At 31.6% G+C, this 105,693-nt stretch overlaps 1 protein-coding gene and 1 long non-coding RNA gene across 2 annotated transcripts; one reads left to right on the top strand and one right to left on the bottom strand.

Moving 5' to 3' along the window:
• Positions 1-334: 334 nt before the first annotated feature.
• LOC123701197 (synaptotagmin-10-like) lies at positions 335-90,067 on the bottom strand. Its single transcript, XM_045648595.1, has 11 exons — positions 89,952-90,067; positions 44,764-44,917; positions 41,395-41,536; positions 35,758-35,901; positions 27,268-27,390; positions 23,576-23,730; positions 20,974-21,142; positions 16,237-16,357; positions 4,724-4,895; positions 3,008-3,193; positions 335-1,641 (listed from the first exon to the last, which is right to left on the bottom strand). Exons 1-11 carry the CDS (start codon positions 90,061-90,063, stop codon positions 1,638-1,640), a joined length of 1,482 nt encoding a protein of 493 aa, XP_045504551.1. The 5' UTR covers positions 90,064-90,067; the 3' UTR covers positions 335-1,637.
• LOC123701204 lies at positions 46,507-47,511 on the top strand. The gene is made up of 2 exons (XR_006752695.1): positions 46,507-46,727; positions 47,146-47,511. It is a non-coding gene; the product is annotated as an uncharacterized LOC123701204 (long non-coding RNA).
• Positions 90,068-105,693: the final 15,626 nt, after the last annotated feature.

The raw sequence follows: 105,693 nt of genomic DNA on the forward strand, positions 1-105,693 counted from the left end.
AACTACCTTCTTATTCTAATAATAATATAATTTATCAATAGATATATTAATTTATATTTAATATTTATACACTTCAAGTAAAAGATGTTTTTTTTATATTTTTAACCACTCTTCGTGAGATCAATAGTCAACACTCGTAATCATATTATTAAACATGGATATCACTACATAGGGTTAATAAAATTGAAACACATCTAAAATGCACGTAGGTATTGTTTTTTTTTTCTCATTTTTGTTTGCATCTACAACATACATTGAAATTCGGAAAATAGTAGATTAAACTCTTTTTTAAGCTGTATAATTACGATTTTTTCGTATTCTTTTTATTGGAACTAGTAAATGAAAGCTACGAAATATATTAAACGAAAACCAACTCTTAACTTGAAGTTGTTATTATGATTGAAAAATGTCATAAAAGACAATATTATTGAATTTTGTTTGTATGCTTATCATTATAAGGTTAGAACAACGAATGACATAGTTGTTACCTACTCTGCAACAGATTGGCTGGTAGAGAATGCGGAATGCCATTAAGGTGGCCTCTGCACTCTAAGTGTAATGACGTAGTGTGAAGTATATATTATAAATTTAAAGACAATATTATTACAGTATAGAATACAGATAGATTTACACATTAACTTACAATATCAATTGAGTATCATATAGTAAATAGTAAATACATATAAGTACAATAATATTATATTAAAGCTTTATTTGCATTTAATGTCGTTTACAACGGCGCAGCTAACGTAACAAAAATTACTTTTTTTATTTAAGTATTTAATTTGCAAAAATCCATCTACTTATTGTCAGACGTAAAGAATGTCAAACATTCACCGTTTCAACAGCGTATTCTATAGATATGAAGGTCTTCGCCGATCAGCGGTTTCTACCAGACAAAATTGTGCGGAAATAATGGAAAAGATAATTTTTGCTACACAATATTATCATGAGATTTATAAACGCTTGATATGATTAATATATTTTAACTCTATTTCTATATTAAGTAATAGACAACAACTTTACCATCTATTTAAAGATATATGTACATGACAAGTCTTGAATTGAAGTGTGCGTTTGTAAAGAGTTACAAAGATATAGAGAGGATGAAAGATATGTCACGTCAAGGAACAGGTTCGAAAATTGGAATAACTCAGAAGTTGTTATACTTGTGTTTTTATATAAAATACATTGTTAAACGAAAAAGTGTAGGTTATAGAATTTTCATATTTATTTTGTTATAGTTTCATCTTTATTTTTTTAATGGTATTGAATGCCACCATCAAAGAACAATACAAAGTACATTTTTTATATTGAAGTTAGTATTTTCAAAAAAGAGTTATTCCACATAAACCGATAGAATAGAAATGACGATGACAATGATTATCTAACACGGCTACATACACCAAAATATACGGGTACACAAACAAGAAATCTAAGGGATAAATTCATTTTCTACATCAACGCTCTAAAATATACACTTCTACTGAATATCACTTATCTTGTATCTCTACAGTAAATGGACATACAACCGTTTCTATCGTCTACTTATAAATCTTTGGCATCTCGAGATTACCTGATGTCCTCAATTCCTTGAAATTTCAGATTTCTCCCAATATTTTTCTTGCTTGATCTCTTCATCTGTAATTTTAAAGGATGTTAACTAATTGATTTATAAATAAATTTAAAATTGTAAACTTGAATTTGCTTTGAATTTTTTTATAGCATTCAAATGCAGTATAAAAAAAAAGATATGTTACTAAAATTGTATTCGTAAATACGCAAAGCAATTGCTGCGGGAAGCCGCTCTGTTAATGTGGATGTAGCTCGGCCGAAGTAGTTCTTCGGTATATATTATAATAAAGTTGTATTGTTGTTGTATTGTATCACAGTATCAGTGAAAGTGTTACTGTCACTATACTCAGTATGTGTAGTGTCAGTATGAGTGGGTGTGTATCAGTATGTTTAGTGGCTGTATCCGTGCGTTTGCAGTGTATCAGTGTGTATAGTGTCAGTAAAAATATGTTTGCAATGTCAGTATCAATGTATTTGCAGTGTCAGTACTCGTGTGTTTGTAGCAACAATATCAATGTGTATAGTGTCAACTGTCAGTGAAAATGTGTTTGCAGTGTCAGAATCTATATGTGTAGTGTCAGTATCCGTGTGTTTGTAGCAACAATATCAATGCGTATAGTGTCAACTGTCAGTGACAATGTGTTTGCAGTGTCAGAATCTATATGTGTAGTGTCAGTATCCGTGTGTTTGTAGCAACAATATCAATGTGTATAGTGTCAACTGTCAGTGACAATGTGTTTGCAGTGTCAGAATCTATATGTGTAGTGTCAGTATCCGTGTGTTTGTAGCAACAATATCAATGTGTATAGTGTCAACTGTCAGTGACAATGTGTTTGCAGTGTCAGAATCTATATGTGTAGTGTCAGTATCCGTGTGTTTGTAGCAACAATATCAATGTGTATAGTGTCAACTGTCAGTGACAATGTGTTTGCAGTGGGAGTCGAGCATGCTTCGGCACGAACTGGGCCACGCTCGCACCGGGGAAGGTACCACACCCTCACAGAATATCGGCGCCATAGTGACAGTTTACTGTCGCGTTCCGTACGGTGAGTGAAGGGTCCGGAGGCCCACATCCCTTCCCATCCCCTACCCATCCTCTCCTTCCCTATCCTCATTCCCTCCCATCCTCGCCCCTTCTCCCTAAATCCTTCCAAATCCCTTTGAGGATAGCAACACATCCACTTCCCAGTGGAGTGGATGCTTATGGGCGGCGTGTATCGCTTAACACCAGGCGACGCGTCTGCTCGGTTGCTATCCTATAGCATAAAAAAAAAAAAATCTATATGTGTAGTGTCAGTATCCGTGTGTTTGTAGCAACAATATCAATGTGTATAGTGTCAACTGTCAGTGACAATGTGTTTGCAGTGTCAGAATCTATATGTGTAGTGTCAGTATCCGTGTGTTTAATATAAGTGTCAGTGTGTGTATATACCTGCCGCTGAGGCAGCCGAAGGTTGGGTCGCGCGGCGCGGCGGGCGCGGGCGGGCTCTTGGTGAGCGGGTACCACTGCGCGACCGGCTTGCGCGCGTTGTCGAGCATCTCCAGCCAGTGCTCGCGGCCTATGCCGATCATGTTCGAGCCGATTGCGGTGCAACCGATAAGCTCGTTTTGACCGATTCTGGTAATCGAAAGCAATTATGTCTTCATTTGATTAACCCTTCATAAGCAGAGACATTGATGGGAGGATGATTAACAGGAAATTGTAGGAGACTTGTAGAAGAACAGCACTTCAAAGACAATCGTGGAAGAATTTGCAGGAGGTTTTTGTCGGAATACAGGCAAAATATTCAGTAAAAACTTATAGTTTAGCTTTTTTTGTAATTAGCGAATGAAAAACTATAAGTTCCAATGAGCATAGTACACCACAAGTGGGACACTATGTTTAAGCTGAAAAGAATGTAAGCCGATCAATATAACACAAATAACAAAATAACAACTGACCGTATTTCTATTTTCTAGATACAAAAATTGAAAACAAGTCACGAAGTAGATAACATAAAATTTAATACTTATAACATTTTACTCTATATCTAAATAGGAAAGTCTCTCGGAATCATAACTTTTTATGAAGTTAATATCTACGGTATGAAAGTTACTTAAGTAAGGATGTGTAGAAACTTGTTACTAAATTACTTTTCAAACGCCAATTTATCGTGAATGAATATTGGAAAATTGATTACTTTACGCTTTTATAAGCTTCACTTGTAATAAGTTTGTAAGTTAGTATATTTGTTTTTTGTACGCTTGTATGTAACCGACAACACGGATCGATGACGCTACAATAATTTCATGAATATATATTTTTATCCTGAATTGAAACCAAAAAAAATTTGCGTGTTTTTTTTAACTACAGAAGAACATTTTTAATATACAATTTATTGTATTTTACATAAATTTCATTGCAACATAACACAATGTAAAATTTCAATAAAACCAACACAACAATCCGAATAAAATAATTCCAATGAACCCTTTGTGAAACCGAAACACAGTTTGTAGTACCTTTAGTAAATGCATCAAAAACCAAACAATATAGTGAATATGAAAACAAACACGTGCAACGCTGAAGCATAATAATCCAATTAACAATATTTGCTGAGTAAACTGTTCGCGTAATAGCTGTTTAATTAATATATATGAATTGTTTTGAAACGCGTCTAATTGCTTCTTAGTGCTTTATCTGATTTCAGGAATTGAGAATTATTACGGATTAGAGCAATATTGAAAATGAATGTATTTTGTTGAAATTGTGGTTTTAATTCTGATGTCTAATATATTGAATTGAAATTTATATTAAAGAAATAAAATAGTGTTGTAATTGAACCAGAAGATACAAAAACAAACAGCATTTAATGAGAAAAAACTTACTTGCAAGTTTCCGGAAAATTGTACTGATTTAAACTCTAAACAAAATCGGAAAGTCAGCTAATGATTCACAAATAGATTAACTTTTCTTTAACTTATTTTTAATCCTTACGGACTTTAACGAACCAGGAAAAAAAGTTTTTAATGTAACAAGGGTACACAAAGATGACGCAAGTCTTTAAAAATGTAAAAAATATACGAAAAAAACATCCTTATACAGAAACCTACTACAAACATGTTAACAAATGAATTAGTAGTAGTTTAGTGTGAAATAAATACTTACAAATCATAATCGATGACCTTGACGAGTAATGTGACGTCATAAACATTTTCTGCGGGTAGATCGAAAACTAGCGCTTCATTGTAAACCGGATTCAAAGTGTTCTTTTTGACGGTAGTCTTCTTTTTCTTGATACGCTTCCCTTGACAAATCAGGCAGATCTTCACGTAGGGATCTGTAACAAAGTATTCATTTGAAAGATCGTCTTGGGACTTGTAATAACTGTATGGTTCTAGAGAAAATAAGTTTTACTCTGAAATAAATGGGATATTAATCTACGAGAAAACTAATAAGTGTGAGACATTTATTATATGAGAACTTTTTATACTTATGAACTTGTTATTTTTTAGTTAACCCATTGAGTCCCAAGCGGCCCGATCGGTCCCAGACACAATAAATAGATTTTCTATTGTGTCTGTGGTTCCGGGGCCTGAGTTAGAGTATGTTCATATTGCAACTGGCAATCGTTAAAAAGCGACTAGAGATTTAAAAGAAAACTTTTATTTTTTGTTGTTGAAAATTCAAATAAAAGAAAAATTAAGTAAGTAGATATTGTTTCAAAACATTAATGTCAGTATCAGTATTATATCAGTCGAGCTCTAAGCCAACAAAATTGTGAACTAAGAATGTATAAAATGTTTCACAATCCAAATTATCATAATCATAAAGATAACATTACCTAACATAAGGAAAATTTTCAGCGGCCATCAAGAAAAAAGCCGAAATAGCAAGTTTATGTTGTAATAAAGGATCTTTACGGTAACATTTTAATATTCCTGCCAACAAAACAGAACACGAATTAATCTCTTAGAGTAAGAGATTTACGAGTACATAGTACAATGTATAAAAAAACATTAAATACAAATACAATATGTTTTGTATTTGTATTTAATGTTTTTTTTATTAAGTATTTAGTATAATTCATATAATGTATGAAGTATACTAAATACTTAGATATACTGTGTCTTGTTAGCTCTTATCGCTTTATGCTTTTGTGCTATGGATTTGTAGTACCTTGTTAGCCACAACTGTATTTTATGAATTTAAATAGCATTTATTTTAAAATCTTCTTCACTATTTACAAACTACTGATATTTTTTCTATTTGTTCTTTTTATCGACGACGCGGTTGGCGCAGTGGTAAAGTAACTGCCTACTGAGACGACGGTCCCGGGTTCGATCCCCGGTCAGGGCAAATATTTGTGTGATGAACTCAATTATTTGTTCTTGGGTCTGGGTGTTATTATCTATATATGTATTTATTAAATATTATATTTATCGTCGCCTAGTACCCACAACACAAGCCTTAATTGAGCTTACTGTGGGACTAGGTCGATTTGTGTAATAATGTCCTATAATATTTATTTATTTATTTATCTGCCTAAACATATTAACTAAGTAGGAGACTGTAATTTAAATCCATATCAACAATAAAAGCAATGTTTGCTTATTACATTTTTCCTCTTCAATAGAATGAACATTTGGCATTAGAATATGTGCCTTACATAACAGTGGTCTAACAAATCTAATTCCAGTGTATCTTTCCAATCTGCATAAAGGTAACGCGTAGCCAAAGCTAATGTTATTTTTATTTAACTACGTGCATGGACTGGTTTTCATATTGCGTATTTAGATTATATTTTATACTATGTTATATATCATTGATATGGTATTGAATATAAGAGATAATTGACTTATGTTTTTGATGATTATAAATCGTTCAAACTATGAATTGTTTCATATAGATTATTTTTAATTCTGCCCAAACATTGAGTAGGTAGCTAGAGTTATAAGCCGGAAGCTAATCATGGTCATTACAAGTTTAAATTCTTCATTTAGATAATTTTACGACATAAAGGACCATCCATAAAAGAAAACGAGTTTTCCTTGTCTTCCGCGTTTAATATAACCTCTTTCATAGATCAAGGAGTTACAATTTCCATACATTAAAGATTAAAATTCGGTATGAACAAGAAGTTACATTGAATTCTCGGGCTTTCAATGTTTCAGCCTTGGCGAAGGTCTCAGTAAGCTATCCAAGTCTTTTGAGATTCAATGTTTACTCTTACAGAAGTAGGTCACGGTACAAGCTACGGTACAATTTGATATTGTTAGTTTTGTAAAGTTTTCCGTGTATCTAATTTGCGAGTTTTAAAGGTAAACAGAATGGGTAAGCATTCAAAATTCTCGATGTTGAACGTTTGATTTGATACGTAATGAAAATATTGTAACCATTCTCCATTTCTTTGGCCGTATGTTGGGTTATTAATTTCATAGTAGCGAATCCAAAAAATATCTATGAATAATGTATAATATACATGGTGAATTGTATTCAAATTCGTAGGACGATTTTAGAAAAGGTTTCTTCCTTATATAATATTATGATATCTTTTAAAATTAAAGATTTAGGTATAACACAGTTTTTATTCAAAATGTATCCTGTCTATTACAGTGCATTTACATCAAACGAACATAGACCTTGAGCTAAAGCAAGAGCATTCTTTCTGATCTTTTAGTGTAAACGAAAACTCGTATTCAGTGTTGTTCTGTATTAGAACATTCTATAGAATCTTTTCGAACGCACTAAGAACAACGAAAGAATGCTCTACGCCTGTTAACACTAATAATTCGACATAGTGAGGTTAGAATGAGCATTTGCTCGTTTGATCTAAATGCAATGTTACACAATTACATTTATTCGAAGCGAAATTTACACGAGAATTTCAATAAAGCGTGTGGTTCTGTCTGCTCGTTATTCTACATTCGCAATTAACAACTAATTGGTCCATTATCCATTATTAATTTAATTATTTCATTGAACGAACATGTAGCTGATAAAACTGATCCTCATTTGTTACTTGTATTAACATTTTTTCATTTAAATTAGCACAAAAAAGTAAAAATATGAAAAGATTTTGTTTTTCAAAATATGTATCTAAATATCGTTAACTTTTTCTAAAAGTTTGGCCTTTGTTTATGATTAAGTAGTAAACAGATGGTAAACAATATTTTCTTAGAACCTATTAAAATTATATTGGAATAAAAATTTATAAAATACCTACGACTAAATCTGTGACTACAGTTTATATAAATGTTTGAGAATAACATAATATATCTAATCAATATACAGGGTTACTTGTAAAACACCAGCAACCTCGCAGGACAAGATAGCTAACATCATAAGTAACAACATTTGTTCTACGACTTTTGATAATTTGTGAGATTTTATTTTCATACAAAAATAAATATTCATTTCATTTTCCATCTGAATATTATAAACTCTACGCGCATCACAAAAAATACGTAAACAAGAAGCGAACGAGAGGGGGAAGGGGGCGTCACGTCGTCCTTTCGATGAATAGAAAACATATAGACTTACAAATGTTAGGAGAGTACAATAAAAGCTTAAAAAATCATTTAAAAATAATTTATTGCGTTATGCCAAAAGTCGTAGAACAAATGTTGTTACTTATGATGTTAGCTATCTTGTCCTGCGAGGTTGCTGGTGTTTTACAAGTAACCCTGTACAATATTCACCTTTTTTTATAGTATTTGGACATACATTGTTAAAATTTCGAAACACAAATCAATTATGCGACAAAATATATCGTTTTATTTATTTCATTTATTTCGTTTAGAAATATTTTGAATACAATATATCAGTTTTATCATTGTATGACTGGCAGAAAAATGTTATTGCTATTTTTTCATCAAAAATTTTATCTATCTAGAAAAGGTTCGGAGTGAATTTATATAACAAAGATTCCACACACAGTCTGGTTTAAATTGAGTAACTAACTTAGCTCACAACGACGCATACTAATTTGAAACCGGCGTGTTAGTACAACACAAATACATAAAGCCATAGTTAGTAGGGTGCTTTTCCATCAGATGTGCTATGCAACGTTGCTGTGTATACGTTTGATCGATTATATTCGTTTATGCGAATAGCACTAGTGAAAACGGATCTAGCTAAAATACGTTTTTATATCGAAGGATGCGTTCTGTGTGCTATGGATGCGTGCTATGGATGCTGTCAGGAGTAGTGTATTTGTAGTAGTACTTACTATCGATACATCGCATATCTCGAGCTGCGCATCTTCATAGCACATCTTAATCGCACCGCTACATAGCTTGGTATCAGTGGAAACGGTCATATTATAGTTTCATAGCATAGTCATTAAAAATGTTCGTTGCAAAGCTGCATAGCACATCTCTGGTGGATAAGCATCCTAATGGTTGTAAATATTAAGGTATCTAAGAGAATAGGTCAAGTTATCTCCATTATAAACATTCTTTAGATGTTAGTAAAATATGATGTCTGAGCTAAGGTACAAGCAGTATTTGGGTCTCGTTTTCATGTGTAATTCAAGTTACGACTTGACAACAAAAGCTTTTCTTTCTGTGCAGAGAATTACGTGTTTTCCTCAATTAATGTTATATATTGAGGAAAAGGATAATTTTTTCAGCCATTAGAGTTTTTGTATAATTGTGTAATGTATTAAAAAGGACTAAGGGTACTATTTTCACGATATTATTTAAAAGGTCCCTTTAAGCTTTGACCAAGAACATCGTCGTCGTCATACGTGAACACAGAAACAGGAGAAAATCTCGCAGAAAGCCTTGCAATTTATATATTAATCTTATCTCAATCACAAATGCTTTGCAACAACACTCTACAATATTTAATCCCGCAAAAAAGCGAAAACCTCTCAAGACTACCAGACAACAATAGTGAAAATTCAAAGAAAACCGTCGTATCCTTTATCAATGTCGCCGGTATTGTAATATTACACGCTTTTCCAAATGCTGCGATGATTGATCGAAACTTCTCGAAATTTACCATATTCGCATTTCGCAAAATCTCTCTCATACTAGCATTCATTATTTATACTTAACTAGCCGCTCGTCCCGGCTCCGTTCTGGTTGACCCGGAATAAAGACATCATATAATATTGCCTATGTTCATCAAGAATAATATAGGATTCTGATGGTAAAATATTTTTTAAATCGGTCCAGCAGTTTCTGAGCCTATTCAGTTCAAACATACAATCAAATCTTTCCTCTTTATAATAAGTGTAGATTGCTCTATAACTTAACTATGCAACTTATAAATTTGAACAAATGGCGGTCTTATCACTAATTAGCGATTTCTTCCAGACAACCAGTACGGAGAAAATTAGTTAAGAGGAGAGATGTTTATCATAGTAGCATTATCCGCTGTTCTCAAACTCCAAATATTGCGACAGATTTTCTTGGAAGTTACATTTGTTTACAAATTGACAAAAAATAAGTAAGGTGAAAATCAAAAACACGAGAATGCTTTTTAGTTGAGGTGGATAACAACGCCTTCTAGCAAGTCGTTTCTTTGGCATCTCACTCGAGACCGGATGTAACAATTTACATATTCTTTTTGTTGGATATGTATAGTAAATGTGAGTATGGGATAAAGAAATATATTGATGAGCATTCTTAACGTATTGGTTAAAATATGTTTAAATAAAAATAAATAATAAAAGACGTGTGGCACTCGGGGACTGCCGTCGTAAAGCTATTGCATGCTATGCCTTCAAGCCACACCTCCGCCCGTCGGAGTGGGGAGCGTGAGGTTTTTTCGTTACGGAATTTCTCGATTCGGTCTCCGCGCTCAAGGCCCGCGATAGAAGCTATGCAATAGCTTAAAAATATCTTTATTTCACAACCATACAATTACAAAATAAACAAAATGAACTATGAACATTGAACGCTTTTTTTTTTTTTTGAGGGTAGGAGCAAAAAGTAGACACACGTTTTTTTGTGATCTCTAGTATTTAATATTCAATTTTTCATACAAATACTTAGTTTTAATTTACCTGTATGTGTTAATTTTGAGCCTTCACCCACCAGTTAATCTCCATTTATAAAAATCCAACAACTACACACGAGAACTTTTGTTTCACTTTTGGCACCACACAATGGAATCTGTTAAACAATCCATGACAGACATGGCCGCTCTGTTCAATGCTAAAATGGCTGAATTTCAGCGTGACTTGCAGAATGTTAATAACGCTAATAATTCTCAACCTGCTTCTACCAGCCCCACTTCAAAATTAGCAGCCGAATTCAACACCTTCCGCTCCTTTGTTGTAGCCTCTCTCCATACGTTGCAATCACAAATTGAGTTCCTCTCACAACAATATATTAAATGGGAGATGAGAAGTCGGAGAAAAATGTTACTTATACATGGAATACCCGAAGCACCAAAGGAAATTCCCGCCAACCTGGTAACCAAAGTGGTAATGGATCATATGAAAATTCCACAATTTCAACAGGAAGCAATCTCCCGGTGTCATCGTCTGGGTGCAGCGAAGTCGGATAAGCCCAGGCCCATCATCGTTAAGTTTATAGATGTTTCTTTAAGAGATACTATCTGGTTTTCCAAGACCTCTCTTAAGGGCAGTGGTTATACACTCTCTGAATTCCTTATAAAAGAAAGACATGATGTTTTTATTTCTGCTAGAGCTCGCTTTGGAGTAACCAATTGCTGGACTAAGGATGGGTATATAATTGTTCAAGCCTCGGATGGAACAAGACACAAAGTCACAATGATGTCTGAGCTTGACAACATTCCTTCTACTGCTGCGGGTGCTCCTGGTGTGGCCACTACTTCCACAAACGTACCACATAACTCTAAGCAGATTTCAAACGTAAGACCCAAGAGGTGCGGCAAAGTCAAGTAAGAACTCAGTGTTTCTTAACTACAATTGATTTTACTTCAGATTTTTCCTTTTTTTTCCAAATTAGTATTTATTTAATATATTAGTTACTTTGACTATAATAATTACTTTTTCTTTCTCGTACCGTCTTTTCTAGTTTCTTGGTTTTATTACTGCTATGCTAGCTTTATATTTTAATACCCTAATTCATTTTAAACGTTGCCCGCTATTTTTTAACTTTAATTTATTTTGTTTTTGATAAATACCCTTTACTGTCAAGCTCAGAGCAATATGAGCTGTCAAGTGTCAGCACAAATTTGACATTTGTCAACTTTCAATTTTTATATAATTTTGAGTGGCATGGATACTAGCATTTTTGAAATATCACAGACGGTTAACGATTAATGTTTAGTTTTGTTTTAGTTATAATCAATATTTTTAATAAGTTGTAACTGGTGGCAAAGGTTATGTTTGATAGATTTTTTTTTTTTATATCGTTTTTTATTTTGGTTATATTTTATTATTTGTAATTTATTTATTCTATAATATTATTATTGTATTATTTTTACATAGATAATGGCTCTTAATTTTAGTTCAGATAACGAAAGTTTTATTTCACTTACTTCAAAATATAATGAATGCTCTGAAGACGACAGTTTCCATAGTTTAGCTTGTTCTCCCTCCCCTTGTATTTCTAACCTCTTCTCTAATGTTCATAACTTAAATATCGTACATATAAATGCACAGAGTATTCCGGCTCATTATCCTGATCTCCTTGCTACTTTTGACTCCAACCCAGTTCATGCAATTTTAGTTTCCGAATCCTGGCTAAAACCCTGTCTTCCTTCTTCTTCCTATAGTCTTCCAGGATTTAATTTGATAAGAAATGATCGCGTCGACAGAGTCGGTGGAGGGGTAGCTATATATTTGCGTACACATATCCCTTACTCCATTATTAGTTCTTCCCCTCAGCCGCCACCTGGTGATGCGGCCGAACATCTTCTTATTGAAATTACTTCCTCGAATACTAAAATCCTTCTCGGTGTTTTTTACTCCCCCAACCTCACTGTCAATTATTTCCCATCCTTTGATCATATTCTTGAATCCTTCTCGCCACTTTATAAACATGTTATATTTATGGGAGATTTTAACACTTGCTTACTCAAGGGTGACCATCGTAGTAAAAAACTTTTATCTATTCTTGATTCCTATAATTTCAAAGTCCTTCCTTTACAGGCTACTCATTCCTCTCCCAACTGTACTCCATCTCTCCTTGATCTTGTCATTGTTTCCTCACCAGAGCATGTCACCGAGCATGGCCAGTGTCCGGCTGACATGTTTTCCTATCACGACCTCCTTTTCCTTTCTTACAGGTTAAAACCCCCTAAGTATAAACCAAAGATTGTCATGTCACGCAATTTTGCTAAAATAAATGTTGATCGACTTTCCGAAGACGCTAATAACATGGACTGGTCAGTTATTCGGTCTGCTGAAACCATCGATGACAAAGTGTCCCTTTTTAATTCTTTAATTCTGCAACTTTACGATTCACATGCACCATTGCGTCCCGTTAAGCTTAAGCACTTGCCAGCTCCTTGGATGTCCGATAACCTAAAAACACTTTTACGAAAGAAGGCTCGAGCAAAGGCTAAATTAAAGTCGTCTAACACGGATATAAATCGGGAAAAGTTTAATATAATTCGAAATCGCTGCAATACGTTGTGTAGGGATGCTCAGAGACAGCACATTGCTAAATCCGTTGACAATGGTGATCCGTCAAAAATGTGGAAATTCCTCAAATCCCTCGGAATTGGCAAATCCCCTCCCGATTCTTATCCTAGTTCAGTTAATGTCAACGACCTTAATTCTCACTTTTCTAATCCTTCTTCAAATTTCCTTCCAAACTTAAAACATAGAACACTAAATTATCTTAATACCTTACCTCTTCCCAGTTCTCCTCCCTTTGTATTCCGTCGGTTCACCGAAGACAGTGTTAAGAGCAGCGTCTTGTCAATCGCCTCGAAGGCAGTTGGTAGTGACTGTATTGGTCGAAGCATGATCATCCCTATCCTTTCCATTATTTTACCCATTATCACCCACATCCTGAATTTTTCTATATCGACAGGAAAGTTTCCGAGAGATTGGAAAAATGCTCACATTGTCCCTCTTCCCAAAAAACCGAATCCTTCTATATCATCCGATTTCCGACCGATTGCTATCCTGCCATTTTTATCCAAGGTCCTTGAACGGTTGGTACAGGAGCAACTTAGTATTTTCCTTAATCATCACAAACTCCTTAATCCTTTCCAGTCAGGTTTTCGACCAGGCCACAGCACTACTACTGCACTGATTAAAATTACAGACGATATTCGCCGAGGTTTCGACAACAGGAAGCTTACAATACTCACATTGCTGGATCTGAGCAACGCTTTCAATAGTGTCGATCACGATGTATTGTTGGCTGTACTACGCTCTCTTAATTTATCTGCCTCGGCCGTAGACTGGGTACATAGTTACTTGGAGGGACGTCGACAGCGTGTGCTGATTGAGGAGCTTTCTTCAACCTGGTGCAATGTTTCTGCTGGCGTTCCTCAGGGTGGCGTGTTATCTCCCCTCCTTTTTTCCATTTTTATTAACTCAATTTCCACTAATATTGTATCACCCTACCACATGTATGCGGACGATTTCCAGTTGTATAAGCATGCCTCACTCCTCGAACTACCTGAAGCGATTTTACAAGTGAATGGTGAACTTGCAGCTATTGTCAAGTGGTGCAAGAACTATGGTTTAACAGTTAATCCAACAAAAACTAAAGCTATTATATTCGGAAGCAGGCAATTAGTCTCAAAAATTGACTGGACCAATTTACCTAATGTTATCGTTGATGATGTACTTGTCCCTTACTGCACTCAGGTTAAAAATTTAGGTTTGACGCTCGATCAAACTTTTTCCTGGGACGAGCAAATCAAACAAGTGCAGAAAAGGGTATTTTATTCTGCATTTTCGTTACGGCGCTTACGGAACTTTCTTCCGATCTCTACCAAAATTACGTTGGCTCAATCTCTTCTCCTTCCTCTCCTCGATTTTTCTGACTCCTGCTATCCTGATATTCATGAATATCAACTGGACACCCTTGAGAAGCTTCAAAATTTCTGCATAAGATTCATTTACGGTTTACGCAAGTTTGACCATGTTTCAGAGTACAGGAAAAGGTTAAACTGGCTCCCTATTCGTTATCGCCGGGATACTCACGTGCTTCATCTCTTATACTGTATACTATTTAGCCCTAAGACTCCGCCGTACTTAAAAGATAAATTCAATTATTTAAGTTCTAATCATTCTATCTCTCTTCGATCTACTAATCTGTTATTATTAAGTAATCCTATTCGTAGTTCTAACTTTTTCAACAACTCCTACACAGTGCGCGCTATTCAGCTGTGGAATGCGTTACCTGAAAGTATTAGACGTGCACAATCACTCCCCTCCTTTAAAAAGCTACTCAAAGACTATTATCTATCCCAACAGTAGCTTCTTCAATTTTCTGTTACTATTCCTTTTTGTTTTTTTTTTTCTTCTCCTTGCTTTACTGCCTTCTGAAGCCATTCATTGTTTTATTGATTATATTTATTTTATTTTAGTATGTGTATGTATAATTTTATATGTATTATTTTATGTATTTGTAGTGTAGTAGATATTGTATTTATGATATTAATTTATTTGTTTATTTTTATGTAGGTATATATGTTTTTATAAATGTATATATATATATATATATATATATATTTTTTTTTTCTTTGCATTAATACTTTGTTTGTATTTTTGCACTATCCCATAATCTTCTTGCATTTCCTCTCCCGCCAGGTTGCCTGGTAGAGATTGCTGTTTAGCAATAAGGCCGCCTTTTGGGCAATTTATGTTTTTGTATTACTACTTCCTTTTGTATACTATTGTTTGACCATATTTTGCACAATAAAGAATTATAAATAAATAAATAAATAAAAACGCTGTAATTTCCTGTAATTAAAGGTACAGTAGATTATGTATTTTAATAAGATGTAATAAACGTGAACTGTGTCCTTTGTTGGAAATTCTATAATAATAAATAAATAAATAAAACGATTGTCCCGTATTAGACTACTCTGTATTACGGGTACAAACGGTACGTTTCATATTCTGTTTGTCACAAGATATTGTAATTTAACATACAATAACAAAGACACTTTTTGAACCTTTTGGTAAAGAAACAATTCTAGTTTGTTCCTTTAATAAAATTGAACCAAATAAATTTAAAATCAGCGCTGTATGTTTGTTTATAAACAAGCAACTGGCAACACAAAGTTGAGTCGCAGCCGAAATGCTCACTATTCCTCTTTTATTTTGTTTACATCAAACTTGTTTATTTTACAAGCATACGATTCTACGGCTTTTGGTTGCTATTGGTTTATACAGGAACGTCTCGCAGTCCGCAGAAATTAAATTTGTAATACTTCATATTAAAACTTTTTTATCTGGATGTTCACTTAATAATATTATGACACAATATCTTATTTAGTTGAATTTATCACATAAGATAAGACTTTGAGTTTCTATATACTACCACATGAGTGACTAAACAGAGACAAAGCTTCTTAGGAACGTGCTAATTTAAAACCTATTTTAGTAGGGCTGTCACAAATTAAACAAAAGTTCTGGTAAATGTTATCATAGTAGTGGAACCGATTTTCGCGGTTGTACGAAGCTTTGTCTTTGTACTATTTGTTTACTCATGTGAAACTAGGTACTATCAACTAAATAAATAGCTTAAAGCTACAAATAAACTCACCAGAAGATCCATTAATATCCATGGCCTTAAGGTTCCTTCCCTTAATGACGGTCACTGTGAGGCGGCCAGCGGTCGGCAGGTAACATAGTGAGAGCATCAACTCGCCTAGGTCTTTCTTCTCCTGTTAATATTAAATATTATTTATTTATATACTTTATAAAGCTGATCTATACAGGGTGTCCCACTATTGGTATACTAAGCGCGAAGGGACTTGTAGCTTTGCATACACTGATCACATAAAAAATACTTAAACAACAAAATTACGTCAAAAATTTTTTTGCAAAATTTTTCCTGAAAATCCATGTTTTTTTCTCTAGCTTCGCGCAGCCGGCATATACCACTTCGCTAATGTGAGCATTTTGTCTATGAAAATGTAATCTTAAACGACAGCTCACGTGCTGGTCTCAAAGTTGGGCGGGTTGCTTGTTATGGGTGTACACATAGAGTTTTTAGAATTCATCTATTTGAAAAAAAATAAGTATTATTTACGATCTCAGCGTATGCAAAACTATAATCTCCTTTTAGCTTAGTATACGAATACCAACAGTGGGACACCCTGTATTTATATTTTCTATGTTATATCTCCGTAAAACTGAACCTATCGTAAAAGTGAACTGAAAAATTTGTTGTCAGTTTGAATGTACTTGTCTCAGGATTTATTAGTTAGAGAACAATTAATTTTGTATTGGATAGTTTAAATTGAAAATTAAATCTTCATACCCATTGTCATCTATGATAAATGAGGATAACTGTGTTGTATTGAGAATATTGAGGTAATACGGTGATCAAATTAATAGGCATTTTTATATAAACGGACGGCTTAGCCATAAAGAGAGAAAAATAGAAAATATATTCCTTCCGAGAGCAGGAGATACATAAGTACCTACTAAATAGTTTATGTGTTCAATCTTTTATTGTCTAAAGCGATTTAAATGAATTTACTCGTGATATTACCTACTTTTCCAGAAAAAGGGAACATTTACTGCTGCTTTTAGCATACCAAAATACATACGTACTTTACTGATAATACATAAAGGTTATCAATTATATAAAATGTTAGTTTAGCCGAATATCCCAAGACTAACAAACTAAATATAAGTTAGGCAGTTTGTTATTATATCTGGCCCTCAACCAACACATTGCCTTATAATTAAATTGTGTATGCTTAGAAATAGTTTTGATAGAATCGACACTGATTTGATGTTCATTGATGTAGGCGTGATAATTTAATTTATTTATTTACAAAGGATAGCCAACAATAATTGTTTACACTATATATGGCATAAAAGGAAAAATACAATTTAACGTATCAAGTGTAACAATTACAACACTACATGCCTTTGAAAACGGTTATGAGTTATGACTTATGAACATTAAAAAAAACTGATAAATACACAAGATAACGTTTAACAAATTATCAATAAAATATCTATTTAAAAACTAATGTCAGTCATATTAAAATAAAATCGACATACAAAAATTACAATTTTAAAATATTAAATTAAAGTACATAAAAAGTTAAAAACCAACATAAAAATTCATTTTTTTATAATATAAATAATATAATATAATATCTACATAAAAATAAAGTTCGACAGACATAATATCTATTTAAACAATGTAAATATTCAAGTTAAGATAAAATCGGCATTAATTTTAATATGTTTAGTTGGCTTTAGAACTTTTATCACGAAATATTTGAGAGTTGATTATTCCTCACTAATGTTTGAATTGTTGTTAAAAAGCTTAACCTGATTATGGAAATGATAATGAAGTCAATTACTACATATTATAAAATAAATATCGAAAGTCCATTTAAATGAACTAACCTAAAATTCATCATATTGTTGTGTGTATATGTACTTGGAAACATTTTTTCACACTCTGTCGCATTATTATATTGTGAAACAAATACCTAGCTTGAATTGGAAATGCGTTTAAAAGAAATTCGTTACATTGTTCTATCCATACTAATATTATAAATGCGAAAGTAACTCTGTCTGTCTGTCTGTCTGTTACTCAATCACGCCTTAACTACTGAACCAATTTGCATGAAATTTGGTTTAGAGATATTTTGATACCCGGTACATCCTATATACATTGGTATATAGGTTCAGAGAAAGCGACTTTTATTATACTATGTAGTGAGAACATATTTCTACATCGATTTGTCAGTGAAAACTAAACTGATATAATTATCTACTAATGATGAACAATTCAATTTTACAAATTTGCATATAAAATTCACCCATAAATAAATTGAATAACACATTTTACAAATATTTACTTGACAATTTTATAAAAGTAAATCAGAGGCATAAATGTACCATTTGTTTACTTAGTGGCTCTTTGCAATCCTCTTAATATGAATAGGACAGAGACTCAGAGAGCTAGTTATGTCTCAAATAAACTTATTTTACATCGCAAAATGTCACAGTCTTGCATACTGGCATCCATAAACGTTATAAAAAATATTCAAAGAGAATCTCGATCTTGGAGGGAGATAAATCTGTCTGTATGAAGCCAAGCGACTGCTGTAGCGTTAAAAAATTAAATATTTAAGTAGAAAGTTAGATAATATTTATTAGACTGAATAAGTAGTTTCATTAGGAATACTTGAAGTACGTTGGTGTGCTCTTCAAAAACTCTAGACATAGTCAATTAAGCTGAATTTCGTAAAACATAAACGAAACACCTTAAAATATTATTTTTATCGTTTTCCTCATTTCTCATACATCTGCAAATTAATAATGTCATGCGCAAGTTACTTAGTTTTTCATGTGAATAAAAATATTTAATTGAATAGTTTTTCCAAACTAATTTCTTAATATTACTGCATTTAGAAGAGTAATTACTATTTTTTTTAGAACAAAAACGTAACATAATATACAAGACCTATGTATTTGCCTGCGTTCATGCCATTTCCCCTAAACTCATTGTCATGCGCAAGTACCTACTTTTCTATGTAAATATAAATACAATAATAATTAATTGAATAGTTTATGCAAATTAGATTCTTAATATTATTACTGCATTTAGAAGAACAATTTCTTATTTTTTTTTAGCACAAAGACTATAGAGACCTTTTTATATAGGTTTTTGCCTACCTCCATGACATCGCCCTTAACTCCAAGCTTAAGATAAACACGAATTTAATAACATAATAACTTTACCTTTATTTATAGACCCGGGAACCAAATTGAAAAATTATTAGATCCTAACAAACTCCTTTAAAAGAGACTTGCCCAAAAACGGCAAAGAAGATTTGAAACAAAGAAGTTAGCTGTATTAAGTTTGACGTGATGAAAAGTTTGATGACTTTCATAATATACATTTGTTTTATGTTGTTGGTAAATAACCGTCTATGGAGAATTTTATCGCATGTTCCTTGACAATAAACAGGCAAATTAGATTTTCGGGCCATTTAATTTACGACTTATTTATTGTTTTTAATGAAGTAAACTCAAACTCAAACATTTATTTATTGAATTAGACTACTTTAAGTAGCACTTTCGAATCGTCATTACATAAGTATTTTTAACATTTACCACTGATTCGGAAAGCAGTATCGATGAAGAAGAACCGGCAAGAAACTCCATAGTTGCTCTTATAAAATCATGTCAATATTGCATAATCTGTTACTTATATCTAACTCCATAATACATATATCATAATATGCCAATAATATGTAAATAGTAGAGAATTCCTTCAGTTAAATAAAAAGAGCGTTTGTGCCGAGCACACGTTTCAGAAATGAAACATCTTTGCAAGGTTCAAAAATCCCAAAATCGTCGTCTCATTGCCATGACACGATCTTAAAATTTTACTCTCAACGCGCCTAAAGAAGTTTCACTGGAAAAAAAAAGACGGGTTGCACTCCGGGAGTGCCGGCAGAAGTGAAAACTTGATTATTAACGTTCAGCATGTTTGATATTTTGGAATGGTATCCGTCTTACGCATGGAATATAAGGGCTAAAAAAAAGTCCGTGTTACGCTTTTTCGATCAGGCCACGTGTCCTGACGCGAGTTTAAGATTTTATACCCAACGCCGCTAAAGAAGTTTCACTTGAAAAAAATACCTTTATAGGTGTATATGGTAAAACGTTTATTCTTATTTTTAGTCCCACTTCCCTATATATAACTAAGATAACACTAGTATATCCGTTGTATCGAAAGTTATAAAATGTTTTCGCTGTCTGCTCGCTTCTGAGTGCAACACAGTTATGTATTTTAAACAAAAAGGACTTATAGAAATGTGACTGTGATTTACGAGTTTCTGAGTTATCGAGGGAGTGTGAAAAAATATTTAACAATATGTAGTTATGATGCTATTGTGTGAATTATTTGGAAATGTATGAAATGTTCTTTATTATTCATCTTTTACATTAATGGAATGTGATGTAAGAAGTGGTTATTGTTCTTTCGCGATTATCTATGAATACATTCAATTGCACAGTTTAAAATATTTTTAAGTAGCATGATCACAACTTATTAGTCGAATTTGTATTGTCATAAAGTAACCACTAGGTATTGTATTAAAAATAATAATCAACCGTCAACGTAAAATCCAGTTTCTATTGCAATTGCAATGATAGAGACACAATCTTAAGAAACAACTGATACTATAAGTAGAACAATAACTATTACACAATTAACAGTAGATACATTAATATAAGCTCAAACTCAATAAATACCTATAAATGAGGAAATATTGCCAAAAAAAAAACAACAACTCACCTGAGGCGGGGCCAAGATATTCATAGTATACTCAATCTCCTGCGTAAGATCAGCCGACTCAAGTAAGCCCTTGAGAACAACATGGCCGATGAGATCGTGCCGGCTGAAGCGGTCGAAATCGTATACTGAGAACTGGAGGTAACGTTGTCGGAGTTCCTCGTAACCCACACTAGAGGAAGAAATAATTAATATAGTTAAAAAAAGAACGTATGTGAAAACGTGCCGAAATACGTGTCAGAGGTGAAACCTCTTTGGCAAGATTTAAATATACCAAAATCGTCGCCTTACTTCAAGTGAGGTATTGCCATGACATTTTAATCTAACGCGCCTAATAAAGTATCACTTCAAAAACTTAAAAACACGCTTAAACTCTAGCCATTATTGTATTGTTATCTTGATAAGTGTACAAAGATTGAATTAAAGGTCAAAAGCGAGTAATTTTTTTTCTATGAATATAGTAATTGTAAGTGGATATTTCGTGAACTTTTGTGGGGCAGATGCATTTTACGGTTATCGTTAAAACTGTAACTATTTGTTCAAACTACTTGTGAATGCAAAGTCTTACATCTTAACCCTTACATAAATCGGTTAAATTATTACTTTCAGTTTCAGTATGTGGTCCACGTAAAGTTACCACCGTTTCACCGTGAACACGGAATTTGAAATCAGAATCCTTAATTTATGAAACGATTAAAATTTTAGATTTTTTAACTATTCGATCAACATCATCTCCCAATGGCAGGTTTGAGCTTATCCGAGTTTCAGAATTAAATTTCGATTAGATATCTAGACTACGCTAGCCACTAGAGAACGGCAAACGATTTCACATTTACGAATTCACAGCCAAAATTGTGAACTACGCAAATCATTCTAGAAGGTTCGAGTCACATAATTGTACAGGCTTTATCAACATAATCCTATTGCGGTGGTATTAGTTCACGCTAAAGCATGCTTATAATGTGACGTTACTATGAGCTAACAGACCAAATAATCAATTCTATTTGAAACACTATTTGGACCACGCAATTTAAAAATATCTCTTTGTATATTATGTGAGTTCTTAGAGACTTATTTTTATAAAGAGTAAATTAATGCGCAATGTTTAAAGTTAAGAAATATGTAATATCAAAAAAAATCGACAAACAAAAAAAAATATTAGACAAAAGCACACACTTTGAAAAATAATTACGACCGTAATTGATCGATACTTGAAAAAGGTGGTCCCATCGAGAGACTAGAAATAAATAAGTATTTCAAAAACACACGAGTAAAATTATCTTTTAGCCCGGATATAGCATATAATATACCATCTCTATTTCCAACTGTCTAAGTAAATAAGAGAGATTCAGTCTGTGGTCTGATTTAAAATTATTTAATCTAGTTCCACAAAGAAAGTAAAACTTAAGCTATAAAGAATTCTTTTTAAAATGATTTCACTAACATAGTGTTAAAAGTTTCCTCTATCAAAGACGTTTCTCGCCATTATACGAAGACTTCTGAAATCATGATAATGCGCTAGGAAACTTAATTGCCTCTCAGGTAAACTGTCTTTCTCGAGATTTCTTACTGCAGACTTTCTTATATATTTTATTTAAATAAAGTTTTATCTCTAACCTCGATTAAAAGATATCTATACCTGAAATGTAATAAAATAAGATGGTGTAAATTCATTGAATACGTTGAGTTAACCCAAAACACGGGTTTCGATGCTATTCCGTGCTCTCAAGTTAATACGTGACCCGCATTACAACTTCCTTTCAAATCAAAATATAATAAAATCAGATTTTCATTTGATACCTTCAATTTACGTATGAAATATATTGTACACGCTATAGCCTTCCATCTAATATTAATTCGTCTAATATGTCTTTAAATGTCTGTCTTTGAAAAGTTTGGTCTAAAAACACTAAATCAGAGAATTATCTATAACAAGTGGTTGTAAAAAGAAAAGGAAGAACGGATTTACTTTCAAAATTAAGACATTTATTAGTAACATTAAAAGTTAGATATTCATTCCAAGAATACATCAAAAGTGGTTTGTTTAGTAAAAAGAAAAGGAAGAACTGATTTACTTTCAAAATGTAGAGATTATTTAGTAGCATTAAAATTTAGATATTCATTCCAAGAACCGACATTAAGTCTTAATTCTTATTCCAGGAAACAATTTTCTCTCCCAATCTAAAGATTTATTAGAAACGTAAAACTTAGATATTCATTTCAAAAAATAGTAAAAAGTAAAATCCTTATTCCTAGAAATTCTTATCCACAGAAAAAGATGAAGAAATATATAAATCTTTAGTTCTCATTTTTTATAATCAGTGACGTAAAATGCATCTGTCCCATATTGAATAGTCATATAGAGAGAATATTTAGTTATATAGAGAGAATTCAAATGCTTTATAAATGAGAAAATTTTAAAGAATTGAAATAATTCAATCACGAGGTAAGATTCGACCCCGCGTCTTTTCTACATTTTGTAGATTCTAGGCGTCGCCCCGGCAAGGCAAAAGACGCAGGTTCGAATCTCGCCTGGTAATTATTTTTCTATACATTAAAAATGTTATGAATTTTACATTGTTTTAACACTTTCTCTATACATTACCTGAATAAGAAGGTTTCATTGAACACCGGGTTTAAGTTCTTCCGATGGACTTTGGTTTGGAATTTTTTCTTGCGATCGGGGAGTAAGAACACCTTGATGTAGGGGTCACTGCTGCCTGTCACATCTTTGATGGGCAGGTCTCGGGCTTCGAATATCTAGTAATGATATATAAATAATATACATTAAAAATGTATTAAGACGAAGGGATTTGTGCCCTTAATATTTTACTTTTTTAATTTTTAAATAATTGTTGTTAACTTTAGCGGCAACGGAAATACATCATTTGTGATAATTTCAGCTTTCTAGCTATCACGGTTTACGAGATACAGCCTGGATACAGACAGACAACGAAGAAATAAAGTCCCGTTTTACCCTTTGGGAACGGAACCCTAATGATATATAAAAAATATTATAGTTACTATTATGTACCTATATAAAATATTTTGTATATTTTGATGATATAGTAAGAACTAGTTCTATCTTCTGTAGTTAAATATTATAAGTTTTTCTGTTGACATTTTGATTTTCCCGAAGTTGGGTTAGTTTAGAAAGCTCGTGAAATATTGCATTTTAAAATAAAGTTTGTTTTTGTACGAAAGATATATTGTGTGACGGAATAGGAGAAAGTTTTCTGGATTTCATTCGAGTAAAGTTTTCGATTTCCAGACTGTCTCGTGTAGGTCCACTGTATGTTGGTTGATTACCTTGAATTTACCATTATTAAAACCTAAGGATATTTTGTGAAAGTACTTTGAGAACAAATGAATCATTATTCTATATGAAAAAAAGGAAAAACTCACTAAGAATTTGTGTTATAGTAATTCGAATACGGAATCATTAAATTTTATCAATAAAAACATGCAGTGAATTTATAAGCCGACTATGAGTAAGTAATTGGACTATAATCCTTCGTATTATCGAGTATTTTATTGGCAATTCAAGTAAAACTAGATTTTAATATTTAAATCTAGACTCCAGTATATGCGCCATGTTGAAATAATAATTAATCTTTTTAAATATCTCTTTATCTTTAATATTATTTTTAAAAGCTAACAATAGTCAGAATGAGGAAATACAGAAAAACAGGAGCAGGAGAAGTATTTTAGCATAAAAGGTTATCTTTTATACTAAAATACTTATTTAAAAAAACAGTGCAGTAAGATCAACATTCTTTAAAACTAACAGATAATCAAAACAAACATTTTCTTCATATATAAAATTATAAATGCGAAAGTAACTCTGTCTGTCTGTCTGTTACTCAATCACGCCTAAACTACTGAACCAATTTTCATGAAATTTGGTATGGTATGGAATACTTTTTACCCCGGGATATAGGATAGGTTTTATCCCGGAAATCCCACGGGAACGGGAACTTATGCGGGTTTTTCTTTGACTGCGCGGGCGAAGCCGCGGGTGGAAAGCTAGTTTTCTTCATAAAACGATAGAACCAACTAAGTGATTGAGCTGTAATCCACTTGTTTATCGGTAACTTTCATTATTGGCTACGGTTTAGCACAATATTGCCTATAAACCTACACACGCCTACACTTCAACTTAATAAAACTTGATGGCAGAATATATTGGTTTAGCAACAAGTCAAGAAAAAAGGTTAACATAAGACATGATGTATTTTTACTACGAGAATGTGGATGATTTAAGGTCTCAGCACACATATGGGATCGGAAAGGGATCGTAACCGTAACGCCTTTCGCCTCGCTGTCAACCAGGCGTCAACCTACCGTATGCACGTGACGAAAGCGTATCAGCAGCGCCTGTACGTCAACTCGGCTACGGCTAGGCGACACAGGCGTTACGCCTAAAAATGGCAAATACGGCAAGTCGTAGCAGGCAGAAACGTAAGCGCGGACGGGGAGACGTAAGCGCGGGGACGGAGAGACGTAAGCGCGGGGACGATGAGCCGTTAGCGCTGGAATTGCAAGTTCGGAGCCTGTTCCGAGGCGAGGCGATTACGTTACTATTCCGATTAGTGTGCGTTGCAGTAGGGAGTTTAATACAAACCATTCTGAACGGCTCGAGGCGATACGGTTACGATCCCTTTCCGATCCCATATGTGTGCTGAGACCCATAATCCGCTATAGATTATTATCTACACGTAGGTATGTTGTATTATTTACGAGTATCTTCTGTTATTTGATATGAGACATTCGCAAATAGACTTGACGACTATAAGAAGACATAAATGACTTTTCCGTATCTTCTATAGTTTTGAAATATTCGGCATAACCTTTTTTGTCAATTTAATAGAGTTCAATATTAAAAACCATATATTCATAGGTTAGCTAAGGGTTAGCTATTTAAATATAAACGTTTACGTTTCAAAAGTACGTTTAAATAATAATCCCAATTTATAATCTAATTATCATACCTTCAATATACGACGAATTTATTCTATAGCGTTTAAAATTCATTAAAACTTTGCAATATAAAGGATTCACTTCACTCACGGATAATATGTAGCTTATCTATACATATAATAAATCTGTAGAAGGGTCAATTCTGTACATTGAAAATATTGAAAAAATAAATAGCAGGGGGTGTTACTGGATCAATACCAAGCCCAAATATGTGAAAAAAAATTTTTGTCTGTCTGTCTGTCTGTCTGTCTGTATGTTCAGGCATCACGTGAAAACTAATGGTTCGATTTCGATGAAACTTGGTATAATTATACCTTATTATCCTGGGCATAAAATAGGATACTTTTATCCCGGAAAAATACGTCAAAAAAAAAATCTTAATTTTTCTTAATTTTTCCGCGCGGATGGAGTCGCGGGCGGAAGCTAGTATGCTCATAAAAACGTTAAAGCCCGATAAGTGATTGAGTTTAATCTAAAGACTATAAAAGACTATTAATCTATCTCTGTGCTAAACTTTAATCCAGCCTCGATGAGCTATCCATCTATGCTCAGAAACATAGTTTAAAATAGTATTACAAAGTAGGTTTTTTGCTTTCTAAATGCGATTTATTCATTGTATCCTGACGTATCGAAAGCTTTATAAAGAGCGTAGTTACGGGGAGACTAAAGTAAAATAGAACACAAGAAAATATATGTTTATTGCTATGTATTTAATTTTTATATAAGAAGTTTCATCTGAAATACTTCAACGTTTATCCACTATAAAAATCGCTACATCATTATTATAAGGGCTCATTATATCTATTACATAATAGGTACTAAAATAAACTGTATCAAAAACAATGAGAAAGCAAAAAATGCTCCTCAGGGATCGTCTAGAATCTAGATAACAATTACAAATACTTGTTTATATTACGTTTATTGTGATGTCTGTGTTATTAGAAGTTGATTTGATATTGACATTATACAAGTTACAAATGATGAAACGGTGTAATCATCAATTTCATATTGTTGTTGTGTTGTGTACTTTTGAATATATAAGTTACTTCACGATGATTTAAAATGGCTCTGACGTGACTGGAATACAATTCTAATTACTTTACTATTATAAGTAAAAATGCATTTTATCTAATCTTCTTTTTTTGAATCTTGTATGGTACTAAGAAGAGGTTCTTTCAACAATTCGTATCATTACGTTTGAAATATAAAATGTGTTGCAGCTAATTAACTATATCACTGTGCCTTGTTTTTGCTGTAAAATCACACACATAGTCAAAGTCAAACATAACACATATTATAACTAAAATATTTCCTTACCTTCACAACCAAGGCTTCAACCTCCGAATCATACTTGAGTGCAAAGTGAAGCTTGCCGCAAAATTCCAAATCTCCACTGTCTGTAGATGACTGACGGACTAACTCGTTCTTATAGAGCTCCGGCTGTGGACAAACATAATATTAACTATATTATAAGTAACAATTAGTGATAACTGCGTTAAAAACAACCGACTTCAAACTTGCACTTGCAACATTTACAAATACAGACAAAAATTCTCATAAAATAAAAACTACTGGGCATATCCGAATAAAAATTTTATGGGACCAATTCGACACCATCCCGCATCGAACAAAAAAAGAATCACGTAAATCGGTTCAGAAACCTCGGAGTAATCGGTGTACATACATATAAAAAAAACATACCGGCCGAATTGATAACCTCCTCCTTCTTTTGAAGTCGGTTAAAAATAACCTCCTCCTTTTTTTGAAGTCGGTTAACAATAATGAAGATTTGAAATTAATAATAATAGATAGTGTTTTCAGAGAAGAGAAACAGATGTATAATGCATGTGTCCCTTACCCCACTAGGGGACATGGAATTCATTCATGGATTCATTTTTTTCAGAGAATAAAAATGCAATATGCTTAAAAGGAACACGAATGTAATTTTAAAATGAGGGCTTTATCATCACAAAGTTTAGAGTTTTTCAATATTAACATGTGTCTTTGTCTTTTTTAAGCTGCGCCATGCTATTTGTATTTTTACGGTCTTAAAATCTTTAAATTTATATAAATTTATAAATTTATAAAGAATAGAAAAAATTCGATCACGAGGCGGGACTTGAACCCTTTCTCTTGATTGATTGACTTGATCTTTACATTTCTTAATATGAATCGTGGAGGGTACGTTCTCAGTATTTTCTTTTAATTTAAATTTAAATACGTATTCTTCACACATTACATTTTTAAAATAACACAGAAAAGAAAACAAAGTAAAACGTTGCAACATTTTATATTGAATATTATATATTAAATTCTAAACCTTACTATAATGCCACATAAAATATAACTTTACATAAATTAGCTAACAACAAAAGACTGCATTTCGTGACTCAACGAAGAAAATTCAAATAAAATCTTGTTTCACGAAATAAAAGCATCTCGACCCGAGTATTGTGATTTTTGATGTAAGAGGTGCATTCTTTATAAAAATGAATCTTCAGAATGCGATGGTACCATCTGGAACTATACTTTGTTTTCTATAAGTTTTGTTCACTACGGACTTGCAAAATAAAATGTTATTTCTCATAAAATCGAAAAATGTTAAATAATAAATTACTATGCCGTTTTTCATTATTCCTTCTCATAATGGATGTCTATGTCGTGGTCATATCGTAGATTTGATCATTTCATGATATGAGTGGCCATTTCACGAAATGGTCGCATATCGTGAAATGGCCAATTTAGTTTGGCCACATCATGATGTGGTTTGGGCAGATCAATGATAAGAAATCGTTTCACGATATGGCCAATTAACGCACGGTTTTTTCATGAAATGACCAAAATTATTTGATCATATCGTAAAATAGTTACATTAATCGTTGGTAGAGGCGCTGCAAGCTCTGTGTTTATGTGATAAGATGGCGGCCGCTGGCGAAAATTAAATTATTCGCAGTTAAAAACTTCATAATTCGTTTAATAACAATATTATGAAGAAAGTCATAGCAAAGAATTTACGACGAAGAGGTACGAGTACCTACTATGGAAAATGTGGATATCTTATATGTATTTAAGAAAAAATGCGACTTAAATAAAATAATTTAAGAAACTACTACTATATTATTATAATCGTTTGTTTTTTAAAAAGCGATCCGCTTCTGGCACTCGCCGGCCGCTGCCGCGGCACGCTCGCTTTGCTCGCTCGGCTCGTGCGTTGTTTATCAAAGTGTAACCTAACCTAACCTAATTGTTTTCTATTGCAAAAACGATTCGCTTCTGGCATTCGCCGGCCGCTGCCGCGGCACTAACTTAAATTACATTAAACAAGTTTTTAGAATATAGTTATTCTGAAATTTTTTAATATTTTATGGACTCTTTATATTTTATACGATCTGGCCAAATGTGGATGACCAAATCGTGAAACGTTGACGATTTAACGATCTGATCAAACTATGTTGGCCATTTCACGATATGCGACCATTTCGTGAAATGGCCACTCATATCATGAAATGATCAAATCTACGATATGACCACGACATCTATATAAAATGGGCATAATTTTACCTCTACATTCCACTTATTCTGTTCGAAATTTAATTTAACAATAAACATTTCATCTTTATCCTCCACTCTCTGATACCACAAAATAGACATTTAAAAACATTAAATTAAAAAACCGTAAACCATATAGGAACAATATTAGCCTTGCTCGTGAATATAAAAAGGAATTTACGATAATTCCCGCCATTTCGTAAACAATACGCACAAAGCGTTATTTATGGTTTCAATAATAATTTTACGGTGTCTGCTAGTAGGTTAATATGTAATGAAAGACAATAAATAGCCATATTGTTTTTTATACGCAATTTTGACGTGACAACGTCTTATAATTCGATAAAGCCGGCTGCACGCACGAAAAAACATGACTCATGCGGCGTTACCTCGCTCTGACTCATCTGAGGCGTTCCATGTAAGGCTTGAAGTGCGAGCGAGAGCGCGGAACGAGCGACAAAGAAGCACAATCGGACGTTGTCACGTTCAACTATCGTCAGTAAACCGACTTTACAGACAACCAATTTTTCATCTCTGATCATCTACCCATTACAAGTATAATAATTATTGTACATCATTATTGTTTTTTCATACATTGTAACTAGGTAAATATGGGTTTGAATTATAAGAGATGACTTCGTTTGCCTTATGAAATAATGTTATTGATTTGAATGTTCCTTACTTTACGTAACGAAAATAATTTATTGTACCATTGTACCTATGTTTTATTGTCGTTTACAGAACAACACTATCTGTATCCATGAGCCAAAAATAAAAATATTATATGGATCGTATACAATTCGTAACTATACTAAATGCTATAGTAGATAATATTATCTTTATACAAAAGCCTATTTTATTCAATCAAAATGTCAATTTAATTAAATCACATAACGTAACTATAATAAAAATGACATCATCCGTCATAAACATCTGACAGCCGTCATAAACATCTGACAGCCGTCATAAACATCTGACGGCCGTCATAAACATTTGACAGCCGTCATAAACGTCTGACGGCCGTCATAAATTATATACTGAATAACTATTAACTAGAGCTAAAACGATACGTTTCAATTATTTAGATGATTCGATTTCTGAAACTTGCAATTTTAAAGTTTCTGCAAGGAATTGCTCCAACTGGCCTGTTGAATTCAAACTAAATAATAAACCCTATACTATCTTTAACATCTGGTTTCGTTTCTATGATAATATTTAATTTTTAATAAACACATTTAAATATTTAATAATTGATGGGTGATTATTGTTATAATAATATAATACATTTCCGTTATCATAACAATGAACATGAGATTGGAAAAATTTGACTAATAAACATACCTATATCATGGTAATGTGATGTATTTCCCAATTTTGTGAAGGAACAGAGGAAATGTAGCAAACTCATTTCTAAACAATTCTTCAGTTTGATTTATTGTGGTATCTAAGCAGTATTTACTTTGCATTTGTTGAATGATTGTTATTGTTTTTGGCATATTTAACACGAGAACACTTTATTTCGTTAATATTCGTACTTCACTATCACTATCACTATACGTATAGTATATAACAAAGTCGCTTTCTCTGTCCCTATGTCCCTTTGTATGCTTAAATCTTTAAAACTACGCAACGGATTTTGATGCGGTTTTTTTATATTTATTTAGATAGAGTGATTCAAGAGGAAGGTTTTACTATATAATTTATTAGGTTTTAGAAAAAGCGGGCTAAGCCGCGGGCGGTAAGCTAGTAGATAATAATATAATACATGACGATATTTTTTTCTTACTATTACATTATTTTAGCTAATCTACACTAATAGCAATACAAATATTAATATTTCTAGACGTTCATAAATATCTCGGCTGGCTAGTGTAACACTGCCAAATTATTATCTAAATGTCCTATCTCCATTACCTATTAACCAAACCTCGCCATTAGCGAGATTAATTTCTCTTTTTATATTTCAATGCCAAAGTAACACGCATTTAAGGTTGGGTTTCATAGAAACTAGAGCTTTTGAAACATAATTATAAATCTTAATAAATTCATTTCATACGAAATTTATATTTCATCGAGAGAATTTAATTAATCAGAATATATTACATTAGATTAAAACAATATTTAAACACATTCCTTCAAAACGTTCATCCTATCGACATTCGGAGAATGACTAGGAACACATTGCCAGTTACAAGAAATTCAAATTGAAATTAACATTAAAACAATACAAATACGCTTTTCTATTATATTCCAGGATACGAACAAGTACAGTTCTACCTATTTTACATTATAAATTCCTTCAAAACTACTCGTGTACACTGAAACCGTGTTTAACAAAAGAAAGTATTCTCACACATATTATCTTAAAGAGCCGACACATAATAGTGTAAGCTTAATGCAGCAATCTCTAAGAAAGTAGTTGTACAAAGTAGTTGTAAACAGCATCACGGAAGCCAGTGAACTGTTACTGAAGAATTACTTAAAGTGCTAAATGGAGTGGATATTTCAAATCACTAGCTACGACTTTGTACTCTGCACGCAACGAACCAACGAGCCGATCGCTCACTGCGTTTCACCTTCAGTTTTAATAGTTATTTTTTTCTGTACAACTGTAACGGTATATTTTATAGTTTACTAGCTGATCCCACAAACGTTGTCCTGTTTTTGCAAATTAGTCCGCGCAAATTTATCCCACGAAGGTTACAGGTCCGTTATGCTTGAGGATATGCTTTCGCATTTTATTAATTTTTAGCGCATATTTCTTGAATCTTTCCTTCGTAAGATCCGGTCCAACCGTTCACGCGTGATGATCCCAATTTCCCTTGGTCATCAAGGGAAATTGGGATTCATTCTAACGCAATATACTATAGAGAAATTAGGTTCTGAGACCACTAGCTAGGATTAGCGGCGACTTGATATTTTCGCTTGAACATTCTGCGAATAATATTATCAATATGAAATATTTCGTCTGGACTATAGTAAAATATTACAACGTCTTTCTGATTACTTCTTTATAATAACAGCAATACAACAATGCAAAGTTATACGGGTAGAAAAGGTTGAATATTAATATTTGTATGAAAACATATTTTACTAATACAATATCTAAAGACTTGTGTAATATGTTATTATACCTGAGAAGTTTACACAGTTCGGTTTGCAAGTATTTATATTTATACATAACGACTAAAGTACCTATACAACGATAGCAAAGTCAAAAACAACATAATGCGATAGTAATAAAAGATTAATTTTGATTAATCATGTCTGGGCGCGTCTTTAATAATTATACCTTAGAGTAACAGGTGTAGAAAGTACCATCTTAAAACTTAAAATGCACCCCGAAGATCGCACCATCGGTGCTTCACAAAATGTTATAAATTAAATAAATTGGCAACCTGTTGCTGCAAAATTTACAACCTTTCTGAAAGGATGACATTTTTGCGAAGAATTTCTCTCGAATTTTACTCAAACTTTTATTCATGTTGACAAGTTTATGAGAGTCTGTAGCACATACATATATTTGTGAAATTGTCGAAGAATTGAATTCAAAGAAGTTTTGTTTGAATGTGCGACACACGTTTTATGAAGCTCTGTCATCGATAGAAATACAGTTAAAGATTAGATTTAGTTTTTTCAATTGAGCTTAAAAGGTTACTTTTTTCTAGAAGCTGAGGACATGGAAATAATCGTTTGAATTCAAAAGATATGTAATATTATTGATACTACATATTAAGATAGTAATTTACCCTTTTATTAACCAAACTAATAAAATTCCTACTATGTGTATCTTAGTAAAAAAAAAAATAATTGTAGGAAGAGCACAGATTAAACGCTCTCTAAATGAGCAAATAAACAGAAATATCAAATTACTGAAGTTCAGACAAGTTATATTAATTGGAACGATGTAATTTACAGCGATATTTTTCTTCCAAAGAAGAAAACTTTCTATAAGTATTTTATGTTTGTGTAGTACGATATTTATCGACCGAGAAATATAATTTATAACATAACTTTGCCATTATGTAAACATCTTTGAAGGATTATTTAAATTCGTTGTTTTCTATTACATATAATAAATCTGTAGAAGGGTCAATTCTGTACATTGAAAATATTGAAAAAATAAATAGCAGGGGGTGTTACTGGATCGATACCAAACCCAAATATGTGATTAAAAAGAGTTTTGTCTGTCTGTCTGTCTGTCTGTATGTGAAGGCATCACGTGAAAACTAACGGTTCGATTTCGATAAAACTTGGTTTAATTATACCTTATTATCCTGGGCATAAAATAGGATACTTTAATCCCATAAAATACGTAGTAAAAAAATAAATCTTATTTTTCTTAATTTTTCCGCGCGGACGGAGTCGCGGCGGAAGCTAGTTAATTAATAAAATTATTCTAATTAACGATCACTTGTTTTCCACTTTCATTAAATGTCACATTTATCGTTTCTCAGGATATTTGAAAAATTAATAAAAGTAGTTCATAAGTCGGACTCTTATCTTATAATACTACTTAGTTGTGAAGTTTGTAAATTTTGATATTACAATTATTGAACAATAGATGATGGCAAAGAATCTTCCTCATCTTTTGTTCCTTTTGTTTGCCGTAAAATGTTTTAAGAACATTTTGATTTAAGTATAACAATTTACCTGTAGGTATTCGTAAGTAATTGTAACAATAAATATAACAAAACTTTCATTATTTTGAGCATCAAATAATTCACTGAACTAAATAGCAAGAAAATCACAAAACAAACAATTATTACAAAGTACATTAATCATAGGTCTAGAATTTCTAGAAATATAATATTTGTGGCAAAAACTAATAATGCTGAATAGTACAAAAAATCTCTAACTAATACACTCTAGCAAGGTACCTACCTAATCTTTTACTTGAAAATAAACGAAATGTCTTCAATTCATGGAGGTTTTCGAATTCTGAGAAACTGTTGAATAGAACTTTTAAATTGCTCAAAGTTGTCTATACAAACTTTTAAGCATTTATACTACGTAAGGAATAAACTTGAGTTGTCTCTTAGTAACCTGATAAGATCATAAGAGTTGATAAATTCGTATTTACTGCTTTGATATTTTCTATTTACAAGATTTAACACGAAGGGACCAACTTTGCACTTCGTTTTAAATAAATTTCTCAATTATTCTCGAAGACATTCAGTTTCAGGTTGTTTGACTCTTATAAAAATAAAGTAACACACGTTTAAAATATAATTTACTGAAAATAGCCGTTAATATATCTAATAAACTTAATATTATTTTTACTTCCATCATCCTGGCTCTCAAATTAATTAGCGGATAACATACGTTTTCACCGAAATTATTTAATTTGCACTATATTTCAAAGGCGAAAATGACCTAATTTCGCCGTAATATATTTTAATTACCGTCACAAGATTCCTCTAAGGAGCCATCTCAATAGATTTACGACGAAACTCCCGGTCATGCCCTTGCCTTTCAAGACAATAATCGCTACATTGTTTGGAAATGATTTTGTTGTCACACTTGTAATACTAGACACAGCGTTTATTCAACTTTAATTCTTACAAATAATAGTAAATGCGAAAGTTTGGGCGATAGATATTGTTTTTCGATCACACGAATCAAACTGCCGAAACGGTTTTTGGTGAAACTCGCTACGAACTTACTATGGGTACCAAAAACTGAAAAGCTGTACCTTATAAAGTATAAAATATAGATTTATAGATTTACTGTCGCAGTTTTAACAGATTCTTTCAGTTATAGAGATATATATATTAGATTGCACGTATTTTAAAGTAAATTTATGCTAATATCTATAACTTGGTATTGGTAAGAGCAACAATACCGCATAATTCAACGTCGAACTCAATAGCCAATTATATACCACAATCTATATAACTACATACCTTTCTTTGAGCATTTATATGTATAAAATGATGTTAGTTTGTTATATTTCAATATATAGTTTTATGTTATTTCTAGAATAAGAATCCATCAGAATATTTTATAATCAAGTACAAGGATAATTTATCAAATATTTTGAGACTCAATCGTACAACAACTTGAAATTTGACTTTTTTAATGATTATAGCAGAATAATTTGAGAAATTAAATATCAGACTTTTCTCCATTAAAGGACAAGATCAAACACCTTTTTTTATTTCCATTTGAATCAACACATTTAAAAATAAATAACTACATATTTTTTTGATTGTGCGCCCTCTAAATAAATAAAGATTTAAAAAAAATGTACATTACCTTTATAAGTCCAATAGAAGAATCAGCTCGTTCCAGGCTACAGATGCTAAACTGTATGGAAGGCAGGTCCAACCGATGGGATAGTTGACGTTGGAAGGTCTGATGACGGTCTGGTACGATTGGCAGCGTCGTTTGTCTGAGCACCTGTTAACAAATAGTAGTTCATATTATATGTATTAACTACGTGATTAATAAAACAACATAAGATCTTGAAAGGAAAGCTTTTTGCGCTCCGCTCCTATTAGTCATAACATCTTGTTTTATCTCAAGTGTACAGTATATTACTCGATAGATTGACAATTCAACACCAAAAAATAAGTTTTCAGTTGGTATGATGAACCAATTACGCGTTTAACCAAACAAACTCAATTCGTGAATTTATTTTATGCAAACGTTGTCCTGACATTAACTTTCGGCGATTCATTTTTATTCATATAGATTATTACAGATAAAATATGAGAACACATTAAAGCTTGAGATATATGACTACCCTCAAATTTTATTCATTTAAATTGCCAGATCAAGCGAACTTTATCACAGATTACATTTTATAAAAATGTAAACTTTAATTAAATTGACACGGAAGCTGCCAACAAAATTTAATCTTGCCAACGACGGTTATAAATATTTTAATCAGATCGGAATACTAACACTCTGAATAGTGAATTATGTAATAGAATTTTGCCGCCAATTTCCTATCAATTACGTGCTACAGTTACGTGTTTATAATTTAAATTACATTTGGCCAGATCGTGGAATTACAGATGATGTGAATACTAATCAAAGCTTCATAATATTTCATATATTATACGATACATTTGAAATAACATAACTCATATTTTTTAAAGTTATTTAGCTATAGATATAGTATGATACAGATAAGAAAAAGTGGATATCAAATTTTCGGTACATAAATTATTATATTAATAATATCTTTAATAATATATTTAATTCTTAAATGGAAACAGAAAAACACTAAGATAATAAAAAGGCATACCTAAACCTTGGCATTATGACAAAGAGAACAAATAAATATTACAAGTAATTAAACAATAGAACAATACATATTTGCTTATTACTAACATTAGAATATAGAATTATTCTAATCTCTCCAAATGGAATTCTCCATTTAAGAATTAAATATATTATTAATGTAATAATTTTTGTACCGAAAACTTGATATATTGAGTATTTACTCAAAGGACATAATATGTAATACGAACAGAGGCACGAGCAACGGCTTGTATTAGATACATCGTAGGTTTATATTATCTAGTACATCGATCCAAGGCCTAATTCCCTACCTAGGTCTCGTTCCAATCTGCTGATGCAATAGGCTGTAAATCTTGTCCTATCCTTACAGGTAGGTAGGTAATATGTTTTTTAATAACATCGTCTTGGCTGTATCTAATCTATTTTGTCTATATAACTATATAACGTTTTATATTATGCTTTTTAACACACTTTATTATCTTCATCTGTATGTTTGTATGTAATCGAGTCCTTTAGACTTTATTTTGACCCTAAACGGACAGATTTAATTCAACTTAACTTTGTACACTTAAGATCGGTGACAATAATTTGTTTAACTTAAGCGTTTTTTTTACGTGTAGTGTAAATAATATTACAAAGAGTTCGTAACCTTTAATATTTCACATCATGTTCCCAAAATCAGTGACAATTTAATTAAAACTCGATAAAGTTCGCATATTTCGTAGAAACGGCTTTATGGGTCACATGTTGTGGCTTAACATTTTACTTTATTCAATTGTTATTTATTTACATTGTATGTTTTAACTTTATTCTCGGAACACATTAAGGGCTGATTTTTCAATCCGGTTAAAAGTTAAAACTAATTCATCGAATAACGTATTAGACTACCATTTCAAAAATATATTCTAATTGTCCGTATTAAACTTAAGCTAAAGAGTGACTATAGCTACTTTTACTTTCATTATTTGTATTTATTTCGTATAATTTACTATATTGTATTGTTTCCTTATTAATCACTAATGCGATTCCGTCAATATTTTTACTTTCCTAGTAAAGTTATTCGTAACATATCAACTCCAAGCAATTAGTAAAAAAGGCATAAATGTCTTTACTTCATTGTTGAACATTGTTTCATATATTTCCAATTCAGTGAATAGCAGACAAACCATTAATGTTTAATATCCGTTTGTCGTTGCATTTCTTGGAATATAGCTTCGAATATTGAAGTATCTGCTTTTCCGTATTACAAAGAACCTTTGATATTTATTATGAACATTTTTTGTAGCTTTGACGATATTTTTACATGAAGATTTTAAAGCAATTGGTTCTATAAACTTGAAATTTTTACGTTAACCCATTGAGCCCCCAGCGCGAGCGGCCCGATCGGTCCACGACACAATAGATTTTCTAATGTGTCTGTGATTCCGGGGGCTGAGTTATTAAAGCAGTTTTGTTCTTGAAAATTTGAGATAAATAACGAAATTTGTCAATAAATTGAAACTACGGTACCTACTTACGAAAGTTCTATGTAAATCCTTAAGAGCAAAAATCACGTTGACCACCAAAACCAGAAAAAGTATTTCTTCTAAACTTGATTATCCAATATACGAATAACATATGCCTTTTACAAGCGCTTTTATATTTTACAAGGCCTTGTGAAACCATGCACTTTTTAAAATGTCCTATCCAGTTAATTTATAATATAAATAAATAAATAAATAAATAAAATTGTTTATTTCTTTTAAACAAGTTTTCATCTCGGGTTGGAGGTAAGTGCCTTCATTTAAGTGATAAATTTCATTTGTGTTAGAAGGCGCTTCTCTTCCATAACAATTACTAGGCATTAACAATTAAAAGAAAGCTTAAAAAATAAGGTAATACATAAAAATAAAAATACTCTAAAAATTGGTAGAATGGATGTGTGTGTGTGTGTGTGAGTGTGTGTGGGTGTATGTGTGTTCGCATGTTATTGTTTGTGTAATGTACAAGAATTAAAGAAATGTGATTTTTTTATTTTATTTAACATCTTCATTTTACTCCCTACTATTTATATGTTTTTAAAATGTCTTCTGCTTCTGTATAACTAATAAATATTTAGGTATTTAGAAATAAATGTTGAATTGTTTGATTGAATAATCAGAAGAGATTCTGGAAATAAAAATCTTTTCTTGTTTGATAGATATAACTTAGCGAGGAAAGCTTTCATCACGCTACTACCGATAGAAACGAGGCTAACATGAAAAATGATGAAAAATGGGAAAATATATTACTTTGTAGATAGACAAAAATGGCAGCTAGTGTCTAACATGAAAAAATAGGCGTTTGGTTTTTAAACCAAAATAAATTTCCCTTGTCTGTTAGAAAAAATAATCGTTATTCCTTGTGTTTCGTTTTTTAATACAATTTGGAGCAAAACTATAGAAGGCATAATTTTAATATTATTTCAATGTAAAGATAAACGGCTTTTATGTTCTTGAATATAACTTATGAATAATCTAAGCTCATTTTAGTTTACTACCACGGTATAAACCCGTATTTTCAGATTTACTTTAAAATCCAACAGACAATTTTACGACTGTAATAAGTATCCATTCGGCTAACCAAAGACTCCATAACAAAACCCAACAATGCACTAATACGAACAATAACTTGACTAATATTATATTTTATAATATTATATACAAAGGGAACGTGTCTCGTCGGGATTCACGAGGATATGTTCGGGTCAAAATCCCCATAAAGACGTTGCCCTGAAAACTTACAAACAACGCAAAGACTTTGACAAAAGTTCTAATTCCACATCAAATATTGAACAATTAAACTTACTGCGCGACCGGAATATTAATTCCCTTCTGATTTTCTTTTTGTATTCATAGTAGGAAAATACCCTAGAGACTAACAATAAAATGTCTCAGTCTGGCCGGACACAGAAGGCTGATTATATACTTGTTATTAAATAAATCGAAAGGTGAAACAGATGCATAATGCATCTGTCCAGTAACTCACTCACAATTAACTTTTTAAATTTTCTAAACATTGTTTTAGTTTAGATATTATCAAGACACTAAAATTCTTGCATTGTATTAACTACCAAATTCACTTATTAAGAAGTTGAAACCCAACAATCCTTGTCTACCCTTCCTTCCTATAAAACACTAAAGAAATCCCAACAGGATAGAGATGTCTGCAATTTCTCTACTGTTCAATGTTATTTACAAACCTATTGAAACTGTAGAAAACTTATTTTCATATTCAATACGTAGGTACTTAAACAAAAAATTGTATACCAAAGTTTCATCCAAATACCTACTCCATTAGTGAACAAAGAATACATTTCTTCTGAAAATTACGGAAATGAGTTATGCACCCACGTTGAAATGTATATTCAAATATAGCAATTTGAATGAAAAATTGTATTCCTAAGCTGTTCGGGTAACCTTTACCTTTATTGTATCATTTTTCACAATATTATGTTTTCTTTGTTGAATAGCGGGATAAAGTGTTTTTTGAAAGATAAATGACGTAAGTAATCTTATTTATTAGCACTAAAGTATTTCTTAAATTTTGAAATTATTTACGTCTATCATTTTAATAAATACTCTTAATATTTCAGAACTAATTAAACAGTATTTAGAAAGTTCTCGAAAACTCTATTGATAATAATTAATATATTTCATTGTGCTTAAAATTTTCCAGGGATTAAAATCGCATTTATCTGCAACTGTCTGTATTGATAAGAAATAATTAATTAGCGTTTGTTATTTCGTTCATTTTTTGGCTTCATAATTTATAAGTTCATTTAACTTATAACTAATAGCAAATAATATTTCATAAAATATGTACACTGAATCGAAAAGTATATCAAGATAATAGAAGTATTATATACTAGCTTCCGCCCGCGACTCCGTCCACGCGGATGTCGGTCTTCGCGTGGATGGTTTATTTCTCCATTTTGAGTCTCTGACAATGACATCTTATAAATATCTATTGGACCCAAATCCGGCTAGGCCTATAATAATACGCAACGTGTGTTCGCGGTTCTACAGAACAACGTCTATGGATAAAACTGAAAAATTAAGATTAATTTTTTTTCTACGTATTTTTCCAGGATAAAAAGTATCCTATTTTACGCCCAGGATAATAAGGTATAATTATACCAAGTTTCATCGAAATCGAACCGTTAGTTTTCACGTGATGTCTTCACATACAGACAGACAGACAGACAGACGGACAGACAGACAGACAGACAAAAAATTTTTTAATCACATATTTGGGTTTGGTATCGATCCAGTAACACCCCCTGCTATTTATTTTTTCAATATTTTCAATGTACAGAATTGACCATTCTACAGATTTATTATAGGTATATAGATGTGTCGCACGGCCAGCTTTATTGATAAACGTAAAACTCAGTTTTCTAGACTAACATTACATTATTTAAAAAACAACATAAATATATTATAGGGATGGTACACAATATTGTTATTTTAGTAAAACTAGTAGAAAGTTATACAAATACATTCTCCGTTCCTTTTTCTAGCTATACAAGGTAGAACAACAGAGATTGAAACTTAATGCACAACTCGCAACTATTATATCACTTTAATACATTTAAATAAAATTTTCAATAATTCATACGCTTACCTTCTTAGCAGCGTCCTTGTGTTCCTGTACGTATTCTTCTTTCAATGGCTCCGTCTGTAAGTCAGGCAGGGAGTGGCTGATCCTGATGGCGGCTTGGCGGGAAATCGAGTCGCAATTACTGTCTTCCGAGTCACGGCGGGCCCTAGGAAGATGAAAATATAATAAGTATTTGCCTCATCGGTTGTTAAAATTAATAGAAAAGTATTGTTTCTGTTGTATGTATAAATCTACAAATAGCTGCCAGTAACGACGCTTCGCAGATAGGTATTGCAAGAAGTGACGGTACTTAGCCCAAAAATTATTTCTATTTAAATTAAATTATTGGCAATATGAATATAACTCATAACAATACCTATATTTTTTATTATTCACTAATTAGTATAAACACCGACTATTAACTGTGCTATTAACATGAATTTCGAATTTTAAAAAGAATTCTAGCTTTTTTTTCAATACAGATACAGATTATACATAATTCCGTCGGATATTTCCCGCCAAGTGTGCAAATAGGCAAAGGTTTTTGTGCATACAGCCAAAAAAAATGTGTTAATTTTAAAATAAATAAATATTATCTAATTTTCTTTTTCTGATTTCATAATATATTAATCTGATTTCTTTTTTTGATTTCATATATTATATTGAGAATGACACTAGTTAAGCAATTGCAAATTGCATCGCGATATTTCACCAAGAATGAATCGTTCAATATCGCCATGGAATGAAATCGCCATGAAAAATGGGTGATATGAATAAAGATTGCCAGTTTCAAATAATCATGTTCACGATTTTAGTACTGGCAATAAAACATAATTTTTAAAAATTCAAACATAAAATGGAATGTACTTTGTTAAAAGGTTAGTTTTGTATAATTTCCGTTGTAATTCAATAAATGTAATTCGTAGGGTGAATTGTTATTTTATGTATCGACGTAAATAATATATATTACATGCATTGTTTTCCTTCTTTGAGTCATAATATAATTATGTTAATTAAAATTCATCAGAGAAGGTAAGTTAATTTCCGTTTAAGACAAAACAAAGTTTCATTTAAATTCAACAAATACTTAAACAGTTTATAGATATTTGATACCGAATTATTATTTCGGCAAAATATATTGAGTAAATGTAGATTATCATCATCATTTAAGTAGATGCAATTTTGAAATTAATTTCAAAATTCATACATTTTCTTCTTTTCATTTCAGATATATGGAAGACTATAAAGTATAAACATTGCAAGGATTATTCTTCTTCTACTTAATCCTTAGTCTGAACATTTTAAAACATTGTTTGAAGCTTTGAAGTCTCAAGTAAGTAGGGTAGACTGGGTACGATTGAAACAAAGGACGGTTGAAACAACACGAATATCTCGCAAACCGTTGGTGGGGGGGTTAGGGGTCCAAGGGGAAAATGAAGCGTACAACTGTTCTAAACACGAACCACAATGTTGCGTCGATCTCCGCGCGCTTCAGCTGATTTTATAAGACCCTATTGAGTTTTTATGACCAAAAGTAAGTATTTTTGCTTGAAGATTTTTCCAATTATTGGCGTATCTATTTTAGTGACAGTATTAAGTGTGCGTTTTTGTTTGAAGTGAATCTTGTGGAATATGACATTGTGACTAGTTTTTGTGTATCATTGTTGTTACAATTACTATAACTGTATTTTACCTAAAGTAGGAGTTGGGGACGGTTGAAACATTTTTTTTGGGTACGGTTGAAACATTGTTTTAATTATTTTTTGTATTTTTAGATGCCAATTGTACGTGTTAAAGAGATTTCGGGAAGATAAATATACTTTTCAAAGTACCAAGACGTGTATGAGGAAGTGAAAACCGGAGATCATTGCGAAAAGTGGCAGAGAAGCACAATTATTCGCTTCTAAGGTAAATTCGAATGCGAGATGACTCTGGCGAGCAAGAAAAAAAAAATGGGATATAATAGAGGATATAACAATAGAAGGTATAATAATAGAGGGCAAAAACTCAGAAAGTTTACACTTTTCACTGACACACCAGATAAGGAAGAGATAAGAAAAGAGCAAGAATTAATATTGAAACGAACTAGAGCTAAGCAAGTGAACAAGCGATTGGATTGACGAAAAAGGAAGACATTTGATGGAGGAAAATGTAAAAGTAACATCGAAGAAGCAAAAAATAAAAAATACAAGAAGAGATATCATCAGAAGATGAGGAGTAGGTACTTCTGTCTTGTTTGTATGTCACCATATTTAGAGAGCAGACCTTATTGTAATAGAGTTACTTAATTATTGTTAGATTTAAAATAAACAATCAATAAAACATATTTTAATGCTATATTTTGTATTATTCGCATATTTTTCAACTGACCCCAATCACTGTTTCAACCGCCCCTGGTATGGGGACGGTTGAAACAAATCGGATTTATTTTTTTAATTTGATCTACTATAAAAAATAATAAACATGGAACTAAAATCATAGCGGCTATTAGTAGACAGATACATGCTCTTTTATTTAACATATATTTTTCATCGCTCGGGTTATAAACAGCAAAGTTATGGCCGTTATAAGTGAAATTGTTTCAACCGTACCCAGTCTACCCTACCAGGAGCCTATAAATAAGCAGAAGTTTTAAATCCGTTCCGCTCACCTGCGCTAAGCCAGTCTACTGAAATGCAATTTCCTCAAGATAGTTATCTGGAACAATGTTATTATTCGCTCGACGTCGCTTGTAGGGCAAGCCTACTAGACAATATGGCGTTGGATTATATTGACCAAACTGTGTAATTGTGTACCCTTTAGTTGAAACAAAATGAGGCGGTTGGTGGTTTCGGATCAAAAGGGTCAATGACAGTGATGAAATAAATAATTTATCACAGTTTGTCAGAAAATAAGGAAGCATTGATGTTCAATTACGCTATACTTATGTTGAAATAAGGATCTAGATTTTTCTTAGTATTTTACTCATTTTACCGATGCTTGAAGATTTCAACTAGGTATGGGTAAGGAACTGATAATCATTTTTTGTTCATTTTAGGTCATAAAGTGAAACTTAATCGTAACGTAAATTATTAAGCTGCAATCTTAGAATATACTACACATATTCTTAGGCTGCAATATTAGTGTTATAGTCCTTTTCACCTAAGATGATTTCTGTGACATATCCATTTTTGACACGAGTAGAGATGTCTTTACTGAAATCGTATCAATTGTTTCCAATAATCGATAATATTTTATATGGAAATGGAATCGATTTAAATAAAGTACCAAAATTAGCAATTGAATATTTAGGAATAATTTTAGGACCGCCTCCCTCTAATAATTCACATCCTTCCCAAACATAATTCTTTAATAATTATTAATTCTCCTATCACCAATACAGTTTCCGATTACCTGCCCATAATCCATCTCCAAGTAGCAGCACACTGGTATCCCACAGCAGCAAGCAGCACCGCCGCCATGGCTGCCAGCATCAACGCAGCCGCGTAGTCTAGAGAACTGCCCAGCACACCAGCTGGAGACTCCAGACCTTCGGGCTTCCAAGTTTCTGGAACAAGTAAGGATTGTTTAGCTTTTTTTGAAGTGAAAACTTCTTTAGCGGCGTTGGGTATAAAATCTTGAACTCGCGTCAGGACATGTGGCCTGATCGAAAAAGCGTAAGACGGATGTTTTTTTTTTAGCCCTTATATTCCATGCGTAAGACGGATACCATTCCAAAATATCAAACAACTGAACGTTAATAATCACGTTTTCACTTCTGCCGGCACTCCCGGAGTGCAACCCGTCTTTTTTGTTAGGGAAGAAACACTGTTTGGTTTCATTACAATAAAAAATTAAAATAAACGATAAATAACAGATAATTAAGTATACCAATTAGTTTTTAAAACTTTATCACCCTATGAATTTTAACAGGATATTTTATCTTTTTCTAAATAAATACAGATTTTCGATTGTGGCCGTCGAAATTTAAGTTAATATTAGAAGATAGTATTGAATAATGATAATAATGGATAATGTGAAAAATAATAATACCTAATAAAACAAGAAACGAATAATTGCCTAAAAGACTATCTTACTTATTTTTTATTTGACCTCTCTTTAATTTTATAAAATAAAATACTTAATAAATAAATGATAAAATATATCTCCATCGTTAAAATTTCCAACTTCAACTCATAATAGACGGATAGGTACTATTTGAATAAATTAATAAAACATTACTTCGCGTTATTAAAATCATTTTTCTCTGAAATTACAAACTACAAAGTAATGGTATACAAAACAAATGGTTTTTGCGTATTTTTCTGTTTCTAAACGTAAATTCAATAAAGATATTTGATTTCCACTTTGAGACAAAGACTTCTCGTTTGAAGCTACGGTAATATATTTATTACTTAGCTGTAATATCGTGCCTTAATTCAAATGATTTCTTTGTTACCTTTCATCAATTATACAACCATGAAAAATGGAAGAAAAATAAAAATTTCTATTAGAGTTCTTGTACCTACATTGAATTATTTTTTCTCAATTCCAAATCGATCCATATTGATCGAATTTATTTATATATTAAAACCATAAATTTAATAATTTAAATTTACAAACTTAATACAAAAACTGGACGTTTTTAACACTACCAAATAAAACTAATTAGCGGAAATAATGGGCGTGTGCCTTTTTTCACTAGAATACGCATTCTTTTGACGTTGACTGTCCTTTAATAAAAAGTGCTGTTTATGTAACAGCCGTATAATTTTTGCTTTGTAAAAACTATATTCATAAAATCTTTTTATTTAATGTTGTCTACATATACAGCTTTAAAAGAATATTATAGTAATTAAATAAGTTTAAATAATAAAGGCAATGTCCTATTCAAAATATCCATTCCACTAGGTACTTAAATTCCACACCTAATACTGTTAAATTGCATTACTATTTAAAATTTTAATGTATTAATCCATCAGACACATCAAGGAAGACTCAACAATAGTAAACAACAGTAATTAACCACGATAATCAATCATTAACCATCAAATGAAACACAATGCATACAGCTTTGGGCACTTCAGAATCGAATTACGCGTACATTGAGCGTTATAATTACTGAGTTGCAATAATTCAACAATAAGCGGGTCAGAGCACAGAAATATATCGAGATAGAAGGAAAGAGTGTATGTACCTCGCGTGGCGAAAAGACGATTAATCATCGTCTTTGCTCGCCACGATGCTCAGTCCGCTCTCGACCGCTCTCAGTGTGTGACGTACTAATGCAAACAGAAAATGACCCCGTGCTCGATAATTAACTGTGCAAACGCCACCAAAAAAGTTAAAGGTGTCAATAAAAATATTTCCTTTCACCTGTAAGTACTTTTTGCCCTAAAATATCTGTTATTACTTACAAAACAATTTATTTTTGTGCTCCGTATTAATTTAATGTAAATGGTAACGGAATGATGCAACTTTTCCATTACGGTTTTAATTTTACACGCCAGACTGGACATGCATTGAAAACCAGCAATGAAAATAAAACATTCCAAACTGTCGAAACGCGGTAAAGGTTGATTTCTCATTTTTCTGTCAAAAATAAGCTTATAGAGTTGTACCCCACGATTTTCAATGCCGATTTCTTGGTCGATTCAAATCGATACCTATTGAAAACAGAAAAATGATAATTATTTTTTAATCCTATAATATTATTGTTAGGTAAGTATATCGATGGTTTAAAATATATTTACTATATTATACTAATTATATTTTAAACCATATAATTTGTTTCAGTTTTCCGAAATATTCTCTTGTGAAAAAATAAATGGATTGAAGCAACGGGTCGTAAAAACTGGTTTCCTACGAAACACAGGCTGATTTGTTCCATACATTTTCACGAAGATACGTTTACTGGCCCATCAAAGTTTCGGCGAATAATGTTAAGTGGTTGAGGAGTTCCTTCCCTCTCTATCATTAGCTCAGCACCATGATACTAGAATTTTATATTGTCACCTGACTTGCACATGTATGCAAACTTTCAGCTCAATAAGTTGAGTAAAACTACTTTAATATTCAATTGCAAGATTTGATACATACATACATTCATATACACATGCATACTAATGAAGTTTAAGTTAATAAAAAGCTTGTAAAAATTAACATACATTTTTATTCTCATTATTCTGTCAAGGTCAAAATCGATTCCCAATTCGATTCCATAAAATGTTTTAACTGCCTACTTAGTTTCTATTTAATTATTTTGACGTTGTGAACATCACTAAAAGACTCGCGTGACGTCAAAATACCTACGCAAAATGTTACACGGTCGGTTCTCATATAAATCGACGAACTATTTCCTTCTATCTCGATATATTTCTGTGGGTCAGAGTAAGTTTTATTACAGACTAGCTTTCCGCCCGCGGCTTTGCCCGCTTTGTCTAAAACATAATTTCATACCTTCCTCTCTATCTATTAAAAACCGCATTAAAATCCGTTGCGTAGTTTTAAAAATTTAAGCATACAAAGGGACATAGGGACAGAGAAAGCGACTTTGTTTTATATTTATACTATGTAGTGATTTCGATTATCTACTTCTAATACATACTAATAATGCAGGTCCATGTTTTATTCCGCATTTTGCTATTTTGTAAGTACTATTATAAAAAATTATATAAGTACCTACTTCATTATCACATTTAATATAAGATCTTTAACAAATTAAGAGGAAAATTAATAAAATATACGATATTAAATTAATTTTAAATAGATTTTCAAATTACATTAAATCGAGACATTTCTAATGAGTTGTCAAGGCAGAATTAATGTACCTTAATGAACAAATTACCGGACTAACTTAATACTTTTAATACAACAAGGTCGTATTTAATATTTGATGATACAAATACAAAATTAAAAGGAAAATAAATTACTTTGAGAAGATCTTGTAAGTTTAAAAGGAAAAGTGTTCTGTAACTTGTTTATTTAGTAAACAATGAAGATTTGCGAGTAATTATTTAGCCGCTAATGAACTCGGAAGTTCTAAACAATTAAACTAACATTATTTGGATATGTTTAGGGATAAATCACACTGATATTATGCATAAAAGCATCTGAATATGAACTAAGCAATTGACACCTATCTACAATAACATACAAATAAAAAAATAAAATGTTGTGTGGTTTTATGAAACCACGGTAAAAGTGAAACTTTTTTTCACACTATAGACATTTAACTAAAAATTATCGTATTTGTACGATAATTATCGTACGAATCGTGCGTCACGCGACATGCGCTACACAGATCAAAAAGTTTGAGACGATGTAATAAAAGTTTCACTTTAAAAAAATCTGTTAAATTCCTAAGCCGAAACAATATCATATGCATAGCTTATGTTTTCGTACACAATGGGTTCAACAAACGACACTGTCCCAAGGTCCCAATTCATTTCGACTGTCGTACAACTTAGCAAGTTTAAATCACGGAAACTTATACTATTAGGGACAATGTTTAGATGTCAACCGACTTCTAAAACAGGAGGATGTTCTCAAATCGAATCGTCTTTTCCTTTTTTTTTTCAACTTGTTTCCTCCCATATATATATGAGCCTATTAAAAGTTTAATTAGAATATTATAAATAAAGATAATTTCTATTATTACTGGTGAATCGCAAAAGTTGCTTTTAGTCCTATCCTATCCTACTAGTATTATAAATGCGAAAGATTGAGAGGATGTGTGTGTGTGTGTGTGTGTGTGTGTGTGTGTGTGTGTGTGTGTGTGTGTTTGTTACTCCTTCACGCAAATACCACTGAACCGATTACAATGAAATTTAGCAGAAATTTAGAGGGTAACTTGGATAAACACAAGTAAAAATAACTCGGTCGAGATTACTTTAAAAAAAAATAATTTATTTAAACAAATTACAATTTTTACTTAATCTACGACCTTAACTATAGAGAGCTGGTGCGAGAATGACGAGTTCACTTGTGAATTGCTTATATACCCGAGATATCCTCCTGCCTGGTGGTCCGGTGGTGGTCCGATACCGTATAACCATTAAATTAATATCCCTTTGTTTCATCAATTACGTATTGTTCATGTTGATACGTTCCTTCTTGGATGTCCACGGTGTTATCATATTGAGTTCACTGGAATTCGCATAATGATCCTGTTTCTTAGGTATTTGCCTTGTTTTGTTATTTATTTTAAAATTAAGTGTGGCCTTTTGCTTTGCTTTACTGTCCCCCTCCAAATTCGAAGTACAGGTTTTTGAACGAAACCTGGATCTGAGAATTTTAACATAGATTAGGCACATTATTATCACAATAGTTATAAATGTTATCCAACTATATTGAATAATATCGTGAGTTTCAAAATTAAATGCGGGAATCCTCTTCAATTCGTTTAGCTTAGATGAAATCTTCTTTCTATCATACTTGCTAAGTTCTATTTCAGTTACAGTCTCCATTGGCTGTAAATCCACTTTACCAATAATTATTTTGTCCGTTGATTCCCTCGTGTGAAATAAAGTTTTTCCTGAAACATTCAACTCACAATTTTCTCCATATAATATATTAGTATGCTTTGTCCATAAAGTTTCTCTATGATTATTACACTTAATTCCAACTTCAGTTGTTTTATTAAAATACATATAAATTGCTTTTGGGGATATCTCAAAAATTTCCTCTTTAGGACACTTTATTGCTACCATTTGACATTTTTCGCTATTCATTGTATTTAATATTTCAGATTCACAAGTATCTTTCGTCAAAATATTTCCTTTACAAATTAATTCATTTATTTCAATACAATCTTCAGCTTCATACATTTCTTCTTCATTGTAAGCTAAAGTAACCGTTCGCATAATAGGATAGGAACAGGATAGGTTATGTTGGATAATAGGTACAATTTTTCTTGTCCTAAATACACTATTCTTAACTAATGGTATTTCTATTACAAAGTATACTATTCCATCAATAATTTGACAATCTACAGTAATAAACTTTTCTAAATCATTTACATTTCTAGATATAACAATTTCACTTGGAATACTATTAATCGTATCTTCTAACAATTGAGATTGCAATATACTATAATGATACATTTTGTGTTCAGCAAACGTAATAGCTGTTGTTAATCTTTCACTTACATCTTGCAAAGTTTGAGCTTGCAATAACAAAGATATAGCAACCTTTTGTTGCGCCTTACTAGTTAACATAGTTAACAATTGATTATTAATATCTTCCTGAATTAACGTAATATTTGCAATCTGCTTATTATATTCCTCTAAAGTTTCATCTGTTACCGACATTTGTTTATTATAAGCAATTCTTACAGTTTCTAAATCTCTTTGAATCATATCTAAATCATTTTGATCTAAATTACCAGTTATCGACTTAATAACACTTCCTAAACCATTAATTAATCCTCTTTTAATCCTATTCTTACTTTGAATATTTAAATGTTTACATATCTCTCTAACATGTTCTAATATAATATTAATTCTCTGATATATATGATTAACATCATCTATCTTAGAATTTTTATAAGCAAAGTTTACAGATTGTTGTATATTTTCTAAATTTAATACAATTGGTTTTATTTCTAACTTATGAATAATATACCACTTTCCTTCTAAAATTCGAGCAGGCTTCAATTCGACTATTATTACATTTTCTGACGGTTCTAACTGCTTGAACTTGTATCCGAAAGTGAAGTAGATTCTGAAACAATTAGTTCCTCTACATGATATATTTTACCATTACTTATTTTATATTTATTATGAGGTTCAACACTCAATATTTTATATGGACCTAAAAATCTTGATTTCGTTTTATGCCTGTTCGCCATAGAGTTTTTCAAATAAACTGTATCACCTACCTTAAATATTTTCGGGGGTTTAATTCTTTCATTCAATCTTTTATTCCTATCATGCTTTTGCTTCTTTAACAATTTATGAACATTTTGATTTAATTCTTTCGCAAAATCTCTATGCTGGGCAGTATATCTCTGTATAACTACTTTTAAATTATCAAAACTACGCAACTTAGGCTTTCTACCAAAATGCACTTCAAATGGCGTCATATTTATCGCACTATGCATTGTATTATTATAAGAATGTACAATAAAATTAATCTTTTGATTTTGGTCCAAATCTGATTCACGTTGTAAACGAAATAACTCTTGTATAGTACTATGTAAACGCTCAACATCCGAATTTGATTTATGATGTTGCGGTGACGTAGTATGATTAATAATATTATAAGTTTTAAAAAGTTCCGTGACAATCTCACTACAAAACGATTGTTCACCATCATGCACTATCTTATTAGGTGCCCCTATTAATGCAAATATTTCGTACAACACATCGTATACTCTACTTTTATCTACAGGTTTAATAATAGCATATTTCGAAAACTTATCGATAATCGTAAGATACCATTGTCTTTCTAAAGACATAAAATCTATATGCCATACTGACATCGGTTCATGTGGAGTTTCTGTCTCCGAATATAGTGTATTATTTGGATGTCTATTATATTTTTCTTTCCTACATAATTCACAATTTAATATATATTTCTTAATATTTTTTCTCATATTCTCCCAATAATATTTTTCACGCAATTGTTTATACACAATTTCTATACCTGCATGTCTATTATTTAATAAGTGACATTCTTTAATTAATTTTAACTGTTCCTCTTTATCATCTATTTCTATCAATGATTTAGTATATCTAGTTGGCTTAAACTTATTATGATCAAAATACTTCCTATAAACTTCAGAAATTTTATAATACAATTCGTCATTTGGTATTATAAAAGCATATTTTTCTTTACTCAAATATTCTAACATATATCTTTTAATAACTTCTTCCTCATTGTTAGGTGGAATATAAAAATACCACATACCTTTTTCAAATTTCGCGTTTTCGTATGGAGCACTTTCAAACACAACACGTCTGAGACGTTTAGGTGGGTAACTATCAATGATTCGAATACCTGTATCGCTGTCTTGTTGACAAGAGTGTATTGTGTTGCTCAACGACCTATTGTCCGAGCAAGAATTCGATTCAGTGGTTATTGCTGTATCATTATTACGCGGTGTACTGGCTAACGATAATTCCTCGCCACAATGCGCTGCTACGGAATCTACACTTGTGTGGTTTATTTGTATTCTACTTAATGCGTCAGCTACGTAATTTTCTTTACCCTTGACGTGCTCAATTTTGTAATCATAGTCTTGTAGTTTAAGTTTCCATCTTGTTAGTCTTTGATTTGGTTCTTTTAATTTAGATAACCATATTAATGCTTTATGATCTGTTCTTAAGATAAATCTCCTACCGTAAATATAGGGTCTGAATTGATTAACAGCCCAAATAATCCCTAACAATTCTTTTTCCGTAGTGTTATACTTTCTTTCTGTTTCGCTTAAAATTCTCGACGCATACGCTATCGGATGATTTTCTTGACTTAATACTGCACCTAAAGCTATGTCCGATGCATCAGTTGTTAACACAAACGTTTTACTAAAATCAGGGAATGCTAAAATCGGAGCATTCATTAATAATTGTTTACACGACTCAAATGCTTCTTTATACTTATTATTATTAATATCAATAATCGCGTTCTTTTTAGTCGCATCCGTTAAAGGCTTAACTATCTTACTTAAATTAGGAATAAACTTTCTATAATAACCTATTAATCCTAAAAAACTTCTAACTTCTTTTAACGTTTTCGGAATCGGAAATTTCTTAATTGCCTCTATCTTTGACTGATTTGGCTTTAGTCCGTCTTTATTAAGAACATGACCTAAAAATTCGATTTCCTCCTCCATGAATACGCATTTATTTTTATTTAACTTTAAATTAACCCTACGTAACGCTTCAAAAACTTGCTGCAACCTATTTATATGGTCTTGCTTATTTTTTGAATATATAATTATATCATCTAAATAAACTAAACATATATTCCTACTTATTTCCGTTTTTAAGATATTATTCATCATTCTTTGAAATGTCGCGGGAGCGTTCTTTAAACCGAATGGCATTCGCAAAAATTCATAATGCCCATTAGGCGTACTAAATGCCGTTTTCTCAATAGATTCTTTATCCATTAAAATTTGGTGATAACCCGAAGTTAAATCTAAAGTAGAGAAATATTTATTCCCTTGTAACTTAGAAAATAACTCTTCAATATTTGGCAATGGAAATTTATCGGATTTTGTAATTTCATTTAACCTCCTATAGTCTATTACCATTCTCCATTTCTTAATGCCTGATTGATCGATTTTCTTTGGCACTATATGCACTGGGGATGACCATGGCGATTCGGAAGGTTGAATTATTTTTTCATTTAATAATTTGTTTATCAACTTCTTCTTGTTGAATTTGCGGCAAACGAAAAGGACGTTGATAAATTGGTTCATCACTAATTAAATTTATTTTATGCTTAATTGATGTAGTTGCGCTATTCGTTACATCTTCCGTAAATAAATCCTTATAAGTTTCGCATAAATTATTAATATCTGAATAATTTTCATTAGTCATATGGTGAATTAAAATTTCATTACTTGGCAAAATTAATTTACGCTCCTTTAAATCTATTTTAGCATTAACTTGTTCAATCATATCTGTACCCATTAAAATATCATATTGATCACTAAAATTAAATATATAAAACTTCATTGTTCCTTCACCCGTATCAAAGTACTTATACCAGAACGGAGTTTCTATTAAACCTACATGAGTTGACGTACCATGAGATGTACGAACTGAAAATTTCTCAGGCTTATAGTAACTTTTAAAATATTTCGAAGCTTTTTCCGTCATAAAAGATCTTTGACTACCTGTATCTATTAAAACTTTTAATTTTGGATCATCCGTTTCGAAATAAGGTAAATAAGACTTAACAAAATTAAATTCTATGGCCCTTTCTTTTGAGAGGCCTTTTTGTAAAAATTTGCTTCCTCTATATTATTATTATGAAAAACTTCCTCTGCCACTAGCCCTTTGCCTAAATTCGTTTGACCTGGGCGTAACTGAGGCGCTGTCCGCATGGACACATCTTCCGTTTCATTTAAATTTCTATTAATCGGGCGATATTGATTTCGCTTAAAATAACTATTCTGTGGCTTATTAAACACATTATTTGGATTTGGCTTCCATGGGTATTTTTGATGGAAGTTATTATTACTTTGGTTATGATTGTGATTATAATTGTTATTATTATAATTTATCCTCGGATTTTGTGGATAATTAGGGTAACTATGCTTTTGGTTTGTAAAATTTGGTTTATGTTGCGAATAACCCTGCTGAACAATTCGCGGCGGCGGTAAAATACTCGAAAACTTTTGTTTAATATTGTCAAACCTACCCTCAGCTTCTAATTGTAGAATTCGGGCGGCCGTTTCCTCAAAACCACAGTTTGATACGTAAATTTGATCATGATAAGGTAAACTGTTCCTTAACGCATTTTGCGCGGTATTAATATACGGTTCCATAACTTCGTCGACTAACGTTTTCTCGGTATATTTGTCTAACAACTTACTTCTAATAAAAAATAACTTTTGTTTTAATTCAAAAATTAAATCCTTATAACTACCTTTTCTCTTAACATTCGATAATTCAATTAATAATGTATTAAACTCCCTATTATCTCCACATTCTTTCTTTAAGGTTAATTCTATATTTTTCCATTTGAAATCATGGTCTACCATAGAAATAGTCATGGCGGCCTTAGACTCTAGCTTACTCAACAATAACATAACGTTTGGTGGTGTGTCCCCACCCGCGATTTGTAACCAATGTTTGGCACAGTTTATAAAATTGTACAGATTAAATGCGTCACCATCATATGTGGGAACGAACGATAACAAAGTTTTTGGATCCATATTGTCTATGACAGTTGGATTACTAGAGCAATTTGAATAACACAAATCACTAAGACTGCTCTCACTTTCAGAAGGAGAGTGATTCTCTCCCGTATCCCTATAGTTATATACAAAAGTCGGGGTTTTCAAGTGGAAAGGAATGGTGAAAGGATTATGCAACGGTACTTACAGCACAAATCCAACGATGACCTCTTTTCTATATCTTTTTCATCTCTTTTCATATCTTCCCTCGAACTTGTATTTTCACAAATTTATTTTTGGGTTGCTTAACTTTCAACCTTGAAAGATTTCGTGAACTTTTTCGTAATAACGATGTTTTACTTTAATTCACTCGTTAAGCCCCTAAGTTGGGCGCCAGTAAAAATAACTCGGTCGAGATTACTTTTAAAAAAAATAATTTATTTAAACAAATTACAATTTTTACTTAATCTACGACCTTAACTATAGAGAGCTGGTGCGAGAATGACGAGTTCACTTGTGAATTGCTTATATACCCGAGATATCCTCCTGCCTGGTGGTCCGGTGGTGGTCCGATACCGTATAACCATTAAATTAATATCCCTTTGTTTCATCAATTACGTATTGTTCATGTTGATACGTTCCTTCTTGGATGTCCACGGTGTTATCATATTGAGTTCACTGGAATTCGCATAATGATCCTGTTTCTTAGGTATTTGCCTTGTTTTGTTATTTATTTTAAAATTAAGTGTGGCCTTTTGCTTTGCTTTACTCACATATGATAGGATTATATCCCGGAAATCCCACGGGAACGGGAACTTTGCGGGTTTTCCTTTGGAAACGCGGGCAAAGCCACGGGCGGAAATCTTGTTATTATAAATACTAATTGGAGGCGTAAAGATACTGGAAATTATTGAAAATAATTAATCGATGACTAATTCCCACAATTTTTTGTGATTATGGAAATAAAATTGATACATCGCAATACGATATGATTGATAGGTAATAATCTAATATTGAACTTCTTCAATACGGTATCTAATCAGAAAGTGAGGGAAAATAGACACTAAAGTTTTAACGTAATGGACGTTTATTTACTAGAGAAATAAGAATAAAAATCTATATATGCAGAATAAGACGAAACAGCAAATAGTTTGTATACAAATATTTGAATATAACACACTTATTATAATAACAACACGTATTTACTTATTATAGGACTATAGGTAAATGATTTCAGTATGATTTACTAGAATATTTGCCAGTAAAATACGTATTTCAGATCGTTGGATATCTCTAATAATACAATTATTAGATACTACGAAACATCCTCGACCTAAATTATTGTATCAACGTTGTATTTCATACCGTTAAGACTAATCATGAAACACTACCCCTAGACATTCCACGCACTTTATCATAAATTAAAATCAATGACGGGGATATTAAACACGAAATACAAAGGATTTCGCATCTTATCCCTCTGTATTAGGGTTTAGTTTCATCCGTATTTCCATGAGATAATCCTATGGACACGGTCTTAGATATCGTTGAATTTAGTTCGCGCTCCAAATGTGAAGGAAGCGCTGAATTATTATAATGTTATGATATTTTGAATAATCACGGCTTTCATCACCTATGCATACATTAAATAATGTCTATGTAATAGATGTTACAATCACACTAAAGTACGTATGTTTAGGAAATTTTAAGTCTATTTTAAAAATACAAGCAAAGTTTATCGAAATAAAGACATCGTTCCATAGAAGAAAGCGTTAATAAGATAGCTTATTGATATATTCAAAAAAACTAAGTCTGAACTATACTATATTTATACCTACCAGTAGCTAAAAAAATCCTACTCCACTAGTATAATATAAACTAAACTTGCAAATTCGTGAACACACTATTCCGGCTAAATAAAATTTGGTACGAAGGTGTAATCTAAATTTGCTCAAAGGTTTTCACGCGAGAATGATGAAGGTGATCATAGAAATAAACTACCTATGTATATCGTATAGTTATATATCACTAGGTTTTCGCCCGCGACTTCGCCCGCGCAGTCAAAGAAAAACCCGCATAGTTCCCGTTCCCGTGGGATTTCCGGGATTGCATCGTTTTCCCGGGATAAAAAGTAGCCTATGTCCTTTCTCGGGTATCAAAATATCTCTATACCAAATTTCATGAAAATTGGTTCAGTAGTTAAGGCGTGATTGAGTAACAGACAGACAGACAGAGTTACTTTCGCATTTATAATATTAGTATGGATTTTTCTAAGGAAAAAAATATACGAACCTGAATTTTCAGTAATTTTACTACCACTATTTTATTTAATCTAAGTGCTACGTAATATATCACAATAATTGAAGAGAAGTTCGTGTTTGAGTTTATCTCGGTTCCACCGTATTTACTCCGTCACAAATCAACTCTGTCCCACTTTTATATCTCATAAATCACTTCAGCAGTTCATAAAGTTTCTTAACCGTTTGTTTTTGTAAATTATCTTGCGATATAATATTAATATTTGATCGGATCAAAAGAATCGTTGCGAGAATAATATCGTGTTTCTTATTGTTTTAACGCTAATTGATTCAATTACCCTCGTTAAATTGCTTTCTATTGTATACTCGAGAAGATTTAAGATTTATGAGTAACGATTTTTATGTTCACTCTGGTGTATAATTATATTATTTAATTTAATACCTCACAATTCAAACATAGTATATGTTGTTATTTAACGAGCTCACGTTTCAGAAGTGAAACTTCTTTGGCAAGTTTCAAAGCTATACCAAAATCGTCGCTTTACTCCATGACGTGAAGGACCATGACTTGACGCGACCTTGAAATTTTACTCTCAAAGCGCCTACAGAAGTTTCACTCAGCAAATCACATGTCTTTTATCACAAACTGTAAACATAATATGTATCCGAATGTTTGCAAACTAGGACATCGCAACATGTGGCTTAATTTGAAAGCTTTTGGCGCGACATTTCAAAGTAACTGCTGAAAAGAGAAGTAAATCAAATGAATAAGATAGCAGTAGTAAACAGACTTTACGGCTGTATAAAAAATTGTTTGTTTATTTTTTATATAAAGCTCTGTACGATAAACAGTAAAATGTTATTTTTTACTAAAGGATAAAAATTATATCTGATCCATAAAATATATCAAATGATATTATGATTTGAATTTGTTAGAATACCAACCTTTTTAGTTTATGTAAGTACTATCCAGACTATCTAATCTAATATTTCTAATATATATTATAAAGGCGAAAGTTTGTAAGTATGGATGTATGGATGTATGGATATTTGTTACTCTTTCACGTAAAAACTACTGAACCGATTACAATGAAATTTAGCACACATATAGAGGGTAACTTGTATTAATACATAGGATAGTTTTTATCCCGGAAATCCCACGGGAACGGGAACCATGCGGGTTTTCCTTTGCAAACGCGGGCGAAGCCGCGGGCGGAAATCTAGTACTATATAATAATCTATCAATGTACGTATCTATGTATTATTAAAGATCTCATCAGCTGTATTTGTGTGAAAGAATAATAAAAGTCCATAAATCCGTACATTATTCACAAACTTTCGCTTTTATTATGTATTTAAGAAATTAAGATATATGAAAAACATCAAACCAGATTTATGTTATTCTAAGACTTACAACGATTCATAATACTTAAAACTACCTATCATTTGTCTCAGACAAAACACATTTAAAACTTTATTTGTAACTAGGATTCCGCCCGCGGCTTCGCCCGCGCAGTCAAAGAAAAACCCGCATAGTTCCCGTTCCCGTGGGATTTCCGGGATTGCATCATTTTCATGGGATAAAAAGTAGCCTATGTCCTTTCTCGGGTATCAAAATATTATCTCCATACCAAATTTCATAAAAATTGGTTTAGTAGTTTAGGCGTGATTGAGTAACAGATAGACAGACAGAGTTACTTTCGTATTTATAATATTAGTATGGATTAGCTCAGCAAATCACATGTCTGTCTGTTTAATAGTAAAAGTAGGTAAGTGAAATAAAACTATCCCTATGCTTGTATTTTATAAATTTCAATTGTTGGAAACACAGTTTTGATCTGAGATAGACAAAAACATATTATTTGAACAATTTATTATATTAATATTTTAATAAAATAAATTTATTAACATATTTAATATTTATCTTTGTGTGATATTATTATCAATAGCAAGTTTAGAATGAAATACAACATTTTATATCAGCTTGAATACTACCCACGCTATCTAAAATTAACGATTAATGCTCTATAGTTAATCAGTATATATTACATAGGTATTATAACATTACAATTTACATCTACACTTGCTATTATGGCTTCCTATATTATGTATTATAATATCATATAGCAGATATGATCCATTTCCTCCTGGGACCACAACCATGGTTGCTAAGAGGATTTGGTTTTAAATTATTAATTGAATAATTCGTTGAAAAGGAACATTAATTATCTTATCATTTATCGGTATAACAAATTTCTTTTATAACATATTCCTTCATATAACGATTTATATGTATAAAGGACTTCCAAGAATATTTGAATTTTGACTGAAACAAATTAAAAGTTCGTATTTTATTCAATTTAACTTTAAAACAACGATAATATCTTATAACTATTTCAACATTTTTAATTTATCCTTCTTAAGTTTTATTAATCTTGCGAAGTTATTATGAATTAATAAAGTTTTTATTTGATTATTTTTAAGCTGTTATCGATTGTGTGCATTAAACAAAGATATCCAATTAAAATTCATGTTTTGTGAAACCTTAATTTAAAAGCTGTTTCTGTTAACAACGAACTCTCATTACAACATACACCTTATCAAATTCCACTACACGAAAATCCTTAATAAACATCAAATACCAACACGTTCCTTTCACCTACAACATATATGTATCTTAAAACAATATCCCTTGTATTGCGAAATCAGGGCGTAAATCCATCGTTTACAAATGGTCGATGGAACAACACTGAACAAATCTCTTCGTCCGGATAACTGGGGATTACCGCCGATAAATAAAAGGACAGAAAATGCGACGCCATATATCACATGAATCCCGTAGGTGCCAACCCTGATACGGAAAATTGATTTATACCACAATTTATACGATTATTTAGACAATGATACGCTGAATACTTTTTTCCTTGTTATATATATTTTATTGTTAATGCTGGTTAGTAAACCGGTATACATATTTTTCCTACCACGCGCACTCGTACCCTAAATCATAATTTTAATAGCTACTAGCGGTCCGCCCCGGCTTCGCCCGTGGTACATGTTTACGTTTTCTCTACATAAGATCCATCCTCGTACTTCAAGAAATATAATAAAAAAAGAATTATCGAAATCGGTTCAGCCGTTCTCGAGTTATGCGCTTACCAACACATTTTGCGATTCATTTTTATATATAAAGATTAAATTATTAAATCTTTGATCGTTGGTTAAATAGTGCTTTACTTTAAAATGTTCTATGCGCTATAGTGATAATTTTTTTGAAAATAAATAATATAACAAAACTTACGTATAAGTAGGTATGTATGATGAAACGCAAAGGAACAGTGTTTACTTGGTTTTGACCACGTTTCGACTGTTTATAAAATTGTCATTTAACTGCTATTATCTACAAATGGAAAAACAAGGATGAGATTATATGAATATGTCAAGGTCGCTCTATTTGCATTTTATTAATTATTATTTTAAGACTACAACGTTCTGCACATATAAATCTAATTATATTGTTATTTAGATTTATATGGTTCTGCAGTCCCATTGGGCATATATGTCAAATAATTTTATAATTCTGACGTTGTATTTTATATATAGTTATATTACACAATAATACGATATATAAATAATATAGTATAAATAATAGTACACAATATGACTTTTTCGTTGTTAAGTTTACCAAGGTTTACAATGGAAAATTTTATTTTGAATATATTATAACACTTATAAACCAAACAAAAGACCTCTATTAACTACAGACAATTGTCGCACTTTATACTATCTATTCCTTGTTGTTGAAAAGCAAAATATAAATTAGTTTTTTAAAACATTTTGCGTGTCGCAAATTGCTTTTGACACGAAATATCTGTTAGTTCCTAACTCGTTTAATTTAGAAGTTGATTAAACCAATTCGACAAACGGACGCAATTATAACTGTGAAAATGACTCGTTAGTTTGGTATCGTGTTATAGTTTGTTCAATCGTTATGATAGACCTTTTAATTTTAAAAGCTCATTTTCCGACAATTTTAAACACGTGTGATTTGCTGAAAACTGTTCACTGCGTGTGTTTGTAAATTTTTAGGTGGTCTCCTAATTACTTTTTCAAAAACATCTTTTAAAAAAACAATTCACCTAACAATTGCATTTTTATTATCTATAATCGAAATCGTGTGTCTATAATCCAAAATATGTCTCTATAATATAAATCGATATCCAATAATTGATCTAGAGACGCTTACATACCGTCAGAACATATTGTGATTTAAAAAATCTGTAAATATTAAATATACCTTTATCCAAGCTACAAATGAACTAAGTTTACAAACTCACCTTAGTAACCAAACTGAACCAAACTAAGCGTCTCTAATCTCTATGGATTTGACACCACAGAGCATAGACTATAGAAGCATAGACATTATCAGACTTCTTGGAACTACATTATATACATTCGAATCTTTATACTGAACAAATAGATCTCAATCATTTCTACGAACCCGTAATTTGCAATATGAAGAAATTACACAAAGTACAAATAGATGATATTGTGTAACTTCTCTTAATTGCTATTTGGTATTTAATCTATGTAGAATCTCGTTAATTAATGCTGATGGAAATATTGGGAAATACGCTCTGTATTAATATTTTTTACTGTTCTGACTGACTGAATAAAATGGCCAATTTCAATGAATCATGAAAATATGAAGATTTTTTTTTTTTTATAGAATTGGAAGGCAAACGAGCAGACGCAATGGCAGATGTTGTTGGCAGAGTGCGTCGCCCATAGACGTCCACAACATACGTTGTGGGTGTTGCCTACCATAGATGGGAATGGGATGGGATAAAAACGGTCATATGGAAAAAGGTGGAGCTAACCGTGAATTAGGAAGCGGTGTGCTTTTGGCCTTTGAGAAACACGTATGCTTTTTAAATTTTAATAGTTTAGTAATAATTTTTTAGATTAATGTATTTTACATACAGAATACGCATTATTTACGTTCAAAGTCATTATTTTAATTGTACAAGTTATAAGTACTGCTGGAAAATAATATTATTTAGCTTGTGGAGCTTAACAACAATTAAAAAGCTTCAGAATTCATACAGTTTTAGGCGTTTACAAAAGGTCTTTGTGATATTTGACTCCGAAGGTACATAAAATGTAGGTAAGTCTAGTTTCAATACTCAATGTTACTTTGTTGTCCATTCTACTTAATAGTTTAACGTAACATTTTTTCATAAAATATAATATAAGCCTCTCGTAAAAGTCTACGAATTTTATTTATTTCGTTTCATATGGAAATTGTTAAAGGAACGTTATTAAATTTAAATTATGTACTTCAGTATTATTTTTCATTATATTTTGTTTCTTTATGATCGTTTTATTATCTTTATATATAAAAATGAATCGCAAAATGTGTTGGTAAGCGCATAACTCGAGAACGGCTGAACCGATTTCGATAATTCTTTTTTTATTATATTTTTTGAAGTACGAGGATGGTTCTTATGTAGAACGTGCATATGTACCACGAGCGAAGCCGGGGCGGACCGCTAGTAATTTATATTATAAAAATAATTATTTTCAAAACATATTAATTTAATGATATATTTTGTTAATTAAAAAAAAACTAAAGTTTGCTAAAATAACTGTAGCATTTGGTGCTCAGCGTATATTTCACAACGCATACAAAACAAACGTATTTGCTTTAGTTCCTTGTTATGTACAGTTGGGACCAGTGTATGTGATTAACTGTTTAAATATTACTCGTGTATGTAACAAATTATACAAGCTATATAACCTTGTCACGACCAATCAGAAAAAATATATCAATGCAAAATTTGTTTACTGAAAATATAAGATTTGATTTTTTTACAGGACGTAGCAGATGCCTAATTATTATGTTATTTGTGTATGAAATAGTTCTTTTGAGAGTCTTATTAAATTCTTTTTTACCGGTCTGTCAGTGGTGGCCTGGTAGAAATGAGTGCACAATGATCATCAACAAGGCCGCCCTTGATATAGTCCAAACCATAGGTCCAAACACACCTATAGTCGTCCTTTATAATTCGAATTTAATTGTTCCCTTTTAATTGCTGTTATAAATCAAGTTTCGATATTATTTTAATCAATGTTTATGTACCTAATGCTATCTTACCGCCCGCGGTTTCGCCTGCTTTGTCTAAAACCTAATAAATTATATATAAAACCTTCCTCTTGAAACACTCTATCTATTATAAAAAACCGCATCAAAATCCGTTGCGTAGTTTTAAAGATTTCATCATACAAAGGGACATAGGAACAGAGAAAGCGACTTTGTTTTATACTATGTAGTGAAGTATCTGAAATAGTATCAGTCGCTATTGTTTCGCAAGCGTGTATTCTATGTGTAGAATAAAAGTGTAGAAATGAAAAAAAAAAAGAAAAAACGTTTATTTATACACACATTATAAATATATTGTGATATATTCTACACAACCAATCTCGCAGTCAAAACATCATTAGATGCAAAACACAGCTGTCCCCAAGGGATAGAACAATTAACTATGAATTATTATTAATCACGTCTAATTGAGCGGGAAATACTCCTTATACATGCCGTAATAACAACGGTAACAATGCATATATTAAATGGTTAGATATTGTGGTAAATGTTCGTAAACGTAAGTGATAGTTAATATAATAATTCAAATTGTCAGATCCTTGGTCAGATCCAAATTAAAATGGGACCTCGTGGAAGGAAATTTAAAAGTTTGTCTTGCATAGCAACTACCACTCACTCGGTCACTAATCAATTTTCTGTGAAATTGATGCGGTGTTTTAAACGCCCCGAGAAATTAAATTATAATAAAGTTTTAATATTCCTAAGTGTTCACTTCGGAGAAAATATTGAAAAATAATATTTTTCCTAGATAATTCGCTGCTTTGAACAAACCAATAGTATTCTTAGAAATTAAAGACTTTTTAACGGATTTTAAACGCGATTTATTCATTATATTATTTTCCCGACGTTTCGAACACTTTACAGCGAGCGTGGTCACGGGGAGACTGAGATGTTGTACGTCTTGACGGTCATTCACAAATTGTTATTTGTAAACTACCTCCACCTATTCCTCCGTAGTTGGTATGTGGAGTATTTTTCCGGATGTTGGCAGTATTACTCGCGTAAAATCAAACCCTAGAAAATAGTATTCTTTACTTATTTTATAAGTAGCAATAGTAGTAGTAATAGTATAAATCAAAGTCGCTTTCTCCGTCCCTATGTCCATTTGTACGCTTAAATCTTTAAAGCTACGCAACGGATTTTAATGCTGTTTTTTTTTAATAGATAGAGTGATTCAAGAGGAAGGTTTTAGTATATAATTTATTAGGTTTTAGACAAAGCGGGCGAAGCCGCGGGCGGTAAGCTTGTTATATACTAAAAGCTTCCTTTAGATCAACTCGATCTATGTACATAGTTTTAAATTTTTAAGCATTCATAGGGATATAGGGATAGGGAAAGCTACTTTGTTTTATACTATGTAGTGATAAGTCTACTTCTTTCGTGTTAATACAAACAAAATATCTTCAAACTACCTATTTGAATTATATCTATTAACAACAAATTAATTATTAACACGTAAGCAGTAAGAATTTATTAAATAACAAACATCAAAAGTCAATTTCAAGCAACACTATGAAATAAAACTAAAAAATAAACGAAATACAGTTTCCTTTTAAATTCAATAAGCCAGTAATATTGTCCCATCAGTTAGCAGAGACGTAACAAAATTAATTCCAGACAAAGACGTCGTGTCGTTAGCTGCATTTTTGTGCAAAAATTTCAACGTTTCTTCACGATTCGTGATTGAATAACCTTTATACTTAAAGGGAAAGAAAAAGAAGTGTCACTTCGATTGTTTTTCTTTTGTGTTATTTGAGAGTACAATGAAACATCTGCAAACTACGTTTAATTTAATCGTTAAATACTAATAATTTATTAGAATATTGTGACAAAAAGCTAGACTTTTAGAGCTTTAACTGAAGTAATCACTAATATTTAAATGAATAAAATTTGATATCTATTATCAAATGTGTACCAGAAAATGTTAAATCTCATACCTACTTCGTAGTCATCTCACTTGCGTAATACTTTTATTGGTTTAATTTTATTTAAAACATTCATAATACCTGTTACCAATATAATTAAGAAAATATACGCTTTTGTAATAAAAAACAATTCGAGTAAGGAAATTATGTGTCCAGTTGTGTCAGTCACTACGAATACGAATATATACCTACAGCGGAGCGGAATTTATGACGGTGTGACAAGGGCTGCCACCTTTTGATAATAAAATAATAATTTTTATAAAACATTGCATATAATATTGTACATTCAGGGAAAGAAATAGTATACATACATTTTGTTTATTTGTAATTAATTTTCCATATGTACCTATTTGTTATACGACTTAAAAAAAACTCAAAACTGAATTACCGTTGATAAGTATTATTCTTATATTCTATATTATTCTTCTACAACATATAGTGCAATAGAGTTAAATATATCAAGATAAGGTAAAGGCTCCTAATACGGCGGTAGTCAAAATCGCTTCCTAATACGGTGGTATTTCTATTTTTGAGTTTTATTCCTGTTTTATAAATTGTAAGTACACCAAAACGTAAGCTATTTATTCCAAATTTATTACTACATGACTTAACTAACGTTTGCAAGTATAGCACATAGACAACACAACAAGATCAATCAATCTGTGTAACGGCATCGACATGAGAGGTGTTTCCATACAAACGCGAAACAACAAAAGTAAGTACACTAATACTTATAAACTAAGTTTTTCGTATTAATAAGCCGTTCAAGTTTGTATATGTATTGTTTATTACATTTTCCTACTATTACACTCACTATTTAAATAGCTTGTTTAATATTTGTAAGTCATTTTCTACCCAAAAAATAAGAAATAAAATACCGCCGTAATACGATACAAATTTTATAGATTAATCCTAATACGGTGGCATAACTCCGAAATAGGAAAAATACTGGGCATGTTTAATTGTTTATAACTTTCATTTTATTTACTTATTGAATTAATTCCAAGATTAGTTGAAATATTTATTAATCTGATAAATTAGAAACCATATTCTGCGGTATGTGTTCTTAATTAGAAATCCAGTTAAATATGAAAACGGTTGAGTACAAAATGTTTGTTTCTTAGAAGGGGTAAAAATAGGAAGGTGTATTTTAATGTATCACAAATCATTTATTTTGTATAACTGTTGATTCGAGTTTGACACATCTGAGCTAAAAAAACTGTTATCATTTGATTAAGCATTTACATTCTCTTGTTTGTCGAATTTTTAATGGGTCAGAATTAGGATTATTCAAAACACGAGTAGTTTTCCTATTACGGTGGTAGATATTTCCATTTAACTCTGTATTAGGTTATATGATCTCCTATTACGGCCCTAATATAATAGAACTTAAAATTACCAGATTTAGGGTTGCGTAAATAAATAAGAAGTGTTGTGTATTTTTTTGTGGATTCTTAAAATAAGAATAGCTATGCTTGTTTTTTTTTTTTCGATAAAACTAAAAGCATAAATGAAACACATTAAAAGTGAATCAACGTAATCAAACCAATGATCAATGAATAAAAAACTTACAATTTACTTTACTAACACATTCCTATTATTTAACAAATATTATTTGTACGGAACTTCAATGAATATAATTTCTGACCCTCCGTATTAGGAGCCGCCTACCGCAGTATTAGGCTCTGACCAAAATCATACCTCCGTATTAGGGAAAATCGACCTGACTATTTAAATATTTTTTTTTTAAATAAGAAATATCATGAAAATAAACATAGACTCCCCAGCAATACAAAATTTAAGTTCCACTTTTAACGATAAAGTGGTTTGGCACCTTTAGAAAGACTTACAAATGCTTATTTTTGATACTTACTTTCAAATGTTGCGAAATACCTCCGTATTAGGTGCTTTTACCTTACTATATATTATTGTATCGGTGGCAACCCTACCGCCAACTGTGCCAAACCTTGTGACTGTGATATTGAGCTTTCTGGTTAATATAAATCCATGGACTTTATTTTGTTTTTCTGTGTGATAAATACTGAAATACATGGTGTCTGTGGTTATACATTGCGATTAGTGAATTATATTGTGGAATGTTATAGATTTAGAACTGAATTTCATATCAAGTATCACAGGTCCTGAAAGCAATATATTCAACGAAACCTATTCAATCCTTCCTATACAGTTGCAGTTCTAAATTATACAAGATGACGAAAACATGAACAAGAAGAATATATTTCACCTAACTTCTTTCACAAAGAGAAAAATGATGCAAACGTGATTCCGAAACAATCCAGTCCAATCTTGTTCCAGTCACGTATTTTATCTTACAAACTGTCTGGAAAATTATTGTGTCGGATCTTTGTGTTTTACTTTTAATATCTCTCAAAGCATGAATGTTCCAGGCACCTATTAAGCAATATTATTTCCAATGTGGAAGAGTGACAGCGCTATATAGATCGTCTAGCGCCATCTAGTTCCCACACTGGAAATAAAACTGCTTTAAGACATCATGGTAACCGGTAACCCCCTTTGATCCAGTCACGTATTTTATCCTAATCACTGTCTTGAATTTGTTTTGTTGGAACATTGTATTTGATATTTCAGTTTTAATATCTCTCAAAGTATGACTGTTACAAGTTTAGGTAATTCGTGAATGTTATTACGAAAGTTACGTTCAAATTAATTACAATTATTGCTGACAGTAAACATCACACGATCCAAACTTTTATTGTGAAAATACAATATGAGACGTGGATATGTTATGTTCATATTATGTGAAGTAACTAAGAATTTTGAAGTAGCTACATTATGGTATTTATATTAGCTTGATTGTGTAAATCATTTCACTTCATCCATTATAAATTTTATTTTCTTTTACATAAATTATATTTATCAAAGTTCAAGACTAGTACATAATTTGTTCATCAATCATGTAATCCCATTACATAACTTGTAATTAAACATCTAAGAAATGTCCTCTCACCCTGAAATTCGCTGAAATCCAAATCCTTTATATAAAATATCATCAATCACATTGAAAACCTCTGTTACGAGCGACTGTTGACAAATAACTAATGATATATCGAACAAAGACACTCACCTGTATTTCAAGTTTCAATTAGAATTCTCTGACAAAAAAAATCTTTAAGAAATACCTAAATATATTTTAAAAAAATCTCAGGATTTTCCGAAACGGTGCCTAAATATAAAACGTATTATAACTTAGCAGGTAGGATTCTCGTTGACGTTGATGTATGAAAGTAATTACAGCAAGAGATTTAATAATCGATTTTTTTATTATTATAATATTCAGCCAACAAACTTATGAAAGCGTGATCATGATAAATAACATATTAACCACGAACCGTCTTTACAAAAGCTTAAATAGACGTTTAAAACCAGACTATGAATCCATGGTTTAACTTTAGTACAGATGTTCAATTGTCCTTAATACGTTTAAGACCCGGTTTGTAGCAAGTCCGTGTGTTGTAATAAGACGGGATTTATTTAAATAATCCTTACTAATATTATAAATGCGAAAGTAACTCTGTCTGTCTGTCTGTTACTCAATCACGCCTAAACAACTGAACGAATTTTCATGAAATTTGGTATGGAGTTTTTTTGATACCCGAGAAAGGACATAGACTACTTTTTATCCCGGTAAAAAGACGCAATCCCGGAAATCCCACGGGAACGGGAACTATGCGGGTTTTTCTTGTTTTTCTGCCGCGGTGGAAACCTAGAAAGATATAATTTGTATGTCTCCATAGTTTCAGAGATAAACCCTTCGCAAACAAAATTTCCTCACGCTCAAACCACTTGGGACCATCACCACATTTAATCCATCACTTACTAAAAGTTCAACGACATGAGTTCAACCATACACTGAACTAAGACACTAAATATAGTTTACAAGCGAATGAACCTGCTTGTATGCGAAGGTGAAATCAAAACCACAATGTTAAGTGATTTGCACATACTAAGAGTGATGACAAGTTAAATTTTATTGTTTATGCACTTTGACACGTACGTTGCGGTTTACGCACATGTTAGTGACGTGAATTATAAATTATCTTGCGTCTTTGCTGTGTGAATTTAAAGGGTATAAGTAAGTGTCATTGACAAAACCATAATGGTAACTTTATCTTACTTTTATAATACTGGTAGGTAGAGGTAATATTGGTAATAAGAAAGGCTGAAATGTTTTATGTATGAGGCATTTGTTTCCACTAGTATGTAATTAGAAAAGTTTAAAACTTGCAGAACCTGTCCGGGTACAGCCGGAGCGAGCAAATTATTACAAATAGACAAAGTATTTTTAATTGTAATAAAATAGCCTTCAATCTACTTTTGAACTTTGTGTGTGTATTAAATATAAAAATCAATTATTATACATAATTGGACTTATAGTAGAGTATTCAAATGGTTTAAAAACGTTATGATTAAATCGACTTAGAGCAGTGGTGGCTCAGTGGTGAGACCTCGGACTTCGAATCGATAAGTCCGACGTTCGAGACCAGGCGAGCGCGCAGGAAATAAATTGATTTTTCATTTTATCTGCGCATGTTGTAACATCACCACTGCTCGAACGGTGAAGGAAAACATCGTGAGGAAACCGACATGGCGAAGAATTAACAAGTTCGACGACATGTGTCATCCGCCAACACGCACTTGGCCAGCGTGGTGGATTATGGCCTGTACCTTCATAGGAGGCCCGTGTCCCAGCAGTGGGAACGTATAATATGGGCTGATGATGATGATGATGATGAAATCGACTTTAGAATCTAATACAAAGCCTTCAATTTCTAATCATAAATTACAAACTTCTATTTTTATAAAGCAAACGCTTTACCAGAACAATAAGCTGATAAACAACTGTTTTAAACGGATGTAAATTCGGTTCTAACATAACAATATTTCCTCTAACATATGGTAACATGCTGCAACATTAAAATGATATTAATTTAAAGCGAACACATGTGCCATCCCAACTAATGAGAGTTTTGTTGAACAAACCATTACCATCTCGAAAAGCTTTTTACACTTACAATATGTGACATGATGATATTACTAATGTTCCGTATAAGTCAAAAATGAAAAAGCTACCGAAATATTTTTTGTTTTGTTTGTTCCATAAATCCAAGAAATTTTATAATTTATAAACATTTATGGTTCATGGTTTGGTGAATATAAACTATAAAATAATACCAATTAAAATTGCATTTTGGTTAGACGGCGTGGCGCGTATTCGTAAAAATATGCGTATAATAATCCGATTTACAAAAAGAGGTGTATTATGTACTAGCGGTCCACCCCGGCTTCGCCCGTGGTACATATTTCGCAATAAAAGGTAGCTAGCCTATGTTCTTTCTCAGGGTCTAAAGATTGTCTGTGCTAAATTTCATCAAAATCGGTCCAGTAGTTTATGCGTGAATACATACATACAAACCTTTCCTATTTATAATATTAGTATAGATATCTACCTTTCTTTTTATTTTATGACATACTTACCTCATAAGTAACTTCCAGTAAATATGTAGTTCCATTATAATAAAAATACGGCCTAAGCTCCAGTTATTCTTGTAACATACTACACGACAAAGCTTTATCCATACTCTTCGTACGCCGCTTCATTTTAAAACATATTTTAATATACTTGATATTGAATATAATCGTTCACTATACTCCCATAATCCCTTTATTAATACCAAAAAGTAAAAACGTCCTTGTTAAAACATCCCTTGTCTCCACAGAGGGATTATCCCCAAACTCTTAACAAGCCTGACAATCTGGCTTACGAACGTTGAATGTCGATCGCGATTCGTCCTAACTTTATTTACATACATAAGAGGATTATTAAAATGTAAAACTTTCATAAAGAAAGCCTATGTATTTTGGGAAAAGAATCGCTGTGGACACGTTTCTGCATAATATGTAAAAATTCGTAGCCCTTCGTAGCATGATGCGTGACATGCGTAGCAATGCTTAGCAAGGCGTAGAGGGGTCGTAGAAGTTGCAAGGCTTCGTCGTAATAACTCAGCCCCCGGAATCACAGACACAATAGAAACCGATCGGGCCGCTCGGGGCTCAATGGGATATTTTATTTACATTAAGTTCCTAATATTTATAAAAAAAATCATAAATATGATAAACGTTGAGGTCATTTGGTTGCTTATTAATGTGTGTTAAGTGTGAGATATAGGTCAAAGACTAACAAAAATAATATTTCCCTAAGTCCGTCTGTTCACTTAGATAAGTTATACCAAATTAACCGCAATAATATTTAATTAAGACACCTGCCACTCATCCAAATTTTAGTGCCAGGTCAGAAATCTGGGACGCTCATTTGGGATGCAAAAAGCAATTATAAGGATATCAGCTCAGCAAGGACAGAGCTGTCGTTCGCTCCATAACATTAACCTAAATTGATTTTCCCCGGTCAATGGTTCCGTCGACTGGCAGTTAGGGATCAGCAGTGTAGAAGAAAAACCATTAATCATTCCCATACTATACACACACAAAGGGAATCACCCTTTGAATCTATTCCCAAAAATTCATTTCTATCATCACCGACGCCGTCAATAGGTCTTTCACCTTTATATTGGAAAACATCCCAACGCTAATACATTTGAAGATAAACATACTATTATTTTCATAAAGAAATGCCATTTTCCACAGATATATCTTAAAATACTTTGCCCATAATTCGTTTTTCTATTAATGCTATGTTATTTTTAAAAATACACCTTTAGTATTTTCGCTGTATTTATGTTACTCTATTTGCTTTCTATTAGAAATTTAATGGACTATCTTGAAAGCTGTTTTATTTTGTGAAGAATAGATTTATAGAAAATTAATTCCAGTTATTTTTATTCCTACTTTCGGACAAATTTACTAAGATAAAACATTTAAACGTTAGATATACATGTTTTAATTAAATAATATATTAATAATCGTTTAAATCTCCCATCTTATTATACCCATTCCGTATTATTAAATGGCAAAAGAGCCTTCAATCATCAATAAGGAGTTCCACTATAATTACGCACAATTATAAATTTCATTAATTATTCAAATCTGAAATACTATCGTCTTCAATTAACTCATTTTAAAGCAATCGTTCCCTATATTAATATACAACAAAAACCACCAAATTAATTTAACTTACTAACCCATTCGCTTTTCCTTAAACTCAGCTGTATATTGGATCAACACAATTTCAAGTCAATTTAAAACGTTTAATGAAAGATTATTTACAAGCCAATAAATTTAGCTTACTACAAACGAATTTCTTTCTAAAAGGAAGGCTCTCTAACCTGGTGGCTAATTAAATAGATTAAAGAATTATCAAGTTCACTGCATCTCTAACATGTGAAAAGTCTAAAGGTTGGTATATTCTATCTCTCAGATAATCATATGTTGGGATTAGGAGCTGATGCATTATACCTACATCTATTTCAGTAGTTGTGTTCTTTACGTACAAGAAGGTGTGTTGTGCATAACCGAAGCCTTTTTCTTTGTTAGCGCAATTTTATCGCAATTGTAGCGACACCTCGCACTGAATCGCGCAAGCGAAATGTTTTCGCTGCAGAGCATATATACAACTTTCCGACATCATCCATCGGGGCCTTGCCGGCGGGCCAGTCGAGTAGACTGGTCGAGGATCCTCCCTTTTTCGATAGAGGAATTCCACCTTCCTTCCTCCACACAATCAAACTCAGAAAGTGGTTAAGATAATACCACTCTACCAAAGAGGCGGATAATAACTAAACATATAATTAGATTAAAGTAACAAAGACGACTGAAAAAAAAATACTTCTACATACTTATACAATCCTTAAAACATTACATAATATATTCTTATTTAAAGAGTCTTTAGAAATTATCGCGAACTAACAAAACTACCACAAAATACATATTTTTTTTAAATACATTACAATTTTTCTCTCTTCATATAATGTTCTCAGAAAAACTTTCGCAGTTGTGAAAAAGGGAGAGTAAATGAATAATCCAGTGAGCTTTTAGAGTTAACAAACACTGGTGTTCTACTTTAGCTAATCTAAGCGAGAGATGACGGAAATTTCAAGCTTGCATTTCCTTGCTGTCAACGCGAGTGGGAATATTACAAAGGCTCTTGGTATTTTTCCGCTCTCTTAGTTCCCTTTATTCGATGTTGTCACATTTACAACGTAGGTACATAATGTAATATTAGAAAAGATTTGGTGTAAAACAATTTTATACTTTTTTATATAGAATGTAAGCAAACTTTATCTAGATGCAATAAAGATTTGATCACTATTAAAATCAAATTAAAATTAGGTTCAAGATTACAATCTAAAGGCGCATTAAGAGTAAGATCTAAATATCATGATACAAAGAGTCTTGTTGTGATTAAATTACGATTAATATGACACAGCTTATTAAATGTTATCTTAAAAAATAATCAACTAACATTGGATGTTGAATTGAAATGAATTACACTAAAATTGGAGATAATTAAAAATTTTAATTTAGATCGTTCTTATATTTCAATATCATAATTAGTAATGCGGAATTGGCTAATAAATTACGAGTAAGTATCAATCACTTAATATTTAACTAATAATTGTTTTTGAAGATCAAAATCTGCACAAGCACTTACCGCGTATAACCATACCGTAATTTCTACACGATTTACAAACCAAAAACTCATGAATAATTTCATTTTGGTAGCGGTGAATGAATATTCATGACGTAATACATATTTCCTACATAACTTTCAAATGCGTCTATCGTTGGTTAAAAATGCTATTTGGCGGTTCTACACAGAGCGAGCATCCTCGCGAAGCAATTGCTGTGCGAAGTAGCTTGGTCAGTGTGGAATTGTCTCAGGCAAGGACATGATAACACACGTTATCTTCAACCTCAAACATATTATATTCAACTAAACTTAAATATATTTTTTTAAAGAATAGGAAAAATTTGATCACAAGGCGCGATTCAAACCCGCGTCTTCTGCCAATCCAGGGCGATAGTTTTACGTGTCAAAAAATCTATATGTATAAAACAGTTTTATGCCCTTAACCATAAATATGAATTTCAATAACTAAACTTAATTTAAAGCGTCTTTGAATCATCATAGTACAGAATCATAATCATTTTCTATGGGCCGAGGCTACACTTACCGCTTTGATTCGCGCAGTAATTACTTCGCGAGGCTGCTCGCTCTGTGTGGCCCGTCTATTAGCATTTTAATTGAATGTACGCGTTTATTAAGTGCCGCAAACGATTGCCACTCTCCACAAGAGGATCCGAACAAAGGCCGAGGGCTGAGTTAATGGTGTACTTGTTTGTGTCTTTTGTTCTTCAATTAGTAAGCCTTGGTTATTTCTATTGTTTTTTCAAGTTCGGGCTCTTGAACTCTTTTACCGTCGTTCGTTAATGTCTCTTCCAATTACCCGATATATTAGCTGTTGTTGCCATGTAAACGCAAATAGATTTATATGAAATAAAATAGTGATATTTTTTGGAATTACTGCTCTCTATTTCACAAATAGATCTATAGAAACATTATTTCTATATATCTACATATTATATTTATAAAAAATAATCTTTACTATTTCAAATTAAATAAAAGTTAACGACTATCAGTCACCAATTCATAATAGTTCAATCGTTATCTAATTTATCTTACGTAAAATATCCAACATCAATTATTAAATTACAGGAAAAACATTATCTCAAAGGAAAAACTCAATTTAAAAACTCCGGATATTTCTAAAAGCGGCCTTTATAAATTACACAAAAGAAATTCAATGCCACTGTCATATTACCCGGCCATGCGCGCGCATATCCGGGTTTTTGACCGTGACACCGCAGCGGATTGACCCGGCAATCTTGACCCATTAACAATCTGCTATTAAAGAATCAACAAGTAACGTTTGTGAATGTCTATTTTTATTACAAAATAGATCGCGAAACGGATAAAAACTGGGTCAGAACCTTGAAAGTCGCTTAAGAAATATTCGAGTTCCGGATTAATTTTTGTGTACGGCCGTTACAGAATAATCCGTTCTTTTGGCACAAATAAGAGATCTCAAGGATCGTGTTCTGTTTTATTTGTATTGTCATTATTTATGGCATAACCGCAAAGGACTTTCACACAATATTATCGATGTGTGATTCATATATTAAACACTTTAATATATCAGTATTATCCTATATGTCTTTAAAAGTTAGTAGGAAACATACTAAACAATTTTTTTTTACATTTAGTAACTTTTAATCCCCTTTTCAAAATTCATTGTATGTAAAGAAACGCAAATTACTAAACTTTTATCCGGCTAACTATTATCTAAACCTGAAAATGTTTTATCCGGCTCTAATTCGCATAACCGGTCAGAACATGGCCGTGACATGAAACCAGGTCAAAGTTCATTTGAACCTGTCAACTATGATTTATTAAAGTTACTGAGAAGGGAATCAACAGGTGTCCGGCGATAGCATATAACTGACAGAACAAGGATGATAGCATAATAAATTGTGCGATATAACATTTGCAATTTAACACGAAAATGTAGAGGAGAAAGTAATAAACTGAGCTTTCTGAATATCGTTTATCTTCGCTATTTATTTTTATGTATATATGCTTACATCAGAAAAGCGTAAATTTGTATATCGTACCGTTATAAGATAAGATAAGAAAATTATGCATTTCGAAAAAATATATGTGTTCTGAACACATTAAAAAGACAAGAACTATATTTTATAATATTACATTGACTTGTTTGCTAAATGAACGAACTTATACGAAATGAGTAATTAAGTTCATCATTGTAGATTTTTAAAGCTATATTTTCTTCGGTTGTGTTTATGACTTACTAACATATATAATTTATAAGTGACTAATCGATTAGATTACACTAGCGACTCGCTGTCATCATATTTTTCATAGACAACTACAAAATCAAATAAAAAAAATATCTCCGTCCTTTAAATTTGCACATCATATTGTTTCAATCTCGAAACGTAATTAGCTACTTACTCGTATAAATTAGTACCTTTAAAGACATTTCAAACTTGTGCAGTTATAGTTATAACTTCGGATGTAAATGTTAGGGTTACTTCAGGTTAATTACCTCTGTTAAACTTCAGAACCCTACAGTTATTTAAATTCACGTCGTAAATAATAAGACTTTACAATAGCTCGTTTAATACTGTATGAATAAATAGTTTTTCATTTTATTACTTTTCTTATTATTTTCTGTCTGTACTGCGACATGAAAATCCTAACGTTTGTTTATTAAATCTAATATATATTATAAAGGCGAAAGTTTGTATGGATGCATGGATGTATGGATGTATGGATGTTTGTTACTCTTTCACGTAAAAACTACTGAACCGATTACAATGAAATTTAGCACACATATAGAGGGTAACTTGGATTAACACATAGGATAGTTTTTATCCCGGAAATCTCACGGGAACGGGAACTATGCGGGTTTTCCTTTACAAACGCGGGCGAAGCCGCGGGCGGAAATCTAGTAAATAATAATAATAACGAAAATTATAAGTAAATGCAACTATAATTTACGGAAGAAAGAAAATTGCATATTTTAAAATCTACATACTTATCACCTCTATAATAAAATTAGTCTTTGATATTCCATTCTAAAGTTGCTATATATTTTGTCTTATTTACATTAATTAGTATTGAATTTGAACGTTTAATTTATCCTATAACTTTTTTATAAGCATTTTAATACTTTTTCCCTTTACGGCCGAACATTCATGCAATTTTAACACTGTTAAATTGAAAAACCCAATTTGATTGAAGCTCTATCGCTTAATGTTTTTAACGTTAAAAGTCCTTGATCACGTGGTAAAAATAGCTTTTATTTTAAAAAAATTGTAAGGGATATTAATAGCATATACAGTGTGGAAATTTCCAATGGGCCCTGGATGAAAAGTACTTGAAATTATGGAGATATCAAATTTTCCTGAAACATTCCTTTATTTTTATAAAGAAATAGAATTGCATTCAAATATTTTCGATAATTCACTTGCTTCGACCGGGAATCGAGATAAGCCCATCGAAAATTTCCACACTGTATAATATAACATTTGTACATAAAAAGGACAAATTTTATTCCTCGCCTATTTAATTTGCATGCAAAGAACGACGTAGTACCTAACGCGTAAGGTCGAAATAACAATCCAGTATATTTCTTACATTTTTACACAAAGCTTTATGTTAATAAGTGTTCACATATATTTCCGTAAAAAATATTATGAAGCGTTTGAACAGTTAAAATAATTGTGGTATTTGAAACTCTAAATACATCATTAAATTATATTGCCTTCAAGCTTAAGTATTGTTTCCAAGAATCTTATAAGATTATGATTTATGTATAATCGAGTGTATTTCCTGGAATGTACTAATCATATCAAATATTAGGTTTTATCAACTATCTTGGCAGATGACACAGTGTCTTTTTTAGGTTTCACAAAATCGGTTGCTAAACCAAGGTCGATCAGCAAATATATTTTTATTAATTTTTGTAACTTTTCAGCTTAGTACATTTGCAAACAATTTAAAAACAACAATCGGAACAACAACCTAATTCAATTAGCAACAGACACAATATTCAAAACGCTTTGAAAATATGATTGAAAAATCTACGACCTCTTTATGACATCAGATGAAATGAACAAACGTGATTTTCCATTCCCTGAGGCTCCAGTTTTACGTTCTGAGATAATTAAGAGGATTCCGGCTCAATTAAACTTTAGTAACCTTTAAATTCTAACACTGAATTTGAAACCGAGATTTCTTTGCTCTTTTTAAGGATAATGTTCTTCTTGTTAGTGTCTTTCGTGCTTTGTTTAATCCATTAGAGCTTTTATCTAGTTGGTAACACATTGAGCGACTTGGTAAACAATTGTCAAGAGATGAATCGTTGGTATTTACCTATTGAGGCTTTATATGTATAAATCAAAGTAGGTACATTTCATAAAAGAATGGTTTTGCATAATAGTATAGATTAATATCTGTCCCGGCAAACGATGTTCTGACTTACACTTATCCCTTTGTAGTATGAACAAGTGATAATCTGCGTTAAAAACAACCGACTTCAAACTTGCACTTGTAACATTTATAAATACAGACAAAAATGCTCATAAAATAAAAACTACTGAGCTTATCCGAATAAAATTTTTATGGGACCAATTCGACACCATCCCGCATCGAACAAAAAAGAATTAAGTAAATCGGTTCAGAAACCTCGGAGTAATCGGTGTACATACATAGAAAAAACATACCGGCCGAATTGATAACCTCCTCCTTTTTTTTGAAGTCGGTTAAAAATAGATTTGTCCAATTCTCAGTATTGACACATCAAATATCATAAGGATGGTAACTAACATTGTGACACGAGAATCCATACTAATATTATAAATACGAAAGTAACTCTGTCTGTCTGTCTGTCTGTTACTCAATCACGCCTAAACTACTGAACCAATTTTCATGAATTTTGGTATGGAGATATTTTGATAATTCTTTATGTCTAATATAAAAGAGTGATAAAGTACCTACCTACAATTTGCAATTAAAAGGCTGTTTCCAGGTCAACGAAGAGCAAAGTCCGAATAAATTTTAAAAAAGTTCAATTATGTCTTCAAACAATTAAGTCAAGACGTTATTACTTTTTTATACTTGTCTTATTTTAGTGATCACTGGCTTCTTAAATATCTTTTAGAGAGAGAAATTGATACATTCTTTTACTAAATTGGTCTATAAATTAATTTAATCTATACTATATCTAAAAATGAATCGGACAATGTGTTGGTAAGCGCATAACTCGAGAACAGCTGAACCGATTTAATTAATTCTCTGTTTATAATATTCCTTGAAGTACGGGGATGGTTCTTATGGAGAGAAAACGTAAACATTTACCACGATCAAAGGCGGGGCGGACCGCTAGTGTTATATAAAAAACAATTTTATATACAAGCAGATATCAGAAAGTTTCTACCCCAGAGAGAACATGGCATTCGCTGTAAGCTTTTACAACTCCGGTTGGATCGGATTTCCGTCCCGACTCCCGTCTGACTAAAGTGAATAGAGTGCTAAAACTGTTCCTACTAGAGTGCTCGTAATTGTGCACTACGATGCAGTTAAAAGTGATGTTTTGCAATGTCAAAAAAAATGTAACTTTTTTGAAACTTTCATCCAAATCAGTTCATTGGTTTAAGAGTGAACGTGACAGAGAGACAGGCGGACAGATAAAGTTACTTCCGCATTTATAACAGTAGCGATTAGTGAAAATTTATTATTAGACAAAAAGCTTGTTTAATTACTTTAATGATTTCTTATTAATTTCATATAGAGATTGCAATTTTATTTCATCTTTGTCTCAAAATAAAGTGGAAATACTAATGTAGCTGAGATATTTTGTCAATAAAAATAGTTTTTTCTACTATGCGGTAGAGATGTACCCACAAAAGCGAATAATAAAAGTAAGGAAAACTCGCACAAAGCAATCGACCCGCATTTCGCAAAGCAAAGCGGCTTTCCTATCAAACTTTATCCCTTTTGAAGGTTCTTTTATTTTGTCAACTTCCAAACATTTTATTAACAAACCCGTTGGAATACTTCCCTAATATTTTGCCGTGAAAATTATCATTTTGATTTATTACTTTTGAAGCGTAAATCAGACTTAGAGCTTTTACATGTTTTTGTTCAATTACTTCCGTGTCCCTACTTTCCAACAGATCATAAATAATAATTAAATCGTAGACGAAGTAAACTCGATACTCCAGGTGGCCATGCTTTTTCAAAGTTTTATATAATCTGGTATTGTTTCGTAATTAGTTTGATAAAAGTTATTTTCTTCTAAAATGAAAAGTATGTTTTGTTTTGTGATTCTACTTAAATCTCTTTAAAAGTCGTCTAACATTGTAGAGGTATTAAAAACAATTACTGTAAATTGGTTTTAACTAAAACATTAATATTGATACTTTTACCGATTTTTATCTTACAATTGGCACTATAATTATTGTGATTTTGGATCAAAATATTATTATTCGTATTACAACTAAATTATTCGTTAAATTATAATTTATATTATTCGATAAACATTTCTCTTCAAATTTAAATGGACCGTAATAAAATCGAGTTAGTAAGAATTCCGTTATTTTATAATAACAACGTCTGGTTTCTATAAGCTGTTACCGGGAGAAATATTTCTTTTATAATTGTAGAAGAAACCTTAAAAGCATCATAATGCAGGATTTATTACTGAGGACGTTGAAACAAAGTAATTTCAGTTTATTATACATTTGACGACTTAATGTAGCGGCTTTTTAAAACGAAATAAGGAAAATGTAGATCAATGAAAAACATAACAATAATATAGACATACCTAACATTGTGTAAAAGATAAAAAATTTCATATATCAAAACTTTTTAAATACCTCAATTATAATCTGTCTGTTATAAACCTAATATTAAAATAATATCTTAAATTAACATATTTAACATATATAATTAATATATCAAAGCCATCCAGATATCACCAATTTAAGTTAATAGTCAAACAATATATGAATTTAAGTAAAACTTAATAATTGCGGTTGTTTGTAAAGCAATCTAGGCAATTGATATAATATTGTTTAAACTTAATTAAGGCGAATAAACACTGCGTCATTCGAAAATGAGTTATAAGCTTCGATGGGACCGTTTTTCGGATTACTTTAATTATAATTATCTGCGCCTTAATTATATTGTTTTAAGAGAGGCATGTAATTATTTAACAATGTTTATTTTAGTTCAATATGTAAACGCTGCAAATTTTATTTATAAAATGAAAAAATACCGAATGATGAATGGAAAAATACCGACATTTTATAAATTATTATTAAAATGTCGGTATTTTTCCTTACGTGCTACACAGATGGAAAATTCCACTTCAGGTTGCTATGATAGTCTATTATGATACATCTAATCATTTTTTGGTCTCAAATTTCATCAACTTTTTAAATAATTGTTCAATACTCTTTGTATAAAAGTGTGACAAACTTTTTCACTTCTAACAATATTCCCTCATTTCACGAAACCCGGTAACACACTAATTAATTACATTAACTATTCCGGTAGTTAAGAACAAGAAGTAAACTAAACCGTAAGTATGCTTCCTAAACGTGACCTAATTAGAGAAATGAGTATCTCTATTTTGTTCCAAAACCTTCAAGGTCTTCGATTTTCGTAAGAGTTTGTTAGCAAAACAAGGAAACTTACAAATATCATTATTCATTTTATTTATTTATTCTATAATGCACTTATAAAAGAGAGAATACATACGAACATTAGAAATATCTTAAAAGATAACTACGTATGAAAATAATCCCGCAACATTTAAGAGCATTTTTATTTCATAATGAAAATATGTGCGCAAAACAAAAAAAGTCAGCACTCCACAGTCGATACATATTTCTACGAATTTCATTTCATAAACAATACTATGAAATCTATACCTACATATAATAAACCTGTATAAGGGTCAATTCTGTACATTGAAAATATTGAAAAAATAAATACCAGGGGGTGTTACTGGATCGATACCAAACCCAAATATGTGTTTAAAAAAATTTTTGTCTATCTGTCTGTCTGTATGTTCAGGCATCACGTGAAAACTAACGGTTCGATTTCGATGAAACTTGGTATAATTATACCTTATTATCCTGGGCGTAAAATAGGATACTTTTTATCCTGGAAAAATACGTAGAAAAAAATTAATCTTAATGATCTAACTAATTTAAGTATATTAAATGGAAAAATCTACTCTTACGCAGATGATACGGCGATAGTATTTAGTGGGAACTCATGGATATCAGTCTTTAACGCGGCACAAATAGGTATTTCTAAAATTTCTGATTGGTTAATAAGTAATCTCCTCACTCTGAACATTAAAAAAACTAACTACATATGCTTTTCAATTAATAATAAAACACAACCTAACCCTAATCTTAACCTTAAGCTCCACGAATGCGATGGAACAGATAATTTAAATTGCAATTGCGACACTATTGAAAAAGTATTTACTACAAAATATCTCGGGATCATACTTGATCACCGCTTATCTTGGCATTCACACATTGACTATATGAACGAAAGAGCACGGAAACTAATCTGGATTTTTAAATCTTTGAGACACGTAACTTCACATAAACTTATGAATCAAATATACAAGTCCTTAGTTCAATCAATCTTAGCATATTGTATTCCTATTTGGGGGGGGGCTAACAAATCTAAATTTATAGAAATGGAGCGTGTGCATAGGTGTCTTCTGAAAGTCATGTATCAAAAACCGCGCCGGTTTCCAACGACAGATCTGTATAAACTATGTGATTTACTATCAGTTAGACAATTATACATCTTACTTATTACAATAAAAACACACAAAAAAACACCATTCATTCATACCACAGTCGAGGGAAGAAGAAGGAAGGATGTAATCAAAACTCGTTGTACCAAAACTGTTTTTGCCAGACGCCAATACTCAGCTAACTCAGTTTATATATATAATCATCTTAATAAATTATTAAACATTAATAGATTAACGTGTAGTGATTTAAAAAACAAAACAACGAACTGGCTAAAAACACTAAATTATGATGACACAGAAAAACTCCTTGCTACGTCTTGCACTGTGTAATTATTGTTTCTATATTATTTATTTAAATTTAATCATAATCATACGCTACTAAAATATATTAATTGCTATTAAATTTGTTCACTCACAAACTCGTGCTCATACATAAAATGACAAATCTAAACACACACACATACACACCCACACACATTCACCCACACTCACACGCACACATGCGCCCACACACACAATACATACACACACACACACACACACATGAATACACTCCACACTTAACTATTAATATTTTGTTATTTAAACAGTTTATTTTTCTCATGTAGATAACCTATTTTAAGTTAAGGAAGAGCGGGTTCTCCTGACACAGGTTTTATATTAAACTTACTAGGAGGGCCCTACTACTCCATATTGTATGAAATTGAGAAGGGTAAATAAACTATTTTTATTTTTTATTTTTTTTTTTTAAATAAAATCGCAATAACTCACGTTGTATCCCGGATATCGGAGTTCGCAGGAATAATAACGGAAGCAGCAGTTCCTTGATACACATCCGAACCGATGAAAGCTCATAACTGTGCTTTTCTATTGAAAATACCTTTATTTAAAGGTAGTCATACTATAATCTATTTCATTCAAGCAAATAAAATTCATTCATAAACTATTATTTACCAAACAATGATTTATAATTATATTTTTTAGATTTACAGAAAAGTATTTCACCTGCTCTATGCTATCACATTTAAGCTACATCATAATATTACCAGTTACGGAATTAATATAATACAAAAAGGTTGGATTGTCAAAACCTTTTACATGACAAAGAAAGTATTTAATCATTTGAAAAATATTTCAACTTTTATTTTCCTTATTCATAAACATACAATTTTATCCAAAAAATATTATGTACACAATCAGATGTTAATGAATATTCTACAAGCGTAGCACTGCTACGAAGATGCCGCATTCGTAGCCGATGTCTGAATATCGTAGCAAGGTCGGTGCGCGGGACCTGCTCCTGACCCACTTCCGGGTCAAGATCAGCCGGGAACAGTGACGTAACGCGCATGCGCACTACGAACAACATTGCATCAATGAATTCAATTATTAACGATTCATGGAACGATTCGTTCCATGTGGGATGGTAGTTATTTATACTTAACGGGATTATATATTTTTCTGTTCAATTTCTTAAAGTGTTTTTATTTATTTTCTATAAGTATTTTTCTATACTAATATAAATAACTGTGCAACGTAAAAAGTTGCAACACCCATTCAATTTTATCGATTGAATACTAATTAAATACTTAATTGAATACTTCACCATCCAAAAAGAGACAGATACCGACCGTGACTCTATCTGTTTCTATGTTATAATAAATTCCATAACAAATTTTCCTTCTAACACAACATCAGTAAAATTATATGAAATTAATACGAAGCACGAGTAAATTATCGTCAAATTAAACTTCACCTTAACGATTAATTACATAATTAAAATGTATCGATTTTTCTAACATGTACCATATTAAAAATTGAGATTGGCTGAGCTTGAGTCGGGTTGTTTAAAGTTTGAAATGTCAAAGATTTTTAAAACCAATTATAATTTTTAACCAACTTAGATAATTTCCGATAACCTAAAAGGTCATTCTTCTTTTATTATTCAAAACGTTAGGTATACTTAATCATAATATCATCGAGTGGATACTTTAATTGAATTTAATAATTAAAACTAAATTTATTTATAATTAATTAAATGAATATGAAAATTGTGAAATAACATTGGTACGATAATGAAATATAAACACTGCGTAACTGAAAAGATATTCTATTCCTACAGGGATGAAATAATTAAAAAGTTCTTTGTACACTAAAGTAATAACGTCTTTAATAGAGTTAAGATAAGTTCGCTTATAATAGTGTTTAAAGATAAAAAATAGGGAAAATAGTATATGTTTAAAGGCCCATGCTTTATTTTCTTTAAATATAGTTTATCCTAAGAAAGAAATAATGAAACTATTGGTAAACATTGCTTAAACGTTAATAAGTAAAACGCAATACCCCAGAAACTTTATCTTCATTGAATGTACACTTTATATGTATATTATATTGTAAACCAAGAAGGGAATAATTTTACAAATAGCTCTAACAATGCGTGCCCAGGATACGGGAAGCCCCCCGGGGGTATGGGACGGCGGCTCCGTTTCTCCCTTTTCGATTTTTCATTAGGAACAAATAAATCCCTTGACAACTTTACGTGAAACAAATTGGGACATTTGCCTTACTTTTATGAAGTAACCGTAATAGTGGAGCGTCTGCTTTAGCGAGCTGTTTTACATAAAATAATAACCAAAGAGTTTATACCGCATAATATGAATAAACGAAGGTGTTTTCAGTTTTTTTTTAACTTCAATACATAATATACAACAGCCCATATATAAATATCATTACCGTTTATTTATTTCTACTTAAAATATAAAAATAGAGATAATAATTATTTATGGTTAAACTTCAATACAACTGCAATACAAGTTTTTTTTTCCTTATTACACTATCTATAGGTATTTATAAGAGCTGAAGGATCTGTATGACTAGCTCCCTCTATCAGACAGTATGGTGTAAAATAATAAGACATTCGAATAGCATTATTAAAAACATAAATAACACATTAAACTTCGTCTATTATCGTCATTCGCCTGAAGCATCTAATACAGTAAAACGATACTCACGAGACTGATTTAACCCAAATACAAATCCAAAACATAGTAAAGAGAATAAACTAAATACTATATAATTTAAAAGGCATCCCCGATACGGCAGCCACGCCTACGCGCTGTCTGGCTTGATAAGGCTGATAACAAGATGAGAAGCGATCGAGCGTTAGCGATGCGCGACGCGATTTTATGTTATAGCGATAAAAACGATGATTGAATTTATACACCAAATGTAGGAAAGACTTGAAAAATAATTTGGTCACGTATAACGTATAAAGGTAAACGTGACTAAAAATAGTTCATCATCATCAACAGCACATTATGTTTTCACTGCAGGACACGGGCTTCCTATATTTTAATGAATAATCTGAATACTTACATAAATGACAATTAGCATACAGAAACAGTTATTAATATGTAAAAGACGTTTCACTAGCTGTAAATCCCGTTCCGACAAAGGTCTCCTACATATAGAAATGTCAATCTTCACAAAAGATTTTGTCAAATAAAGCATTATAATTCATACTTAATTGTCCGCTTTATCATCAAATTCTTCAAAAGTTTTCACACAGTTCTATTTTAAACGTTAGTTAGTCATTTAATCTAATTTCTTATTCTTAAATCCGCTATCCGCTACCGCTACCTCTCGACCATCGCTCCGATCAACTCAGGCATAACCTAGCTTAATGTCAGCGATTCCTCAGCCCACTGAAGTGTGAGATGAAAGACCTGGTGGCACAGTTAATCGGGTCGCAGGTTCGATTCCTATACAACTAGATTTATTTATTTATTCATTAGCGTTGTGTGCACATGTCAAAGTATATTATTTAGTATATTTTATGTGGTGTTTTGTACAATGTGCTATGTAATTATCGAGTAAACTCACTCAATTTTGTTCTCAAAAGGAGTTATTATAGGCATACAGGCTTTCATAATAAATGAATAATATCGTGATAGAATATATTTTTTCAATTTCAGCAGCAGCAGTAATTCTAGCAGTTCTTAAAAGAAGTTCAGTCGTATGAATCTTCAGTTTTATAATGTTTACTCACAATGTATAGCTATAGATGTAAGTATGATACATTATGTGGATACAAATTATATGTTCGTATAATTATTGTTAATTTTGCAAGCATTTTAGGTACTCCCATGAGACAGTAATGTCGAACCTATGTAAATATATCCTTCTTTAATAAAAATGTTTATTTTTTGGACATTTTATATTCGTTATAAAATGAAATATTATAAATTCTAATTTGCCAAAATAATAGCATTTTTGTTTGGAGAGTAAATCGTGAGAGATAAAAATGAATATTTTTATAAATTATGCCAACCCGAGTCCCAGTCCATATCATTGATGGATGAAATTGATAGCGTAAAAGATGTTGATGAAAAATATACCGTGTATTTTCAAAAGATTGTGTTAATGCAAAAGGTACTTGTTTTATCATAGATATTATTTTTGAACTTATATTTTATATAAATAATTATTTCAATAAAATTGCAATCATAAGATTAAAGACCTTTCCGACTATTGTACGCGAAAAAATGAACACACTAAAAATCATCATTTTCATCATTTATGTAACTAAATTGTAAGTTTAAAATAATAAAACCCTACGGAAAATACTAATTTCAATATAAAATGTATAACTTTAAAACTAATACCCATCTCCTACACCAAGCACCCTTTTATCGAGTGACAGGTGTCATCCCTAATAGGGTATTATTAAAAATCCTTGAAAATGAGCACAAAACGGATCGCTTTTATCCACTCCACGTTCTAGTGGAATGTGAGTTAAAGATTAATTCAATTAATACTCGACAAGATTACTTTTTGCCAATTAAAAGTTTTGTTTCAGTTAAAAGTGATTAATTGGAGACAAATTTAAGAGCTTTTAAGGTAAACAACAACTCAGGGCTCCTCGGTTCGATTCCCGGTATAGACTTAGAAAGAAAAACTTTGTTGATACGAAGTTCATAGACATACAAGTCGATAATGAAGTGACAATATTTTAGTTATAAAAATTGTTTCAATCTAATTCGTCATCCATTTTATCCTAAAATTTGAAAAAATCAAGAACATAAGATATTCAAAATCACTTCAAACACTTAAATACCGCTATTCTTATGTACGAATAAAAATATTCCCATTATTGCTATACAAATGAAATTAGCATGACATGAAAATATATAAAAAATATTTATCACGAAACGGGCATCCTTTGAAGGCCGCAACAAAGGAAGCTGCTATCTACGGGTTATCGAGTTACATACCCGTATTTATCTATCCATGTATTACTACAAAACATTATGATATATTAAATTAAATAAACATGTGTATTATTAAAATAATGTTCATTAAATAATTGTCTTTTAGCAGCAGCAAATAATGTGCTATACAAAACATTTGATAAAATAATAATTCATGAAAATTGAAAACATTCTTCCATTATACAAAGGGTTCTGACAAGGTAACGTAAGTACACAAAAAGGAGTAAATATAAGCAAAATTTTAACCTATCAATGTAAATACTGGTACGGCCAATTATTATTTTCAATCCTATCGTTTAATATAATCATAATGCAAATTTCTATTAAATGCCGTTAATTAATCGTTGGTTTGGCTTTTTTATCCATTTCAATATTGGAGCATAATTAAAACAAAACGAAAAATTCATATAATATAAAAATATCCGAAAAATTTTATTCAAGATCAAAATCAAGTATAAAATTATGTAGGTGGGACGTAGTTCACTGGGTCAAAGAAAACTACCTTATTTTACCCGTAATAATAAAAAAATGAGTTTAATGTAATAAATCTTGTAACATATCCAAGTGAATTTTATTATTCTTTGTTAATGAATCATAGAGTCATTTCAGTTTTATTATGTTCATCACGTATATTCTTAAAATTTCTAATTCTTAGAGACAAAAATCTCCAACGATTACTTTTAAATACTACAATATAAAATAAATGTACAATAAAAAAAATACCGGCCGAATTGAGAACCTCCTCCTTTTTTTGAAGTCGGGTAAAATAGATTTCTTTATTTTCATTATTATTTACAACGGAGACTTCAAAACCTTGTAATCATATTTTAAATTCTTGTTAATAATGCAAATCCTTAAAAGGCATACAGATAAAGCTTTACAAAATAATATGTTTTAAATAAGTTTAGAGTTTCGGACCCATTACTAGTCTTCCATTAGTGAAGTTTGATTATAATGGCTTTGGATGAATTTCAAATTGCTTTTGTTATTGGTTATTCAGTAGTTTGATACAAATACTTCGAGTTTGTCTCTAACTTTATGAATTTAATAGTTTAACTTACATCATTGCATAAAATGTTTGAAATTTTCCGAAAAGGATTCATTTTAGCGTTTATTGCTCTCGATTTCTGATAAAAATATATTTTAGAAAGATCTTTAATGAAAATTTGTTAAATAATAGTAATGCTGTAAATTAAAATTCAAGGTTGTCTTTAGAAAAAAACTACACAACGTAACGTACATAGGATTAAAAATTACAACATGAATAATTTAAAAAACTTTGATGTTTAACATATTTTAGTAAAATAATCATTCTTCATTGTAATACAATAAGCCTGACATCAATCGTATTAAAATTATGCGTAAATTTAAAAATGTTCAAATAAAAGCAGTATCTCTTTGTTTACTAATTTGCTATTCAATTTTTAACGCTTATTTCAATAGAGCATAACGAACTCTCGCGTCAACGACTTTTAAGCTCTAATAAGTCGCTTTGAAAATTTAAACGTGTCCACAATATTTTATAACTCTAATAAATAAAACCTTAACTGCAACAGGTCACGACTCACGAATATCATAAAATTCTAAAAAATATCCTAAAGTGGTAACACAAAATTAATAAATTATTAAATTCACGTCCAATTTGCAAGACTCAACTTTCAATAAATAAAAAAACACTTTACCATGAACAATCACTTATTGCAGAATTTAAACCGCGAAATACGAAAAAGAAAAATATAAAATTCAAGTAAGAGAGGCCACTAACCTTCGCTCAGGCGTGCTTCTCTCGAGTCGTCGACGATCAACAGGTGGGGTCGCCTCGCTCGGCCGAGCTCGAGCTCGGAAGGCGCGGTGCTGCTGACTCGCGGGACGCCCATCCCGGCCGGCGGTCTAGGCGCGAATGGCGCACCCCTTGCCGCTCCAGGTAACATAGACCTTGGATTTTGAAAACGCAATTCTTTACATCGCACAGATAAAAAATTTTATATGTTCAATTTATGGTGATTTTTATCGACTGTTATTTCACGTTTCGTGTTTTAGAACGGGTGTGAATTTTATGACCGATTGTAAGGGAAGACTATGCTTTATTGGATTTTTGAAGAATTTTTAGAGCCTTGAAATCTAGTTATATTTTCATAGATATTAATTTTTCAAACCTTAAGTTCAATAGTTTATAGTTCGCAACTTGATGCTGAAAGCTTTTGTTACACTGTAATTTTCTCGTACAATTATTATATAGAGTGAACTTGGCGTGCGCTCAGCTGCAGCAAGGCTAGCTGTTACGTCACTGTTCACCTTCCGTACGTAGCTACATCGATCAACAAGTTAAGGGATCGTCTGCGCGGTCGGAAAATGGATGGGCTTTTTAAATTACATACTTATAGTAATACAATATTCACTTTTTGAGAAACGAACATTTTGTGAATGCAGTAATCCATATGTTATTTAATATTTAGCATGATTTATTTCGTGTCAAGTTTATCGTAATTGCAACGTTAAAGCTTACGGTATTTTAAAACAAAAAGTAACGTGGTGTTGGTATTATTGCATAATTTTATTATTGCAATATTAAACACATATTAATAAAACAACAACTATTATTTCTTTAAAAACATAATATAAAATAACACAACTTAATCGCTACGGAAAAAACAAAAACTTAAAGTAAGACACGTCGTGCTCCTTCGACCAATAAATTGCGAAGTATTTGGCTAGTCGTGACAGCAGTGTGTCTAGACATAAAATTATACTATTTTTGCGTTATTCCGACTACCTTGAAGATAAATTCGCTTGTAGTATGGATTAAAACTACACGATAATCAAAATATTTAAATTCAGAGACCATATCTAGAAATCACATTACGAGTAGGAAGTTTTGATAGTGTTTGAAAATAATAATTTTATAGAAAAAAGAAGAGAAGGTTTCATCAACATCATACAGATAAATCCAAGTTTCATGTACTTATATTTATTGCAAATGAAAATTCATATTAAGATCTTTTGAGACTGGGTCTTTATTTTGTGTAATCAATATTTTATCCAAAAAAGGCTTATATTTGAGGAACTTAATGTGAAATCAAGTTCAAGCATTTTAACGTTAATAATAAATAATGACATGCTTTCAAGGAAACTCAAACTCAAACTCAAACATTTATTTATTCAATTAGACTTCTTCGAGAAGCACTTTTGAAACGTCAATACATATTTTTAACATTTACCACCGATTCGGAAAGCAGTATCTATGGAGAAGAATCGGCAAGAAACTCCATAGTTGCTCTTTTAAATCATTTCAGTATTACAATTTAATTTTACAAAATATGTAAGTAACTGTACGAGGAAAGAGGAACTAAGCAGATTACAAGGTAGAAAAACGTTCGTGCTTTTAGCAATTAGCCAGTATTGCCTAATGCGAAGTACACGAAATAGTTTAATTTATTGTAATGCGTATTAAAATTCTCAGTACAACTAAGTTTTTACATGTTATTTATATAAAGAATGTTCACACGCTAAATAATTTTTAATGTATATGTTTTACCTCGTTTTTTATGCTAGTGATATTAGTAGGTGTGTTTATTTCCTAATTTCATTTCAAACCTATTTAAGGATAAGTTATAGACACTAATTTAATGCAGTCAGCTTTTATAATCGGACCTGTAGTTTCTGAGATTGGCACGTTCAAACAAATAAATTCTTCAGCATTATATTATACATATATTAATTATTAAGCAAAAAGGTAAGATAACTAAATGTCCGTATCATGAACTCAGAAAAATCTTGAAAAATCGAATCTATATCCCGGTCATTACCCTACTATTGTTGTTTAAGGTCTCAATACAAAAATTAGGCACAATTGACTGGATAATTTCGTAATGGGGTAAAGTTTTTCATTCGCTGGTCATATCTCATGAATAAATTGTTTCATTTGAATAGGCGGTTGTTAATATTATTCAATGTGACCGTGATATCGAGATGTTAAATTCAATTAGTAAGGAAAATATTGTATAACCTACCAATTTAATTTTATAACAAAGTATGGAAATGAAAAAGAAAAATATAATGAAGAATGGATGTTGAAAAAATATAAAAAGTGCTTTATAATAGTGAAGAAGAAAATAAACCCTTAACCCTATCGTATGATAAAAATGATAATTTAATATTAAAATAGATGCTTTAATTTAAATTTAAAACATAACAAATAATATTCTTCAATCATTAGCTTAACAGGGTAAGAAGTTCACATTCCTTATAAAGGTCAGAAATCTTCTGTCTGATCTGAAAATACGCAAGATCTTAATTTAGCTGCTATTCCTGTATTTCGTTTTACGTTATGGAGATCAATTTATTAAAAATAAAGATATTAAATTTGTATAATAAGAATAATAAAATCACAAATAAATAAATTAATGTGTGCGTGTTCACACGTAAGAAGTGAAACTTCTTTATGACCTTATTTTTCAAAAAAATAATTTACTATTTATTATGCAACTTTACAGAAATACGTCGATCACGCGTGGTAGGGATAAGAAAAAGATGGCGCGTAACGGAAAAATGTTACGCGTAACGAAAAAACAGACACTAAATTTTTTTCCAACCCGGATAAAGAAGTTTCACTTCAAAAAATGAAAATGTTTTTGGTGATATGTTTATTTCCTTGAATAATCTACGAATAATATTTTCGTTCGCAAATTTGCAATTCGCAATAATATGCGCTCCAATCAATAACAAACCCAGAAACAGGAAGCGTCGGAGAGAAATTTCATGACCGTATTGAAACGTTCGCGGTTTCTTATTTCTACAATAAATTATATAAACCCAGCTAGATATCATCCCTTTGTACAGTTTCAGGTGAATTTCCGATATAAGGGACGACCTGTATCGTTAATATCAATTTAAGTGAATTGTATTTGACATTGATTTATATCGAAAGCGACTTTAAAGTTGCATTGACCAACTTCTATTCTGTTGTTTATCTTGAAATGTTATTTTTCGAATCTAAATGTATGTAATTATGAAAATAATACATTAATTATACATTGGATAAGCCAGAAATGTCATTGATTCTTGTAAACTTATTTCAACTTGCTACGATCAATCGAAGCCGTGCTACGAATTTGCTACGAGAGTGCTACGAATGCGTAGAACTTATCTGTGTGACTTACGCGATTAGCGATATTGCTCTTTATAACCTACAAACAATATATTTTAAACACTTTATTAAAATATAAGCTTCAATAATCTACTTAAACTATAATCTGATCTCGAGTTTAAAAAATAAAATAAATATTTTCTATATAAAACATCATCCAATTTTTAGTTATTAAGGAACATGTTAAAAATTCACTTGAATTTTGAAATCATCCTCATCAGATTTTTCATTTTTCTCGTGAGAAATAGACACAATAAAACAAAGTATGGAATATACTTTCCCTAGCATATTCTCTGAGTCCCAGGACGTATTATAATTTGAATTCCTATCCAAATGGTGTTTAAACATTAGGTTCAGAATATTTTAAGTTCTGCGATTAATCCAGGGTCAATAACTTGAGTCAAATCCTAGAGGAATGCTTGTCTAACTTAATAATAAGGTCTTATATTTCTATCTTTAATTACAGAATCATGTTAACATGATATTTTTCATTTACAATATAATAAATTAACAATTTTTTTATGTATCATGAACCCAATCAAAGTAAATTTTGGTATAAATATAGTCAAAATATTAACGTTTTGAACACTGAAAATATATATTCCAGACCTGACAGGACTTAAAACATAATCAAAGAAACTAAATGTAGTTTATTATTTATTAATTACATGATTCTCCAATCCACATTTAATTATGGCCTACAAACAACACTTATTTCTATGACCTTCAACTATGATAGGGCAATAATAACATGTTGGCCGTATTACATGAAAATAATATATAGGTATTTTCATATGTATAAACATCAAGGACAAGGTCTTTAGCTGTAAAAATAAAACACAAACAACTATTTAATGATTCATTTATATGCTAATTATCACATATATGTACCTATGATCTTAATAAATCACTAAATAGTATAAAATAAAGTCGCTATCGCTGTCTGTCTGTCCCTATGTATGGAAAAAATTTTAAAACTTCGCAACAGATTTTGAAGCGGACTTTTAATATAGATAGTGATTGAGGGAGGAAGGTTTTGATATTTAATTTGGTAGAAAGAGGGCAATGCTGGGGGTGAAGAGTTGGTCTCTTTATAATTATTAAAAAATCAACAAGAACGCATAGGTGCGTATTTTTTTTCCTAGTTCATTTATGGAAAGAACCGGGTGTGTGTGTAGTTTCATAAAAGGTACCTATAATTTAGTAGTTTATTAAACTGTATAATTTACAGTTACTAGTTTAATTATTTTATATTGTTCGAACATGTTAAGTCGTAGAAGCCAAATTAAAGAATAATGAATTTATACGTTAATTGCCGAGTCTAGCGAAACAACACAGGACAATTGCGTCTTAGAAATGTCACCTTTAGTACTTCTTACTTTTGTAACAATATTCTCTGAGACAATGAACAGTGTTAAAAAAAGTATTACCGAGTTTAACATTACAGAATGAATATCTTAAATTATGTTTGTGTTTATGATTGTTGGTAACTATAAAACTACAAGTTTTCACCAGCATAAAATCATTATAATGGCATAAAAATAAAAATGGAAATGGAACATGAACATAAACACGAAAAGTTTCTTTGTCAGAAATATTGTGGTGACAAATGTTTTATAAGAAAATTACGTCTGCACAATTCGCCAACAAATTGGCATACAAATATTTATATGTGTATTTAATTTGACAGTATTTATTCAAGGTATTATTATTAATAAGTACAATTTAATTCATGGATATATTAATTAACATTAATTTATAAAAGTTTCATTCAAGTCATTTATAAGGTAAATAATTTATTATTGAATGTTTCAAATTATTGAAACATGTAGCTAAATGAAACCAACAAACAAAATGTACGCACAGTGTAGCATTTTCATTGCATTATATTATCAAGAAACTGTATAACTAGGTTCTACATAACAGCTGCATATGTAATCGTTGTAGTGTGGAAGTGTCAACACGTCCTTCCCGCATGGCGTCTGAATTAGGAATGCATAAAGGGCAGAGTAAGCTCACGTTAAACCGCGATATTTAGTAGAAATGACGGTAGTTTCACACTACGACGGATAACTTCAGAAAAAAAAAGAAAAACAAGCTTTAATTAACGAGCGGTGGTTGTTCTGTTTTATAATTGGAAATTGATTTTGGATTACGTTTACGTGGATTGAATTACAATATTTCAGATATGATAACTTTCTTATTAAAAAAAGTTTGAAGTAGAGACTGTCATTTTGCCTAAATGCCTATTGCCTATGCTACAGAAATGATCCGATGAAGTAAATTGGTAAGTTCCTACAGTGTTGAAACTGTGAGTGAACAACCAAGAAAACAGCCTTTCAGTAAGATACTTATCAAACATGTCCGTGAATAATTTCCATTCAAAAGACAAGTAGAGAATACTCTACAATAAGACCAATTTGCTCTTATATCATTCCACATACAAAATGGTAAATATCAAGACGTTAAGTGTGTAACTACCCTAAGCCCGTCTGAATTGTTCAGTTTACTAAATACTCAAGTTCACTCTAACAATTGTCGGCGGCCAGCCTTTATTTTATTACGATATTTATTCTCATTAAACCTACGCTAAGTTTGTTACACAGGGATTTTGTATGAAAATGCATTATTCTTAGCGACCCGACCGCGGCTTCGCTCGCTTTGTCTAAACCCAATAAATTATATACTAAAACCTTCCTCGAGAATCGCTCTATCTATAAAAAATACAATCAAAATCCGTTGCGTAGTTTTAAAGATTTAAGCATACATGATATAGCGACAGAAAAAGCGACTTTGTTTTATACTATGTAGTGATAAGATTAATGCATTTATTTCAATCATTAGGATAATTAATTATTAACCAATTAGTTTTGCGAATATTATTCTAGCTTAATTATTTGTGAGGTATAGAAAGTAAAGACCTAATAGATTTATTGTGTAAGCATAAAATGACATTTTCGTTGAAACCCGTGTTATCATTAATATTAATGGTGAACTGGGCCAAGATCTGTGAGGGGCTGAACTAACTGTGATTAATAGATCTTAAACGTTATTATGTTCCCAAATATCTTCAATTCATTGTATTAAACTCGCAGAGTGTGACCCAAAGAATTTTCAATTTGTCATTATAACCAACTTTCAAATGGAGAAATCTTCTCAATTTAGATCGTATTTTTACGCTTAATAATATGCGATCACCTTATTTAATTTTTTCTTGTCAAAAAATATATACTTACAGACCTATTTAAAGATAAAAAATAATTAAATGAAAATGTACCTGACGTTTAAAAAATATAGTGAAATCATTATAGTTATACATAAAAAATGTTACAATCGACCATCTTCTTATATCATACAAACTTCTTTGTATATCCGCTTAGCAACAAACATGAAAACCAGTACAAATTTAACAAGCCTAACACCACTTCGTCACTTGTCAATAAGTTTTCCCATAGTTCAGGCAATCAAGTTAATGGTGTAACATAGAGTTATAACTTATAACACAGTTACGTTATGATCAATATTCACTATACAATCAGGAAGTGATTTAACACACCTAATAAACGATATTATGCCGCTCGTTTCGCATAAGGAATATTTATTTATTTTATTTATTAAAAAGGTTCATCACCAGTTGTTACATATGTATCATTCTCGTTAAATAGTAACAATAGGATTTACACATTATTATGCACAACTATTACAGATGAACACTACATTCACAAAAATTAATAATAAATTAGGCGATATCTACATACAATACAAATTAAACAAAAATGAAATGTGTGTGCTCTTAACATTAAAGAATTCTGATTAACTACAGCAGGCAATATTAAAAAAAAAGTTATTACATTTAACCTATAAATTACGGACATACTGACAATAATTATAATATGTGAATTTGAAAAAGAATTAAGTCATAATGTTAAGCATTGCTTTCCGAAACTTATAGAGGGAGTCTGAGAAAATATCCACTGAGTTGCTATATTTATTGTGTAAGGTGCATAGTCTAGGAATGGGGGAGTTGCGACCCAGAACAGTTCTGTTTGGACGTGCAAATAGCAAGTTCGTAATTTGTTTCCTTGGATAGTGCTTAGGGATATTGAATTTAAATTGATTAAGTAGCTTCTCACAGTCAATTGCATTTTGAAAGACTTTGTACAGAAAAACCATATCCAACAGATCTCTGCGTTGTTCCAACGATGTCATATTAAACTTTTTCAGTCGGCTTTCATACGATTTCAGCTTCTTTGATTCGCCTGCGCAGAACACTAAATGGTTTGTAAACCTGCGTTGAATACGCTCTAATCTGAGGATATGTGTTGCGTAGTGTGGGCGCCAGACAACAGAACCGTATTCTACTATACTTCTTACTATAGAGTTGTATAAGATAATTTTTGTTTGGGTATTTTTAAACATTTTTGTATTGCGAGTAACAAAGCCTAAAGTTTTTGAAGCTCTTTTTACTACGTCATCTATCTGCGGTAAAAAAGTTAACTTTTTGTCCACCAATATACCCAAATCTCTAATAGTGTCGACTTCATTAATAGTGGTGTTGTTAATAACATAATCGTGCGAGATAAGACCACTGACCCTACGACAAAAATTCATATGAAAACATTTTTTAGTGTTCAGTATCATGTTGTGACTTTTGCACCAGGTCACGATTCTATCCACGTCGTTTTGTAGGGTAACACAATCTGATGGTGATTCAATGACCTTCAGTAACTTCAGATCATCTGCATACATGAAGGGGGTCGAGCTATTTATGCAATGGGTAATATCGTTAACAAATATGTTAAAGAGTATAGGGCCTAAAAAGCAAGGAACCTAACTGGTATACCTAAAGTTGGAAATTTTGAAAAAACTTCATTTTGGCGGCAAGAGATGAAACATGTGCCAATCGATAGTACATCAAAATACAAATAGGAAATACTCTTTGGTAAAATGTCGTAATTGATACGGTTTCGGAATAAATAAGGGTTAAAAAAAAATATTTTTTTTTCAGTTTTTTGAATTATTTGTTACTTCTTACACTTAAAGGTTAAAACAAAGCATATAAAACTTCTAATTTGTAAAAAAAGGGTTTTAAAATGTTGCATTACTATCTAAACCAAAGTAATAAACCAACTTTGGGCTAGGGATACGCACGTGCGGTGCGTCACTTATTACAAATTAGAAGTTGTATATGCTTTGTCTTAACATTTAAGTGTAAGAAGTAACAAATAATTAAAAAAACTAAAAAGAAAAAAATTTTTTTAAACTCTTATTTATTCCGAAACCGTATCAATTACGACATTTTACCAAAGAGTATTTCCTATTTGTATTTTGATGTACTATCGATTGGCACATGTTTCATCTCTTGCCGCCAAAATGACTTTTTTTTTTATCGCAAATTGGTAGGTATACCAGGCTTCATACTAAAATGTCCCATGCTCTTTGAACCTTGGGGAACTCCAGAGGTAATAGTATATTTCATTGATTCAAATCCATTAAGAACTACGTAGAATGATCTTCCCTGTATGTATGATTTGAGCCATTGCAAAAGTGAACCTGCTAAACCATATTCCTCACATTTTGAAGCAAGTACGTGATGCGGTACCTTGTCAAAGGCTTTGCTAAGGTCTGTGTAAATAACATGTACTTGTTTTCCCATATCTAATGCCTGTGCAATGCTATCAAGATAGGTGACAAGATTTGTAGTGGTTGATTTCATTTTAATGAAACCGTGCTGGTGACTGGAGATATAGGGTTTAAAATAATCCTGCAACTTACGACTAACGAATGATTCTAGTATTTTACCAAATGCACAAAGTACCGAAATAGGCCTGTAATTTTCTATATTGGAGTTATCGTCACTTTTATAAATAGGCACAACCTTAGCCACTTTCCAAGTCGCAGGGAATGTGCCTGTGCTCAATGAACGGTTATAGATGGTAAGTAAGGGCTCAACTAATGTCTTTGCACATTTCCTGATGAAAATATTCGGTACGCCATCGTAGCCAGATCCCTTGTCAATCCGTAAGTTAATTAGGTCGTGGAGTAGTTCTTTCCGCGATATTTTAATACATGCAAATGAGTCAGATGTGCGAGTAAGGTTTTTGGTGGATGAGGTACTTGGGTTTGTCGTTACACTACTATGAACAGATGAGAAATATGCCCCAAACATGTTACAAATTCTTATACCGTTACTGGAACTCTCATTATTGTAAGTCATCGATGATGGAAAGTTCTGGTTATTGTTTTTGCGTGAGTGAATGTAAGCCCAAAATTTTTTGGGGTTCTGTCTCAATTGAGTCTCTGTTTTGATCATATACGCGTTATAGCATTGCATAAGTAATTTATCACAGCGTTTCTTTAGTAATTTGTATTCTAAGTTATCTAGTGGATTTTTATACTTTTTATAACGCTTTCTTAACTTCTCCTTTTCTCTCAGTCTTTTTATAAGATTATGTGAAAACCAAGGTGGATATTTTTTACTTCTAACAGGAAAGTAGGGGACGGTTGTTCTAATAATATCATCAATATATGCATAAAATGCTTCGACCATCTCATTCACATCTTTACAATTATTCAAAACACTCTTCCAATCTGTATCATATAGAGTTTTATTAATTTCGACGTAATTTGCTTTAAAAAAATTATATTTCAACTTAGTGGGATTCGAGGCAAGGCAGTTTGTAATTTTGAATGACGTATCAATTTTAATCAATATTGGAGGATGTTGCAAATCTATTTTACTAAGAGCCGAGGATGTACTTTCTACCTTACAATTACCTATATCTGTAAGCACTAAATCTAAAACTTTGTTACCAATGTTTACATTAAAATTTAATTGTTTAAGATTGTTTAAGTAATGGAAATCTACTAAAGTTTGTGCTATACCTGGTAAAGTGTAGTTGGGATCGTCAACCAATTTCCAATCTATACATCCAATGTTAAAATCGCCTATTATAAGCTTCGGAAATGTGCAATGCTCAATAACTGTACTACAATTATCCAAGAAATTTTCAAGTGATACCCTGGTCACAGGAGGAGGTAGATAAACCACACATAAGGCACATTTGTAAGAACGGGTACCGCGTTTAACTTCAACTATGACCCATAAATCTTCAGTTAGAGGACTTTGCCATGTTTTTATTTGTTTAGAACTAAAACAGTTATTTACTGCTATTAGAACTCCTCCACCGTCTTTCTTTTGAGACGCTAGGCTATCATGTCTATCCCTCCTGTAAACAGAATATCTACCATCGAACAATTCCGAGTTGAATATTCCATCGTTCAACCAAGTTTCAGTCAAAATTATAATATCAAAATTGTTCTCACAAACATTTTTATAAAAATCTAATGTTTTAGTTCGAAGTCCGCGTACATTTTGATAGTACATATTTAAATAACTGAATTTTAACACGTCTATACAACATTGCATGCTCAAAGTACACAAAAAAAAAATACTGATTACTTTATTTTATCTAAAGAATTCATGTCCTTAATGTAGAGAAAGTCAGTATTTTCTGCTTTTCGAACAAAAATCTTACCGCCTCTAACCCAGACAAATTTATAATTATGCTGTTTCGCTTTTTGTCGTGCGGCTGCGTGTAAAGCTTTATTGGTGGGCGATAAATGTTCCATCACAAAAATAGGCTTTTTCTCTCCTGCGAGACCAATGTCTCCCGTATTGAGTTTGTCGCTCATTTCTTTTTGTGCCCTATTGTGTATTTTGGTTGCCGCAAGGAACTGGTCACGTAGTCTTGGTGTATTAAACTGAACTATTATGGCACGCGGTCGAGCGCTGGTAGGGTCGAGCTTAGCTGTACGTGTGCATTTAACGATGCCTTCTTCTTCTACATTGCATTTAACAACTTTGCCAATGGATGATACGATTGAGAGCAGATTTTCAGTTTTTTTCTCTGGTATACATTGAATCTCTACGTTGTTCGAACGTGAATTTTGTTCCAGTTGGTTAAGTCTTTCATTCAAGTGAGTAATAGTGGTACGCATATTTGTGTTTTCGTTTAATAATTGATCCAATGATTTCAATGCAGAAGTGTGTTCTTTTTTTAAATCTTCGTATTGTTTGTTTATGAATTCCATAGAATTCTTTAGATCAACAATTTCGGTCTTAATTGTTTTCATTTCCGAACTAATGGAACTCTTTACCTGAGCCAGAATAGATTGCACCACTTCCTCTTTGGTTACCACTTCACTTGTTCCACCAGGAGGCGAAGACAAAGCTTGTCGCTTATTTGAGCGTTTAGTAATGTTGTCCTCCCTAGAACAGATGGAGTATAGTGTGCCTTCTTTCTTTGATGTGCGAATAGGTGTGTGATCTTGAGTAGACCGTTTACCTGCACATTTAGGGCAATGCCATTCTTTGACGTCCGAGAAATTTGGGCTTAGGTTCAAACATTTAAAATGAAATGCTTCTTTACATTTTATGCATAACACAAAATTTTCGTTGTCATCTTTAACCGAACAGCAACCAAGAATGAGTGCGCTATCCATTTTTTACTTCTATGTCCTCGTTTATTCTTATACTTTTTAATTTATAAAAAAAATGTGGGTAGATTATTATTAATAATATCGAGGCACAATAATATTATTCTTCCGCAGGGCAGAAAATATCCAATAAAAAAAAATAAAAATAAAAAATTCTTGGTCTCGGTCCGGATACGAACTTGCACACTTCAATCATAAGTTGGAAATCCTGACTCCTGCCACAACCAGCTATTCAAGCATACTGACGTTAATTAAAAATGTAAATATCAATTTCGATTCGCTTAGCAACTAAATTTATGAAAAAATAAAAGACTAGAAGAGATTGTTTAAAATTTCAAGTAAACTAAATCATCAAATTCAGACTCAAAAAGAAACTAAGTATAAAAACGTTTTATATACAGAGAAAGTTTTAAAAAACAGAAAGAATTCAATGACGACGTCATTTCCTACCGTGGCAACACCTACTCTCGATCCTTGATCCCGCCTCATCAAACGAATATAATTTAAAAAATTTTGAATAATAAAAAACTATAGTCGAGCCAATTTAATAGGCAACATTTGACGTCTATCAATTTTATCTTCGAAGAGAGGTAACCTGCTTAAAAACATCGATTAAAGTGTATTAATCGATACGGATTTGAAACATTTGTCAATCGAATTTATTAATTTATGATGATTTTTATTCACAAGTAATCAATGCATTCGATTCTAGATGTCAGATTTCGATTTTTAGAGTAACGTCTCTAATATTTAAAAAGAAAAAAAGTTTATTGACACAAAATTGTAGCGACGTCAGTTCTTCAATAATTCAGAAATTGTTTATTATGTTTAGGATGGTTTATCAGTAAAATGAAATCTTAAAATTACTTGGATCGGTCATTATTATTATAAATATGTAATCGTAATTAAAAAAAGTTAAGCAAATGTGCAGTTCTAACAAAACGAAATATCATGTTATTGTATGTCGTCGTTACTAGGTTACGTTGTTGAATTTTGTTGAACTGTCAAATGTTGCCTATTAAAATGGCTCTACTATAAAAATTAGCTTCATATACTTTCTATTTTACAACGACACGTTCGATTCAAATTAAAATTGTGAGAATGTTCATACAATAAAAAATAACCTACAAAATTTACAGTAAATTGCTTTAATAACATTTCCACTACCGCAAAATGTATTCAGCTGAATTCTGTAACAATAATGCGCTTACACGAAATTCATTTCGCGGTAAGCATTGAAATTGTAATTGCTATGAATCCAATCTATGCACACGTGTGATTACGGAGATTGTAGCAATCAGCGCAAGTGAACACGTGTAACATAATAATTATGTATTGAATTTCTAATGTCCACCAAGGTTACGTGAGTTCAATTTTAATAGAGTTTGGATGCAATATCTATTATCTGCACTAATTGTTATTGGTATGAATTTAAGCTGAATTGGAGCTACAGCAAATTTTATACAATATCTACATAAATTATTATTATATTCGTACTATCAGGCTACGCTACGACAAATTCACGTTTAATGTTTATCATCATCATCATCATCATCATCATCATCAATACATATAATAAAATTCTAGAAAAGTCGTGTCTGTACAATCAAAATATGTAAAAAAAAATGAGTAGGTGTTATTATTAAATCGATCCCAAACCCAAAACTGTAGTTAAAAATTTTTTTGTCTGTTTGTCTGTTTGTCGGTTTGTCTGTTTGTCTGTTTGTCTGTTTGTCTGTATGTTTGAACACGCTAATCTCAGAAACGGCTTATCCGATTTAAATGCGGTTTTCACTAATATATTGTGGTAAGCTTCATTTAACATTTAGTGTTCATTTCATGTTAATCGGTTAATAAATAAAAAAGTTATGACCATTTAAGTAATCACGGCGAACATTTGCTAAGGCATTCTATTGATACACTGTACAATGTACGATAATAATAACACATAAATAAATTTATTACGTCCAGGTTGTCATATCGAAAGTCCCCAGGGGGGGGGGGGGGGGGTAAGCTGAGGATGCAGTAGGGGGGGAGGAGTTCAAAGGACCTTTATTTAGATTTTTGCTCAGCCTAAAACCTGCACAAATTGCATTATAGTATATTTAAATTATAAAATTGTAGAAAAGTGATATCTGTACAATGAAAATATGTAAAAAAAATAGCAGGAGTTATTATTAAATCGTTCCTGAACCCAAAACTGAAGTTATTTTTTTTGTATGTTTGTCTATATGTGTATGCATGCTAATCTCAGAAACGGCTTATCCGATTTAGATGCGGTTTTCATCATCATCATCATCATCATCATCAATACATATAATAAAATTCTAGAAAAGTCGTGTCTGTACAATCAAAATATGTAAAAAAAAATGAGTAGGTGTTATTATTAAATCGATCCCAAACCCAAAACTGTAGTTAAAAATTTTTTTGTCTGTTTGTCTGTTTGTCGGTTTGTCTGTTTGTCTGTTTGTCTGTTTGTCTGTATGTTTGAACACGCTAATCTCAGAAACGGCTTATCCGATTTAAATGCGGTTTTCACTAATATATTGTGGTAAGCTTCATTTAACATTTAGTGTTTATTTCATGTTAATCGGTTAATAAATAAAAAAGTTATGACCATTTAAGTAATCACGGCGAACATTTGCTAAGGCATTCTATTGATACACTGTACAATGTACGATAATAATAACACATAAATAAATTTATTACGTCCAGGTTGTCATATCGAAAGTCCCCAAGGGGGGGGGGGTAAGCTGAGGATGCAGTAGGGGGGGAGGAGTTCAAAGGACCTTTATTTAGATTTTTGCTCAGCCTAAAACCTGCACAAATTGCATTATAGTATATTTAAATTATAAAATTGTAGAAAAGTGATATCTGTACAATGAAAATATGTAAAAAAAAATAGCAGGAGTTATTATTAAATCGTTCCTGAACCCAAAACTGAAGTTATTTTTTTTGTATGTTTGTCTATATGTGTATGCATGCTAATCTCAGAAACGGCTTATCCGATTTAGATGCGGTTTTACTAATATATTATGATAAGCTTCACTTAACATTTAGTTTTTATTTCATGTCAATCGGTTCATAAATAAAAAAGTTATAGTCGTCATACCAAATAATTTTCCATTCAGTTTTAAGCGAGTGCAATTTCCGGTGAGCCTATGTTTTGCGATGACAATCAATAAAGCCCAAGGTCAGACGCTTAAAGTTGTTGGTGTAGATCTTAGTATCAGCTGTTTCTCGCACGGTCAGTTATATGTAGCTCTGTCACGCGTTAGCAATCCTAGGAGCCTGTATGCTTTCGTCCCCGATGGCCATACGTCAAACATCGTTTATAGGGAAGCATTACTGTAGAGTAGATTTTCAGCTACACAAACTGTTTGTAATTCAAAAATGCTGCCCGCAGTCACTGTTCCACGCGGACGAAGTCGCGGGTACAGCTAGTAATATATATAAATCTCGTGTCACAATGTTTGTCTTCAATGGACTCCTAAACCACTTAACCGATTATAATAAAATTCGCACACCATGTGCAGTTCGATCCAACTTGAGAGACAGGATAGTTTAAATTTCAAATCGTTTTAGAGAAAGCGGGCGAAGCCGCGGGTGGTAAGCTAGTCTATACTAATATTATAAAGCTGAAGAGTTTGTTTGTTTGAACGCGCTAATCTCGGGAACTACTGGTCCGATTTGAAAAATTCTTTCTGTGTTAGATAGCCCATTTATCGAGGAAGGTTAAAGGCTATGTATCATCACGCTACGACCAACAGGAGTGGAGCCACGGGGGTGAAACCGCGCGGAGCAGCTAGTATAATATATGTGTCTAAACAAGCTAGTATACGCAACAGGTCAAATAAACACG

The sequence above is a fragment of the Colias croceus genome, chromosome 21 (assembly GCF_905220415.1).
Source record: "Colias croceus chromosome 21, ilColCroc2.1".
NCBI lineage: Eukaryota > Metazoa > Arthropoda > Insecta > Lepidoptera > Pieridae > Colias > Colias croceus.

Bases quoted from the DNA above. Each gene is read 5' to 3' on its own strand.
- LOC123701197 (XM_045648595.1), bottom strand. From the start codon at position 90,063: ATGGGCGTCCCGCGAGTCAGCAGCACCGCGCCTTCCGAGCTCGAGCTC. The intron at 44,918-89,951 runs GTTAGTGGCCTC...TACTTGTTCCAG, and splicing joins AGAAGCACGCCTGAGCGAAG to AAACTTGGAAGCCCGAAGGT. The intron at 27,391-35,757 runs GTAATGTACATT...GTTTGTCCACAG, and splicing joins CTTCTATTGGACTTATAAAG to CCGGAGCTCTATAAGAACGA.